General features: G+C 37.5%; 6 protein-coding genes across 18 annotated transcripts; 4 read left to right on the top strand and 2 right to left on the bottom strand.

The window, feature by feature from the left end:
• The first annotated feature begins 23,000 nt into the window (after nucleotides 1-23,000).
• LOC113044089 (nuclear factor 1 X-type-like) lies at nucleotides 23,001-101,986 on the top strand. Of its 13 annotated transcripts, none has more exons than XM_026203691.1 (14): nucleotides 23,001-23,209; nucleotides 28,779-28,862; nucleotides 57,463-57,994; nucleotides 87,930-87,992; nucleotides 88,657-88,731; nucleotides 88,999-89,119; nucleotides 89,255-89,290; nucleotides 89,417-89,541; nucleotides 90,097-90,171; nucleotides 92,775-92,906; nucleotides 95,971-96,140; nucleotides 97,197-97,347; nucleotides 99,652-99,746; nucleotides 101,762-101,985. In XM_026203691.1, the coding sequence occupies exons 1-14, from the start codon at nucleotides 23,207-23,209 to the stop codon at nucleotides 101,774-101,776; spliced, it is 1,677 nt and encodes a 558-aa protein (XP_026059476.1). In that variant the 5' UTR covers nucleotides 23,001-23,206; the 3' UTR covers nucleotides 101,777-101,985. The 13 variants fall into 13 exon arrangements, with proteins under 13 accessions (XP_026059476.1, XP_026059475.1, XP_026059483.1 ...); XM_026203690.1 differs by having other exon boundaries at nucleotides 90,091-90,171; XM_026203698.1 differs by lacking the exon at nucleotides 92,775-92,906 and having other exon boundaries at nucleotides 90,091-90,171; nucleotides 101,762-101,986.
• A 4,924-nt stretch (nucleotides 101,987-106,910) lies between these two features.
• LOC113044088 (UV excision repair protein RAD23 homolog A-like) lies at nucleotides 106,911-113,000 on the bottom strand. Its single transcript, XM_026203689.1, has 9 exons — nucleotides 112,526-113,000; nucleotides 111,586-111,747; nucleotides 110,602-110,774; nucleotides 110,083-110,129; nucleotides 109,846-109,973; nucleotides 109,628-109,703; nucleotides 108,940-109,070; nucleotides 108,675-108,848; nucleotides 106,911-108,484 (listed from the first exon to the last, which is right to left on the bottom strand). The coding sequence occupies exons 1-9, from the start codon at nucleotides 112,589-112,591 to the stop codon at nucleotides 108,371-108,373; spliced, it is 1,071 nt and encodes a 356-aa protein (XP_026059474.1). The 5' UTR covers nucleotides 112,592-113,000; the 3' UTR covers nucleotides 106,911-108,370.
• A 659-nt stretch (nucleotides 113,001-113,659) lies between these two features.
• LOC113044087 (RING finger protein 11-like) lies at nucleotides 113,660-116,499 on the top strand. The gene is made up of 3 exons (XM_026203688.1): nucleotides 113,660-114,138; nucleotides 115,452-115,621; nucleotides 116,154-116,499. The coding sequence occupies exons 1-3, from the start codon at nucleotides 114,040-114,042 to the stop codon at nucleotides 116,323-116,325; spliced, it is 441 nt and encodes a 146-aa protein (XP_026059473.1). The 5' UTR covers nucleotides 113,660-114,039; the 3' UTR covers nucleotides 116,326-116,499.
• A 1,443-nt stretch (nucleotides 116,500-117,942) lies between these two features.
• On the top strand, nucleotides 117,943-123,532 carry LOC113044086 (ATPase asna1). The gene is made up of 7 exons (XM_026203687.1): nucleotides 117,943-118,115; nucleotides 118,949-119,096; nucleotides 119,363-119,511; nucleotides 120,443-120,593; nucleotides 120,761-120,868; nucleotides 120,954-121,151; nucleotides 121,945-123,532. Exons 1-7 carry the CDS (start codon nucleotides 117,973-117,975, stop codon nucleotides 122,071-122,073), a joined length of 1,026 nt encoding a protein of 341 aa, XP_026059472.1. The 5' UTR covers nucleotides 117,943-117,972; the 3' UTR covers nucleotides 122,074-123,532.
• Nucleotides 123,533-127,183: 3,651 nt separating this feature from the next.
• On the top strand, nucleotides 127,184-131,561 carry LOC113044755 (bestrophin-2-like). The gene is made up of 9 exons (XM_026204930.1): nucleotides 127,184-127,376; nucleotides 127,454-127,548; nucleotides 128,127-128,360; nucleotides 129,378-129,532; nucleotides 129,644-129,721; nucleotides 129,798-129,950; nucleotides 130,088-130,168; nucleotides 130,286-130,440; nucleotides 130,912-131,561. Exons 1-9 carry the CDS (start codon nucleotides 127,225-127,227, stop codon nucleotides 131,558-131,560), a joined length of 1,752 nt encoding a protein of 583 aa, XP_026060715.1. The 5' UTR covers nucleotides 127,184-127,224; the 3' UTR covers nucleotide 131,561.
• A 1,005-nt stretch (nucleotides 131,562-132,566) lies between these two features.
• Nucleotides 132,567-134,953, bottom strand: LOC113044756 (tetraspanin-1-like). The gene is made up of 7 exons (XM_026204931.1): nucleotides 134,834-134,953; nucleotides 134,549-134,749; nucleotides 134,379-134,453; nucleotides 133,317-133,424; nucleotides 133,106-133,240; nucleotides 132,941-133,024; nucleotides 132,567-132,731 (listed from the first exon to the last, which is right to left on the bottom strand). The coding sequence occupies exons 1-7, from the start codon at nucleotides 134,885-134,887 to the stop codon at nucleotides 132,645-132,647; spliced, it is 744 nt and encodes a 247-aa protein (XP_026060716.1). The 5' UTR covers nucleotides 134,888-134,953; the 3' UTR covers nucleotides 132,567-132,644.
• Nucleotides 134,954-144,179: the final 9,226 nt, after the last annotated feature.

Raw genomic sequence — 144,179 nt, 5'->3', positions numbered from 1 at the left:
CTTCAAGTTTTTTTTTATTAATTTTTAAATGTAAAAATTGTCTGAGAAAAATTGCGCCCCTACAGTTGCAATGAGATTTATGGGAGGAGCAGTCAGACGAGAGAAGAATCGCTGCTGCTCAGCTCAGGCTGTCTACACGGAGCCGACAACAAGCGAATTCATTCCTATTTAAGACATTTTAAAAACGCTATTGCACGCAATCCACACGTTAGAACACACCAAGAGCTAAATTGAGATGTTTCTGAACTGTTTAAAGTAATAACATGATATATTCGCGGCAGCCAACTGCTCGCGAGCTGGCGATGTATTTCTCTGAACACTTGAAGTCCACATTTACAGCCTTTCACATTAAAACACTGCAGCGAAACGGCACAAAACAATTAGAAGAATATATTACACACATGAAAATGAGTGTTTATATGTGCTTGTGAGATTTCTCTGTCAGGCTTAATGTCGCAGCAATTGCTCAGCGTTGCATAACATGGTAAAGCAGGGAGCTACACTGAGACCAAAAGGGTCGCAGGCATCACTGATTATTTTTGTACCTACTTATGTGTTATGCTATGATTTAATATGACCATTTATTAAAACAGAAATGTGTATTTTAAGAATACGTTTTATAACGTGCTCCGAGCATTCAACACATCAAGTTGGCTTCAGCCCAGCGCTGCGGGAAACTGAACTGAGCAGCTGATGGCGCGTGTGCACGAGAGAGAGCCGTGCGTCTCGCGGACAGGGACAGCAACACACTGACAAGCTAAACCAACATATGTTATTATTACCCGATCTGATCTCATTAATACATTATGTCTCAGGCCAAAGAACCGAGAGAAAGACGAGAGAAATGAGCACTTCATCAGCAGCCCATATGACAGCGTAATACAGTTTATGAATACTGGAAGGAAAAAAAGTCACGACAGCCTTTTAAATTAAAACAGTGCAGCGAATCAACACAAAACAATTATAAGAATATATTATAGAGATCAAAATGAGTGCTTGTGTGATTTTTTTTTTGTCTTAGGTGAAAATAACATCCATCTCTCCAGCTTCAGAGGACAGTGGTCGGTAGATCGGTCAAATCAAGTACACGATTACTTCAAAATTCATAATAGCTTGGCGAACATAAACTGTTGAAAAATAAATTGAAAATGGGTAGTATTAATGCTGGATTGAATATTAAAACCCCTTTACTGTCAAACATCGCCGACGGCCCCAGTTTATTATTGTTTCACTTTCACAGCACACTAGGCTACTTTATCTAGACAAACTGTGCATCAATTGAAAGTTTAAAGACTCAAGCTTCGATATTTGACGAATATTTTGATAAAACGTTGTTGCAGTGAGAGTTATTTAGTACTTATTTGATTAGTACAGGTGTTAGGGCTCATTAATAATTTATTTCTGGGCAGAGAGCAGTAAAAAGGACGAGACAAGAATCACGGCTGGTCAGCTCAGTCATTGTCTAAATGGAGCTCACAACGAGCGAATTTATTCTTCTTTAAGACCTTTTTAAAACATGTTATTACTTTAAACAGTTCAGAAACATCTGAATTTAGCTCTTGGTGTGTTCTAATGGGTAGATTGCGTGCAATCGCCGATATAATTTAATTTGAAAAGGTCTTAAATAAGAATAAATTCGCTCCCTTGGTCGCAGCCTTGGTCTGCGCTGATCTTCATTTACAAACACGTCATTAAAATGAACTGTAACTCCATGAATACACAACGAAGAGACATGAGAGATATATCTATAGAAAGCTTGACATGTTTACTTTTAAACCAAACAAGTGCTGCCGAACAAATATTCTGTGATAAAGTAATCCATATCAAAACAACGCAATGTCGTTTTTTCACGTCTAATGTGTATGGAAGGCCAAGAGGGTCAAATATACGTGAAAAATCAGCGGGTATTTAACGTGTATTTCACGTGTTAAATACACGTGAAGTAAACCTTAAAAATCAGTTTGAAGAGGTCAATGTCATTGGCTGCTGAGGACTTGGGTCAAACCACTTCTGTGAGCTTAGAGGGCTGTAGGCTGCCATTCATAGACAGGCAACCACCATTTAACATGCTATAGATCAGCTTATTCAGCCTTATTATTTAGTCTTTTTTCTTTTCTGTTTTGTATAGCCTATAGAAATAATATATTTAAGTTTCAGTTTTATGAAATATTTATTTTATAATAAATATTAATAAACATTTTGTGGCGATAGTATAAAGTTTATAAAAGTTACAGTATTTTGTAATGAAACAGTACTTTTTGTTTAGCTCTTGACACGCCTAAGTATACTATAAATAGTGTCCCTTCTTAAATTTTTCAGTAATGTGTGATAACTTAAAATATGTTGTCAGTACTATTAAAATAAGATTAAATTGAATGGTATTTAGGAGATTATGGTTTTTGCATGACTTTTTTTGCATTCAGCTAGACAACCCTGTCTTAGCTGTTATCATAGCTTAGGCTTTTTATTAAAAAAGAAAACAGCAATGGACCATGGAAAAAGACTGTTGCAGGTGTATTTTTTTATTTACATTACACTTACATTTATTCATTTAGCTGACGCTTTTATCCAAAGCGACTTACAATTGTTATATATGTCAGAGGTCGCACGCCTCTGGAGCAACTAGAGGTTAAGTGTCTTGCTCAGGGACACATTGGTATTTTATGGTATTATTATTTTATTTTTTTGCAGCGGGGCAACTCAAGAATGTTGGGCACACAAGTACTGTGGCTCTTTTGCCCCATGGCCAAGATGGCCAAGCCAACATCAAAGTTAGTTCACTAACTTTTAATTCTAGTTCTCCATTACAATTGTACATTGAGTTGCCTTCAATTCACGTCCAACCTGCAAAACCCAAAGCAGCTGTATGTTAAAGCACAGAGGGCCAGGGTTTTTATAGATCACATCAATTCACAGTGTATGGTAGCAAGTTAGCTAAATCTAACTAAGAACATAGAAAAACTCTCTGGCTTTAGAAGAAATTGAAGTAATAATTCACTTAAATGTGAACTGTCTTTACTTACCCGCATGTTGTTCCATTTCCAAGTTGTTGTTTTTTTTCAATGGAACACAAAAGGAAAATTGGAAAAGATTTTTATGTCTCTGTCAAACTCAAAAAACAACAACAACATAAAACAATATAAAAGAATCATAAAGGTGTAGACAATGTGACTTGCTTACACATATTCTGAAACCAATATGCAGGATCTCAAGATTGCAAGACAAAGCAAGTTTATTTATGTCGCACATTTCATACACAAATTTTAATTCGAGTCGAGTTTAAAGTTCCATTTATGAACACAAAAAAGTAACAAAATCTGCCTTTTAAAATAGATTTAATTACATTTAAATACAAGGCCATAATTGCAGTTTATGTTTATTCACAGAATCCGGGTACTGTAAAAGCCTCATTTTAATTTCTCACTCACTCTCATGTACATGCACAAATGCATGCAATGTCTTTGACCTGCGATGTGCAAACATATTAATTAGACATTATAGATTAAAGCCTGTGAGATGCAGTTGATGTCACATACCAACTCTAATTGCATTAATTAGAGTAATTAAGGCCAGACATTTGGCGAAAGCATCTTGTGTAACCCTGCCTGATGTCATATTTTCCTGTCGTCTGCCTCACCGTGCCATGTTTCCGAGCTCAGCGTCCATGTGTGCCGGTGTCTGCTGGCATCAGGATAACCGTGTTCATTTACCCTGAGAGAGCAGGAGACATACGCTCTGTTATGGCGCCTAGTGAGCTGCCTACATAGCCCGTATTTTAAGGTATCATATGTTCGTTTCCAACATGAAGCCTGCTCCAGAAGGTAGGCAGTGTAATTCTGCTGACTTTTTAGATATGTATTTTTCGAAAGGCAGTAAGACAATGCTCTGTGATGAACACTGAGAAAAATTAATTCAAGATGATAGGCATACAAAAACAAAGCATTGATGAATCAATCTAAAATGATCTTTAGATTATTAAAATGCTCTTCACATTTAGAAAAAAAAATAGTTCTTGTAAAAACTGATCTCTAAAAGGTACTTTTGTGGACCAAAAAAGGTTTTTCTGTGGCATTGCTTTGAAAATCCTGCCTTGCAACATTTATTTTTCACAGTGTTGGTAGTAAACAGCAAGGCTGCTCACAATGATTTGGAACAGATGCATAGAAATGTAGCTACTGTAAACCATTAGATTCTAGTGTCTGGGAGAGAAAATGTACAAAAAAAGAAGCTACAGAGTGGAGAAACTATGAATTTCTTCCAGGAATGTATGCCAGGTTTTAATGGGGAGAAGCTCATTATTTGTCTTTTCCTCAGCTCTCGACACATGGCTTTTGAGTGCACAAGGGGAAAGAGGAAAAGGAAATGGAATTCTCTTTAAGAATTCATCACTCTCAGAGATGCAGGAAGTGCCCGCGGGAGCCATTTTGTTTCTCAAATTGTGCTGAGCGGAGTGCAGTGAAGAGAGAAAATCTGGGCACAGATGAGCGTGCATTCTGAATGTCACTCGGACTCCAGAGAGTCTCTAATTGATTCGGGACTTTGATTCTTCACTCGTTTCGAGATCACAATGCTCCGAGTGGTAGTGAGTGACACAGCCACAAGCTTTTAAATGTCTTGTGTTAAACATGGCACAGATGCCGTGCAAAACTTTTTTTTTTAAAGAGCTGTGAGAATATGGCAGTGTTTGGAATAGTGTGCTAGTATTACCAATTTGCAGTACATAGTATATACACTCTTAAAAATAAAGTTAAGTAAACAGAATACAGTAGGCTATATACAATGCAGTATTCACTAAGTAGTAACCATGCTAACTTTCTTACAGTAACATAAATAAAACGTCCATTCAAAGTTGTCTGTTCTTTAATAATGTCTGTGAAACATGAGCACAAACACATTCATTATACTTTTTACTTTTTATTTTAAACGTCATTATATTTGTTTTGGAATGTTCAGAGATTATTCAAAAACAATGTTACCTTATATTTGCGAAAAGTCCAATGTTTTCTCAATTTCTGTATCCTTTGCATAACCAAGGAAAGGTTTTGAATGCTCAGAGAACATTCAGAAATAAAATTTCTGACTGAATTGGAACCTATAAAAAACATTCTTAGAACATATTTTTGTAGTATTCCATTCCAAACACAACCTGTGACTTAAAATCAAAAGAAAAGTCCCTTTGCATGATGAGAGTGAAGGACTGGATGTGAATTTGCTACCAAATAGAAAGAAAATAAAAGGTCTAATTGTTTGAAATGAAATGTTGGAGAGATTCTGGCCTGCTTTACTGCTGGATTTCATCCGTCCACTGCTCCTAACTCTGTTGGCCAGGCTGGAGTAATCGTTCCGCCAGCCTTGCACTGTCTGCATGAAGATAAATGAGACAATTAGAGCTTCTCTGTTATCAATTAAACATCCAGGACGGCTGTTTTACATCAAACACTGCAAATGTGATTCACTGTGAATCCAGATTCTTTTGTTCAGACTCCCATCGGGCATCAGTCTAAATTGGGAATGCCAGTTTTAGGTAAATTGTTTTTTGGACATTGTTATTTGATTTTCATTGCCAATTTCAAATGTTTTCGAATCTTTTTGTGCTTTGTTTTGGTTTTGCTACTGTGATTGCCTAGAATTCAAGCTCCCACACATACATGCACACAGAAAGCGTATATACGGAAGTGGGAGAGGGGTCTCGGGCTACAATTTAGGGGGTGCAGGTGGCGCTAAGCCGGTATGGGCTCTGCCCGCTGTCCCTGCACGATGCCAGCATGCTGCACGCATACAGACACATACACAGATGATGCCAATACCATCTGTCATCGGTGAGAACATCTGCAGCTCAAGGTGCCCTTGTCACCCATAGTTAAAGTAACGAGAGGGAGAGAGAAAATACAACTAGATCTTATTAGGATCAAGTAAAATCCAACTCAGCTGAAATAAACCTACATCATGTTTCAGGAATTCAATTTTCAATTTTCAATTTTTTTTTAAGTTTACTATCATGTACTACCTACACTAAAGTAAGTCTATAATAATAATTTATAATTTAGAGCGCTCGCGACGGATTTCCCGGGAACTTTCCGTCATTAATTAGCTAGCGCGCGTTCTACGTCATGCTCCTTTAAAGAAGTACCGGCTTCTATAACGTGTGTATGTTGTTGAGAAAGGCCCAGTAGCCTATTTTTAGGATATCTGCCTTTTTCTTTTTCACCGTTATTTATAGAGCCCAACTTAGGAAGTTGTACATTTAAACAATGAATGTCTTTAAATTACATAAATAATTAAGATGAATGAAATACTAATTAATAAATTAGGTTTTGTTTAATATAAAATTCACTTCTGGAAACAATTTATCTAATCAAAACAACATCTAAAATCATATGCACACTTATTTTTAGGCATACTTTGTCAATGCATTCTTTTGGAAGGTTCTTCATTTTTTTGTTTTTTTCTTCTGATCCTGTTTTTTTGTTCCTTTAGAAACACAGATGGTTTCTTTTTCATCTCTCTATCTCACACACTGCCTCCCACCATCCGACAGGTGCAGAATAAACACCCACACACATGCAGACATTATCAATGACATACGTCTCCTGAGAATGACAGTCGTCCAGGGCATTAAGACTCTGCCAGACTGAGTTTGGCTCTGTAGGGCGAGTCTTTTGATAGAAACACCTGCAAGATGGCTGAGTTTATCTGTCTTTAACGCCTCTCCTGTCTTTGGCATGCTGTCTATAACACGTTGGAGACAGGAAAAACAGAGGAGAGGGGGCTTTTATTCTGCTTAAGGTTAAGTGATCAGTAAGACTGTATGTGTGTGATGGGGGTTTTTGGCCTGAATACATCTGCTCTCATATACGCACCTCCTGATTAAGTGTTTATATGTTTTTGTATGTGGATATGTGTATATATGAAGTGTGTGTGAAGCAGATGGCATGGCTTGGTAACTATGCCAGTCTCTCAAATATATTCAGTGTTGTGCTCCATCTGTGACCCTGCATGCCAAGACCTGGCCCGACCCTAAATCTATCTATCTAGGTGCATATAAATGACATTTTTATGTCCCCGGTTTTAATGATATTCTTTTTCTTTCTTTCTTTTTCTTTTAACACATTAAAATTGTCTTGAAAACCTTTTTTTTGTCCTACTTTTTACATACTTTTAATCAATTATTATTGCTTTGTTGTCCTAGACCCAGATTTTCCGTCATAAAATGTGAAAATGTATTGTGAAATAAATTATATGTTTCATAAAGAGGGAAATATAAACAAACAAACAATAATTAATATTCATTATGTATGTTTTTTAAATAATTGACTTATATTTTCAAATTACTGTCCATGCTTTGTGTCCACAGGGTATAATTTCCCTATAAGATGTATTAATGTTTAATTAAGTTTTTTTTTTTTTTTTTTTTTTTTTGGTGTACCTGGTTATCAAGAGAAAAAAAATGTCTGTGAAAATTTTGAATTGAAAGAAATATGTGAAAAAAAATAAAAAAATAAGACAAATTAAGGTAAACTTGTGAACAAAATATTTTAGTTTTTCTAATCAAACTGTAATTTTGCTAAACTATGCAAATGGTGTGAAGATATTATATGTGTATTTAGGATAACCTAAACTTGAGTTATAAGAAAAACAATTTCAATCCCAGAATTCTTTGAGACTGCCATCTAATGTTGCTCATTGTTATTCAAATTAGTGATAATGTGAAAAGCGTTGTAAGAGCTTCTTCTTCTTTTTCTACTTAGTAAATCCACAGAAGGCCATAAAAAAAAACAAAGATGAAACTAATCAGCAGATAGCCAAACAGTTTGACTTCCTTAAGTAGAAAACGTATCCAATTTTATATAGGTTACATAAGCTATCCTATATATAAGGCCAAGATACAGAAAAATAACCATATCCATGACGATAAAAAAAAAAAAAAAAAAAAAAAAAAAAAAAAACGAATTTAAAGGGGTTTGGACTCACAACCTGAAAAAGTGTCACGTGGTTGCATTTGCAGAATCTTTCCCGCCGGTATCACAGAAGTCAACAGGTGAGTCTAGAAATTATTAGTCAAAAAGCTGCTTGTAGAGCTCAGTTTCTCCATCGTCCTCCTCACACAGTGAATCTAAAGGCCTGTGACCTGCTGAGGCCAGTTCTTTGTTGTACAAAGGTGGTATTATTAACCATTGTCGCTTAAAACTACGAGGTCTGTCACGATTAGCTGTGGTGATTAAATAAAACACTAGTTTAGTCCGTCACTCCGACGATATCAAACTCAGTCTAGCTTGTCTGGAATAAGTTAATTCTTTGACTTTAGTCAAATATCCATTATTCATTGAATCTTTGTACCAAAAAATATATTATACACTTTTATTTATTTATATAAAAAGTCGAACGTTGCATTAAACCCATGAATCCACGAGAGGGCGCCAAATACTATTTTGAAAAGAGAAAAGAGTTGTCACAGAAAACCCAAGCTACTACAAAACAAGCAGAAATCTCACCCCTTCTTCATTTATTATTTATGATACTCTGACAAGTGAGTGTGTTTTCTGTGAACATTTATGGTTACATTTGTGAGGGACAATAAAAAATCACTATTTGGAGCTCTCATAAATCTGTCAAACCATGTTCTGCTTTAAATCTACTGATGTCAGTAGGTTTATTAGAGGGTTAAACTGGGCTTTAACATATGTAATCACCATCAAACACAACATTTGCATCTACTGCATGAGATGTGTCACTGAAAAAAACATCCATGTGAATATTGAACCCTCCTGTTTAAGTTTATAATATTTCGAGAGACTTCCATGTTTGTGTAAAAAATCATTTAAAATATATTTTCCATTAAAAAAATTTACAGGGTTGGCTTTATTAGAAAGACCCAGCAGACAGATATTTCTGAAGATTTAATCTTGTTTTTATATGATATAATGTATGCAAAAATATATGCCCCTGCAAAAATATATTGTTGAAAAAATGTGACTACAGCATTTGATAGATTAAAAAATATATATGTTTGTTTGAGCAAAAATGGCTGTCAAGTCTCTCAGACAATAAACAGTATATGAGGAGTTTATACACTTATGTTTTAGGTGTAAAGGTTTATGAAAGTGTAAGAAATCTTGGTTTGACCCTGTAAAAGTTGAACAAGCATAAATATAAAGCCTTTTGATGTTTTAAGGTGCGTTTGTTTGTGTGGGAGCTAATATAATGCGGCCTAGTATTTTCAACATTCTGGGCATCTAGAGTGCCTGAGACTTATAGGAACCTGGCATCAGATTTTACAACACACACACACTCACACACACACTCACACACACACACATACACACACATACACAATAGTCTGCTTTATAAGGTGCCCACGATACCATGGCAACCCCCATGTTCTCAGCGAGAAAGGATACCGTATGCCAAATAAATGCCATGGTAACTTAAAAAAGAACAACATGTTGCCCAGCAACCTCTGAAAGTTATTAAGGGAAATAAGTGGGTACAGAGAAATTGATAGGGTGTTAAAAAGAAACGTGGAGCGGGGAAGAGAAACAAGCACAGAGAAAGACATCTGACATTTTAGTGTATACTTATTTCTGGGCCAATTCTTCATTGTATCAACTAATGCTGTGATTCTGTAATAAGGCCATGATTAAATGTGTGTGTGGACACAATTACTCATTTGTGGTAATCAGCAAAATTATTGTATATCATGCATTGTTGGAGTTACATATGTTTCCGAACAAGGCCTCCCAGAGGTCTTATTACAGAATGTTTATGACTGCATATGCATGTAAAATCAGGGATTTTCAAACTTTGGGATGTCGATGCCCCCATTGTAATGGGACACCCTGCTATATATTTTCATGCATAGAGATCCATTTATAATATTGTAAGAAATTGTGCGGTATTATAAAGAGAATATGTTTCCAAAATTCAACTATACAAAATCCGAGACAAATAATAAATATTATATTATATAGAAAATATTAATTCTGCATTGAACTGAAAGCAGCAGAATCCTTTTTGTGAAAACTAAAAGTTATTCCCTAATGTAATATTATGTAGAAAAAAAAGTATTTATGGGGATACCTTTTTTCTACCTAATATTACATTAGGCGATAACTTTTAGTTTTGTAATTTTTATAGAGCTGTTGATAAATATCCCCCAAACTTTGAACAATGTATTTAATCTATCTATAAAACGTTCATTACCTTTCAAACGTTAGGTACCAGTAAGATTTTTGTTTTTAAATGAATACTACTTTTATTAATGCATTTATTTGATTTATCATGTTTATAATCTTACAAAAGATTTCATTTCAAATGCTGCTCTTTTGAACTTTATCAAAAAAAAAAAAAAAAACTGAAAAAAGAATCCTGTTTTCATGAAAAACACTATGCAGAATTGATAATGGATTCAACATCAATAATAATAATAATAATAATAATAAACATTTCTTGAGCTCTAAATCAGCGCATTAGACGCTGAAGACTGGAGAAATGATGCTGAAAATTCAGCTTTGCGTCCCAGGAATAAGTTACATTTGAACTTATATTCAAATAGAAAACAATTTATTTTTTAAGTGTATTTTGGATCATATAGCTTTGGTAACCATCCGAGACTTATTTAAATAGTAGAAAGCCCTGTATGAAAGCAATTTCATTACTCTGTGTTGGTAAAAATTGGTGTGTATTTACAGACCCTTTCTTACCAGAGCTCTGGTTGAAGTAAGTGCATTTGTTGAGGTGTGATGATTGCTGGAGCTGATCGCCGGGGAAGCAGTTTAAGCAGCAAGACAAGAACCACAGCTACTAATAAGAAGTAATTCCTACAAGACTGTAGTGCGGCTCATTGAAGGAAGTGTCATGTTTTGTTGGTAGAACTAGAGTGTGAATTTCCAAAACTATATGTTTGCGTTTCCCATCTCTCTCTCTGTGCCTGTGGTTGTATCTTTCCATATAGCCTGGAGTGATATGGGCCTGGTGCCCGCTCTCAGCTCTCTTTGTGTATCTGTGTGTGTGTGTGTGTGTCCGTTGAGGCACGGGCAGATTAGAACAGGAACTGCTGCCACAAAAGCGCCCTGTCTAGTGCTCTTTAATTCCTCTAAATTAGCACCTCGCGCCAGGCACTTTACACACTCGCGCACACACTGAGCAGTGCCATGCTTTTAACTGCCTTGATAATCACAGCGTCAACTAATAGTTTTTCTCTCACGCTTTTCTTGCTCGCGCACACAGACCCTCTCACACATTTTCACTAACTCTTGGCGTCAGAGGAGTTTTTCCGTCCTGTGAGACGTGGCTCTCAGTTAGCGGCTAATGTGAAGCTGATAGCGCCGTACGCTCTGATGGCCTTTAATTCACTCACCAGTGCTGAACTAACACAAGACCTCTGAGCTACAACGAGCCAGTCTCAAATCCTTTTAAACCATACATGTGTTATGTGTGGATAAAACTCTCTAAAATCTATCTATCTATCTATCTATCTGTCTGTCTGTCTGTCTGTCTATCTACAGTGTGAAATTATCTTGTAAAATATAATAATAATAATAATGTTTTTGCTTGCAGGAATTTTAGATTTCTTTGACTATATACTGACACCTGTTGGCGTGAATGCGCTTTTACTAAGTGTTGCAGTATTTACAGTATTTAAAATTGCAAGGCATTGTTGGTCATGTGACCACAGAATAGTGATCCCTTGTATGTAACCTAAGCGATATGCATTGCATTCAAATCATATTTGTTGAAAGCCATATTATTATTATTATTATTATTGTTATTATCATTATTGATTAAATTCTGAATAAAATATTAAACTTGTTCCTAAGAAATATGCTTGACTAACTGTGTGTGTGTGTGTGTGTGTGTGTGTGTGTGGGAAGCAGGCTGCATGTAGAGATCTATTCACTAATCCCCACTGTCCTCTGCATCTGCACACACACACAGTGCGCTATCTGAGGCAGCAGAAGGTCTGGGCATGAGTTTTGCACTGTTGGCATCACAGCCTGGGCACTGGCACTCATGAGACTGAGAGAAAGCTGGGTGTGGTGTGTGTGTGTGTGTCTTAGTATACTAATGAAATTTAGGGAGGTGGCAAAGAAACCATAAAATACACTACACATAGCATACATACTAAATTACTGTTTATTGCACAAGTGACTGAGACAATAGAGAGAAACAGTGAAATGCAGTAAATGGTAAAGTAATTGATTGTTTGACTGAGAGACATTGATAAAACAACGCTGTAACAGTTCTATCTGATATTTGTAATCTCTCGCTCTCTGAGAGGGCAGATGCCCAGGTCATCCAGCAACAGCTGGCTCTCCATGTGCTGTGACCAAGTGTTGGAGGGCCTCTCTGTGTGTGTGTGTGTGTGTGTGGTTTCAGCAAGTCATCATAAATATTCATTGTCTCAGTGAAATCTTTTTGCCAAATGATTCTCTCTAATGCCAAAGAATTAACTCTTTGTTACTTTTGTTCCATTGCTCTCCTCTCTAGCACTTTTTTGTCTTTATATTATAACATAGCTTCTTACAAATACTATAAAAATGTAACACACACACACATTTGTTTTTGTGAAAAGTGGGTTCATCCCATAGGCGTAATGGTTTTTATACTGTACAAACTGTATATTCTATGGCCCTACACCAACCCTACCCCTAACCCTTACCCTCAAAGGAAACTTTGCATTTTTACTTTCTCAAAAAAACTCATTCTGTATGATTTACAAGTGTTATGAAATACACACATACACACACACACACACATATATATATATAAACAAAAACATTTAAGAAAATGAAAATATAGAAGCTTTGGAAGTCAATATATTAATATTATTTTGTTTAATTGCCATTTTATTTATTTTTGCAGTTTTAAATGCACATTTTCATATAGGTAAGTATGTATTTAATGTGTAGTATTGTACAGCCTTTTATAGTTGATTAAAGGCCAAAAGAAATACCAGTTTCTCTATGTTCGTTCTTGGTACGTGACTCTTCAGACATCTTGGAAGATATTTTTCTTCGACTGTACAGTTGCTGTCAGGAATACAAGGCAGAGACAGAAATGGCAGTCAGGAATGTTGATTTAACAACTGCAGATCAATACAGGTATGGCTCATGCAGAAATGAATTCTGATTGATATGATTCACTCACTCACTTAATCAGGCCCAGATGGAGAGCTGAAAAGAAAAAGAGCTGAAGAAAATAAAGATGAGGAATGGAGTAAAAAAGAAGAGAAGACAACAGAATCTAAACCTGTAAAAGACAGATGGGGAGAGAGAACAGAAGGGCAAAAACAAACGAAAGATGTAAAGGCCAGGAATTTTAAGAAGAGACTGGTAAGAATAAGAGGGAGAGGGAAAAAAACATGACGTCATTATAGGACGTAATCCAAAAATTGAGAAAAAATAAATAAATAAAAATCTTTAGAACAAAAGCCTCCCAGTCAGGAGTCGCAAACTCAACCAAAACTTCAGCTATAAAATGCATTTATTAAACCAATTCTTGCATTGTTGCACACCAAGTACTGCACTTCAAAGCTACAGTCAGCCAAGAGTAAAACAGCCTTGTTTACACTGTATGCCCCTGAGTAAAATCCGAACAATAGTTGACAATGTGCTACTAGAAAGTAAAACAGAAGGGCACATTGTGAAAGAACAAGAAAAAAAAATCTATTTCAGTGTCTTTTTGTTTGTTCATACTTGAAATTGTTTTATTTGCCTGAGATTTTTTAGTAGATTTGAAGAGTCAAACAACATTCAGTTTCAAAATTTGTGTTACGCAGGTTTTATAACCCCTGGAAAAAAACGATGGAATCACCACATTTAGATGTTGTTTACCCAAATTTTTTACTTCATAACAAATGACCGATATCACACATTACTAGTTACACATTTTTTATTACTAATCAAAACAATATTTGATTAGTAATTAAACATTCTGGTAATGTGAAACATACCCAACCCCACCAAAAATAAATAAATAAATAAAGATATTAAACTTTAAATGAATGAAAACTGGTTTTCCCTATCAAGTAGAGGAAAAAAATATGGAATAATCTCCCAAAACACAGTTAGGACTTTGTTGCTCCTCCTCTTGCTTTTATGACGGTTTGAGTTCTTTGGGGGCATGGATTTCACTAATGAAAAACAATTTTCTTCATCAAGCTGGTTCCAACTTTGGCGAATAGTGGTTGACAGATCAGCTTTGCAAGGTGGAGCCTTGTCATGGACCAGTTTTTTCAATTTCCACCATAAATTTAAAATCAGATTGAGATTCAGACTTTTTGCTGGCCATATCATTGAGCTAATATGCCTTTCCTGAAGAAAAGCTTTAACACTCTGCTCTGTGGCAAGATGCATTATCATCCTAAACAATTACTTTATTATCAGCAAACATCTTTTCTATTTATTTCATTGTTCTTTTCATTTCTATTGAGAAAAGTGTCCAAAATTTCAGTGTACACTTGTGCATTGACTGTTGAGGTAAGCATTGCCATTTCCCCTGGTCCTTTACCTGACATGCAACCTCATACCATGAATGAGTTAGGAAATTTAGTTGTTTTCTTCAGGAGGTCATCTTTATACATTTCATTGGAACGGCACCAGACAAAAGTTCCAGCATTATCTCCCTGTCCAATGCAGATTTGTGATTCATCACAAAATATCACTTTCATCCAATCCTCCAAACTCCATGACTGCTTCTCTTTAGCTCACTGTTTTCTTATGTTTGGGTGTTAATGCTGGTTTTTGTTTGGCTTTTCTATATTTAAATCCCATTTCATTCAGCCGATTTCGTACAGTTCTGTCACACGCATTGACTCCTGTTTCCGCCCATTTGTTTTTCATTGTGCATTTTCTCTTTCAAAGTCAAATTGCTTTTCTAACCTGACGTTTTGAGGTCTTCCTTAGCTTGCCTGTATGTTGTCCATGTGTAATCTTTCCATTTTGTTTATACTTGCACCAAATTTTAGAAACAGCTGACTGGGGACATCCACAATCTTTTGCCACACTCTGTGATGGATTTCCTTCTTAAAGGAGTTTTATAATCCTTTCCATTGTTTCAACCGACAGCTCTCTTGTTGGGGCCATGTTTCCTTTCAATTAGCCAAGTCCAACAGCTCGTTAGGGTCTGCAAGCACTCATAATTAACTATAGTTCATACTTAACCTTGCAGAATCAAGATGGCGTCTGTGTGTGTGGCGAGCCGTCTCCCCTGTTCGTCTTATGTGTTGATGTTGGCTATTTTAGCTATTTTAACATCAGTTTTAACTACTGTGAAGTCTACATTGTTAACTGCTGACTAATTAGCTTTTTACATATGTTCCAGTATTTATTTCAGAAATGCAAATTACAAGTGGATTCCATTTTTTTTCCTCAACATTGAATGATTCCATTTTTTTTCCTCAACATTGAATGATTCCATTTTTTTTTATATGGAAAACTATTTTCCATTGATTAAAATGTTTTAATTAAATTGTTTGAGGTATGATTCACATAAAGTGTTGAATTATCAAGCAAAAATAGTTTTGTGTCATATCTGTGATTTTGTTTATTTGTTATTAAGTCAAAACTTTGGGTGAACATCCTCTAGGTGTGGTGATTTCATAATTTTTGCCAGGGGGGGGTCAACGTAAAATATTTTATTGTATTTTATCCTGAGTTTTTTGCCGTAAAGATAATTGGAAGCAGGCATGGTGTTAAATTGCACAAACGCAATTATTATTGGAGGTTATTTTTATTTGTATTAGAGAGTTGCATATGTGTGTGCATAAGTCCCTCACTTCAATCTGTCTTTCTACAGTCCTTTCAATCTCTACATAAATCTGCCCCCCTGAATGTACACACCACAGTACTGTTGCTGTCCTGCATCCAGTGATCCTCTTTCACATGCCAATGACCCCCAGCATCTGCCTGAATGCCCTCGGGCTGGGCTCCCAAAGACCCCAAAGAGCCAAAGTCAACGCCCTCGACTGTTCTACAGTGACCGGAACGGTGGCGTTCACCCAGGAGCCCGACCTCTTGCTCCGCAGACTCTTCCAAAAACGAGGTAACAAGGGCCAACCGAGACAATGAGGACACTCGCTGTCATCAAACAACTGGTTTGTTGATCAACCCCATGCGATGGACCAGTAGGAGGCAAGAAAATTAATAGGCATTGGAACAAGTACAAAAAAACAAATCTTGAACTAAATGAATTGTTCACAGTGGCAATGTTGTGTTTTGCTGTCGGTTTTTAGCTGTAAGCAGAGGACAGGGGTAAGCAGCCATATGCCATGACCCTGGGTGGATATCGGGCCAAACGCCACGGGCGGTGTGCTCAGCTGATAAGGTCACTTTGTGGTGATCCAGTACAACAGAACATGATTTGGCTTTTAAGGAACGTCCTTTGTAAGAGTTACTTGGGGAGAGCTGGTGGTCCCAGGCTTACCTAATCACAGACAGGCCTCGGGTTAAGATTGAACTTTACCATGAGAGTTGTATGAGATGCACTTGGTTTTCGGTGAAGATTACTTTGCTGCAGTGTTCATGTATTTTTGAAGGCCAACTTATTTTTTTATATAATTTTTTACTTATTTTTACAATATATTTTTTGCCGTTTACTTTTAGATTGATTTAGAAAATGAGCTCTGTTACCAGCAAAGTTACATGTTTTGTTCATTATGATAATCTTAACAAATAAACACAACACTTATGAATTTTGAAGCCTATACAAACAAAGCTAGAAGCTAAGCAAAGACCTCGGTTGCATGACTTCAACATCACCATTAAGCTTCGAGCATCTCTTTCAGTCTTTATTTAAAAATCTTTCCCTAATAGTTATAGTTAGAATAGTTTTCTAAAGTGCAATTATAACAGTGAGGCTGTGAAAGCATTAGTGTGTAGATGAGTTTTCCCTTTCAGCATAACATTTAATGTCCCGACAACCTCCGTATAGTCTCATTTATCCACATGTATGTTTAGGTATATTTATGTTGTAGAATATAATATTTTGAGCTTGTGTAGACCACAAACCTTTTAACCATAAACCCTTTCAAAATACCTATTGACTTGGGATGATGGAACTGGAAATTTCTAGGTTTTGGCCAACAAAAATGTCATCCCTGCGGCATTCTATGGCTTTACATCTCACCTTTTAGACACCAGATGCTCAGTTAAAGTTTAAATGAGTGCAAAGATTGAGTGGCCGTGTTATACATTTTACCAGAGATCTATGCAACAATAACAGTGTGCTCGTTGTTCGTGGTGCATTATTTCAGTAGTTGCTTACGTAAGTGCACTGGAACATGCACAGTGCAATGGAAAGTGACACAAATTGAAACATTACGCCCCCGTAGAGGCATTTTTGGGAAAATTTATCCTGTGGTTATAATGCAGTCTGTGTGAGAAAACAGACGTGTTAAAGGAAAGAGAGATTATTAGTGCATACTCAAGAATGTGTGAGAGGAGGAAAACATTCAATATTTTTGTAGCTCTGCTAGGTTAGGGTACAAATGTTGGTCATCTGCATATATTCTGGGAGACTTGTACATTTTCATTTTAGAGGTAGATTTAGACAGAAAAAAGTATATCGAGTCACAGCATTGAAGCCTTATTTTGCATCATATTCCTTCTTTGGCATATAAAACTGAAAGTCTCTAGCTTTTTTTGAGGTCTACAGTGATGTTTGATGAAACGACACTCGTGCACGTTAAGGCTGAGGTCACGTACGTCGAAACCACTCTGATTGCTGTAGACCAGGATTCTGCATAAAGATAGGTTATCCGGACCAAAGCGCCTTCGCTGTGGTCTGTGGCTTTGCCAGAGTCTGTGGGCTGCTGGGCAAATCTACAGCTATCAGACCACGAGGCCTGTGGTGGTGAACTGGAGATAAACGAACCGCTCACCACACCCCTCACTAAAATTACCACACCACACAGTGCCTTAAACTGCTGGCTGTCACCTGAGGTGATGCTTTGTACTTTAATCCTTTTTCTAAAGGTTTGTTGTGGCTGAATCCATTGCATTAAATGTCCTTTCGCTTTCAGAATTGAACTATTAAATTTACGACTAAAAATGATGTGTCGTTTCCATTTCCCACAATAGCTATGTAACAGGATGTATCCCCATGTCCTGCAGTGAATTATAATCTAATTTGTGTCAGAGCTGTCTTAAATCCGTTTGCACTTTCTGAAAACGTCCTCTTTTAGATGAGAAAATGTTAAGAGCAGCAGTCGGAGCCAAGACTCGCATTCTTGCCACTTTGTTGCTTGGGACTAACTGTGTTTTTCTTGGGTTTTCTGGCTCGCCCTCTCTCTCCGGCTTCCATTTCTGCTCAAAGTGAACAGCACAGGACCGTTACAGAATACCAAGAAAAGAAGCGGCGGGGGGAAGAAAAGAAAATGTTTTGTAATTCAAAACTGCACTTAGAGAGCCAGATTAAAACAAGAGAGGAGAATCATATGCCAGTTTTCTTGTATCTGTCACAAAAAAGGTTAAACATCAGGAGCCAACAGCTGAAGTCATTTTAGTTTTTTCTTTTCTTTTTTTTTCAGAAATTATTTTCAGTCTTTGTGTATTTGTGACCATACTGTAGCTGCTACATTGATGAGTTTATTACAAAAAAAACTATAATTTTATATAACATAGTTTTGATCAAAAGAGCAGTAATAATTATTAAATAGCAGTAATTAAATTTAGGCTATTTGAATTTTTTATTAAAAAAATTAGCTATTTATCTTTGGTAAAGCTGACAAATGTGTGCACACTGTAAAATTGAGTTGTATAACTGAGTTATAATTTGACATAAAAAAATGAACTGATTTGTCTTGTGTTTTGAGGAACAGTCCATACATTCACAGGAATCTCTGAGTGAACCATCATATTTTTATAAAGTTTGTTTGGCTGTTTGTTTTATTTTGTGTTGTTTAGGTCATATCTACAGCAATATTTCACTGCTATGTGTTACACTAATAGTATTAAGTATGTAGAATGCAGTTTTTTATTATTATTAATATCCTTCAGTCATCATGTGTTCATAGTAACAAATTGTAATGGTTCGCGTAGGTAGGATATAATTTATAATGGAAACTGCTTGTAACATCGTCACTGTTTTTAATGTTTTGGCAGTCACTGATGTCTATGGTGTAGTTAAAATATCATATCTGAGCACACCATATTTTTAGTGACCCCTCTTACAAATAAGTTGTGTTGAGGTCCATTCAGGTCAGAAGCACAGCACAGGTTTCAGTGTCTACAGCAGCCTGCGCTGCACTGAGAGTCTTTTCAACTGTAGTTTATTACAGCTGATGTCTTGTCCTCTGCCAGGTATTAAAACAGCATGTCTCAGCCGACGCTGCATTGCGGTCACATTAAGAGATCCTGTGGTGAGCAGGGCAGCGCTAGACTCTCATTAACTTGAGCTGAGATTTCAGTGATGCTGAACCCGCTCCGGTCTTACTCTCGCTCGCGCTGTGCGAGCGCAATTAACGGAGAGCTCGGTTCGCTCCAAACTCGACCTGGAACGCATTATTCGATCGTTAAAAAACGAAGTTTACTGTTGGTTCTGATTGTTCCGTGTGAACTAGAGCCAGTGGGGAAGGTTTCTCACAGAAGCTGCAGTGAGAAGTTTTGTTTTCCGCTCCGTCAGAAGGTCGTCTGCCACTCAATGCAATAAACTCACATCGGGCATTTAACAGTTCCACAGAAAATCGATTACAAGGTGATAAACACACCTTTTGATGATCAAAACAGAAGCTGAATTATCTTCTCGGTAGCAGTGCATATCTATTTTCTACTTATATAGACTTATTCCTCATTTAAATCGGTTAAAAACGAAATAATATTGGCCTGTATACGAAAATATTTTCGAAGAGATTCAATACTGTTTGCATTTGTTTTATGTTATAGTTTATATGCAGAGAATGTGAAAGTAACCAGAAATATTTTATTAGGCCTATAGAAAGGGTACATTTTTTTACTGTTTGCTGAAACGTATAAAAAACATAAATCACTAAATTCCACAAATTATGGCATTAAAAATATTTTTATTTGGCACGAAATTTAAGTCAGTGCTCTTTGGGTTTGAATTTATAAAAATGTGGGTTTTTGGATTTATTCCGTCTGTTAAATCTTTCTTTCTTCAGTAAAATTAATTATCGATAAAAATAATTAGTACATTAGGCTACTATAGCATTATTTTGTATAATCAATGTCTATATGTATTATACAATATTTAAAGTGGATAATTCAAGCTGAATAGGTTTATATAGGCTATATATATATTATAATTATGATTCTAAAAATCTTGTGATCCATTTAGCAAATAATTTTTTGTATAAATTTGGTTGAACTTATTATTATTCATTAAAAGGTTAATCATCTTAAAATTCGTTAAAGAGTTTCAGAAATGTTTTAAAACCGAGTACTATAGACTATGCATGCTTAAACTAACGAAATCAAGGTTGGTCAATAACGAAGGATAAAACCAATCCGTTAAACATTAAACTAAATTTATACGGAAAAGCCTTATTATATAGGCTAATGCAAAATATTTTTTTCTTCACAAAGACTTCTTGTTTGTCGTTTCATACTGAACAATGAGAGTAATGGCAAGTTTATAAAAATATTATGAAATGCTAAACGTTTTTCATTTTGATAAATAATCAGTTTAATTTAATTTTTAACAAATATCTAGTAGGTCATAAAGGAAAATTTTATATATCAACAATAAAGTTTGAGACGCTTATTTAAATATTTAAGGACTTTATTAATATTGTTTTATTTATTATGCTATATGAACATATATTAGCATTAATTAAGATATAGTCTATATTGTTACCAAATAACAAGAACTCATTTATTCAACTTATTTATTTTCCGTTATTTATCAACATAATTAATCTTTCTATTTACAGTCTTAATATAGGCTACACAAACAAACAAAAAAATAACAACTGTAAAAAAAAAAAAAAAAAAATTAGCCTACAATTTCTGCTTGTCACGGAAGAGGAAGCATTGCTTATCCAAAATCAGTGTCTCATATCAATAATTCAGTTCTTACGAATTTAATCAAAAACGTTTAAAAAGAAAATGATCATTATAAGCTATATCAACAATAATTATATAAATGCAATGTAAAAACCCTGCTGGTTTTATTTTATTTGTAAGTGAAGATTTGTAGCCTGATAGGCTACTACATTTTCTATATATGGGTGTTAGTATTTGGGGAAATAATTTAGAAATCCACTGTAGTATTTAAATATTATTTTGTAAACTGAATTAGTAATGCAATGCACAGTATCCCTCGTGTGGTTCTCCTCTGATCTGGTTCAGGTCACGAGGAAATGATTTTTCGATCGCTGCGGAATTCACTGCTGTGAAGAAACTTTGTCTTATTCTGTTCAACATGCATCATAAAAATGTGTTCATCTAGATTTATCAATTTCTATCAATGTTCATGTATTTCAATCACAACTGTAGTTAACTCTAATATGTATGGCTCTTGATCAGCCAGTAGAAAATAATTTAGGCTGACTCCACTGCTTATGCACAAATCAAAAGGACTTATAAAGCTATATTCACAATATAACACTGAGGCTAAATGAAACCCTTTCTGAAAAAAAAAAATGTAATCAGCATTTTATTTAAAATAAGAAGTAATCTGATGCCGCTGTTGGACAGTTTCCTAGTGGAGGGTTATAATGATGCACTTTGTTATATTATTGATGAGCTGTTTGGTGTTTGCTTGAGGCGTTTCAGAAGGCACAGAATCTGATGGGTGGCACGAGACACCGGCTGAACCTGGCGACCATAGCCCATGATAAAAGCCTTTCTATCCACTCGTAGACTACTCGCCGTGTAGGTAGCGAGAACTGAAACCTCCCCCTCTCTCGTCCCCTAAATTTTGCGAAAAAAGAAACTGGCCGTCTCAAAAGTATCCTATCTGGCCGTCTCAAAAGTATCCTATATTTTCACAAAAGATGTTACGTTCCAGCGGTGTTTGAAACAATTTTCCAGTAGCCCAGCCAAATCCAGTCACTAACCAACATTTTTATCTAACAGTTTAGTCACGCACTAAATCTATATTGTTGCGAAAATGTATCACAAAAATCTACGTATTTTATTTTTTTAACTTAAAGATAGGGGACAGTTAGACACCTGCACTAGGGGCGCCAAAAGTCAATTTGGCTTCTGCTTAGCCGAACCTTATTCTAAAATTACTGACAGAAAGTCTCTCTAAAATGTCGACCCCCCCGAAACTCACCGAATAATTCGCGCACGGACCCTCTTTAGGCTAGAGCAGGCGAGATAGGGCTCTAGATATTCCTGTAGCTACTTCCTGCACTTTTGGTCGTGTTTTATTTGAGTTCTTTCCCCCGTCTATCCCTATGTGTTCAGTCTGGCTCGGTGTTCAGCAGCTAATCCGCGCCGTCCATGATTTTCCCACAGCTCTACTAATGCCCCAAAGCCGCAGCTGCCACACGCTGCCAGTTGCTACATTGATCAATAATTTACCAGCTCGACGCCTCAACGACCCGCTACCCCCGTGCAGCCCCGGGTCGACTGAGGCGACGACCGATATTTACTCACGCGGAGGGGACGCTTATTCTCCCGTGCTTTAAATGCAGCGTCAGTAAGCTTTAGCCAACAGGCAGGATCCCTTCGGTGCGTCTACGGATTAGACTGTCGCAATGTGCGCTGCGCGTATTTGTGACTGCAACGGCATTTGAGGACGCCTCTCGCGTTCATCTGTCCGGGAACAGCGGGGGTCCCGTTATGGTGCGGGAGATGCAGTCAAGGCAAACAGGAACTGACTGCAGGACATAAAGACGAAGAAAAACACTCACGGTCACGCAGAACGTCTTCGCACGAGCGGTTCTGCGTACACCGGCGCTCGCGGAGAATTTCAACCGAGCTTGTGAACTCGGTGCCGCCAGCGAGGCTCCATCGTAGGAGAGAATATATTTTAAACGGAACGGTTCACTGTATACAAGCGGTGCCCAGGGACGGCGGTAGCTAATCCATCGTTCCGTAAAGTGTCGGAGAAAGCTTTTCTTTTACAGACGGGACAAACTCTGGGAAACAGCCCGACTTGTTGAGTTCTTTTTTCGCTTCCGGTATCACCGGAGAAACCGACTGGTGCACCCGCTCCCTCTCCTCTTTTTTTTTGGACGCGGAAGGTTTTAAAGAAAAATGGGTCTTTGAGGAGAGCTGGCAGATTCCTCTCAACTACAATGGTACGTGCTATGAGAATCAATATCTTTCCCGCTGTTTGCAGAAATCCAAGCCAACAGATTTCAAACATCGAGGCGCAGCTTTTTAGAAATAATAAAAAAGCGCAATCTGATAACTGTTTGTCGCTCAAAGATACAATTCTTTCAAACAACATGCGGTTAATAGCTTTTATAATAATATTGTTGTGTAGCTGTTTAGAAAGTGCTGTTAAATACCAAGAACACTTAATTTAGTTTTTATATGTCTAGCAGGAAAATGATAGCTAATAATAATAATAATATAATTTTAATAATAATGGCGTATATGATTATTCGAAATACAAATACAAAATAACATTACATTTAGAGAGTCTCATCTAAATGTAACAGTTTATTATTATTATTTTGCATGTCAATGTAATGTTTTCTTTTTGGATGGATGGATATTTATAAAACCAACTAGTAGGATGAATTACTTATTTATTTTTGTATGATGTATTTTGCAAGATCTTATAGTAGAGGTTTTTGAGAGTACTTGTGTTTGTATTTAGCATGCAGGCCAATGTTGTGATGTACTGCTTGAAATACAAGTAATTTTAAAGATAAAATATATTAAATATATATAGTACTATCATTGTAATGTGAAGAAAATGGGTAGAACATCTTGGCATGTCTGAATTTGAGGTTTTCAGTCTCAGTTTTTCAGCACAACAGCCGGATCTTAAAATGAGCTGCATTATTCAAGATGCATTATGCAGAGCCATTTGTGTTCTATATAATCAAGTTATATGAAAATAATACTTTGATTTATTTCTTAAAAAAAACAATTAAGACTTTTTTTTACACACATTTTTTTACAACATTATTTCCAGTTATTTGTTAGTTTAGGACCTGCATGCTCTAGTAATTTTGCCGGAATAAATATTTGCACAGGCTGTATTTAGATTGGGAATTTTAAATCAGACTTTAAATGCGAGATTGACAGGCCTTTGCAGGCTGAAGGGGCTGGATCTGAATATGAAACACCACATTTGCCTGCAGCAAGCATTTTTTCATCATGACAAATCTTTTCAAAGCATTGAACATCCTCTCCAGCCAAGCACACCTGTGAGATCTACGCAATAAAGACATGCAAACGAATTCTCCACGAGCGAGGTCAAGCACTCGAGTCAGATTAAAGCGTCTGGATGGCTGTGAAGTGATAGTACACCGAAATCGGTCAAATTAGCGGTTTAAATGCATTTTGCAAACCTGTTTGCAATCCCATTGGCTGAACTTAGTTATGGAGACTCAGCTCAGGCTGTGAATTCCAGAGCCGTCTTCTCTAGATTGACTGGTTGTCACGATGCCAGGGTTGCCATGGATGCAGTGCCCTGCGGTGATTGGTGGACGGCTGCATGAACTTGTTTCTGGGTGTAAACTTCTTATGGGAGGACGTTTTGTGTTTGTGGCATCTGTGTTGGCACATGAGATGCCATAATGCAGAGCCACCTACTTGCTTTAATTCAGCTCATTAACAGTGATGAACATGTGCAGGCGAACACGCAACACCACTGCACACCTGCACACACTCACACACAAATGCTCATGCGTATGCCCTCATAGACTTCCAGTGAATGCATGCATGTGTAGATACACCTGGAGCGCTCACAGAGGCCCTTACAAGCACGTAACGGAGAAGACAAGCCGTGAAAGTGGAGATCAGAGGTGCCGGGTGCAAACCGGGTTTGGCCTGAGCCAGGAGACTCGTGTCAAAACCCCAAACAGAGCTTTAATAATTAGCAGCCTCTCATTCATTCCAGATTCTCTCTATCGGTCTGTCTCTCCATCTCTCTTTTTCTCCTTCTGCTATTGCCTCTGAGATGCTGGTGTGAAAAATCACATTTTTCCAACAGTTCTCCCTGAGGTGCTACTGGCAGACACACAGAGAAAGAACGCTTCATCCTTTTATATAGCACTCGTTCTCTCATTACTCCTCCTTTCTCCTCTCTTTTTTTTGACTCTGTCTTTGTCTTTGATGCGGTTGCCATAGAGGACAGGTTTATATGCGGGCTGATTTGGCTCGGTATTGCCAGCTAGTCAATCATAATGATAAAAAACAATGGTGCTAATAGTAATTGCTGTGTCATTTGACAAACAAAAGACAAAGAAAAAAGGGTGAAAAAAAAAAGGAAAATCAGTGGGACCTGTGCTGATTGTTCTCGGGCCAGCTGGTTTTTGAATGTGTGGAGGACGGCCAGGTGTGTGTGTGTGTGTGTGTGAGTGGGAATGTTCTGTGTAAAGTTAGCAGATACATATGTAGACTCTGTGTTGGAGGGAATGAATATGTGAATTGCTGTGGTTTTGTTACTATCACTATTGCTCATGTTTTGAGGGATTTCACAACTGCTAAAACCCCAAATGTTAAATATTGGTGCGCAATTTTGGTTTGTTGTGGAAAGATGTGCTGATGCTTTTTAAAAGGCCTTAAAACAGGTTAAAAAATAATTTATACATTTGAGGTGCCCAGACTATAGCTAAACCTTAAAAACAAATTCAGAAAACCTGTTAATTATAAATGCATTGGTTGCAAGTAGAAAATGTAATGAAATTTTGGAAGTTGCAAATATTTTGATGAGTTCTGTTGACACAGTGTTGATCATTACTTTACAGCTTAATATTGTGTAATGTAAACTTTTTTTTTTTTTTTTTTTAAACTAAGTTATAGTAACTTAATTTTTTTTTAGAAACTTTAGAAAGTTTTTAGAGTGTAGTGGCCAAGACGAGCCATTTGCAGCAAACAGCTTAGGGTTAGTTAACCCCAAAATGAAAATTCAGTCATTTACCCATTTTCAAATCATTCCAAACATTTTGGACTTCTTTTCTTCCGTGGAAAACCAGAGAGGATATATTTTAGAAAGAAAAAAAATAATTTTTGTTCTGTACAAAGAAGTCTTTGAGGTCTAATGTTTACAGGTTTGAAATATCATGAGATTGAGTAAATTGATCAAAATAATTTTTTTATGTGATCCATCCCTTGAAGTGACCACCCAGAATACCCCAGAAACTGCACTGCAATGCATTTACCAGTTTAACGGGCCATGTACAGTCACCACACAAATTTCCTCTAATCATCTAGTTTAAAAGCAAAGTGTGATTTTCAAATAATATTGGCTAGTGACGTGAGTTTGGGTCCGAGAACACCAGTTTGTCCGAATAATAGTCGAAGAGGATTTGAAAGTAGTTTGAAACAGTCAAAAATTCTTGCAGATCTGTTTATCACTGAAATTACACACTTCACTCTTAAACTTTAGACCACAAAAGTGTGTGTCCGTGTGTGTGTGACAGAGAGAAACTTCATATTTCAGGAATTTAACCACTTAAGCATTCCACTAAACCACAAACGTATTGCCATATGCCTCCAACCCATATACACCGCTCTCTCTCGGTCTCTCTCCCCCATAAGGACCTATGGAGGAACCCCCTCATTTGATTCCGTTATTCCCACCAATTAAACATTTTAAACAAAGAGCTCTATTTATCGGTGAGAGCGAGGAAACTTGTCGTAATTAACACATTTACATACATCTCCATTGACTCCAATTAGGTCAGAGGCTCCCAGAGCCGCTTTGAAATGTCCCTCTTTTCTCTGTGCGCTTCGCCTCTAAAATGTTAATTAAGAAGAGGCTTGAGATTCTGGCTGAGGGCTGGCCATATGGACCCTGCATATGCTCCATATGCATGCAGCCCATATATAATTAATAGCTAACTACAGAAAAATAGGAGCTTTTTGGAGGTGAAGACGAGGCTGAAGGTTCCTCCTCTCAAAATAAGGATAATAGCAAAATTCTGAGTTCCTCCAGGCGCCAACGTAGACTTCTGTTCTCCATCTGTGGACAAGACAAATGAACGGATGATCTCAGCACGGCGAAATACGGTCGAGTTGAGTTTGTTCAGCTGGATTGTGCGGCCTGGCCTCGCTGACGGCTTTAATTTGCTGGTTTATCTTGGGGCTTGAGAATCAAGTCAATTAAATTAAGAGAAATCGAATGAGTCAGTGGAACGTTTTCCATTTTCTGCTTCGGTTCAGAGTGATGGGAGCCACTGGAAAGAGCGCATGGTGAAATCTGGTTTGCTGATTTCCTGGAACATGAGAGTAATCAATACTCTGAAACTAAACAAAAGTAAACACTTGAGTCAATCAATACCTAAAATCCGCGTAAAGAAATCCAACCGAGAGCATTCAGAGATTTTGACATTTGTGGAAGTGCTTAAAGCTTCCACTTGCGTCACTTTTTGCAAGACGTTTGGGCTTTTGGTTAATGCTCTTTAAATGACAATCAGTGTTTTTTTTTTTTTTTAAGAACTGGAGAGCTTTACAAAACATCAGTGAAAGGCTCACCTGCTTACTGCTATTTGCTGCCCCATAAAATGCTCCTTCCCACAGCATTCACTCTAGAGCTCTTCTGTTTTCAACCACTTTCTCAGAACAGCCAGAGCCGTGAACTTGCCTCTGAGTAACGTGTGCTTTTTAATTGTTCTTTTTAACCATCAAAATGCATGTTTATGTTCTAATAAAGCCAATCAGCAATTGTTCCGTGCTTGAATGAGATTTTAGCGCGCTGTAGCTAAGACCCTATAAAAGTGAGGGAAAATTGGGAAAGCTAACGTTTCATTGGGTGGATATGAATAGGCTTTGTTATTCACCACTGCCCGAGCCTAGTGCCAATGCCTGGGACTTATTATGAGCGAACTGTGTGTGCGTATATGGGCTGGAATGGATGTTGATATGTATTTATGCACACAAACGTGCATTTGTGGTTAAAGTTTATTGTTCATATTTGAACATTTATTATTGTGTGTGTGTGGATGGTTGTTGAATGAGGTACTGGTTGGCTCTCTGGATACCTGCAGTGGTTTATGAAATTTTGAGTTTTACTTTTTCAAAAGGTTCCTTTTGCTTTTCTGTTCTTTTTAATGGAGATCTCTTGCATTTTCTTGCATTTATAGTAATTTTCCTTCCATCTAGAGCCATGCATTCCATGCAAAAGAACATTTAGAAAATTCTCCAGACAGACATATAAATGAGCATTATTAACATATTAGCATATTAACATATGCTTAAAGCTTTTAAATCTTGAAATAACCAATTTTACCTAATGCATTAAAATGCACTGCCATTCAACAACATGAAAGTCAAATTGTAGAAGTTGAGCTAAAATCGGAGTGCCATCAAACGTCATCTCAGTGTAAGGCTGATTTTTCACATTAATTCAAAAAGTTACTAGCCACTTGTTTGTAATAATATGTGAAATTTTCTAGCTATTTCCACACAAAATCCTAAACAATCTCTTTTTTCACTGTATAGGCAGTACAGTTGCCTGTAGCCACTGATCTAGAGTCAGTATTCGCTTCTCTCTAGTAATTAAATTCACATCTAATCAAATGGAACACAGAGAATAAAAAAAAAGAGTTAGAGACCATGTGATTTGACTGAGGTATGTTCCAATGAAGTCTTATGTTTCCAGCTTTGTTTTGGTCAGATTTATCTGACAAGAAGTTATTTTTAGTTTGACCCTATGACTTAATTTTTCTGTTTTGTGTTTGATTACAGGCCACAGAATCGTATTTGGTGCATGAAGGTCCCCATCGAGCCCCAGGCATCTCAGAGTGTTTCCTAGTGCCTGAATCCTACAGGGTACAAGCCATTTTCCCGTTTCTTTCTGTGTTATTGTTGTTCATATTATAAGTTTCTTGATTTTTCTGAGTGTAACATGACAAACTGAACTTTGATTTCTTTCTCATGGTTGATGTAATTAATCTGCTTTCAGGGCAGACTGAGTTGGACTTCAGATTGAGATAAGATGAGTTGGAATCGGTTAAGCAAACTATCAAACTCAGATAGAGCAGAGATATAATCTATAATGCCTTTGATTAATTTTCTCTTTCATATCCCGTGTAGAGAGAACGGTGTGTATATGTGCATCATAAATCTCATCGCTCATTTATAATCGTGTATGCTGCATTTATATCATAAGATGGTGGTTAGCGTTGAGAGGAATGCAGAGTTTATGTGGAGAAGCAGCTGCAGGAATTATCTTCATAAAATATCATCAGGATTATTTAACTGCCAGCCACAAGGGAATGGTTAAAAGCAAAGTGTATGTGTTTGTGTTGGGTTAAAACCACACACACGGACTATATCGCTCGCATATGGTTCTCTTATGTGAGTTTTAATGGAAGTCTTAGCTGCTGCAACCGCAACTTGACCGTGGGTCTGCTTAACAAAGAAATGGGAGTGTGTGTGTGTGTGTGTGTGTGTGTGTGTGTGTGCGTGTGCATGCATGTATGCATTTGTATGTGTGTGAAAGTATGCGTGCGCTGAAAGCAGTATCGTTATGTATGCACCTCATGCTATTTTGTAGAGTAATGGCTGCAAGATCTGTGTGCGTGATGCACAAAGACTGTGGTTTTGGATTTGTGCCTTTCAATGTGGTAATGCCAACCTGTGTGCCCTTTTTCTGACTTTGCTCTCAACTCTTAATGTCAGTGTTTTCCTTCATGTTGTTGTTGTTGTATATCAGCTGTTTTGCAGAAGCATTTTATCACAAGCAACATACTGTATTGTTGAGTTTGTCCTCCGATAGTGATCAGTCGGTATCATGGAAAATCATAGGTTCATGGGTTTTCTGTTCGGGAAAGTTACTTTGAAAAATAATGCATTACAATATTGCATTACCGCAAAATGCAATGCAAAATGTACCAATTGTGTTCTTATTAAATATGTTTTATTTTTATTTTTTTTGCATAAACATTTGTATAGATTGGTTCAACAACATGAATATATATATATATAAATTATAATAATAATTCCCTTAATAAAAACAGTTAATTCAGATATTACTTTTTTCAGTGCATCAGCATTCAGGTTCTTGTGAATTATTGAAAATAAATATATTCTTTACTCGTGTCAAACTTCAACCGATTTTAAATCCATTTTTCAACTTGTAGTGGTAATTTCTAAAGTGGATGGTAACCTGCAACTCCATGGTGTTTTTTCCCCAGCTCTGTGCAGGATTAATCCTGTAGTCCTGGATTAAATTGTGCCATAATTGGTAAGTGCCCTTTGTGGTGTTGGCTCAAGCGGTCTATGAGAAAGCAGCCCTAATAAAAGAGCAGGCTAATCTGCCTCTTAAAGCTAGACAGCAGTGGCAGTGGCACAGCAGAGTTTCACGGCTGGAGAAGGTGCAAGATAAGCATAGTTGAGCGTGCCGCTAGGCAGCCTGGGCGCTGTGGTTGGCCACAAAACAGATGTGGATTTAGGAGACCACCCTGCAATACTGTAATGCAGGACTGGGGGCTATAGATGAGTCATAGAATAAGAGAAAGGGGGAGAGGGGTTGCTTACCTTCCATTTACTGATTAAAATACAGATTGCAGTAGTGATGCACAGGGGAAAAAAGTATTGCAAACCGAAAGCAGCATTTGAAAAGGCCACTGACACAAAGAATGCAGTCAGTCCTGCTTCCATTGATCAACCTGTGCATATTTGTTTAGAATTGCACTCATTCCCAAAGCTTAATGACTTTAGTTGAATTTTTTTAAGTTTGTTATTTATAATAGTATAGTCATTAATGAATGATATATGTAATACACATTTATGACCATGCAAAATTAGTAAAAATGTAAATGTTCACCATGTTTACTCAAAATTACATAGAAAAAAAAAAAATTGAAACATTATAACATGTAAGCTACCAGTAGTAAATGAAAGTATTGCATGCTTTGGAAACTATGTGCTGTTATGGCAATGTTAAATCTGACTATTTCCCAAAAACTGTGGTCTAAATGACATGGGTGCATTTTATATAGGTTACCCAACTTTTCTGTCACTAGATGAATGCACGTCATCTGTAAGATTACTGAGAATGAGAAACTCCCAGCTTTTTTTATCAAATGGGAAAAGGGTGAAGGGGAGAACAAGAAGGAGAGAAAAGTTTTTTTCCTTCCTAAAGTTTGAGCTTTCACTTTCTGCCTTCGAGGCGGGGTTAGCGGCGAGAGCAGCATGGAGTAAGCGCGAGGGGGGACGGCGAGCGATTTCAATGCAGCAACGCGGCGAACTTCCACTCAACTTCAAAACACGATTCATTTCCCGCCTCTGAGATAACTATGTACTCTCCGTACTGCCTGACACAGGTAAAATTCCTTTATTTAATCAATCAGTCTTGTGTGTGTGTGTGTGTGCTATGCTGCATTGTAGCTCCGTTGCCGTGTCTCGTCTCCTCTATTGCTGCTTAATAAATGCATTACAAGTTATGCGCTGCGCTTTTTAGAACATTCTTTTCGGCCGCGCGTTTATTTCCAGCTTCCAGCTCGCGCGCGGAATTGTTTCGGAACTCCTCTCGTGCGTTTCATTGCACATGGGATCGAAGAGAAAATGGCGCTTCTCCCAAATCTATTTTATATAAAAGGAGATGGGCTTGACCGGAGAGAAAGCGCGACTGGCATAGTAATCGGCTCGAATTTGTTGATGTCAAATTGTAAAACGTTCTGGTCTGATTTCTTGAAGTTGTTTTCTCAAGCTGTGATGTTTCAGGAGATGGCCCCGACGGTGTGTCCAACAGCAGCCGTGCATGAACCTCTCTGCGCTCGAGCTCAGAGGCACGAAGGGACATTGATCTACCTGTCCTGTTACCTAAATGCGTTAGCCTTTATGTGCATTTCAGGGATATGTTTTGCTCTCCTGTAATAGTTTAGTAAGCTTATTTTATTGTAAATAAATGGACCGAGGAGAAGATGTTAAAACGCGTTTGCTTCTAATGTGAAGACTGCGGGAAATAAATGCCTTTTTGACGTTATGAAATTTGCTATTTTATGCATAGGCCTATACAACTTATGACACGCTGTTTACAAATTATTTAAGTTGTCTAGTTCAACATATTCATTCATAATTTATGAAACACTTTTTTCATAATCTTAGGGAGGTTGCAAGCTTTATTATGTGAATCGATGATACGGACGCTGGCCTATTATAGGCTATTTTTTATGCATAAAGATATTGTTGTTTGTACAACACGTAACACAGTATTTTAAAAAAGTACTTTCAGTATACACTTAAATTATTCCTTTAAAAATTGAATGACAATATGCTGTAGACTAATAGGCCGAGGTTCAATAGGAGTAATTGATGCCTGACTTGATTTACAGTCCCCAATCTTTAAAAACACTATTCTCTTCAACTGTCTCTATACTTGGCAAGAAGTCAGACTTTTGCAGTTACAAAATATTTTACTAAACTTTCTTAGGTCACAAAAAGTTGTTCTTTGATTATCCTACGAGTTTGTCTTATCTAAAACCAGTCTTAACTCGTTTTAATTGTTGGCTATACATATAATGCTTAAAAATATTAAGCAGTGTTGAATGTGTTCGTAGTCTTATATTTTATCACAGATGTCCGTTTTGGAAATTATAGCCTACTCTGTCCCTTACGGCCTACACTTGAAGCCTTTTTTGCACGAGCAGTAGCCTATTATTTTTGAAGAAGCATTTGCACATGCGTGTATTTGAATAAATAATTCAAAAGTAAATTGAAAATGTATTTGCGGTCGTGCGCCATGTGCGCGCAGGGGCTTGAAGGAGTCGGTCCTCTGCGGCTGTAATCTCGTCCATCTCGGAGAGTCAGTTTGGCCCGGGCTCGTGGCAGTCGCTCTTTCTGGCTGTTAAATATTCCTGAAGCAGACATTCGACAGGTCTTTAAAATAACTTTCCTTTAGGCTCAGACATAAGTAATTGAATTCTCAATAGATAATGTCCTGCAGGCGTAGCCTATACTAAACTTATTCTATCCGGTCCTTATAATTAATTTCTTTTTTCAGTTTCTTCATTTTTAAAGGATTTTGGTCTTGGCTTCAGTTTCTTGGCCTTTCTCCTGTTCCCCACACGCAGACTGGGTCACGCCAAACTGTCGCTGAATCCAAGACGTCTGGGTCTAAAATAAATCTCCTTTACTCTCATTTTGCATAGTCGACGGCTCTTGTTTTTGTGGCGAATAATTGTTTTCTTGCTAATTAAGTTTTGTTTTTAAGCAGATACAAACTAGGTCTTTTTTCAATGTAAAATATAGGCCTGAACGGCAAGCCCTTTGTAAAGTGTCTGCAACCGGTATTATTGTTATTTTTTAAAGAGGTATATGTGTTAATAAAAAAGTAGGCCTATGTGTTTTTATTTATTTAATAATGCTAAAGAAAATTAAAAGAGTATTTGCAGTCCTGTGCCAGGGCAGCTTAGAGCACGGCCTAGTCCTCGCACTCGTTCAGCCTAACGCATTCAAGCTATAATGAATAGGCTATATTCATATTTTACTAGTGTAAGGCTGTGATCTATAGGTTTGTTATTCATTAAAGATGTTTTTTTTGTACTTCTGCACCCGTCAATTCAACAGTTTGAATATTTCAATATTTTTTTATGTCGGTATAACAAATTTGAAATTGTTATATATATATATATATATATATATATATATATATATATATATATATATATATATACATATATACACAATATGGTATAAAGTATAAATGCAAATATTTAAAGGTATAACTCAGCTTGACCTGAACTGTTGCCCATTCATCAAAAGGTCAAATTCTGTAATTTCTTCTATATGTCCTCTGTTTTATAGCTTTGTTGTGATATGATAAAAATGTCTCTGGTTTGGCAGACAGCAGTGTTTAAATATTAATGCTTTAAATCAGAATTGCATAGTTGCAAAAATTATTTTCATATTTTTGGTAAATATACCAATATCGCTTTTAGCCTTCACAAAATAAATCAAAATGACTTTCTGAAATGTATTAATAGACTTATATTATTTGGGATGATTTATATGGCCTATATAAAAATGTATTTTCTTTTCTTAGTGAATCCGTTTGTTTGGAAAAATTGTTTTGTCGCAGGAGTTGATAGTTAAATTCGCAATTATTAGGTGTAAATGTTTTTCTTTTCATCTGTAACAAAGTGTCTCAGACGCAAGTAGGGAGTGCATGTGGGGCAATAAAGGCCACGGCTTACGGGTAAAACCCCAAACCTTCATCACACTGATATACAGCGTGCTCATCTTGAATCTTTCCGCCTGTCTTCTTGGCAGCAGCTCGACTGTGATTTCGATTGCGGCGATAAAAGATCCTTCAATCGCGCCACGTAGTGCGTGTTAGGAGGAATCCCTCCTTTGTCTCTTGTGGCTTCAGATGCGATTCAGATTGCAGGCTGGATAAATCCTGCGGCAGGCCACGTTACGCGGAGTCAAAAACTGGGTGAGGTTTGGCGGTTTATGGGACGTTTTTGTGCCTTCAGAGAAGATGGAGAGCAGGGGAGAGAGGGAGGGAGGGCGCGGATGCTCTCGATCCCACTCTAACTCTGTCCCGAGGTTTGTTTAGTCGTCTTTCTTCTTTAATTACGGTTAATTATTAAAATAAACGAGGACGCATACGGCGCGGCAACAAATGTAAACAATAACTAATGAATTATTAATGTTGAAAGGTTTTCTGGAATGGACCGAACAGGTGGGGAATCTCAAGCTTCATACGTAATGGAAGTTCAGCATGTGTTGCCAAATGTTCCGCGGTGCAAAATGTCTTTTGGGGAGTCTAAAGGCCTCGGTAGGGGCCTTGCACGTATCTCAGGACAAGTGGATAGTATTAATAATGTATTTAAACATTTTTCTACATTTTTTTTTTTTTTTTCCCCAGCAAGGGTGTATCTCGGATTTGAGGACACTGAGGTTTAGCCCTGGGTGATGGAATTTCCTAAAGTTTAACAAGTGCACTTTAATGTGAATTCATATATGTATTTATGTACAAGAAGGCCTTGAGGCTGAAGAAAGATATTGATTATTATGTGGATCCAGGGGCATTTTCGTCTGAATAAACAATAGTGATGTTTCAAATGTTAACACCCTCAAAAAATAAATAAAGTTTCCTTTTTTGGCTTCTCTGGTTCAGTGAAGAACTTTTGCAAAAGATTCTTTATAGTGGCAAAAGGTTCTTTGGATTATTATTAAATGTTCTTCATGCTTAGAAAAACAAAATGGTTCTTTTTAAAACAATTCACTGAAACGGTTTTTGAGGAACCCAGAACGGAACTTCCATGGCATCGCTGTGAAACCCCCCTTTTGAAACCTTTTTTAAGTGTGGAGTTTCATGCATACATGTATTGTCAAATGAAAATATTTGTACACATTACTGACAGAGCAAATGAAACTTAATACATTTAGAAATAAATATCAAAAACCAATCTGAAATAATTGCACCATCACAATCATTAGTTGACATTGTCTTATACTGATTTTACAGATATCTATGTTGTTAGACTAGATTTGATTCTTTATATTGTGTATGTTTATTTTTATTTGACATTATAATTAGCATTTTGAATGCATCCTCAAAATAAAATAAAACGGTGACTCTTTCTAACACTAATGTTGGGTTAAATGGATCAATTTCTATTCCACTGTTAACAGACTAACTTAAATTTCTAATGCATTTTTCTGTTTTTGTTTTATAAATCATTTGCTCTATATACTGAGCTCAGTTTAGCAATGAAAGCTCACTTCTTGAGCGATTTGATTTTAACGTTCTTACATTAGGTTTCAGATAAGCCTTGTCTAATTCACCTGGACTGAAGTGCTGCTTTTGGCAGGCACCACTCTTCACTCTTCATCTTGATAGATATTGCAGCGTTCCTAAACATAACAGAGCAAAAAAAACATAACGATAATGACTAATGCTGTTTTTCTGCCCTATTTACCTATTGAATTTCCCCTTTCTATAAGGGTCTTTTTGGGATATGGCTCTGAGGGAGGAAGACATTGCATCAGACATGCACATTAACTACTCTTTCCTCCAGTTGTCTTGCTCAGCCTGGCAGGGAAATGGGTGAAACGGGAGGCTTTAAATGGAAGAAAGAGTGTGGGAATTGCAGAATATGCTTTCAGAAAGCAGATGAGAACATGTTGGGACTGAGGCAGCAGCCCTGGGGAATACCATTCGATCTTTATCATAGGTTATATCTATCAAGAAACCAGAGCATCTGCATGAACATCAACAACGTTAAGAGTTACCATGAAGTCTTTGGACAGTGCAAATTGTTAATAGCTTCAGATTCTTCATGCATGAATCATTTTATAAAGGTGCAATGGCATTCCTCCCTCGTAGCCCAGCATGACCCTGCTGCAGTTCTGCTGGCATAACCGTTTGGTGTGGTAACAATATGCAAAGATACGTTATATTTATGATCCTGGCAGACGCCGTCTTACCAAAGCGTCTTAGAAAATACATGTGCTGTGTTTTAGCTGGCAGCAAAAGATGCAGCTCAAGTGCTACGATGAAACCTCAGGTTCTAGAAAGAACAAACGTGTCCGCTGTTATAGCAAAAGTCTTACATTCTTAAAAATAAAGGTTCTTTATTGGCATCTGTGGTTCCATGAAGAACCTTTAACACCCATGGAACCACTAGGTTCTTCTTAGTGGAAAAGGTTCTTTAGATCATTAAAAAAAGTTCTACACTAAGAAAAATGGTTTCAAGAACTATTCTTTGCTTGGAATGTTCAATTCTAGATTTACACTTTCATGGACACCAGGATGATAATTACCATCTTTTTTTCTATTTTTTTCCTTTCATTTCACAGTCTGTCTGTCTATGGCTCGTTTTTCAAGCTTTCTTAAATCTCCATCATCCATCACTTATTAAATTTGCATTTTAGTTCTGTAGTCATCGTGGAGTCATCGTGCACATACTATATGCACACACAAAACCAAGCACATATTACTCAATATCTTCTCATAATCACTTCACTTAGCACAACTGTGTAACAATGGCGTCTTTCAAAGCGGTGACCGCACTCTTGAATTTGTCTCCTCTCTTTTTGCTCATTTAAGAAGAACTGGCAGTCTGGCCCAATACTGTTGTAATTCGCTAAAGCTGTGTGTCTTTCATTGGCCAGAAATAACCAACTTCCACGGAAAGGTCATGGTCAGACTGAGGCCAGCACAAGCATATGTTTTTTTGCTTTTATGCTAGGTCAAGCCTTTTCTTTACTGTTCATAATTTAACTTCAGGGTGAAAGACCTCAGGGTAAGTAAACATGTCGTAAATCACGGCTAAAAAAATATAGGCTTTCGTACATAAAATGAATAAAGGCACTGATATTTTATTTTATTTTTTGTTTATTTTACTGAACAATTTTTTTTTTACTGTTTTCATTTTATTTTAATAATGCCTAAAAAATTTTTTTGTCCTTATTATTCATCCTTTCTATTCTATTCTATTCTATTCTATTCTGTTCTGTTCTGTTCTGTTCTTTTCTTCCTAGGCTTGAAGGCAACTCCTCAGTAATATTTGTATCACAGTGTGAGCCTTTAGAATGGCAACTAACCACAAAATGAGAAAGAAAAGTCCAAGAGCTGCAAAAGGGGTTTGTAAAGGGCTTTCAGACGACAACGGCGTGTGTGTGAGTGTGTTTGATGAGCCCATGGCTCTCAGTGCAGGTGATAAATGAAGTGTTTAGAGCAAGTGTTTATAGTAGCACAGTAGCTGAAGTGACCTGCTGTACCGATGGGCCTAAGACACTCAAGGTCGATTATTTCTGTCTACAGGCTGTGTGTGTGTGTGTGTGTGTGTGTTTGAGACGGGTGTATTCAGTATGCTCACAGTCAGTTGGCATCTATGACCTCAGCTCTGCCACTTGTTATTTTTTGAGTAGCGGTCTACGCTGTAAACTATATTGAGTAAACAGATGCTAAGAAAGTAGCTTGTTTGTTTTTAACATTGTGTGCTTCTACAAAACGTACATTGACGCAAATTCCTTGCACCATTGCCGTGGCTTTCCCTTGCTCCCCGTATTGTTGTTTGGCTTTTGGAATGCACTGGTGCTGCACCACAGGCAGGGAAAAGACCTGACAACAAACCTTAACATTACAAGACTTTAACTTGCCTAGGAAGATAAACTGAGAAGAGTAAGAAAAATGACTATGTTTGCTTGACAGCAGATGTTTTTTTAGGAACTATGCAGCATAACACCCAATGCACAGATCTTCCCAAAGTCATGCAGAATTTTGCATTACTTTGCTATGAGCGCTGAACTGCGATACCCGTGAGTGCTGTGATCTTGGGAAAAATAAAGCAATTAGTCTTTTCTGTCATTTATGCAAACATTCACTGAAGCGGCTGTTGAATGTACACATATGCTCCGGGCTCTTGCCATTTGTGAAGGTACAGTAGGCACTCGTATTTCTGCTATAGCAAGATTTATGAATTGTTTACAGTCTCGACAAACAAAAATATAGTTTACACAAAATGTAGTTCATTCCTGTGATGCAAAGCTGAATTTCAGCATCATTCCTTCAGTCTTGAATGTCACATGATTCTTCAGAAATGCTGATTTGCTGCTCAAGAAACATCATCAGTATTCAAAGCCTTGTTACAATTATGATTTGTTGACGAATAGAAAGTTCAAAAGAACTTCACATAGTAACATTTTACAATATAAATGCCTTTACTGTCCCTTTTGATCAATTTAATGCGTCCTTGCCATGTAAAAGTATTGATTTCTCACTAGGATTTGTAACAGAGCCTCCATCACCTCAAGCTTCCATGCATGAACTCAGTTAACATTAACAACTGCGTTAATAGTGAATATTTCATTGTCATCTTGTCAACACAACTTTAGAGCGGTCAGCATGTGAGAAATGTGCCGCTGCGAGCACGTGTTGTCTGACCAAGGTGCGTCCTGTAATCCTGTGTAATCTGGCTCCGGTCTATTAGCGATTAATTGATTGCGATATCTAATCTGAACGGACTATTATTTATGATGGTTATCATCAAAATTGCCCGTAATGGCAGATAATTATGGCCAGATGTGGTCAATCTGAGATTAGCTTTTAAAGTCAACACACATTACAGTAAACCATCGCAGATGTGGAATATGCACACACACCCTCCCCTTTAATCTAAGCATCATGTTTGTGGAATGCAAGAACATGCGCAACTCCACTTTCTCCTAACCTCAAATGAAAGACATTACCCCTTCTGAAGACAAACACACACTCTCCATCACTGCAATAATGCTCATTGTCAGAATTGTATACAGTACTTAATATTTCCTGTTTAATTTAAACATTTTTGTTTCAATTTTACGACTTTATTAGTTATCTCTTATTTTACACTTACTGCTGCATTATTGCCCTGCTTGCCAATTTTTACTTTTGCATGTATTTTTCTTCTGAATGATTAGATTTTTTTTATGGCAGATGATGCTGGTGTGCAGTGGAAAGGATCCATAGATGTTAAAGGTTCGTTATTGAACTATAGAAATTTTACATTTAAAAGTGTTTAATTTTAAAATGTAGAAATCCTTTCATGATAATAAGGGTTAAAATCTAGACTTGCTTTGATGGAGGTGCCAGAATATCATCGTGTGACTAGTGTGCCACCTACCATCCATCTAGAACACCTTAGCATTATGTTTGCAAATTTTACACGGACAAACTTTTTAATATTCTGTCATGATAGTAAAGTGCACTAAAATTGAATGCCTTAGATGGTCTTGGATCAGTTACACACACAGTGTTAGGTAATGCATGACAGTATTCTGTTACTCGAAAAGTAACCAGTTGCATTACTTAGTTACTCTTTATGAAAAGTAATGCATTACGTTACTTTTGTGTTACTTTTTGTCTCCTGGGCTGGACTTGCTTATGATTTTTAACAACCAACATGACAAAAGTAATATTTTTGGAAACTGTAAAGGCCCTTTCACACAAAAAGTGAAATAAATAAGCCTCGGGCTGATAGAAGTGCTTACTCCGAATTTCTCTCGACACAGGGACAGGAAAGTTGTCAGTCACTAAATTGGAAAACAAAGTAACTTGTGTTAACTATTTGAAAAAGTCAGTAAAAATTTTGACGTACATTAAAAAGTAATGGGTTACTTTACTAGTTACTTGAAAAAGTAATTAGAATAGTGTAGTATTTCTTTTGAAACATCTAAAAATTGATGTCACAAATAATTACAAAAAATGGCAAGTAGAACGATTTAATTTTCTTGCAAAAATGTATTCCAATAATCTTTATTTGCAACCTCTTAAAATCTTTATTTCTTTTTTTTCAGCATAGTTGATGTTTGATCAGTAAGATGAGTAAGGTCATGATTTAGGTTTATGAGGCTGGATGCAGATCAGCGTCAGTGTCACCGTCACTGTGTGGATTTAGGGAGGAATGCGGTGGAAAGGGAGGGCTGGTGGTTTTTAAACGATTGGAGAGAGCGATGGCGGTTTTTAAATGAGTTCAGGGAGGGATGGTGGTTCTTAAAGGCGTGGAGGAGGTGATGTTTATTGACTTGTGGACCGCTGCAGCCATAGAGCGTTACTTAGAAGAATGGATGGCAGCGGTCCAGGGATGGAGAGAGAGACGCGGCACATTCATGCAGTATGTGCACATGTGTGTGTTTAACACGTAAAACTAATCAAGCTTTGTAACTTAAACAGGAATGAGACCAAGGGTGAGTGTTAAAAAAAGAGCAAAGTAGAGAAAGAACAGTCTCCTGTAATCCCCCTGTGTTAAACAGATGTTTATTTTGTTGTAGGGTGTTATAAATGGGTGCAGGAGAAGTGGTGCCTGTTTCCTTATTGGGAGCATTTACATGGTTTAACTGTTTCACTCTCTTACATGCTTGCTCTGTTCCAAAACCTAATGAGCTGCATATGTAGCCAGTGTTTAAAGGCATTAAAAAAGTAAGATTCTGTATATGTAGAGCGTTTTAAATCAGTGAATGATGAGCTTCACGATGGTGCCTTAGAAGGGAGTTCCCTATGTAGACAGCAAGGCTGATCACTACGTTTTGGAACGCAATTTTATTTTTTTCTCACTGTGTGCATATTTCGTAAATCTCATTTGCTGTGAAGATCTCTGACATACTGAGATGTGTGTAGACGCCTCTTGGCAACTGAACAAAATTTCTGTCAACAGTTTTTAAATTATGCCAAAATGTGCCGACACAAAATACAATTGCATTTGATTTCCACAGTTTGCTAATAATGTGCAGCTGTTTATTTTCTTCTCCCTTGTTCCCTTTGGAGGTATAGGTTTCATGATTCACAGTATCATCACAGCAGTCAAATCTCTCCAGGCAACTCGAACCAGATTTGTTGGTAAACTACTACACGTTGTGCCAATTAAAATGATGAATTGTGATTTCTGTTTATGTAAGTAAGCTAATCAGGGCACATCTGTAAACAGATGACTGCTTTCAGTGTTATTGCCCATCTAAACTCATAAAACAAAAGAGCAGTCAACAAAATTGAAAAGATTTACAACTGAACCGCAATTTCTTTAAATGCAGTGCAATTAAAATCTAGCATGTAGCATGTCAAAGGTGCAGTGTGTAATTTCTGTAGAGAAACAGATTTTTAAGAATACCTTGTAAACCTTTAAAGACAGGTAGGTCTGTCTTCAAAGGCTACAAGGTTGATAAACAACAGTTTTTGCTTTTTAAAAAAAAAAAACCATTAGCCCCCATTATTTCAACTAACTAAAGAAAACATGTTTAACATTTACATTTCAGATGGAAAACTACATTACCCATGATTCCAAAGAGAAATGTCTACTAATCAGAGAACTGCAACAAGTCAAACTATTTAAATATCCATCTATATATGCATATTTTCCAATGATCTCAAAATTTATTGGTTCTATATACATAATCGACATCTATATAATCAATAGTTTCATATTTCTGTTGTTTTTAATTTGACCGTTATTCGCAAAGCTTTGTTAGAGTAGTTATTTCGCTCATTTACAGTTCTGCACCTTTTTTTATCCGATTTTCAAATGATTTTTTAAGTATAAAAATCTGCGATGTTATGATTCACCTTGTAGTGGTTTAGTTTGGTTGAAAACAAATTCTTAATGAAGATGCCTTAAGATTCTTCTGGGATAAATGAATGGGATAAGTTGTGGGTGGGCCTATCTGTTTATCTGACCACTGATACAGGGATGGAGAATTTGGGAAACCTGTTTAAAAACAGCCATTATTGTTGCGGTTCTGTTTGGTGCACTTCTGATAAATGTTATTGAAATATCAGTCACTGCAGCCACTAAATGCCTCAGGCTTCCCACTGTATTGTTATTCAGTAAACTAGCCTCAGTGAATCAGGTCCGTAGCGGTGGTGTGACTCGGGCCGTGTGGCGCGCTGCCAGCTTCCAGCCTCACTCCCGTGATATGTGTGTTTAGACTGGCTTTCACAGAGGTGGTAAAATCCAGACCTTAACCTGAAGGCATAGCACAGTCAGTCCTCTGAGTTATGCCAGCCTTTCACCAATGCCGCCCACCACAGGAAAGAGAGAGGGGCAGTATTTAAAGGCTCGCTCGAAATGTTTTGGCAGGGATGTAATCGGGATCTTGGCATTGAATGCAGGCTCAGCCTAAGGAACTGGGTCATGTTCGGGTTAGCACTTTTGCAGTGTCTGCTAGCATACTCTCAGAGAATTACTAAATGAGCTCAATATTTGGCAGTGCCTGACAAAGCTTATCGTTACTCTTGAGTCGGCCATCAAGGAGCAGAGTTTTAAGTGCGTTTTATAATTCGCAGAGGATTTTGTGATGATGTCATCAGCTCATTACAGCTGGCGTTGGATCAGTTGATTCATGAGCATTTCGTAATAGAAAGAGATCACAGGATATTGGTGGAGGGATGTTCTGGGATCAGTAAAAGATGTTAAACTAATTCTACAACTGAGGTCAGATACTGATCCTGAGCATTAGCATGAGCATGGTGCTAGTTTACCTGTACGATAAGGAACTTTTGGAAGCCAGCTTTTTTTCTTTTATTATGTTAACATGTTGTCCTTATCTCCTCCATTGGAAGCACTCGTTATTCTCTGTGTACAGACTCTGTTCTCAGGTTACACAGCTCGGGGGCCACTTTAGAAAATGCACAGTGTATAAAATGCATTTGGGTTTAAAATATGCAACCAACAATTAAGACGTTGATGGATGCCTTTTTCAGCTGCCTTGTTTTCTGAAGTATTTTTCTGCATGGGTATCAAGACTTTAAGCCATGAACCAAACCAACAAGCTCTGAGACGATTCATGGTGATTTGACTCAAAACATAGTGTTGAAATGCAGAAAATAACCAAGAGTATGAAATATAATAATAATATTTTATTAGGAGAATACATTTTATTAAACTAATTGCAAAATATTCAGAAATATACAGATTAGCTCTTTGATGGTGAATAGAGTGGGTGGTCATGTCTCAGATTTTTATTGCATTATTTGTTTCTTGGTGGGGTATGACTAGTGTTTTTAACGGAGAATCTTCAGTCTTTTTAATAGTGTAGGTAAGTTTTCGAAAGATGCTTTTCATTTTTTCAGAACAGTATCACTGAAGTGATTTTAACATGTAAATCATATGTAAATATTTTGAATACTTAATATTGAGACAAGGAAATTGACTATAATTGATGTGTACATTGTGAAACCTATGCCCCGTCTGCAATGCAAACAAATGGCATGCATAGCATGCAATCAGCAAGCACGTTGCAATAAAATCCTTGTCTATTTGTGTTTTGTATTATTTTGCATGATACAACACAAACGGCTCACAACACGAAAAAAAACATAATTTGTTTTTACAGTTGTGCTGTAGATTCAGTAGCAGTATTTCAATACAGTGTAGAGTGCACATCGGCAGACATAAATCATTCTGTTTCTGTGTTTTTTTTTTTTTTCTCTTTGATCTTGATTTCCAGCCCTAATTACATTAGCTGGCTAGTATGAGTGTTTTCTTTCATTGTATCTGAGAGGTAAGGCCTCGAGTAGAAGCATTGATATGCACATATTGGATTTCTTAAAGGGATGCAAAGGAATGTTAACCATATTATCCCACTTAGAGGCTCTTCAGGTTGCCAAGTTCTGTCTTGGGATCTCAGGAACTTTGTGCATTGTGCTTGCCATCCCTCACTAGTCTTCTCTGTGGTCACAATCCTATGGAATGCATCTGAATTGTACGGTTGCCAGATATTATCGGTTTGATCAATGTCTAATGCTCCTAAAATGCACCTTGCAGTGTTTAGGTATTTTGTTCATTTTATCTTAGAGAGTCAGGAACTCAGAAACACAACACTGTGCGTTTCATACAGTCTTTTAAGGGGCCGGGACAGGGCTTCGTGTAATTTTTACTCCCAAATTCTGTTCTCTGGCATACGTCCATTGCCACACCCCATCAGCATTTAAAGAGGTCGTTGTACAGTTGTTGATTTTCAGTGCTGGAACTCTAAGTGCTGTGAATGTACTGGGTAAAATCCCACAAAGGGCTCAACGGAAGAAACCGGATCAGGCCCTTGGGTACTGCGGCGAAGAACTTCTCTGTTCTTCAGCTGGACAAATTGTTCATTGAGCTTCTAGAGCAGATGCTTAATGGAAAAGTTCACCTAAAAAATGAACATTCTTTCATCATTTACTCAATCCGAGTAATAAAAAAAATTTATTATATTGTTTCTTAAAAAAAAAATCAAAAAGACATACTGAAAAATCACTTTAGAATACAATGCCTTCCACTGAAGATGTGGTTTGGAATGACTTAGAATTGTTTTGAATTATGACAATTTATTTTTCTGGTGAACTATTCCTTTAAGTTTATTATAGAAGGGTTGTGTTTTGGTTAACCAATGTCGAGTTGGTCTCACCAAGCTAGCATTTTTCTTATGTCCAGAGAGACTAAGGATACATCCGCATGAAGCCAGAGCTTTCCCTATCCAATCTTTTTTCCTCCTCATCTCAAGAAATATCTGTGTACACACGAGATCATGAAACCAACACAAACGATGTAGTATACATGCCAGACTAGTATGTGGTGCTGTAATTCTGCCACAGAGATGCACTAAAAATGGAGAAGACGACTTGGACTATGCGCATAAACCTTGTGCGTGGTATACAAACGAACATGGAACGATACATTTATTAATCTGTGTTAATGTTAGTTAATAAGTAGGGGTGCACGATAAATATCGGCCGATAATTAATGCGCATCTCGTCAGTAAAGCCGGTTCTCTAATCAGCGGTAAATTCCATCAGGTTAACAACGGATGGAATTTACCGCTGATTAGAGAACCGACTTTACTGACGAGATGCGCATTAATTATCGGCCGATATTTATCCCGCACCCCTATTAATAAGACAATCGTTCAGTGTTTGTTCATTTAGTTTTTACTTTTACATGATTTAGCGGGGTCTGACTAGGGGCCAGACATGATGTAAGGGTGCCGTTTTCAGATTTATCCACGCTGGGACCCGGTTTATAAAAAAAATATTGGTTTCACACTCCCAAAACGCCAATCTGAATTTTTTTTGCATCTACAGCTAAATGTGTCTCTGTGTGGATAGGACCTAAGATTCTTCCCTTTCTCAGTTTCACCTTTTCTCTTTTGTTATGATTAAAGGGGGGGTGAAATGCTCGTTTTCACTCAATATCCTGTTAATCTTGAGTACCTATAGAGTAGTACTGCATCCTTCATAACTCCAAAAAGTCTTTAGTTTTATTATATTCATAAGAGAAAGATAGTCTGTACCGATTTTTCCCAGAAAAACACGAGTGGCTGGAGGCGTGACGTGTGGGCGGAGCTAAAGAATCATGAGCGCCAGTAGGCTTTTGCGTTGAGCGCGTCTGGAAGCTGTGACACCGTGAGGACAAAACCAACCAAAACAAACCATGGCTAACAGTCAGATTCAGCTGTTTATTTATGATCCAGAATCAGATCCAGAGGCTGAAATTTAACAAGAGCAGCAGCAGCAACGACTACATCAGGACGTCTCTATGTGGTATGTACTGAAACTGTATATATTTGCTTAGCGGTTTTGGAAAATGACTAAGTTCCACTTTGTCGTCTTTTTTTTTTTTTTTTTTTTTAAGCTGTAACGTTACATGTGGAAAGTGCAGTTTGATGACAACATCGCATGTTGTTTACTTGATGTGCTTACACGCCAATAGCTAAGTTAATAACATAGATATTTGAAGCAGTTTTACTCACCGCATGCGGTTCCAACACACGATCGTGACCCTTTTTCGTTGGGACTGCATTATCCTTAAGAAATAAACGATGTGCAAACCCGGCGTCAAACTGGGCCTTGTTTGTAAAACAAGCATCTTCGAAATGCAGGGAACAAACACAAACACTTGCACAACTCTGTTGATGCTCTGTAAAAATAAACTCCATCCACTGGTCCCTTAATGCTGTTTCTCTTTTGGTAATCTGTGCAGGGTTGTCTTGCCCTGGCAACCAAAAACACACGTCTTTTGTGACATTTCGCGACGCTCTCGCTCTGATCAGTGAATGTCTGTTGTGCTCTCAGTGCTGTGCTATACGGGAGCGCGCGCTCTTCCGGCAGACGTGCCCGTAGGACCCATATAAGGAAATTCCGCTCCATCTAACGTCACACAGAGCCATACTCGAAAAAAACTTTCCGAAACTTGTGACAAACCGGAAGGAGTATTTTTGGAACAGAAATACTCCTTCAAACGTACAACTTAATTTTTGAAACTTTGTCCATGTTTAGCATGGGAATCCAACTCTTTAACAGTGTAAAAAACTCACCCCCCCCTTTAATTTGAAGTCTTGCACATGCACGCTTAAAAATAAAAAAAAGATGAATTTTTTTTTACAAATAAAACAAAGATCATGTTTCAAGAAAGTTCAATTTCAGTTTTTAAACTTTAAAATGTCATGCTTAATTCAGTGTGTTACTTTCCATTTCTTATGTAATTATATAAATGGTCAAGTATAAAATTTACTAAAAGTTTTTAAGCAAACATTTCTAAACCACATTTTCACTCAGTGCAGTTCAGACTAGCTTTAAAACGTCTGGATTCATGTATGCAGTATCAACGATAATCCTCCTGGCAGTATGAAAAATCAAGCATAATTAGTCCTGAATATGTTTGCAGAAGAGTAAGCGGGCCAACTCTTTTTATTTATGTTTTTGTGAGCATACCTTCCCACAGGTGTCAGGACCATGAGACCTGAGCAAACACGCAGGCCAGTGCAGCCAAATGGAGGTCAGGTTCTAGCGAGTGCACTGGATTTATATCTCTGCGCTCTGGAGAGAAACTCTGGTTCCAAAGACAAGATGGAGGAAGAGGTCATGCTGTAGAATAAGTCGAAATGCCTTTTCAAATCCTTAACTTTTAAACTGCAGTAACTGTTTTTAAAAACCTCTTTGTAACTTCCTCTTTACTTTGTGTTGAACTAGGACTACAGTATTACAAAAACTGGCTTATTTTACTTGAGTTGGTACTTTTTTTGTTCAAGATTTACTCTTTGTCTCTCTTGCTTCTGTCTGTCCATTTCCTTCTAGGTTTCGTTTTGAGAGACCACAGATGAGGTGGTAATGTCTTGACGTGTATGGCTCTGGTTGTGTCTTCAGGGCTCTCTAAAGAGCTCCAGCTGTTTCAGATTTTGTTTCCAAGCTCTAGCAAGCTTTTTTTTTTTTTTGAGTGGATGATGATGACAACGATCGTTGTGGTTGTCATGAGAAGAACAACCGCAATATGTACATGTATATATGTGTGTGTGTGTGTGTGTATATATGTATACAAAGAGGGAGGCAGTGAAAGGCACAAGCAAAGAAGTGACATTAACTTTTGTGCAGAATACTAATGCACTTGCAAAATGCCAGTAAACACAAACAACACTTTCTCCCTCTCCCTTATAAACACACAAATTCTTATCCCAGCTGCAGTATGTGCACACACACACACATTCCCTCCCCCTGGATTAAGATTACTATAATGGGAAAGCCCTCAGTGCATGCAGTGTTACCCTCTCATTACCACTGCACCTGCCCTGAACTGACAGAATTAATGCTGGACAGCTCTTAATGAGAGAAAACAGCTGACAGATGAGACAAATACTGACACAGAGAGAGTTCACTGTCACAAATGAAGCAGAAACGGTTTCTGAACTTGGAATTTCACGCAGCAGTCAAAGTTTCAGTTTTTATTCATTAATGTGAAAACGTTTTATGTCTCTTCTGCTCACCAAGGCTGCATTTATTTGGTCAAAAATACAGTAAAAACTCTAATAATGTGAAATATTATTACAATTTAAAATAACTGTTTTCAATTCTCATCTAATTTAATATGTAATTTATTCCTGTGACACAAAGCTGCATTTTCAGCATCATTACTCCAGTCTTCAGTGCCACGTGATTCTTCAGAAATCAATCTAATATACTGATTTTGTTTGTTCTTGGTTCTCTTTGAATGTTATCTTATTGTTAGTGATAAAGAAAGTGATATTGAGGTTTTTATTAAGACTTATTTTTATCATATTTATTAATAAAATCCTTGCAGTTATTTAATAAAATGAATCATTTTGCAATTTTGAGAATATTATAATTTTAAAACTTTAGAGAAGTCTTGGCAATAACAAATAAACCATTTTCTAGTAAATTGTGGGTAGTGATTAATTTATATCTCAACAACACTGTGATTTATGGAGTCTTTAAATAGTGAAAATGGCATAATTTATAAAAAAAAAATATACAAACTCAAAAACATGCTCCTCCATCAGCTCTTTTTTTCTCTTCAACAAAGGGTTTCCTCACAGGCATTGTACCTCATTGTGCACATGTATGAGCATGTCATGCAGCTAGTGGCCATTCACTCTCACCTTTGCCATTGTAGTGTAATTATATCCAGTCATCACAGAGCGTGCGTGCGTGCGTGTGACCGGTGAGGCATTTGTGTTTTGTGTTCCTGTTGTTGATCTAGGGCTTGCACTGCTACTCGTTTTCTCTAGTCATCCAGAAAAGTAGTGGACTAGTCAGCGAGCCAATGTTTACCTTATTTAAATGTGCTGCCGTGCAGCTGCAGAGTGCGTCTGTGCAGCTGAGATTTGAAAATAGTGTCTAAATTGACACAGGCCCAGCACTGACTAGTTGTAGAAATAATCATAGTTGGTACAACCCATTGTTATACAAAAGCATATCTCTGATTGAAGGCATGTTCTTAAGTCTTAAGACAAGGTCAATTCAAAGCTTGCAACTGACTTAAAGAGGTAAATAGTCTATTTGCACTGTAAGTTTCAGAGCGAACAGTGGCACCGTGTTCATTTACACACATCCAGCTTATAACGCATTTTAGGCGTTTTAACCATTACTTCAGGCCAAAATACAACGCTTCTTCTGATGAAAAAGACCATCACCTGTTGTTCCCTCGCATAAAAATCCACCCACATATTGATAACAGTTTTGGACTATTTGTCCTTGTGCTTGGTCTGTGCATATTTCTCGCCTGATTCAGACAAGATTACTTTTTTTTTACTGGAGAAAGCAACAATGTTTGTTGGTAAACTGTTGAAATATTAGCTTAAAATCTCAAAGGGTATGTCAAGTAAAAAATTTAGGAATCCCATACTTTAACATGTTGAAAGATGAATGTGCATGCGAGAGATGAGAGTATGTGTTTTGTTTACACTTGAACAATAACAATACAAGCTGGTGAGGAAAAACGTTTATATCATCTGTGAATACAGTATAGCATGAAGATTTCCCATAAAAAAAAGATGTGAGACATGAGTTTGTTTGATAAAATAATTAAAAATGAAGTGACAGAAATATAGGGAATTAGAGTTATCACAGGAAAAAAAGACAAATGACATGACCAGTGTGTGTGTGGGGCACGAGAGAAGAGAGAGGCAGGGGGAAAGATGAAAAGAGAGATAGTGGCAGAAAGACAGGAGGTGGTGGGTGCCTCATTTGCATAAAGAGTAGGGCACGATGCCCAGTTTAGGAGAAGGGTTGGCACCTCGCCTCGCCAAGTGGCGGAGGTAAAGAAAAGAATGAGAATAAAAGCGAGGGTGGAGGGGTGTGCATTGGGGAGCTCAGAACATCTCTAGTTTAAACCTGGCCCTTGGCACTGGAGCTGCTAAAATATCAACCATAATTACATGCAGTTATTTACAGGTTGTGACTCGATGTATATCCTGGAACCTGACTTCCTTATGACTGAGTACCGAGGTGATTCTTGGATGTCGGTCTCATGTTGTGTGCGAACCACACAATGACAAATTATAAGGCTCATCCATGTAAATATGAGTTTCTTTCGTTGGCAACTGACCGTGATAGAAGTTTTCGTTAGTCGTTGGATTTATATGTGTGGCATTTTGATGCATAGACTCGCTTACAGTTGCATTTTATTTACATTGATGCATTTGATTTTGGTTGCGTTTTATGTTGTGAAGTAGTATGGAGAGTGGACGGTTTTGCTTGAGGACATTGCTCTTACCAATGCCTTGGTGTATCACTGAACAGAGAGAAGGATAGTACTTTATTTAATGAACTTTTTTTTTTACTGACTGGTAAGGTGTGTATTTACAGTAAAATGAAGCTGATGTCAGAGTCTTGACAGAGTCTTGCTAACTTCTGATAGAGCCACTGAATTAAAGGGTTAAATGAATATTAGCCCTTAAATTACTCACCCTCAAGTCATCCTTTGTGTATATGACTTTCTTCTTCCAGACGAATTCAGTCAGAGTTAAATAAAAACTTGTCTTTGATCTTTCAAGCTGTTTAATGCCATTCAGTGGGTGTTGCATGCATTAGTCCAAAAGAAGTTAAATAAAAAGCTTAATAAAAAGTGTCTAACACAGCTCTGGGGGCTGTTTACAGAGCCTAGGGCTGCCACAGAAAAGAGATGTGATTTCTCAAGACAGCTAATTTTCTATATCTTTTAAGTAGTAATTGCTTACAATGTCTATTATTGCAGTTTTTTTTCAGGTTGTTCGCTCATGCACTGCATTTAAAAAAAGAAAATAAATTGAACAATATGGCCTGAAATTCTGAAATATTTAATTTTGAAAATGTTGATCACTTTGATTTACTTAAAATATATATTTTTTATATTAAGCTGTTACTTTTACTTCATGGATTCAATATAAACTCAATAGATTAGGTCAAAGTGATGGCGTTGTATGATTTTAATTGTTAGGCCGGAAGGATACAGATATTTATTGAAAACTATATTATTTTCATGTTCATTTTAACAGTAGTTTTTATTAAAGTTGTGAAGTCCTATATATATATATATATATATATATATATATATATATATATATATATAGGCTATATATATATATATTAGTGCTTCTAATAAAAAAAATCAGTGTACTAGGAGAACATGTTTATCTGCTACGTTTTTTTTTCTCCTGCCCCTATATCAGAAGTCTTTGCATTTAATATTAAAAATATTATTTGCCGTTTTTTAATCTTCTCTCTCTCTCTCTCTCTCTCTCTCTCTCACACACACACACACACACACACACACACACACATTGAGAGGGCAGAGTGCAGTGCGCTCAGAGTAGGCATCAATATTTGTTGTGGCTTCGGAGTCAGATCGGGTGTATTTAGTCGTTGGGTAAGCGGCTCAGTGCTGGAGTCACACCGCTCATCTCGGCATGTTTTCCAGTTTAACACTTCATGAGTCTGCTGACTGATCTCACCGACCCAGTCCAGTTCTCTGAGCTACCGACACATGTTCCCGCCGACGGAAACACTCTCATTCATACGATGAATGCTTCTACTTTCATAACGGTATTTAATAGACGTATCTAAATATAAATCAGTGTTATTATTCTTACAACTAGGCTCATGTAATAGACATACTGACACCTGAACAAACGGTAGTAGGCTAGATTAAAGAATCCAACTAAATGTTTGATAATATCCCATTCAATTTACTTTGGTAGGCCTGTTGAATAACTTTCGGGGCATCGTCTTTTGGCATTTATTCACTTATTATTATTATTATTATTATTATTATTATTGCTATTTCTTTTAAGAAATAGGAAATAATATATTTAATTAAATAATTAAATGTATTTAATTAATATATTTTTAAGAAACCTTTGAGGTGCTTAAGGTATTTTTTCCTCTTAAGCACAATGCTTCTCAATAGATTTTCTGTGTGCATTAAGAATATTTACTCGTGGTGCTGAATTTCCCATAAATTACTCCCAGATTTTCACATCTTGGAAACGCGTCCGTTTATAAAACTGAATTAATTCCACATAAAACACCGCAGCGCTCCAAATCACCTCTTGGAGAACGGTTTTGTTTTAGCTGTCTCTGATTTGTAAGTAAAAATAATGTATTTTTTAATTTATTTGATCCTTAGGTTATATGCTTTGGCTAAAAATCTTAACTTGGGCTACACGAGATGCTTGCTTGCTTTTTGCATAGCCTGATGAAAAAATATTTTCTTAGCTAAAGCACTAGGCTATATGTACGCATGTTATTTAGCATATATGAGAGGCAAAACGTATTTTAGATTAGATTGTCTAGATTATTAATTTTTGTTTTGTTTTCAAAATTAAAATATGTTTGAACTGGTTATCCTTATAAATTGTAGGCTGGATTTGTTGAAGATTTTAAAAGATGCTTATTTAAACATTAAATAGTTTAATAGTAATATCCTATATTCTCCGAAGATATCTGAAGAAGTTTAAAAAGTGTAAAACAAAACAAATAAAGACCTTTTCTTTTTTCTTCTTTTTTTTTACGTCCCACTCAGCCTTGAATTCAACATGATTAGGCACTGCACTGAAAGTTAAAGAAATTAGTTATTAAATTAGGTTTATAGATAAAATATGTAGCTATTGGATGCACAAGGGACACCTAAATATAGTTTTTAAAATAGTTTACCACCGTATTTTGATTTTTCATTTGTTACATGCCCCCACGCTGTCGACTGGTTCCCAGTTCCTGAAATATATCCTGTTTTCTTCGATTATATAATCGATTTCGTTTTTTTTTTTCGTTTTTTTTTCTTCATGTTTGTACTTTACACTCGGAAGAAAAAAAAACTTTAGTATATGTGCACATTATGGTGTTGAAATGTTCTTCAGTGATCTATGAAGAAATGCTTTTTTTATTTCCCTCGTGTTGTGAAGGTATGTTCACACAAGTTTCATTATATTTTGTGGAAAATATTTCTGGCAAAAAAAATCCCTATAGTTCATGTCAGATCTCCCGTCTCTCGCTCATCATCATGTGCTTCGCTCCATCCGCAGCCTTTTTTCCTGTCTCGCGCCAATGTGGCAGAGCTCGAGCTCCCGCCAACGCAATTAAAAAAAAAAAAAACCGTTAGACGGTTACAGGTCTGTCATATAAGGCGACTAAAAAAATCATAATATATTGTTTCTTAAAAGGAAAGAAAAGAAAGCAACGGAAAATAATAAAACACATTCATCTTAAAAGAAAAGACTGAAGGCCAGAGGTAAGTTAGGCTATGGCTTATTTTTTTAAATAAGTCTTTCTTTACAAGGAACACATTTTTGTCGTAATTGTCATTGAATGTCATTTGTTTTCTTTGACGGTGTTATGTAAAATATGTGTTAGGCACGTACGTTATATATATAAACCTAACTAACTTATAGTCCTATTAGTCAGATACGGTCTTGGCTTTGGATATAATAAAAGGCAATCACGCAAACTAAAACGTTTAAAAATGATTAATACTAACATTAGTCTACTGTTGGTAATGTTAGACATTTGATGAGCCCCCAGAAACAACAACAACAAAAAACCCGAAACATCAAGAGTAGACACTTTATAAAATTCATAAATGTGGTAAGGTTCTTAACTTTTAAAATCTCAGGCTTTTTCTCTCTTTCTCTGGAAGAAGTAGTCCTTGCTATACAGAAACAAAAACACACAAGCAGCAGAGTGAGAGAGCCTTTCGTAGAAATCTCGCTTTTTTTGTCCGTGTCTCTCGTTCTCAAACTTTTTTTTTTATCTTCCTCTAACGCTCTCCTTTCTTTCTTGCGTAAAACAAAGGTCGCTGTTTAGAGAGGAGAGTGTCACACAAAGATAAGATAGGCTGTGGTATAAAAGAGTTTGAATAAGGCCATTCGGCATTGAGCAGATCCAGCAAGCTTGCGGGGAACATGAGCAAACGCTGTTTTATATGCCGTTTATGGCTTGCATACTAATTTAATCTCATGATAACAATATGCTGTCATAAAGTTTCCTTCATCCAGAATTCTGTCAGATTTGCTGCAATCATTCAACCAATAATTCAAGCAAGAACAAGGAACTTGTTACAGACACTTTTCCCCCTCAGGTTATTTAACCTAGACACTTTCAAACTCTTTGTTTGCAGACATGGAAATTATTTAATGGAAATAAATGTGTCAGACACAAAACCCATGTAGTCTGTCAAACCAAATCAGATACGAACTGTAACAACATGCAGAATGATTGCAGTTTTGCCTACAAAATGTATAGGCAAAACAAAATACAAAGACACCTTGCTTTGTACACAGTCAATTGATATGATTTGTGTAGAACTTTCCTTTAATTTGGATTGGAATTATGCAAAGTGATTTGCAAGCCGTGGAACATTCACAAACAAAATGACACACCAACCTGCCACTCGGCTTTGTTCGTTATGAAACGCTGCATTTACATAGCAGGCGCCTACTGGCAACTGCAGAATAGTCTGCAGTGAGTTGCTTGGAGAATGAGGCCGCTTCACCCGGTGGTCTCAGATGGGCCTGCTGGTCGCCCTAAGGTGTCTCGTAGCCCTGAGAGAGTGGCATATGTCGCATAAACTCATTGTAGGGATTAAACCAGATTAAATCACTTGATACAAATCTGCTCAAGCTAGCGATTTCCCTGGCTCTGTGTATGGATCATAACGGATCATTGCAAACAGGGATTGACTGAATTCCTTTAATATGTTCATCATATCATCAAACTAATAATAGCTTGGTACAGGATTGCATTTAAGGTTTTGTGTGCTACGGCTCAGGGCCAGCGTGAGAGAGTTTCAGGCCAGTTCATGGAACTGTGACCAATGCTGTGTTTTCATTACATCTGGTGTTCGTTGATAATGTACATGTGCCGTTGCAAACTTTAACATTTGGTTTTCAGTGATTTATTGAATATTGGTTTTGCAGATCCTGCTGATTAAAATATTCAACATGATGGCTGGCTTACTTACTTATAATTTTTTGGTGAATGATACTTAATTCTAAATTAAAAATAAAATATATTTAAATTTTACAAATTTTGCTGGTTGGACTTAGGCTACTGTTGAAAATACTGGCAAGAGAAGTTAGTTAATAGTTGTTTGACAATTGCTGAGTCCTGCTATAGTGTTGCTTTTTTGTAAAAAGCATTATAAGGAGAATAGTTTAGTTTTTCATTTTAGTTTTTTTTAAGGAAAAAACTATTGAAACACTTTCTTATAAAAGGATTTTAATGTGAAATACTTTTTTGTTGTTCTTTAAAAAATCTCTTTTTATTGTGTCCAAACGTTCATATTTGACGTGGTCACATTCTCAGATAAAGTTCAGAGAGAGAATGTTGTTCTGCTGTGGACCATGTCTCTGTCTTTGCTCTTTGTTTGTGTGCTGAATCTAAAGGCAGCTGCTGGTCTGTAGCGTCTGCTGGGAGTTCTGGCCCGCGTGTTCACACGCCGCTCAACGGAGGGAGGGGACGGGGCAAACGGGCACACTGCTGTGCGCTTGCTTGATGGAGGTGATGGCAAGTGCATTGGTGAAAATGGCAAAAGTGCATGTGTGCATCCGAGCTCGGTTCTTGAACACAAGAGGGGGAAAATGGAGGTAAATTGGGGTGGGAATGGAATACGGGAGGTGCTGCTGATTGGCGCATGTAAAATTAATGTGCTCTGGACTTTGCAGTTGCACAAGATAGGAACTTGTTAATTTGGCAAAGTAGGGAGCCAACCCACTGACCGAACTCTACACTATCTCCCCCCTCTCTCCATCTCTTTCACCCTCCCTCTGTCCCTGCCTCCCTCCCATTCAGCCCTTCAAGCATGCGTATTGGCTGAGCGATCGGGCACCCAGTGCCAAATAGGTGGGCTCAGCTTCGCGCTGGCACACTCTGAAGCAATGGATAGGAAAAGAGCATGGAGAGGAAGAGAGAGATAGAGTTGGAGAGGAAAATTGGAAAAAAAAGAAGCTTCTATCGGGTTTGCCAGCGGTCGTACATGCTCTTCCAACATTGATTCGGTTCTCTCGTTTTTTTTTTTTTCGCTCTCCATTCGCTTTTCTCTACCCCCCTTTCTGTCTCTCTCTCTTTCTCTCTGTCTATCTCTCTGTGTGTCGAATGCAGAGCACGCATATCTGAACAAACACCACTTACTGCTTTGCCAAACATTTTTTCTCTTTGTTGCGGTATTTGTGTATTTATTTGTGTAATTTTTTTCTCTAACAGTGAGTACAATACTTTTTGATTATGAGCGATTTCATTGTCCGCTTTCTTGTGTTCATATGTAATATTTAATTTTTGGTTTTGGTGGTTGGCAAAATACCCTTTTTTTCCCTCTCTTGTTTCCCCTGTTTTGTGTGTTAAATATTTCTCTCTTGCATTTTTTTGTTTTTGTATCTCCAGAGCTGTCACTGTTTGGCTCCTCTAAGATTTTCATATTTTTTCTTCTCTCCTCTTTGACTGGACATTTTTACTAAATTTGTACTTTTGAAATTTTTTCCTTTTTTTTCCTTTTGCAACAATATTAAAAACTCTGATATTGTGCACTGAATAATCGGGGCATGTAATGTCGAACTGAGTGTGAAGAAGACATTTCACTCGTTTTTCCACTCCAATCGGCCAGCAGGTTTATGATGAAAGTGCAGAATGGTAACTACAGCTGCTTTATTTAGTTGTTTTGCTGCATGTCTTGTGTGTTTTGTCTGTGGCGTGCTGCTTCTGTCTGCCGTGTGGCGATGTAGTTTGGATCAGGACGTGCGGTAGCAGGGCTTGGCACAAGCGACAGTGAGCAGCTGCTGTGGACTCTTTACGTCTGTCCCTCAAAAACATCATTGTCTGTTTTGAACTGAGAAAAGGATCTTTTGAAACAAAAATGTCAGTTTAAAAAATGCAAAAGGAAAAAGTGAGGTTAATTAAAATTTCAGTGTGTTATTGTTTTGTTTTTCATAATAGCATAGTCTGTAGTTTTATTATATACTATGGCTAGGAATTTTTGTTCTAAATTCTAAACTAGCATAGCATTGTCTGTTATGTGATGCTTATGACAAATGTGTGTGTGTGTGTGTGTGTGTGTGTTTGTCATCCTGGCAAACACGCACTCACACGTTTCCCGTACCTTCCTTCACAAAGCGCCGCTGAATCATGCTCCGAGATTCTAACGTCTTCTCCCCTTCCCTCCTCTCCTCTCCCCTGCTTCCCGTCTCTCCCTCCCTCTCTCCATCCCTCCAGGATGAATTCCATCCCTTCATCGAGGCTCTCCTCCCGCACGTGCGGGCGTTCTCCTACACCTGGTTCAATCTCCAGGCCCGCAAGCGCAAGTACTTCAAAAAGCACGAGAAGCGCATGTCCAAGGATGAGGAGCGCGCCGTCAAAGATGAACTCCTGGGCGAGAAGCCTGAGATCAAGCAGAAGTGGGCGTCGCGGCTGCTGGCCAAATTGCGCAAGGACATCCGGCCCGAGTTCCGCGAAGACTTCGTGCTCACCATCACGGGGAAGAAGCCGCCGTGCTGCGTGCTGTCCAACCCCGACCAGAAGGGCAAGATCCGCCGCATCGACTGCCTGCGGCAAGCCGACAAGGTCTGGCGCCTGGACCTGGTGATGGTGATCCTGTTCAAGGGGAGCCCTCTGGAGAGCACAGACGGAGAGAGACTGGTCAAGTCCCCGCAGTGCTCCAACCACACCCTGTGCGTGCAGCCGCACCACATTGGAGTGTCCGTCAAGGAGCTGGACCTGTACCTGGCCTACTTCGTCCACATGCCAGGTAAGAGGGTTACGCTCTTTTTCTCTGTCCTACAGCTTCTGATACTTGACCGTGATTATTTGAGAGGGGTCAGAACTCAGGGTAAGATGACACCCACATAATCACCATCACATCCAGCACACTTATAAATGCTTGCTTTGAATGTCTGTTCTGCGGCCAGAGCTGAAATTATACCTCAAACATGTTTCCCACTTCATGGAAGAAGTTAAAGTTGTGATTTGTAGGCATGAAAACAATCAAAGTAATTTTAAAATATAGGCAAATTTATATATTTCGTTTGCAATGTATTTGGCTGTGCTCCTATTGAACTGCATTCAAATCTCAGGATGATTTTGTGCTTTTTGGAAACATTTGTACAATAATAAGAGCTACTACTTAAAGTTGTGATTTGCAGGTATAAAACTTCATGCTATTTAAAAATCATGTATTTAATTTATAATCTCTTGGTTGTGCATTATATGGAATAAATCCTATCCATCTGCATTCGACTCTCAGGATGGTTCTGGGCTTTTTGGAAACACTTGTACAGTCACAAGGGTCGTTTTTAAGTTTTAAAGTGATTTTTATGCATTAAAAAGTCAGAAAAATTTAAAGTCTTTCTTAAAAAGCATGCAAATTGATGTATTTATAATCTATGTGGTCATGCTCTTTATAGAAGAAATCCTGTTTAACTGCATTCAGATCTGAATGATTTTGTGCCTTGTGGAGACAGTTGTACTTTGCAAGGTTGTCAAAATCTTTTAATTCTAGAGATTAATAAACATATAGTAAATCCTTCCCAGAAATTTAAAAATACTAATTAAATGGGAAACCCTGCTGAAATGTGAATATCTCATGATACATTTCTGCCATTGTGCATTGTAATTCATGAGGTACTTAATAATTATTTGATGTTTTATTGTTTATAATAAGATGCTTTATTTTTGTTTTGTGACTGTGTTTAATATAAATGTTATGTTGGTTGTATTCACAAGAAAACACAAGACGGCTGGCCTTTTCAGTTCTTTGGTGCCATCTTGTTTTCTCATTGGCAGTGTGTTTTAGAGTCGTATCCTTTTGGAGCGAGTGTGTGTGTGTATTCATGGATAAGTTACTAGCACAGTCTCATACGTTTACTGCCAAACAGTGTTTCTGACACGGCTAACACTCTCAATGACGCACACAAGATCTGACTGGCCAAACACACTCAGGCCAACAGATCCATAATCATGTGATTACAAATCTGAAATCGCTTTTTTGCCTTCTTTCTGTTTTGCTTTTGTGACTAATTCATTTTCGTTTTGTGGTACTACAAATAAACCAAAATTATTGGGGGAAAAATGGCATATTTTCAGTTAAATACAATAAAAGAGCCGTTAACAAAATCTAAGCAGCTGAACAGTTCCCTGCCAGTCTTTCAGTCTCTCGGTCAGCTCACGCACTGGTTCACTCTGTGCCCAGCAGGGTTGGCCATCGCGCTGCCCGTTCAGAATGTTTGCTGCTGTGCTGCGGTCTTATCTTATCAGGCTAATTCCAGTGTGCACTGCCGCTTTTATCAGGCTCCAAATAGCCTCGCCGGAGACTGGCACCCTGCAGGGCAGCCGTGCACAATCCCGGGGCCCGTGGCATCCTGTGCCAGAGCTCAGGGGGCCTTTCTCAACCCCAGACACACACAGTCCCCATGTGCCGCTCTGGTTAAGGGCATTAAGTATTTTTTTTTTTTTGCTGTTATTTTATTCTTGATTTCAGTTTCAGTGCATTCCTAACTAACACCACAATTATCCTAATTTTAAATAAAATATCTCCGCATTCTTTGTCTTGAATGCTACAGCTCAACATTTAATTCACTGGCTTGCTTTGTGTTTTTGTCCTTGTGATTGTTTATTTGCAGCACAAACTCATTGTTTATCACTATTAAATGTGGCCTTCGTTGTCACACTCTCAAATCGAATATTCCTCTTTTGTGTCAATAAGAAAGCGAGAGAGAACAAGAGAAAGGACAGCTACGGGAGTCGCTACAGTAATTGCTCTAGTTGGCACAATTGCAACGCCGTTGGTGCGGTTCGATGCGTGTGTGTGGCTGAGTGTGTTTGTGCTCGGGGCACTCATTTTCAGCTCTCTTTCTTGGGATTTTAAAACACAGAGATGTAACCGGTCACTAAAAAAATAAAATAATTCTTGATACTGCAGTGATGGGTACCTGGAGAGTTCATCTTTTTCATATTAATTGCTTTCCATTTTAAATGCCTAGGAAATGGATCACTAGAGTTTGAACCGAGGCTGAATCTTTTACCACTACCCTGTGCTTGACAGGTTTTTGGGAGTTGACTCGAAAATGTTCCATACTTTGCTAAATTTAGACTTTGAATGAAGTGTGAAATGAATTGGTTGTTTATGCAAGACTCTTAAGTTGTAATCCAGGTGTATTGGAGGTAAATGTGTGTTAAAGGTGTTTCCATTAAGAATGGTGATTATGGGGAGAGTCGACCTAATAGAGGGAAGTGGTTTTGGGTAAAGACAATATTAATTTTATATCCAGGGCTTTATTGTTAGTGATGCTAATATATCATTATTATGAGAACGTAATTTAAAATTTTCCCAACTTTAACACTCCACACAGGAAATTTCATATTTAACCATTGAAGAGGTGTGAAAAATGTGCTTTCTGCCATTTTGTGCATTTAACTGCAGCTCTTTAGAAATAAAAAAGCCTGTTAAATAAGAAAAATCTCTATAAAACATCCATCCAGCTAATACATTTTTTTTCCTGCTGAATAATTTCAGTATACATGATAATTATAATTTTTTATAACTTCTTACACAGCAAATGATTAATAATAAATTAACATTTTTGTTATCTGTTAAAAAAATGCTTGATTTAGTAATTATAGACTGTTTTCTAATTTAATTTATTGTAATGAAAACAATGTAATTTCTTGAACTTTAAGGCTTGACCCGTTTCTGAAATGAGCACATGAGTAAGAACGTGCAGAAGTGATTTCTCTCTGTCTCGATGCGGCATTGTGGGAGTGTTTTGTTTGGAATAGCTGTTAAACACATTATTTCAGCAGTCGTCATTCACTTCCAGCCAGTGTACATAACGCGTCTCTCTTTCTTTCATCACTCCTTGCGCTTCCAAGTGTCTCCTCTCTCCTTCTTTTGTCACTTTTCTTGTCTTCCTGGCTCTTTCTGAAAATCTGATAGACTGTTGAAATGGAAGGAAAATTCACCTCCTTGGATCATAGGTCAGATATTTATTCATTTATTTATTTGTGTGGAGAATCTCCTTGCATCATTTTCTGTAATCCTATATTTGTTCTATATTTAGGACCACACTCTGCTCTGACTCACCTGGGCTTTGGGTTTATTGCTGAAATATGTCACCGCAGCGCTATTAAGCTTCTGGCATTTCTTGACTAGTTTAAGTGATCTTTAAGCCTTTATATTTGATTCATTCCCAGAAAGATGTGAAGTATAACCGTAGATCTGCTTGTAACTCTGGGTTTTACTTTCTCAGCTCCCTACTCACCACAGACATTTATGGGCTTTTTAAAGAGCACAAAGGAAGGATTGTAAAAGTGAAACATGTTAACACAAATAAACCGGTATCAGCTCTATTGAATGAGCACCTGCTTTTAACTCCACATGAAGGCCTGACAGAGAAGGAAAAGTTGAAAAGCTTTTTCTTCTCGGTTGCTGCTCTTTCTTTAGTGTCTTATTTTATTTTTTTATATTAGTGGCAAACATAAAATCTGTTTATCTACATTGTGCTAGACAATATATTATTGAATATTTACAATTTATGTGAGATGATTTTGCATATGGTATATTATTTATCAACTTTTTAAAATATCAGCCCTTTTGTGTCCCACAACATGGAAGTATGAGAAATCTATAATATTGATTATTTTTAATAGAGTTTTAGAAAGATCCATTCATTTCTGTGAATCAGATTCAAATTTTCTAAACCAGAATAATAATTTATCTAATATTTATTTGCATATTTATTTATTTATTTATGCAGTCATTTCATGCATTTCTCATGCATTAAAATGTTTGGTAACACATATTAAAGAGTCTTTGTTACACGTTACATGCACTATTATAATAATAATAAATTATGCATAATTATGTGCAAGTAACCCTAAGCCAAAGCCCAATCCTAACCCTGTAGTAAGTACATTAATATTACTCTGTACTTAAATGTATAATTACACTGTAACAGGGACACCTTGAAATAGTGTCAACAAATGTTTTAATAGAAATGTATGAAGGTTAATGTTGGTTAACACATTGAATCATTATATTGCATATAATGCATATAAATAATTATTAATTAATCAATATTATTTTACTATTTATTTTCTTATTTTAAACACATTTTTAAAACATTTAGAATATTATTGTTTTCAGAGTAAATCATATATAATAGACACACTGTATACATACACGCACACACACACACATATATACACACACACACATATATATTTATATTAAAAATATATACATTTTAATAAAAAATATATACATTTAAATTAAGTGAATATCACACACACACACACACACACACACACACATTTTCAAAACCAATTGAATATAATATATTTTAGCTCTAAAAAATAATATTCTAAAAAAATAGAATGTTCTTAATGTTTTGAAAATGTTTAATTAAAATAATAAAATGAATTGTAAAATGACATTTCTTATTATTATCAGAAGGCTGAAAGATTTAAAATTAGAAAAAGTGTGTTTGTGTGCCTCGAGAGTAAGCGAGAGACAGTAATATGGCCCACTCACAACGACTCTGGTTACGAGTCAGAGAACACAATGCCGAGCTCAGTAACAGCACAGGCCTACTCATTACACACACACACGCAAATACAACGCAACAGCCGTGGAAAGTTGAGCCATAACTCCAGTCTATAGGAGTAGAAGTTCTGCATTAGTGCAGTTAGATTGAATTCTCATGGAGCTCATTAGATAAAACCTCTTTAGAAAGAGGAGAAAGGGATGATCAAGATCGCCGAGGGGCGAGAGAGAGGGAGACGGAGAAAAGGCGAGGGAACGGGGGCAGCCTCGTCTGCCATTTTTTGGCACCATGTACGGTGAGCTCTATGTAGAAGGTGCCAGAAGCTCATCATTGCCAACCTCTCTCCCTCTGATCCTTTCTTCCTCTCCCTCTCCCTCTCTTTTCACCCATTCTCTGCTGCTCTCTCGGGGGGCTCAACCCCAGCGTCGCCCCCGCCGTCTTGATATGTCCTCCTATTTTCAGCTCAACAGTTACGTCAATTATTTTTTATACAATTAGATTTTTGTTTTGCATATTTGCGTGGACGTGTGTGTGGGGAGGTGGCGCTTGTTTGCTTGCGTTTTTTTTTCTCCTGATCGACTTTGTAGGACATCGAAGGCATTTTTCATCCGTCTCATTAATAATAATCTGGATTCTGATTCCACTTAGCAATTCTGATTCATTTAACGCTTCTTTTATTAAATAAAGTTTATAAAATAAAATTTCATTGAATAAAGTTATTCAATCATTTACATATCAAAGTAAATTGTGTTTAAACCTATTGTATAATTATATTGCTGCGTTATATATAGGCTAATTATTAATATTGATTATGTACTAAAAGGTTTAGTATAAGACTGAAAGTGACTTGCTTGTTCAGTGAGTCAGTTTTTTCATTTTAAATGATTCACTTAATGAATGAGTATTTTTACTGAACCAGACGCATAACTATAACTAGTCTTTTTAAAGTGTTTATTAAAGGTGCACTTTGTAATTTTGTTCTTGCAAAATTAGTGCAGCATCATGCAAAACTTTCAGGTGATTCAGTTTTGTCCCCTTAGATTCTGTTGAATCATATTTAATTGCTCCCAAAAAGCTATCTCTGTATCAGTAAAAGTGTCTGAAAACCAAATGGTTACCAATACATTTTTTTTTATATTTGGTCATATGATATCAAAATGTCAGCCCTAATGAGAAGACCCACTTATGTAGAATAAAATCTTCCCATCGAGATATAAAATATAAAATCTGTTTGTAGTACTGTAAAATTTTTTATTGTGGAAAAAATTACTGAGTGCACCTTTTGAATAAAACTGGCTTCTAAGCATTAATAAGTTGCCAACCAAATTTCATGCTGTATGTTCATTAAATTATTTTGCTGGGATGCTGTACATTTTCGTTTAAAAACCAAACCAAAACAAAACACCACAGGTTTTTCAGGATAACCCGAGCCGTTTCCTAAAGGTCAGTTTCTGTTGGTGTCCCATGGGCTTCATGACTCCAAACTTTTCCTCCTCCAGCAGATGCACAAAAGGCTCAAAACTCAGCGGCTCGTCTTCCTCAGTGAAAGGCCGAGCCATCATAAATAAATTCTTTCTGGTGTTACTTACCCCATGCGAAAGAGAGAAGGTGTTGTGTTTTTTTGGAGCTCCTATAGTAAGGCAAAACGGTTGACAAGCACAACAGAAACACAGCGAATCAATTCTGGCATGCGTTTGTGTGTAAGGGAATAGGCCTGGAAAGCAGTTTGGACACAGATCTAGGCCGCCCGTCTCGGTGAGCGGGAAAGAACGCAGAGAACAAGGGATGAAACCGGAGAGAAAATGCCAAGGAACAGGGGGATGGGATAACAAGGGAAAGAAAGGCTGTGTGTGTGTGTGTGTGTGTTTCATAATAAGAGTGTGAAAAATAGGCCTGTAAATGAGAGTGTGTAAAGCTTCATGGCTCTCAGCTCCAGAAAGCCCCATTCATCAGACGAGAGCATCTTCCCGCTCTTAAAACAATGAAAGGCAAACCCCCCCCCCTGCTCTGTCGGAGCAGAGGAGAGTCTGTCGTTTGTTTACAGAGATAACAGGATAAACGAGAGAAAGAGAGAGTGTGAGAAATAAAGTGTGTGTGTTTTTGTGTGCCGAGACAGAGGGACCCTGTATGCCACCGGATGAAGTGATGGTGGGATAGCGCATGATTAGTATGTTAATAGGCAAATATATAAAGTGTCTGTGTGTCTGGGTGTGTTTGCGTTAGATCACTCCGGCCCTTATACATATGCATCCACATACAGAAGCGTTTTTGTTTGTGCATATGGGTGTGTTGAGCTCTGTGTGTGCTTAATTATGAGTTCACGTAGAAGAAGTGTATTTGCATACGTGCATGTTTCGGCATACATTTGGATGTGTGTGTGTGTGTGTGTGTTTGAGGCTTTGGCACCTGTTGGTCTCAGTGGGTTTCCTACTTTCTCTTTTTACATACTTTTCAGCAAAGTTTATGCTACTTTTATCTATTAAAAACATAAGATGTTCTGTGGCCTGTGATGACACAATGTTAAAAGAGGCTTTAGTTACATCGCAGCCTTTAAATGTGATTTTGATACTTGCTGATTGGTCGCGGGGGAAGGTCATTCTCAGTCTATAGAGCAGGATAATCATCAGTGTTTTGAGTTTTTTCCCCTAGAAGAGAAAAGACAACTATCAATATGCACTTTGTGTCACATTTTGTTCAATTTAATTCAAGCTTGTTGAATAAAATAAAATCTTACCAAACACAAATTTTATTATATAATCAATATATTAAAACAAAAACGATTAAAACTATTCTTTTACTGCTTTGCAAACTTTTTTTTTTATACTCCAGAAAAGTTATACTTTTTAGTTAACTTTTCTTGAAAATATTAGATTTTTAGCATGAAGTCTGTAACAGAGTTTTCTAACAAAAAGCTCTGTGGCAAAACGACAGCGGTCCCACACAAACACATGCTCCGCCTCCACAGTACGTTGGCAGTGACAGGATTGGCTCTGATTTAGACTGGTGTCAAGGCAACCAAATAACCCAACATACCTTGTCTGGGCTCCATTCAGGGTTCTATAAGGGCAGCGGCAGTTCACATGGAGTCTGTGGCCGAGCGTTGGGATAGACATCATTTCTCTCAGATGGGTTTTTAAGGGTAATATCTTAAGCACCACATCAGTTAGAAAGAGAGAGAGAAATATACATTTACAAATATAGAGAGGATTTTCAGCGTCACGCATATTTATGTCGCATGGCTTGTTGCCCGGAGCTGCCTCCTACACGTGAGAAAGCAAGAGAGCACGTCCATAATAAACGACTGTACAGTACTCTATTTTAAATCGCACCATTCGTCTCGCATGAATATTCAGCTGCATGCATATGATTTGCAATCTTTCTGTCACATTAAAAACCCTGCAGCCATGAAGCAAATATCCATCTGTAGGCCACTTTTAGTCTCAGAGCCAAACTAATACCACCTTACGCTATTCACACAAGCTTTCTGGATTTCATCAGAGCTCAGAAACGTTTATTTATTTCACTTCTGCAATCTTTCTCCTTTTGCAACAGACACTGGGACATTAACACTCATACACACACATTGTGCAAACAAAGATAGTGGTTTTGCATGGCACAGTTCAAGGATTTTATTTGGTTTTCTGTAACTGCAAACAAATTTGAATATCTGTCTGCTTCATCCGCTGAAAGCCAAATATTCACACTGACCAGAAAGCCCTCAAATGATTTGTTGAAATTACAGTTGCGTCGTCTGTGAATAATTCTAATTTTGAGCATAACTGTATGTACTGTATGTGAGGAGAATGCAGTAATATTTATTCAGAGATATTTAGCATAAACTCTCCTATGTGTCTGTATACATATAGACCGCTGGGTGGTCCCCAGAAATGTAGGTTATTTCAAGGTTTGCTATCCTTGTGGAGACATTTAGTGAAGGAAAACTTAACACACACTTCTACACACAAGGCCTGTATGAGTGTGTATATGTGCAGGAGATCTGGTCAGGAAATTTTAGCATTACAGTATAAGCATTTGGCTTTAAATGATGCTGAGCAATGTTTAAGCATGCCACACACACACACACATACACACACACACACACACACACACACACACACAGGATATTTCACATCTGGCATGGAGCATGTGCTAGTCTTATTTGCAGAATACACACAAATAGTCTGGCTGGCTCTTTATGCTAGTATGTCACAGGCTTGAATGTTTAGAAGAAGCAGAAGATAAATATCATACATTTTATTATACATAAGCCTTTCATATATTTCTCTCTCTGGCCTGTAGCTCATACGATGTCTATCATATGACTGAGCAATCTAGCAAAAACCATTGTTTCTTTACTATTCAAACATTTGGGTAAAATGAATTGGAATATTACATTTTTCATTTCTTTTCTTTTTTTATTCGTTTCTATATTAATACATTTTAAATGTAATTCATTCCTGTGACGTAAAGCTGGATTTTCATTATCATTACTCCAGTCTTCACTGTCACATGATCCTTCAGAAACATTTTTTGATAGGCTACTTTTTTCAGCATTTGATGAATAGAATTTCAAAAGAACAGCATTTGTTTGAAAGATAAATATTTTATAGAAACATTGTCACTTTTAATAAATTTAAACGGTATTTGCTGGAGAAAAGCATTTCTTTCTTTTTAAAAAGTCACCCCAAAGTTTTAAACGGCCGTGTATTCTCAGCCTTCAGTGTGTTTGTGTGTGTGTATAAAATATGCAGTTTTGTATTTTATTTATTTGCAAAACTGTGAGAGTTTGGATTTGGGTTAGTCTGTATAAATTATAATTAGCTTGGCTGAAAAACAAAAGGAGTCTTTTAGACAGCTAAGTAAACGTATGTGCTTGTGTGTTTGTATAATCCTATATTTCACCTTGGAGTTTCGTCTTGGAGTGGATCCCTTGATTAAAGGAAGTGAAAGTGTTTAAACACACAGACAAACACGAGTGTTATCTGGATCATGTGCTCACAGGCCGTCTGTGTGTGTGTGTGTGTGTGTGTGTGTGTTTGACCTCTTAAGTGTATTTGTGTCTGTGTGCTGATTAGGATTTACTGGCTTTTCATCTTCAGAACTCTTAATCTCCCTCTGTTCACATTCAGTTTTTTCTCTCTTTGACACACATTCAAGCGTTTGACGTATTCACACAGGTGCGTATGCAGGAGTGCCTGAAGGTGTTCGGTCTAAGCCAACTTGGGTCATTTAAGGTTGACATAGTTTATGAGGAGGGTGTGACTATTTAGCAAGCCAATAGTGAACTTTTGAGCATGTATCTAATGCAAAACCAATACAATATGAAAAATCCTTTTAATGGATATCTTCACATACTATATCGATAACTTCAATTTTTTATATATATAACAAGTTCATTCTATAAGTACAATCTTTTAAGTGCTCCGTTATAGTAAGAGTTTTATTTTGAATTGTAGAATGATGAAAGTTCTAGCACATTACTATTGAGTTGGGGAACGTTTTTGTTTTGGGATCTACAGTAGCATGTTTACCTTGATAGTTCTAGAATATTGAAATCATGAGTGTTCTAGAACATTACTTACTCTAAGAGTTCTGGAGCATTAGTCTGTGGTTTCTAGAATACTGAGTGCTGTAAAATAGAATTTAACATTACTCTAGCAAATTACTCTCGGGAGGTCTAGTATTGAGGGTTGTGAAACATTATTATGAGAGCTATAGTGTGTTACTTTGAGAATTCTAGAACACTGAGTGCTGTACAGTGGCATTGCTCTTAGGGTTTAAAACGTTATTCTGAGAGTTCTAGAACAGTAGTCTGAGAACATGATTAGAGAGTTCTACATGAATCCAAGGGTCCTAGAATTCTGAGAGTTCTAAAGGACAAGTTGATTGTAGAATTCTCAGATGGGGTGAGTGTAAGCATTCAGTGTGTGTGTAACTGCAGCTGTCACCAGAAAATACTTGTGTGTGTGTGTGTGTGTGAACAGACGTTCGTGCCTGTAGGACTCAAGCACATGGGAACCTCAATATTCTTTAGTAAGTATCAGAGCTCAACAGGAGATGATGGATTTTAATCCAGTGTTTAATCACACACAGATCTGAGCGAGGAATTCTGAGAGCAGAACACACACATCACCCCTCTGAATATTTACAAGTCACAGCTTGACATGGAAGGAAGTCAGACTGAGAAATAGAGAACTGGAAGGTTAAAGGCTACGGTTAAAGATCTGATGAGAGGAATCAGAGACTGAATTAAGAGAGGTGGAGAACGTGACGAGCACTGGTGTCAAAGGAAAGTGCTGTGTGTGTGTGTGTGTGTGGTGGGTTTTCTAAGGTCACAGTGCAGAATATCACACTGGAATGTGGAATGCTGAAACACTGCCAACACAAGCACATCAACTACACACACTGTACTCTCTCTCCACTCCCCCAGTCTTGACTCAGTCATTTGTGTTATGAAAAGTGCTTTAGTACGTGCGTTATGTCCAGTCTGAGAGCTCTGTATACGTTATACATTAGGCACAGTGTATCATACACACATACTGGATCAGACCGTGTGTCAGCCACATGCTCGAACTGCAAGAGTCCAGGACTGCTCTTCATTTACAATATTTCTCTCTCTGCTGTTTGTTTACTTTGCAGGTAAATCAGATGGTGCACACACACACACATTTGTTTGATGTTCTCCAAGGGCTCCGGAGACTCGCTGTATTTTTTTTCTTTCCCATTGGCACAAGCCAAAATTTTGTGGTATAAAAAACAGCAGTGAGCGCCTTTAAAAAATAAGGAGAGATGAAGGAAACTGTAAAAAATTGGCTTCTCCTGCCAAGAAAATGTTCCATGCGCCCTTAATGTTATAGCCAAGGAGGAATACAAGTCAGAAGGCACATTTGCAATCGATTTAGTATTCACAGAGCGAGCTGTGAAGCACAACGTCTCTGGACAGGTAGGAAAGGTACGAAGGATTAAAGAGAGACTGAAACTTTGGTGTTTTAAAATGTTTAATTATACTAAATGATTTTACCATGCTTAATCTTTTTTTGTAAGTGTAAGAGTGCCATCTATTACGCTACTACGAGCACTGTGTATGTGCACACAACGCAATACACCAGTACCCCGTTTGAAAATATAAGAAAAGGCTTTAAAAATACTAATTCTTCTGGTTTAGTTCTATGCTTAAATGTACAATGCTGGTAAAAGATTTGGACAAATTTACTCATTTAATTATTTATTCATTTTTTTACTGTTTAAATAATAAAATAATCAAAGCTATAAAATAACAAAGAAAAGTAATTTATATAGATACCATTGGATTTCGAGAAATTAATACTTCTATTCAGAAAAAGGATGCATTCAATTACGATAATCAAAATTGACTTTTCATTTATAATTTTACAAAAAGTGCTGTTATTTTGACATTTATGTTCATCAAAGAATACTTAAAAAATGTATCACAGTTTCCAAAAATATATATTAATATTAAAATATTATACATACGTATATTTGAAGACTGGAGTAATAGCGCAGAAAATGCATTCACAGGAATACATTTTTTAAAATACGTTAAAATAGAAAACAGTTCTTATAAAAGAGAAAAGAGACTTCTTACAAAAACATTACCAAATTTTACCAACCCCAAACTTTTGAATGGTAATTTTGTAATTTTGTATGTCATGTAAGCAAAATTTGTGTTTGCTTACAAAACTAATTTTATGCATTTAAGCTTTTTGAAAATCAGGAGAAACATAAATTAAGTCAAATGCGTCATAATCTTTGACCGGAGGGGCACATGTGTACTGTAGGTATATGTGTGTTTTTGAGTGTGCGGTGGTGGCGTGTTTTCTCCGTAGGTTCAGCATGATGAAGATTTTCCATACCGGAGCGTCAGATAGCTCCACATCTGAGAAAACTATTCTTTCCGTGTGCTTTTTCACTCTTTTGCTCACTCTCTTCGTGTTTTCTTACCTGTGTGTGCGCATGTGTGTGTCTTTGTGGGTGTACTCGCTGTAGGCGGCTCTTAACCAGCAGGGGATCGCTGGCACCACAGGGGCTCCTTGTTTGGACTATGATTGATTCTTGCAGTTCATATATATGTTTATGTATGTGTGTGTATGTGTGAGAGAGAGAATGGTAGTGCTGCAGAAGATAGTGATTGTGCTTTGGTCGTCCCAGATGAGAGTAATTTATACCTGCTCACATGCTCAGAGGCTTTGCAGGGTCTAATGAAATCATCGAAGGGGGAGACATCTGAGAGGAAATAAAGCAAAGTAAAACCTACAGCCAGTTCGTTTCTATATAACACAGCGCTTTCATTTTTTTCTGTTTGGACTAAGAGCTCGGAAAAAATGACTGGAAGGTCGGAAAAAAGAGAGTTATAATGTACAGCGAAAGAAAGAAAGAAACTCTATGCTGCAACTCCACGAAGGACACAAATAAATAGTGCCTCGCTTGTGAAGTGCATGCAAGACTATAATGAAACAAAAAGGTGTTCAAAAATGTTCACTCAAAAATTCATTGTAGATTTCACAAATAAATACAAAGAATCAGGAAGTAATGCATTGAATTAAACATGAATAAAAAGTAGAAAGACTGAAACATGCTCCAAAAATCTGTTTTATTTGCAAGTTTAAATCTTTTTTAAATCTGTTTTGTCATTTATATTAGTTTTTTATTTTAAACTGTCTATATATATATATAGTTTTTGTTTATTTTATATTAGTTTTAGTTGTTTCAGTAGATCAAGTTAAACTAAAGTAAAAAATCTTAAACTTTTCCATAAAGCAGGGTTTCTCAAAGTGGGGCTAAAGGGGTTTGGCTGACAAAAAAAGGTTTGTGAACACCCGCCGAAAAGCATAAAGTGTGAGGCCTTAGTAAGCAGCTCAGTAGGTTGCTGTAAATGAACAACAAACAGGACAAGAACAACATACCCGAGCGTGAGTGTTGATGGTCTGTCGGCTTCAATCAGAACAAGTGTGTGAGTGTGTCTCGGTGTCACTGATGACTGGCAGTGTCATCCTTCCCAACACAAGATGTCTTTCTCTGGACTGTGAGGTCCACCAATCACACATTTGAGTCGTTTGTTTTCATTGCAGCACATTTCTCACTGTACCCGTCCTCGTCTGCAGTCTCTCACAGGAGTGACATCATACGCACACAAGCAGGAGGGTCTGCGTTACTTCCTCTGTTTGCAGTTTGATGCTTTCATTCTTATTTTAGCTTTGGTCAAAATTAGGGCTGTTAAATTGGAGTCAGAATGTTTTTTAAAGGATGCATTAAATTGATCAAAGTGACAGTAAAGACATTAGTCAAATAAATATTGTTCTTTTGGACTTTCTGTTTGTCTAAGATTCCTAAAAATAAAGCAATCTCGATTTCCACACAAATGTGAAGCAGAACAACTGCGTTTAACCTTGATAATAATAATAAATGTTTCTTGAGCAGCATATTAGAGTGGTGTAAGACTGAGAGCAATGATGCTGAAAATTCAGCTTTGCATCACAAATATAATCAAATAAAAAACGGATATTTAAAATTGTCCTACTGTTTAACTTTTATTTCTATATTAGTACTATTAATTAAATATTACTAATATTAGATATTATTACTATTAATATTTTTATTTCTACAATTTTTTATGTTGTTTTTGTTAAAATAAATGCAGTCTTGGTGAGCATAAAAGACTTGTATCTAGAAAAACTTCTACAAATAAATAAATGAAAAAATCTTACCGACCCTAAATTTTGAATGGTTGTGGAAGCCGATTTGATCAAATAAATCACCTGCTAAGATGGTGTTTCTCTGTCATTTACTTATAAACAGAACCTCTCAAAGTCAATTAAATGAATTATTTTCCTTTCACATTTAAAACACTTAAGAGTGTTAAAAGTAACTAATTAATTGCCTGTTAACATGTTAACTGTCACAACAAAACTATTTTGAGCTGGTATGCACATGTTGGATGCCTCTGATAGGGTATTCTTGCTAACAGTTTACATAAACCACATGATAATTACCTCTAATGTTCTGAAGGGAAAGCCCTCTGGAGGATGATATAATTATAGATAGCTGCGTGCAATTAAATAGTACGGATCGAATTATTTTACAATAATTCACTCATCCTCAGACGTTGTGATTGAAATCTGTCTTTGAGAGAACAAACCATCTAAACTGAGCTTCAGAGGACAGTTAGGTGACACTGTTAGATGTCAACATCCTCTTGACAAGATGCAAATATGTCTGCCGTTACACAGGTGTCCGATTTATACTGTAGATTCCTGCTCTTCTGTCCCATGTGTTCCTTTAACACACTTCTGTTTATGATCATATTCATTAGGACACATTATTATATTTCTCCCATTGAGCCAGCACAATGCAATCCCAGTACCCATCTTAACTGGAGGAGCAGTCATTTTGGTTTCCTCACTGGAAGAGCGTAATGCTCACAGCGGTTGTGTATTTTTTGGGATCTGTGTGTTATGTAATACGGTGCTGTGTTAGTGTGAAAGTAATCCCCGCTCTTGTTTGAAGAGTGTTTCCCTGGAGGCTACTGAGGCATGTCGTGGGGTCAGAGGTTAATACAACAGCACGTGTGCGGGTCATGCCGATGCGTGTTAACAATAACAAGCTGAAGGTCAAAGGTTAAAATAGCTGTTAGGCATGGCAGCTGTGTGTGTGTGTGTGATAGGATAATTACTACACGTCAGAATTTTTTACAAGCTTTTAGTAGATTTATACGTTTTCTGAAGAAAGGCTGTGCATGTCAGTGTGAAACTCACCACAAGTGTTACTGTATTGTAGTCTAGGGTTTTCTGGATTGTTGCTAGGTGTTTAGGGCCCATTAACAAGTCTATATGATATTCTGCCACTTAGAAATGGCATGGGTCCCTCCTTCATTGTGAGTCTTTTGGCTGTTTTTTCATCCGCCATGTAAAAATTGTAGGTATGAAATTCTCAAACATTTTGGTGCCACAACGTGAACAAAGGTATATAGGCAGTGATGTATTTTATTTAATATACAAAATATTTAAAGATATTTTATATGTAAAATGTTATTGGAAAAACTACTTTCTAAAATAAATGAATATATTTATTTTAATACATTTTTTCCCTTTATTTCTTTAGTTTTTACACCAAATTGAATAAATATAATTATTTAAAACTAATTATTTTACACCAAGTCACAAAGTTCTTTAGAAAGCAGAATGAATGTAGTGTTGTGAATTTATTTTTATTTTTATACTTATATAATATAAATATTTTATATTATATTTCTAATGGTCTTTGCTGAGCATGTGGCACTGACTCACAGCCTGCTTGGGATCCCTAGAGCCTTGTTTGAAATCCCCCAGGATTATTCATATTTGTAGCACAAACCGTGAAAGATGTTCTAATGTTTAATACACGGTGTTATTATTAATATTTCAGAATATATATTCCACACCCTTTTTAAAGTTATGTTCTGTCTTTGCTCATTTTTCATTGTGAGGAATATAGATTTGTTTCATTTCTTCAGGGACTCATGTGTATTTTGGCTTGATGTAGAACATCCATATCTCTATCTAGTCTCTGCCTTTTCTCTCTTTTTATGTGTGTTTGTAATATGCTGCGGCTCAGATTGAAAACAGATTTCTCAAGGGCCTCCACTAGACAAGACCCCCCCACCACCACCACACACACACACACACACACACACACACACACACACAGCCATAATTGCACAGTGTGTCTCAGCTTAGTGCCAGTGGTTTGGCACTAGATTTAAGCTGCATGTGTGTTTTAAAAGTGCCAACATGCCCCGTGTTATTTTTTCTGTATATCCTCTCAATCCTCCCAAATGATAGACTCCACCACAATCACGCAAAGTGTGTGTGTGTGTGTGTGTGTGTGTTGCGAATCGGTCTTACCTAACTGTGTTAGGATGTTATTTAGGTTGAGCTCTGATTGATTGAGATTTGAGTTATGTAGCTAAATCCTCCATTAAGGGACTAAACACCCTGTAACCTTTTGACCTCACATGGACGTGCACAATCTCACACCCATTTCAGAACCAGGACCCTGCAGACCCAGATCAGCAGATCAAACATCTCACATAACCTAAAAAACACTGGTATGGCTGCAGGAGTGCTGATTAGTTGAGCTCTGGTCATGTGATGTGTCATCGGTAAAGATGCTTAGTGAGCAGTGAGAGATCAGTGAGATCAGTCAATTCTGTGTGTGTGTGTGTGTGTCTGTTTATAAAAGTGTCAGTAAAGAATTGATTGTGGTTAGTGTAAAACAAGATGATTTATGGGTTTTACAGGTGTAAAGACACGGATGTGAACACAAATTGAAAAAGCTTAATTGCACATGATCTAAAATGTCAAACTGCATTTATGCATGTGTTGTTGTGTTGCATTCCTAAAGTTGCCACGAGGGGCACTATAACGGTAGTGTAAATTATTAGCACCATCTTTTATAGCTAGTTTGCTTTACGAACATTTCAAAGAGAACTCACTTGAGTACTGAGATGTATTACTTATCATGCAAGAATGCATTAGGCACTTGCAATGTTTGCATACTTGCGTGCAAATGCTCTTTGTAAATTTTTAGCATTATTTTACTACTATTTCAGTTTAACTTCTATTTCAGAATTGCAGTATTAGTTAAAAATGTTATGTATTGGTCACATTTCGATTGTATTTTATTTTAATAGATTTTTAAAAATATATATGTGTAATATACAAAAGCAAGAAGAAACAATTTCTTTAGACTGGAATAGTCACACTTTATTTTGTTCAATTTTTTGTACAAAAACGTTAAATTACCATTGCATGTCTGAAATTTACCTGCATTACATGCTATATCGCCATCTGCAGGTGGGATGTGACCTGATTTCATGTAATGATGATGGTTGAAGAAAACAGATTTATTGTGTATCATTTGATTAGTTTTTAGTTGTTAGTCTAATTTAGTTTTTGTTTAATTCTGAATATGTTTTAAACTCACCATAGGTTTAGTATGCACTAATAAGCCTAATGTAAATGAGTGAGTGATAAAGGTTGTGTTACAGTGTGAGAAACAAGTGTGTGTGTGATTGAGGGGGGGGGGGGGGCAAGAGACGTCTGTCTGCTGCTCTGAAAGAGTGTGTTCATCAAAGATGAAACACGGAAGGAAATGAAGGAGTGTGAGATCTGGACATGTTGGGAGACTTCTGTGGTCTTGCTATTGGCAGACAAATGTTTTCATTTGTCTACTCACACTGCAATAATATAACCATGACTAGAAAGTGAGAGAGAGTTGGCTGAAGAAGACATTAGATATGTAAGTGCCAGAAAACTGTCTATTCTCATCCTCCTGTATTCATTTATATTCATATGTGTGGGAACCTAAACTGCTATAACTGAAAGTAGCTATATGCACAACAAATGACTAATAAAGAGTAGATATCTACTTTGAAGCTATATTTTGGAGTGGTGACATGTTTATTTATTTATTTATTATTTTTGGGTGTAAAGTTGCGTGTGCAAAATAATGTGCCAAAAAAAGTTAAAGCAATGTTACTTGTTTGGATAAGCAACTTGTACTATTCTGAGAAAAAAAAAAGTATAAAAAAAGTTTGAATTTTGAGATGTAAACTCAGAATCCCTTGGTAGAGAGAAGCTTTTAATATTAGTATTTAAGTTAGTAGTTTCATTACTTAGCTTTTTATTTACTCCTCAATACCACATTGTTCTCAAAGAAAGATAGGCTCTAATGTTTTGATTTGCCTCGCTACTCTCATGCCACTTTCAGTGAATGTTTCATTGAAGAGAAAGTATCATTAAGGCATGTCAGCCACAGGACTATGAGGCAGAACCCACATTAAAGTTCTTCTCTAGCAGCGGTAAGCAAGCGTGACCAGTCTATTAAGGCAAGACACTCAAACACGGCTACAGGATCAGGGCATTGACACATAAACTGAAATATTTGTGTGTGTGTGTGATGGGGCATCAAAGAGTCTGGAGGAAGTGCATTATGAGCAGCACACACACATACACGTCACATTCAGGTCAGTGAGGATACGGTTCCTGCTTCCTCTTGTCCCAAACAATGAAAGCTCTATTACTGGCCAGAAATATTTGGAGAGAGAGAGAGAGTTTATTCAAAAACTTGTGTGCTTACAGTTTACACAGAGAACATACAAATAAACATATTTACAACAATTTCTTCCTTGTTTCCTGCTCACTAAGTATATTTCCTCAGGCACCATAGACTACCATTCAAACGTTTGCAGTTGAGAAGATTTGTAATGTTTTTAAAAGTGTCTTTTGCTCAAAGCTTAATTTATTTGATCAGAAATACAGTAAAACAGTGATATTGCAAAATATTATTACAATTTTAAAAAGATGTTTTACATTTGCATTATATTTTAAAATTAAGCTTAATTTATTCCAGTGAAGCAAAACTGAATTTTTGGCATCATTACTCGTGTCTTTAGTGCTACATGATCCTTCAGAAACCTTTTTATCTTTAACATCAATATGATTAGTATTTTTGCAGAAACCATGATACATTTTCTTTCAGGTTTCTTTGATGAATAAATCCAAAGAACTTGTTTATTTGAAAATCAAGTCTATTTCTGTTAATGTTATGAATGTCTTTACTGTCAACTACTTTCGATCAGTTTAATGTGTCCTTACTAAAAAGTATATATTTCTTTAAAAAATAATCTTACTGACCTGAACTTTTAAATAAAATCCATGGCAGTAAATAAAATGAAAATGCAAGCACTAGATATTTAAATAAGTGCCTCTTGATATGCAAGTTAAGTGTTGCATAAATGGCCTAATATTTTCTTGTGGCCATTGTACGTACCATATTTCAGCAAAGGCGATTTGCACCCTAAAGCGATTTTCCTAAAGAGATTAGCAGGCTTGCCGTGTTCTATTGTAGATAGTTTATCTGCAAACAAAACAATTGCACTATTCATCCTACAATCTGATTTGATGCTACTATGTGCAACAACACTCCTGGACCCAACACACATATTTAGTTTGCTGATTCCTGTGTCTACATGTGGGTGAGTTTGTAGTATTTAAAGCATATTTGTGTACTTTTCTCTATATATTTATCTCTTCCAGAGCTATAAGGCTCTTACACGCCGGCAGACTAGCATTTGGGGATAAGTTCAGTAATCACACGCACCTCCCCTCAAAGTGTGTTTTGTAGCAGTGTGTTTGTGACTGCAGGGTATTACGATATTTCATAGCTAAACCTACAGCAGATCAACGGATACAAGCCATAAAGTATTAGATTGAGTGACTGACTGTCTGCAGGGATAAAGCCCAAAAACACTCACATAGATTCAGCCTGACCCCGTATGCAGTGTGCCTGAGCAAAACGAAAGGGAGAATGGTGTAAAAGAAGTGGAAATCTGTGAGTTTTTGTCTGTCCCAGCCATCCCAGGGTCCTCAGGGACTCTTGAAACATTAGTGAGGTAAAGAGAAAGACGTGTAGGAGAAATTGAGTGCAATTCAGTACTAAATGTGTTAATGGGTCCCAGCTGCTCTGATCGGAGAACCAGAGAACTCAGAGTTTCGAGATTCCTGAACTAAGGGTCACTTTTGTTCTAGAACTTTCTGTCCTCTTATTCAGCAGAGACGTCGAATGGAGTAATTAACTTGTAGAATGTAATTACCTCAACTCAAAGCTAATGAGAAAATGATGAATCCTTGCCGGCCAGCTAAACACATGCCAGAGCACATTTTCTAATAGTTCTGTAACTAAATCTAAAGGAACTTCACACTCACAGACTACTCAGAATTTCAGCTTATATAATAATATATTCAAATAAAAAAACTGTGATTTTAAACTGCAAAAATAATAAACAATATTATTGTATTTTCGATCAAATAAAAGCATCCTTGCAAAGCAGAAGAGACTTCTTTCAAAAACATGAAAAAATCTTAGATTCCAAACTTTTGAATGGTGGCGTCGCAATAAATGGACAAGGATGGACACCCAACAATATGGTAATAATAAGAGGAGCCAGTAAACAAGCTGGACACTTGACTTGATCATAACCTCTCTCGAGCCTCAGACAGACCCCGTGTTGCTCTCTGTCTCTCCATCTGATTTCACTTATCTGGCAGTTTCGGTCTGAAAGGATACTGATGGCCTAATAATCCTGCTTTCCTGCAATTATCTCTTTTTTTTACCTCTCATTCCATCTTCAATCCCTCCCCCTCTCTCTGTCGAAACCCCTGATGAAAAGGGGGAAGCGAGTGGGACGTTTTTCTGCAACAGCGAGTGTGACAGAATTCTTGCGCTCTCTGTGAGAATCTGCAGATGTCGGTGTGTCCGACAAAAATACTAGTCCATGAAAAGAACAGCGAGGAAGAAAACGAGGGAAAACCCAGCGTCTCGGCCGCAGGGTATGTGCGCTCGCTGCCAGTGAGGTGAACACCACCCAACTAAAACAGAAAACTAAATCACTAAGCAAATGTTTAGATGTCTGAACTGCATCTGGTGTTGCGAGCCGAAAGGTTGGACTGCTGCTACTAGTAGCTGAAAAGAAATCAAACTGCATAGATCAGATCAAATTAAGAACTACAACTGAACTCTGGCAGCATTAAACAAATAGTTCATCCAGAACAATGAAAGATTAGTCATTATCTGCACCTTCATGTTGTTACAAAATGAGATTTTTTTGTATATAGCTTTTAGTGACCTCATCTGTAAAAAAGTATTCATTCGTACATTGAAAAGCTTGAGGTTTCAGTGAAGTCTCACCAAGGCTGCATTTATTTGACAAAACATTCAGTAAAAAGAGTAATATTGTGAAATATTACTACAATTTAAAATAGCTGTTTTCTACTTGAATATATTGTAGAGTGTAATTTATTCATGTGATACAAAGCTGGATTTTCAGCATCTATATATATATATAGGATGCATTACTGTGATGCATTTTTTTGAGTTTTATTTGATGAATAGAAAGTTCAAATGAACAGTATTTAATATAATAAATCCTTTCTGAATTAGTGTATAAATGTCTTTACAAAAAAGTCCAAACAGTCACAACAGATTTAAACCAAATTTTGATTGATTTTTTTTTTACACAGAGGTTTAGAATAACAATTCTTTAGTAACACTATGAAAACATACAAATCTAAGTACAAAACCTACTCAAAGTAAACTACACGTTGCCTACACTCTGTTTCTGATGATCATTTTTAGAAGTGGTCATGCTCTGGAAAGCGATGTGTAGTGATATATAGCTCTGGCAGTGCATGACATCTGGGCTTGAAGGTGTTTCTGAGAGGCGGTCTGTCCTGCTCAACCCCAAGGGCTGCTGGGGGCGGGAATAGAGCCGGTTCATTTGAGGTTATTGTGATTCGCTTCATGCCAGATGATAGACAGCACCTGCCTCCCAGCTGTGCTCTACTGGCCCAAGAGTTGATGCATCTGTGGCCTGTTTCTGGACAGAGCAGATGTCTCCTCCTCTATTCCTCACGTTAAACATGAACCTCACTTCCTGCTTGCTTCTGGGGGGGGAGAGGGAGAGGAGAACACAAATTATAAATAAAAAAAATAAAATCTGTTTATATTGTGTCCTCCTTTCTGATGTGATGCAAATGGGTGAAAGGAATGTGTCGGACTTGACTCAGTCCCAAATTCTGCGTCAAATCTCCCCAGGTAAAACCCCTGGCATCGGTGTTCATTGAGCAATCACTTTGTCAGCTATCATGGGTGCATGGGTCGAGATTATTATTATTATTTTTGCATCCAACACACACATACTGAGAGTTTTCGGGATTCACTCGCACTTTTAAATATGGTTATCACACCAAAACTTTTCAGTGTGTACGTGGCTTTTGTTTCTAACTGCAGACTCCCTCTGATTCAGCCTCTCTCTCTCTCTCTCTCTTTCTCCCTCTTCCAACGTTTCCCCTTTTTTCCACATAAAGCTGTTTTTCATAAACTAGCCTGGAATAGCCGTCCCTGAGGCTGAGGCCTGAAACACTAGCTCTCTCTGAGCTTTCTCTGTGTGTGTGTGTGTGTGTGTGTGGAGGCTGAAACACTAGACTTTTCTGAGCTGCTGCCAAACAGATGCAGTCACTTGCAGTTCCACTAGAGAAACCTTCATGGCTCTTTCTCTCCCGTTCTCTTTATTTCTCCGAATCTTGAACCCCCATTCTCACATCAGCCTTGTAGTGCCTCTGTTTGTGACAGATTTTCAAACAATAACAGTTTGCTTTTTTATGATCACTCTGCAGCTCGTAAATATCAGTCGCTCATGCAGAATGATTTTTAGACGTTATTGGCGGTGTTTGCAATCTTTGTTTCTTTCATCAAACTGCAATAATTTGCTCCTATTTAGAAGAGACCTAATGTTTAACCCCTTCCATCCCATCACTTTTCATGATCCAATCAATTCATAGAGATTTATTTGTTAAATATAGTGATTCCATCATATTATAGTTATCATATTATAGCTTTTAAAAAGATCAGATTCAGAATGATGATCAAATCATCCTACCATACACCAGTGAAAACACAGGAAGCCGGAAAAAAAGTGTCAGTGGTGGGGAAAGTGTTAAGGAACATGGTCTGCGATATTGGCCTGCAGGTAATTAATCCTGGAAATTATTATTATTTTATTTTTATTTTATCTTGCATTATGATTGGGGTGGCCAGATGTCAAGAGTTTAACTCTTAAATGCATGCATTTTCTTCTTAGTGTTTAAATGATTCTTTCCAACCTGGCAACTGTGCAGTAATTCTGATGAAATGTTAAAAGGAATTTCTTAAATTTGATTATAGTTTTGGAGGGAAATAATTGGTGATTATCAGATTAACTAAAAAATGGCAATGCCTCTGCAATCACCCAAATACACTCTAGCATTGTGGTGCCATGCTTTGCACAGGTGAACACTACTCACATTTTCTTTAGGACAAAAATAGTTTAGCATGTTTCATTTGGAAGGGCTCCTATGGCTCCACAGGCCTCCACTGAAGCCTGGGACCGTCCTACTCCACATTCCTCAGATCTGAGAAGAGAAGGTCCTGGATCAGATGAACAGTGAGAATCCAGACGGGACAAGCTCCTTATCTCATTTAATAAGATAAAAGCCGAACCACACACACACACGCACACACTGAGCTCAGGTCAGCACAGAACAGCTGGTCTTTAGACTCTGACCTGTGTCTGCACTTCTTCATCGAGATGTTCGTTGTATTTGTGTACATATACGCTCAGATGTTTGCTTGTTTTTAGGACTACTGAGCATTCTGGGAAAAGCTTATTGCATCCTCTAATCGTGTTCTGAGGTTATTTATTGCGATAGCACTAAAGGATCATAGCGCTAAGCGCATAAACACACACATGCAAGCATTTTGCCCCAATCTCTAGTGGATAAACTCATGTGAGGCCTGTGTGTGCATGTGTAAAAGTTTCTTCCCTCATCCAGCTGTCACAATTGACAGTTCGCTAACCCCCAGTGACCTCGGGTAACCGTCCGACCCACTGCACCACACACACTCATGACATCATTGAGCATCTGTGTGCTACAGCTACACAATGCACAAAGAACAGCAAGGCAAGCAGCTCGGGGTGGGGTTTGGATTGGAACCCCCATATGTCATTGGCCCGTGCAGTCGGTTTCCAGTTCTGTGATTGGCTGGAAAAGGAACCCCCGCCTTCCACATGCAAGCATGTTAGTCTTCTGGCTCTGTGACTGGAGGTCAAAGTGTATGTGTGTTCATGTATCAGTGTGTGTCTTCTGTCTGTTATTCTGTTTGTTCTCCTCCTCTATTAGTTGTCTGTTCGCTCTGTTCTCTTTGTCTAGATGTATGTTGTGTACTCCTCTCTTCTCTTCACTTTCCTTGGCAACAGATCCTGTCTGCCTTCCCCCTCCTAATTCTCTCTCCCGGCTTTTTTGGCAGAACCTTCTGTTCCCAGACCTCCTTCGGGCTCTTTCTCTTTGTATCACTTTCTTTCTCTTTCTGTGGCACAAAGTGGCGTTTTTATATCACATGATCAGTTCGGTGGATCTCTGTGGCACTGTCCAAAAAAGATCTGCACATTTTTGTGAAGATGAAGAGTGCTGGCCTGTGCAAAACTCACCGCTATGACGATCGAGTGTTGTTAGCATTGAAAACTTGGGCTTTAATTAAGTTTTATTTATCAAGGATGCATTAAATTGATCAAAAGTGACAGTATAGACATTTAGAATATTTCAGATTTTTATCTATTTCAGATAAATGCTGTTTTTTTTAACTTTCTATTCATTGATGAATTCTGAAAAAAAAATCAATATTAGAATGATTTCTCAATGATCACTGAAGAATGGCATAATGATGCTGAAAATTCAGTATTAAATTCCAGGAATAAATTACATTTTACAATATATTCAAATTGAAAAGGTAATTTTTATTCTAATAATAATTTACAGTATTTACTGTATTTCTAATCAAATAAAGTTTTGAAGTGTAATAGGGCTAGGCATTTGTTCAAATCACTAACTTTGAGTGTTAGATAAACTTGGAAGTTTATGAGTCAAATTGTTATGCACTACAAATAGTTGTTAAATATGCCGAGTGTTGTAATACAGGTTAAAATGCCAGTGTGTGTGTGTTTTATACCTGGTATCCTGTGTAGCCCTTCACACAGTGAACTATTGTAAAGCCTGTTTAACAGTCACATCCTGTCTAGGTCACGGGGTGTTCTGAGGACACACACTCACACACATACACAAATGGATGCACATCCTGCTCTATCTGGACAGATTTAGCATTAGATAGTAAGTCTGAGGAGCATTATCAGCGTATTTCTGTTTGCATTGCATAAAAGTGTGTTTATGACTATCATTTATTGGACTGGTGCTTGCACTGTGGGGAAAGACAACCACAGCGATCAAACCACAAGTGTCAACAAACTGTTTATTTGTATTAACACTGAAAGGTGATGTTTGTTGATGTGAAATTGCACACCTGTGACTGCCCTGAAATGGCCCAAATCGCATCACCTGCTGTCTCCAAAGCTCTAGGGCCTTTTGCTCTGCTGTTTATTATGTCTGACTTCCTCACTGCACTGAGGAGCCCCCTACTGGGCAGAATGAGAATAGACTTAAAAAGCCTCGCAAAATCATGTCCAGGTCATAATGGAGTGAAAAGTGAAAAATAAAATAATGCAAAATTGTATTTAGCATGAGGAATATTTAAATATTTTGCGTTATTGCAGGTTTTTACATAATTTCATGAAAATTAAGAATTCTCCTCCACTCAGTGGCTCAGAATTGTGTGTATATATTGCAAATAAATAACATTTGTACGAGTCTAATGTCACAATAATCTATTGTTAGTATTGATATAAAATGAAGAAACTTAATAAAAAGGTTAATAATGATACTATTGCTAAATTTTCTAATTTAATGCTTTAAAATATAATTTATTCCTGTGAATTTTCAGCATTATTAATCCAGTCTTCAGTGTCACATGATCATTCAGAAATCAATCTAAAATACTGATTTGATGCTCAAGAAACCTGTGGAAAACTCTTGTTTTCATGGTTGTTTTTTTAATATAAATTTCAAAATAACAGTATTTCTTTTTTTGTAAAATTATGTATCTGATTACTGTCACTTTTTATCAATTTAATGCATTCTTGCTGAGTAAAAGTATTAGCAGTCCTCATTTGTAAGTCGACTTTGGATAAAAACTTCTGCTAAATGAATAAATATGAATATAAATGTATTAGTACGAGAAGAAAAAAATATATTTTCTTGGTTTTTAATAAGGAATGCAATAGAGTAAAATAGAACAAAATAGTGCAAAATAAGTTAATTTCTTTTTTTTACAAATTACGATCTATCTCTAGATGATTATTTTCACTTCTTTAGTGATTTGAGTAACACAGTAATTATTATTCCAACTCCTCTCTTCTTTTTCTTTCTTTCTTTCTTTCTGTCCATCCTTCTCTTTCTGTCTTTGTGGACGAGGATCCTCCTGGGTTTCCTTTGAGATCTGATGTGCCCATCTAATCAAAAGCCTGTAAAGAGCCCAAATCACGTCGTCTTTAGCCAGGGTGTCTCGCGCTGGTGTGAGTGTGTGTTAAAGCTATTTATGTCAGCACACTGATGGAGACACTTGGATTTATGTGTGAAAGATGCATCTTTATTTTTTCTGCTCTCTTCTCTTGTCTCTCTGCCTGCATGTGTCTCTCTCCATTCTCTCTGTGTGTGTGTGTGTGTGTGTGTGTTGGCAGACTCTGGCTGCAGACGGGCACACAGATGGGTGACAGGCTGTGCTGAAACCACTCTCACGCACCTGCTCCTTCATACATAGACTTACACATGCATACATAGAAAAATGTACACACACAAATGCACACTGAAAAACAGCTTGCTTTTAATGAAATAACCTCACAAATGAGTTTACGTTCGCTGAGCTGCTCCCCAAAGCTCTTCATGTGTAAGTGCAGACAGATGTTTGTCTCTGCCGACTCTAACTCTCGAGCATCCGTAATCCAACAGCCCAGTACCGCAGTATACGGATGTCCTCCAGCTATGAGATATTTCTCATCGTGACACTGAGCTCAGGATGAGAAATAAATAATTAGAGCCGAAAGAAAGCCGGAGAATGATGACTATTGGCTGATAAATGAGTGTGGAGAGCCGCGGAGTGAGAAGGCAGAGGGGATTAGGATGCTTTGGAACACTTTAAGAGCATTATGGATTAAAAAAAGGTCAGAATGTTTAGCAACATAATGCTAAACCTCTTAAGCGAAACCCAACTGCATGCTGATAAATGGGGACGGAGGGAGGGGGCGACGAAAAAGAGGCTGTATGGGGTTTAACATCTGTTTGGGTCTGAAAAAGAGAGACATGTTTGAAAGACACGGAGAGATCCGTTTTATAGGCACAAGCATACATGCACCTAAAGTCATTATACATTATAATAAAAAGAACGTGTATGGACATCTACTCACTCATAATCATTAAACTTGATGCAACGTGCACCAAAATTAAATTTGACAGCTGCAGCGGATGGAAAGACCGTGCATGAATAAAATTATGTTGAGAAGTTTTGGTCTGCTCCACACACAAAGCTATCATTATAACTTGAGAAGAGCTATGATTTATATGGCCCACTTTTAAATTAATAAGCAGCTCTTTTAGGAAAAAAAAGTATAAGACAGGAAGTCAAAGAGATGTCATGGATGCTTAGACTGACATGAGAGTGAGTAAATAATGTTCAATGTAGTTCACCATTTTTAGACATTAAAGTCACACCTGCTAAAGTTATTCAGTATGTAAAAATGAAAAATTCTCATGTTGCTCTAAACTAGTAACTTTTTCTATGGAACAAAGTGTATAGCTCATTTGCTTGTTTTACACTGCTGTTCAAAAATGTCATTTCTATTCTATTATATTCTAAAAGCATATCAAGATAACATTTGACCTAAAATAACAGAAACAGAAATAAAACATTTTTGCAAATATATATATATATATATAATATATATATATATATATATATATATATATATATATATATATATATATATATATAATTATTACTATTATTATTATTTTTTTTTTTTTAAATTAATTAATACTTATATTCAGCATGGGCACATTAGATTGATTAAAAGTGACAGTAATGACAAAAGATTTCCATTTCAGTAAATGCTGTGCTTTTTAACTTTCTATTTATCAAAGAATCCTGAAGAAATGTATCATTGTTTTAAACTTTGATAATAATCAGAAATGTTTGAGCAAATCAGCATATTAGAGTGATTTCTGAAGGATCATGTGACACTGAAGACTGCAGTAATGATGCTGACAATTCAGCTGCGCATCACAGGAATAAATTACATTTGAAAATGTTCAAATAGAAAAAAAGTTCTGTTTTGTAATTTATTTGTAATAATAAAATTAGTTTGGTGGGGTGGGGGGGGGGGGGGGGTGGGGGTTAATGATCTAACATGTTACAGAAGTACTTAAAATAGTATTTTCCCCCTCTTGGTTGTCTTTTGTCACTTACTAGAGCACACTTGGAGAGTCAGGACTGGTAGCGATGCCATGAAGCTGCTCTAGACGGACAGTACATACAGAATGAATATGTGTTGGTGAAATCAGTTACAGTGTTTAAAGTCTGCACCAATCTGTGTGTATCTAACTTTTGACACTGTATAAAAAGATCACAAAGTTCACAAGTTCTGTCATTATTTGCTTACAAACAAGTATGACTTTCGTCCCTAGTTGGAACACAAAATGTAACATTTTGAAGAACGTCCCATTTTTTTATTTTTATTTTTATTTTTTTATTGATAATTGAAAGTGTGACAGCAGCTGCCAAGCTCCAGAATGACACATACATGATGCTTTTAAAAGAGTAACACCAGCCTGGGCTTCTTTCGAAGTCAAATGGTAGCTGTTGCTCATCTCACAGAAAACCTCCAACACTCATTGAGACCGAATGACTTGTGCACTCTTTGTGGCATCGCTTTTACTCTCGCTCAGGCAGGACTCGGGATGCTGTATGCCATGTGAAACACAACCTACTGTACACATTTTCCAGCCTTGTTCATGGGTTCGGACCTATGTTTATCCTCTGTGTGTGTGTGTGTGTTGTCAGCTAGCAGGAATGTGTGTGCATCGCCAATACTAAGATGGCTGCCAAAGACTAAAATGGCTGCCAGGACTCCAGAAAAAGAGAAAGTGAGAGAGGAGAAAGAGAGAGATGGAGACAACACACTAAACGTAGAGAAAAAAGAAACGGTCTTGCTCTTTCTCCTCTGTTCAGACTGCTGTTCTTTTGTTTGTGCGAGTGTATTTGTCCTAATCTCTACACACTCTATCAAATCATGCTGGCATGAGCCAGTGTGTTCCCTTATCACCTACAGCCGTCCGATAAACACCTCCACAAACACACATGCACACGCAGCCTGCCATAAACTGTGCTGATAACGCACACTTTCATGCATATGTACTCAGACACTCGTTTCTCATTTTCTCTCTCTCTCTCTCATGTTCACACGGCTCGACAATGTCTGCTCGCAGTGTTGTTGTGTCCAAGTGCCTAAACTGAACAATCACTGAACAATCCATTTCCAACACTAGTAATTGAATATGAGCCATTTTCTGCCATTTATGTGCATCTTTTCTCTGTTTCTCAATGCAGAGTCTGGGCAATCAGACAATTCCAATCAACAAGGAGAGTCGGACATCAAACCCCCACCAAACGGTGAGAAAAAAATAAAATAAATATATATATATATATATAAAATATTTTTAATGTCTCTTCTAACACTTACCAATTCTGCATTTATTTAATCAAAAATAAAGTAAAATTGTAAAATAATATTACAGTTTAAAATAAATGTTTTCTGTTTGTATGTATTTTCAAATGTAATATATTCCTGTGATGTAAAGCTGAATTTTCAGCATCATTACTCCAGTCTTCACTGTCACATGATCCTTCAGAAATCACTCTGATATGCAGATTTTCTGCTTGAGAAACATTTCTTATTATTATCAATATTGAAAACAGTTGTGCTGCTTAATATTATTAATATTCTTTAATGAATAGGAAGTTCAGGAAGAACAGCATATTATTTGAAATAGAAATCTTTTGTAATATTATACGTTCTTATTCATTTAATGCATCCATGGTGAATGTTATTTTCTTTTTAAAAAAAGAAAAAGAAAAATCTTACTGACCTCATACTTGAATCCCACAATCCCACAAGCAGGGGTTTTAGACTACAGTTAGCTGGCCAGCTTTTGTCTGAAACACAAGATATTGTTATTATTGTCTTTGTATAAATCATGCATTAGATTTTGATGCTGGATGCATGTGGTACTGGTATCAGTTGGGTGAGGAATGTGAATTTGTATTGTTTCTGCAGGACATCTGAGTTTTCAGGACTGCTTTGTGACTTCAGGGGTGTGGAACGTAGCCGAGCTGGTACGAGTGTCTCAGAGTAAGTACCGTAACACATGCTAGTGTTTCCTTAAATGAACAGCACACTGCAAAAACTGTTTTTCACTTGGCCCAATTCACGATCAAATCACTTAAGTGTTGAATTCTTATTAATGAATCAGTGGAACAGTTTGGTAAACAGACCAAATCAAACCAGGCACTCTCACCCACTCACTAAAGTTACTATGTCTGATTTCTGATTTAATGTCTTAGAGTTTTGTAGTTTTTCCCGTAATTCAAACTCCCAACACGTTCCTCTCTTCCGCAGCCCCTGTTGCAACAGCATCCGGTCCTAATTTCTCTCTTGCGGATCTGGAAGGTCCCGGTTACTACAACATCAACCAAGTAGCACTCAGCAGACGTTCACTTGCCTCTCCTCCATCCACAAGGTGAACACACATTCACCCATAGCCTACTCTTTATGCCTGTTTCACTCTCTCTTCAGCAGAAATTTGATCTGTCTTGCTCTCCTTTTTGTCTTTCCTCCTGTTTCCCCTTTGTCTGTGTCTCTTCTTGCTCTGTAGGTCTGAGGTGGAGCTGTACGCCAGTCTTCCTCGGAGGTACTTAGTCTGTCACAGTCTTCTGTATTTCTGCACTTTTTCTGTGTTTCTCTCGATCTGTCTACAGGAATCTGACTCAGGGATATTGATTAACCCCTCTGTTGGTCTCTCTGTCTGTCTCTGTAGCTCTAATAAGCGTAAGTCTATAGATGACAGTGAGATGGAGAGTCCTGTCGATGATGTCTTCTACAGTCGTTCTCCGGCTGGCACCAGCTCCCAGTCCAGCGGCTGGCCGAATGATGTCGATGCAGGTGAGCATCACGTGTACATATCAATGTGCCTTTTACACTGATGATGCTGATACCGGAGTCTGGTCTCGGCTGTGGGATCTGTGTTACTGTAGCAGTCACCTTAAAAAAACAGCCTGCATTTCTACTGACCTGAGAGCCGATCAAAGACATAAATAACCTTAAACATATGGTGCTCAAAACAGGGTTCAAACAACTCCTTAAGGGAATTGTTCACCCAAAATTGAACAAGCTACACAATATCTTACTCGTAATCGAAGGCGATATTGCGAAGCTTGTCAGTGAACTATGGCTCTGTGCAGTTCTATGATCCCAATGAATTATTCTGTAATAGGAGAGATATCGGCATGACAGGTACTGATGCTAGTGGTTACTAATATAAGACCATCGAGATGCCAGTTTAAAATTGAAACTGAAATCCTTTCTTCAGAGGAAATGTGTTGAATGGGGCCAGACTGTGTATCAGTTTCATATCGGTGCAAAAGGGATACATTTCACAATGTTCATGATCTTCTTCCTCTCTCCTCTTGTGTTAATAATTACCTTCTCCAGTTGCAGTGCAGCACCATTTGACGAGTGTTCAAGAGAGGAAGATAAAACATGAAAATGATGGTGTGCAGTTTCCTTACCATGGTTAGAATACATACTACACACACTTACACGTGTACAGAAGTAAAGGGAGTAGACAGGTTAGTGTCAGGGCAGTAGGGCATCAGATGTTGACTGTGTTGCTTGTTTAGTCTGTTAACTTTTTTGTTATCTACTTACTTTTAATGACAATTCTCAGTATTATTCATTCTACTATAAAATGCTTAGTGTCAACGATGGGTGCTTTTGCCTTTGGCAGTATGTTAGACACTAAACTAAATGATCGCTGTGGTGACAATCAGCTAGTAGTGTTGGAAGAGCCCAGATGGGACGGCCGAAGTCAAAAAAAACATACACGCAAACAAACTCTGAGAAAATGAACTACACAGGTGCACCTTCTGTCCACGCATTAGCCACACACATATATACACACACACGTACACACACTCTCAGTCTGTGTTCTGGTCCCAGATGGCGCTTCCGTGTATCTACAGTAGTGGGAGACATCTGCTCTGCATTTGTGTGTGAATGTCATAATCAGAAAGCAATGCTTTTCATTTCAAACCTTTTGAACGTTTTTTTACGAATAGGGTTTATTTGTTGTACATTTATGCAGAGGTTTCCAGCACCAGAAGTGTCATTTTGTTTTGTTCAATAATTTTTCCCGCCTTCCTCTGATCCTTACACTGTTAACCAGTTGGTAAATGTTTGACTGGTTAGCATGGTGCAGTTAGCTAGTACGTCATAAACTGCCGTTCAAAAGAAATGAATAGTTTTATTCGGCAAGAATGCATTAAATTGACCACAAAGTGACAGTAAAGACATTTATAATGTAACAAAAGATTTCCAATTCAAATAAATGCTTTTCTTTTGAATTTGAAAAAAATATATATAAAAAAAGTATCTTGGTTTTCACAAAATATAAAGCAGCACAACTGTTTCCAACACTGATGATGCTGAAACTTCACAGGAATAAATTGCATTTTAAAATACATTCAAATAGAAAACTGTCAAATTTAAATTTTAAAAATTGTTCCCAATATTACTGTATTTTTGATCAAATAAATGCAACCTTGGTAAATGTTTAGTTTTTAGTTTAGTTTTTTAGTTAAAAATAAACTAGCTGGCATTCACGAATGTTTTGCACTGAGAATCTTTGACTATATTATTTTTATAGTACATCAAATTCTTATTTCTAAAGAAGCAGGAGGCGAGAGTGCGTTGTGTACACATTTTGTGATAAATATACATATACAGACTTAACACTTTCACACGCATTTGCACACTCCCACACACACGGGTGTTCTCTCTGGCACACACACGCATACACACATGCAAGAACAAATGCACTCAAAAGTGAACTGAGAAAGGGGAATTAAGCTGAAATGGGATTTAATGCCTTGTAATGTAGAGAGGAAAAAATAGCATCAAACTGAAGTGAAGTTTAAGCGTGTGTGTGTGTGTATGTGTATGAGTAACACTGAGCAATGGGTGCCAGGAGTACTCTCTATCTGTGTGTGTTTTGGTTATCTTCCAGTTATGAGCCATCCCTGCTCTGTTATCACTTTCTCCTGCAATTTCTCACCTTTTCATGTTATTTTCATCTCTCTTTCTTCTTTCTGGTGATGGATTGAACCAGCTGAGGTGTTGCTAATTTAATAGTTAAGGAACACGTACAGAAGACTACGGTTGGGTGGGATGACGCTATATAATACACACTGTGTGACGGTAGAAATGTGTCAACGTTTGTACAGCTACAGGCTATATTTGCATGGCTATTTGTGGACAGGACTGCTTTACGTTATTTACACATTAAGGGAGGCAAAGAAACGTGGAGGAATGTGAAAATACAAAGCAGAACGTGACCTAAACAAGTCAAGACGAGGAAAAACTTGTTTTTTAAAGGAGTTGTGAAGCGGAGTTTAGTTGTTTACGTTTGGCAAGCAATGTCGCAACTTGCTCACAGGTGTGTGAATATCGGACATTCTGCGATGTGGTTCATCCAATCAGATTTTAGAGTCACATCTTATCAATTTGATAATATTAATTACACTGTTTTCAGTTATTTAATTTGATTTAATTTGAATGTGAAGCTGTTTTTGCACTGATGAATGAGAAAATCTTCATTATATTATTATTAGGTATTACTTTAAATATTGAAAATATTAGAACTTATAGAACTCCAAGAAGTTCCAAAAACAATAGAAAAAAATAAGAAAATATGAAGTATCTTTTGTTTTATTTACTAGATTATTCGAAAATTGACATTATTAAATAGTAATTAAAATATAAAAAGATATTCATTGTTTTATTTTGCATATGTATTAATATTTTTATTCAAAAAATAGAAGAACTCTTTGATCAAGTTCCAAATAACTAGAGAACATAATTTAATATGAAGTATCTTTTATTTAATTGACTGGATTATCCAAAAATTACCTAACATAAAAATATCAACTAAATGAAATATAAACTTTTTTGTTGTTGTTCAAATTCTAGCAAAAATGACCAATACATATTGAATCCCTTCAAAAGCCAACACTGATGATTTAAGCAGTAGTTAGTTGAGTTAGTTAGTTGAGCTGGTCAGCGAGTGAGTGTTTGATTGGTGTGTGCTGTTGTTGTTGTTGACGTGTGGTTTCTGGCAGGGCTGTCCTCTCCTGGGTCTCTAAAGAAGCCAGCGGGGAAATTCGATTTCAGCGCCCTGTCAGCACAGACGAGGTCCCCCCGAATGGCCTTCACACACCACCCGCTGCCCATGCTGGCAGGCGTGAGACCAGGTGAGACAGACACACTCCAGCAGGGAGAGAGAGAGAGAGAGAGAGACAGAACAGAGGGGGAAAGGAGGGATTTAAGTATTAGATTGCAGCGTAGGCTTCTGATTGGTCCAAAAGTCCCATTATGGCACCACACTAGTCCAAAATTGCCCTCAGTGGCATTTGATTGGCTCTGAACAGTGGCGAGTTATTGATGGAGGCCTCTGATTGGCTGGGCAGAGAGACAGAGAGAGTAAGGAGCTGCCACAGTTCATGAACGACACCATCCATCCACGTTCCCTCTTGCTCTCCATCTTTTCCTCTCTTCTCTCATCATCATTTCATCCACAGCTTTTACCTCCATTTCTCAAGTGTGTTTTTCTGGATGGTTTCTTTGAATATGTGACCTACATTTTATTACATTTCATCATAGAAGATATCATGTAAAAAATATTCTGTGAAATCCTGTGCACGTACGGTCTTGTTTGGGCTAAAGAATCGTTTCTTAACTGTTTTTAATGAATTCTGGTTCTTATTAACAGTTGATGAATGTGCGGTGTGGATGAAAACCCTACTAAAATACTCTGACAGTGTTTCTCGCACCACTGTTTAGCTGTATTTGCTACTAAAATCTGTGTAGCCTTATAAGTGACTCTGAGTCGGTTCTTTTAGTGACTCAAAATAAATCCAAAAAATCAAGTTATTAATTATTTGTCTCTTACACCCCAATACACCGAATAATACTGTTATGTTGTTCTTAAGGCTATTTTTTTTTTTTTTTTCAGTTAGCGTTCAACTATAAACCTTTTGCAAGAATCATATTAAATAATTTCTAATTTGTTATGTCTGTTCTGCTGAAATCTTAAATTATCTGACCATTTGGCAACAAGCTGCTGAGGGCAGTAAATGCAGGAAGAACTGTTTTTATTTCTTCCACAAAAATCTACTGTTCAGAATTCCTATAAATATTTCATAATGAATTGCAATTGTTAAATGAATCAAATTGGAACCAGAATCCCTACTAAAATAATGTGACATTTTCCTCCATTCCCAGGACACTTGTACTGCTCTTTGTAATGAACGGTGCTCATTCAACAATTGAACAACAGTGTGTAGAGCTCTCATCTGAATGTCAGAGACAAGATTCGCTCATTTCATTCTCATTTCTACTTCCTTGTGAATTACCAGTGACTATTTGCCGTTGAAGAAAAGAGAAGAAGAAGGACGCAAACGGGGAAGCCATGAGGGAACGTTTAGAAAGCTTCCCAATGCGTAACAGATGCACAGCCAAGAGAATCGTATATAAAAACTACGTTTCGCTCTCTCCGTTTTTTTTTTTTTAATTAGCCAGCGAGCATGATGCTTGTTATTCAGGCATGCTGTCATTCATGTTGGCACAGGACAAAATGTGAGGGAGAGCGTGTGTATGTTGGGACGATGATGGGGTGGGGGGTGCTCTTATCATGCTCTTCTTGGCAGGCACATTCGGAGCGCCAAGAAAATCCCATCAGTCAAACGATGATATTCAGAGGCATTAAGACCGCAGTCTCACAGGCCGCTCCAAACGTCTCCATTCCCACCCAGAGGAGAGCTATTCAAAGCTCCCTCCCGTGTTCTCCCTGAGGTCCCGGATGTTTAATCCCATCCGATGGCCCTGGGAAAAGTGCTATCCGTTCGGGTCCGGCTGCAGCCGGCGAGCCCTAATCAAGTAAAGGTCAGCGGGACAGAGAGCGGCGGCTTTAAATGGATTAAACGTGCGTGTGACTGTGGAAGTTTTTCTCCGGCAGACGCTTCTGGTTAGAATGTTTATGTAGAGTCGAGACAGTGGAAAAAGCAAGGTTTGCGTTAGGTTGGGAGACGAGGCCAGACTGCATGCACATGAGAAAGACTGTTTCTTATGCGTTTGTGTGAGATATGGATGGATGTTGGCCGCTGTTGTGAAAGAGATACTGTGGTTTGCTTTTGTGAGTGATGAATAACTCTTGTGGAGATTGAGAAGATACCGATTTGTTTGTGTGTGTGAGGGCGTTTATGAGAGCGTGTGTGTGTGTGTGTGTGTGTGTGTGTTTGTTGGCACCCCATAGCGCCTGGCTCCTGCCCAGTACCTAATGAGATTAAGAAGCACAAAAAAAAGAAAGACTGAAGAAAAAGAGAGAGTTGGAGATGGACAAAAAAGAAGGACAGGATGAGATAGATAAAGAGGAAAAGGAGGATGGTGAATATGGCATTTAAAGAAACAGTTTAGCTAAAAATGAAAATTATTGTTCCAAACAATGACTTCTGTGGATCACAAAAACAGATGTTATGCAGAATGTCCAGGCTGCTCTTTTTCATACAGTAGAAGTAAATGGGGACTAGAGCTATCAGAGTGCACAAATGACAAAAGAAAAAAGCACTATTAATGTAGTCGATTCTTCTGAAGACATACACTACTGCTCAAAGGTTTGGGGTCAGTTTTATTCAGGAAGATTGCATTACATTTATTTAATGTAACAATAAAATAATTTACCAAGGATTTGATTCAAATAAAATACAGTTCTTTTGAACTTCCTTTTCATCAAAAAAATCCTCAACTTTTCAAGATTGATAAGAATGAGAAATGTTTCTTGAACAGCAAATCAGTATATTAGAATGATTTCTGACTGGAGCAATGATGCATTACAGGAATAAAATACAGTTTAAAATATTTTTAATTAAACATGAAATCGAGAGGCTTTAAGGATGTTTCTTTTAAAATGTCAGTTCAGTATAAGTGCAGAATTCTTAAAAAGTAGCACATAAATCATATAAATGACTTTTCTGGCACCTTTTCTTTTCTTTTTGGAGCCCCAATCCCAATTCCATTCATTATATGGAAAATACCTGTGTATAAGAGGATGAATAAATGTAAAAAAATAATAATAATAATATTGTCAAAATGTTACTTTTTTGTTGTTGTGAGCTATTCTATTAAGGTTAGGACATTATTTAAAGATAGACAAAGTCAAAGAATTTAGGTTTATATGAGCACACAAATTCTAATATCTCTAATAGTACAATACACTGTCTCTCACACACTTCACTCACTCTTTTTCTCTCTCTTTCTCAGGGAGTCCGCGTGCCTCAGCCTCTGCCCTTCATTTTCCTGCTCCCTCCATCATCCAGCAGTCCAGTCCATACTTCACCCACCCCACCATCCGCTATCACCACCATCAGGACCCACTCAAAGAGTTCGTCCAGTTCGTCTGTGCTGATGGCTCAGGGCAGCCGGGGGCACAGGTAACACACACACACACACACACACAACACACACAACATCATGATTCACACAGCACCAGTGGACATACACACACACGCTGACCCACATCTCTGCTAAGGTCCCTCTCTCTTACTCTTCTCTTCCTTTCTCTTTCTCTTCATTATCTAACACTTGACAGTCTCCGTTTATCTTGATTTGATTTCAGTTTCATCGCCTCATTTGTTATACAAAGTGTCATGAAACACTAAAACACTCTTGAAACAGATGTGGTAGTGTCTACAATGATTGCATGTTATGTTTTATTTTCTTCTTTTTTCTTTAAAATCAGTATGGATATGATGTAGATCTGTATTGTGAAAATTATATGAAAAGTGGTGCAGGACACATTATAAGCAATATCTAGTCATTACTTATATTAAATTATATTATTTTCCAAAAATAAGATGAAACTACATTTATGGAAATGGCAAGACTTAACAAGAATGGAAATGTTATGTACATCATATTAACTACTATTATGATGCTTTTATGTCCTTTTTGTAGCTCTGCAGCCCCAGTCCCCATTTTCTTATATACTGTAGTATGGATTATAGAAAATAAATATTTAATTCAGATATGATAACATGATAATGATACAATTATTAAATAATAATAATTTAATAAATGTAATTAATGACAATTCTGAATTGAAAATGATAAATAAATAAAAAATATGTAGGTTGGAGAGAATGCCTTTAAAAAAAGAAAATGCGGTAGCATGATCAGCTGTGGAGACTGGATCCGTAAAGTGAAATAAAATCCGTTAGTGAAAATAGGTGTATGTTTGCTGTTCCCTTTGTTTTTTCATTTTTCGAAACCGATTTGAACTAAAATGACATGTTTCATGACACTAGTTAACTCTGTGTATGTTTATTATTTTTTTAATGTCTTTGTACATTTGTAACATTCCAATCTCACCCTTTGTGATTGCATGCCTCCACATGTATCTTTGTGTGTGTGTGTGTGTGTGTGTGTGCGCGTGTGTGTGCCTCTTTCACCCCCTTATCATCTGTATGTGTGTGTGTGTGTATCTGCAGCCTAACGGGAGCGGTCAGAGCAAACTGCCCGGCTCCTTCTTGCTGCCTCCTCCTCCGGTAGCGCGGCCGGTGCCGATGCCCCTCCCCCTGTCCGAGCACAAACCCAGCCACACACACCCCGAGAGCGGAGTCGGCTCCCCGGCCTCGCCCTGTAAGTGTCCGCCCAAGCACCAGACCCACCAGAGCCCTCGAAAACGCCCCATTACCACTGCATCAACTCTTTGAGTGATAGAACCACGACTTTTTACCATTAGGCCCGTAACATACCCTACGCAAGTACGCAAATAGTTCTAGCTGCGTTTGAATAGTTGAAGTGTATCGCGGGCAAAATATATTTTACTTTCAGTTTTCTCATAGTTATTTTAGGTAGTTAAACTATTTGACATGTTTATATTCAGCTGGATAATAAAACAATCGGCTTTAAGGAAACTCTCGTGCCCCCTCGAGTACCCAAATTTGTTAACGCCACAATAACACACTCACTAATACTATGTAAAAGATCATGCATTCCTGTTTGCATACTTGCGTGTAGTATATTTCTGGCTTTAGATGCCCTGCTCTTCTCCATCTGACTTTTTTCTCTGTTCATTTTTCTCATTCGATTCCCTTTTCATCTTGCTTTTTCATTTAGTTATCCGATTGCAATCAGTCACTGACTTTTGCAATTGAATGGGGATGGAGACACTCCGCTGCCTCTCATTGGCTGAAACCAAGCAAGAACATCAGCCAATCATTCCCATAGATCAGCCACCCTCCTCATCACTCTCACTTTTCATTTTCCTTTCCTTCTTTTCTTTCTTCAAGAGATCAAATTCAGGGCAGCTGGCATGGACTCCAAACAAACAAACAAACAAAAATTGACGCCCCACATTCAGCGAGAGCGCCATTCCATTGACACTTCAAGCTAAATACAAAAAGGAAATGTGTGTAGACGTGCAGGTGAAGGGATTTGTAATGTATCTGGCAGTGTGTGAGAGCGGCGGCACTGGGTTGTGGGTCTTTGCTTGGGATGTGTGTGTGTTGGGTGCTGTCAGCAGGGCGGGTGGGCAGGAGGAGGAGCCTGGTTGAGCAAACCTTTGAGAAGATCACCCCTTCCTTTTTTTCCATTCTCACTTGTGAATTTTCTTTTTCTTTCTGTGTTTTTCTCATTCGATCATTTCATATCTATGGAATGGTGTATCAGTCTCAACCTGTTGTATTCCTCCATTTTTTACCTTCCTTTTTTCGGTGCTTTTCCACACAACAGCAGCTTTTTTCAGTCATGTCAAGAAAGTCACACACACACAACAAAACACATTTAAACACTTCTGCAAACATATAAATGCTCCTCATATCCCATGGAGTCCACTCCGCAAAACTGCCCTGAATTTGAATATTCAAAAAAAAAAGTTTTATTTTTATTTTTTTTAAATTTTGGCGTTTTCAACTAAAGTTCAGATTTGTTTTTTGCTCAGTTCAAATGGCCCCCTCCCCAACCCCTGTACAACTGCCCTGAATTCAATATTTTAATTTAAAACTGAATTTTAAAATGTTTTCTAAATGAAAGTCAGATTTTTACATTTTTTTTCTTCCTCCCAAACCTGCGCAACTTTTACCTGAACAAATTTTCCTTCAAATCCTTGATCCCAAACTGCAGTTTAATCTTCATGGCATCAATAAATGGCACCAGCAAACATGTGAGCTCATACTGAGCGTTCAAATTTAGTTATTATAGTACTCCAAGGAAAGTACTCTTAATACTGTTAAAGTACAGACATAGAACTGAATTTAAAAAATTATTTCAGATATATATCAGGCATTTATTCAGTCTGCCGTTGGTCCAAGAAGGACTACAATACTTAGAAAAATCTATCCATTTGCATTCCCATTCATCTCAATGACAGTTTTTTGGCTGGTGTGCTTGCTAATGTTTGATTATGGGTTCTTAGTGCCAAGCCTTTCAGTAGTGAATATCCTAAGCTGTGTCATTAAAGGAAGCAGAAGACATAAAATCCATTAGATGTTTCCAAAAACAATCGGTCAGCAGCATCAAAACATCTACTAGAATTCAAGATTTACTATTTAAGAATATTTTACATTTTAAATAAACAATTTTAATATAATTAATATTAAATAATAATTCCAATCTGTATGTCCCATTCTTGCTGGTAACTGACTGGTAAACGAAAAATGTTGAATGTTAAAATAGACAGTTTGCTTTTGTAATTGTGTAGTTTCTTAATCGACCAGCAGGTGTTAAATGGCCAGTGCTATCCAGCCAAACCTTGACTCCTTGACTTACTCAGACAGATTGCAATCCCATTTAGTGCCGCTAATGTGACCTTCATCTTCAAGTCACTTGTTTATTTTACATTGTAGTGCAAAGTAATTAAAATACACACTTCTTATTGAAATCTTTACAAAACAAACACCAGCATCACAGCTGTGAATGCTGACAGACGTGTGTGTGTCCCAGCAGCATACCCAGCGCCAGGCTCCACAGCTTCCAACAGGTTTGTCGGCATCGGATCACGGGACAACAACTTTCTGAACATCCCACAGCAGACTCAGGTACATGCATACATGCAGATTCACTTTAGGGACAGGGGGCATGCTGTTGATTCACAAGAAATTTTACAAGCAAGCCGCGGAGCATTTTGTCCATTTTTATTTCACTCAAACACATACGTGCTGTTGCACATTTTGACGTTCAGACCCTCAGGCCTGTTTGTGTGGTAGACTTCCACTGAAAGTGTATTTACTGTAAAAGCATGTTCTGTTTGTTTATACACGCTGAGGGATGAGTCTGTGCTCATCAACATCATCATGCTAAAGATGTGGTGTGTAGACATTAAGTCGAAAATACCTTCGAATATTCCTTTAAATTGAAAATAGCAGCCTTTTCAGTCCATCCATCAATCATGTGTTTTTGATCAGCGAGTATCGTGGGTCTGAGCGCTGTTAAATGCGTGTGGTTGGTAGCAGTCAGCGGCTCTCTGGGGGCTTGCTGAGCGACACGCTGATCATTTCAGATGGATTTTGTGGCTGTGTTCCCACTTGCTCCAGCCACAAAAACCACAAGCACTAACAATAAGACCGTACACATGGAAACAATTGTTTCCTCCTCCTCTTCACTGGTTCCAAAACCAAATGTCTTATGATTCATCGGATTTATTGTGTAAGAAAGCAAGTATGACTTTACAGTGTCCTCTTTTTTTCTGTCAAAAAGTCCTGCATAAACATTAACACAGTTGCAGCATCCAAAATGTACACTTCTGCCTCATCTGCGAATGGCAGGTAAAGTTAGAAAATCTCTCAGCAATGAAAGTCTCGTTTTGCATTACTTTTAGTATAATTATACACAGTAACTTTCTAAGATTAGTCGGTCAGTCTGAAATTTTTCAGATGGATGTGGTATGACGGACTGAGCATTGGTCTAGTTCAAATGTGTTAAAAGTAGTTTTAACATGCGATTCTATGCAAGAGAGAAAGTCTGACATCCTGAGGAAAGAGAGAAAGAGAGAGGGTGTCACGTCCAGACTGTCTGGTTGCCCTCAGCAACCAGACATGATGTCATAGGTAGTTGAACGTGAACTTCAACAGGAGAGAACTTAAGAAAATGGATGGACCCCACTACTGAGGATTACAGCAAGAAAGAGACAGAAAGATAATACCAGTCCCGCAGGGAACTTTTAGTGAGTCAAACATCAGCAAACTTCTCAAGTCAAGTATTTCTCTCTAGATACCGTACTAAAACCAGCAGGGGACGATGTTAGCTTTGTTGAAGCTTTAAATGAGTTTTCTGAGCTGGTCTGTAGAAGTAGTGTGAGTGTTTATATTGTGTCCACTGTACTCTAGTGGTTATTCTGAGAACTGTCACAGTGCACTGATAAACATGTCAAACTGTCAGGAATGGTTCACTCAACAGTAAACATCCCTTCGAAGTGTTTTCATATACTGTCCCTACGGCTTTCTGCCTTTACCAACTTTCAAAAGTTGTTCAAAAAAGTCTCTTATAATTACCACGGATGCATTTATTTGATCAAAATGCCAGAATCAATTTAATTTCAAATAACTGTTTTCTATTCCTGTGATTTAAAGCTTCAGTGTCACATGATCCTTCAGAAATCATTCTAATGTGCTGATTTGCTGCTCAAGAAAACATCATTATTAGCAAGGTTTAAAACATTTTTGTGAAAACCTTGCTTATTATAAAAGTCTGTACTGTCACTTTTGGTCAATATAGTGCATGCTTGCTGAATAAAAGTATTCATTTTTTCTCCAAACTGTGTACAAACATTTGAACACTACCATTACTGAAAACTATCCATTCAAATCCGTCCACTGTATCTTTCAATTCTCATGCAAGTCTGTGTATATTCATAAATCGCACACTTTTAACATTAAATAAATTCTGTTAAAACATTTTAAATGGAAGAGAGAATGTTTTGGGACATGAGTATAGGTACATGAACAGAATTTCCCTGTTTGAGCAAACAATTTATATTTCTTTTAAAATGTGGTTATAAAACATATTAACTAAAGCTATTTAGAAAATGACTCTCATTACTCTCCTTTTCTTTCAGTCATGGTTCCTTTGACGAGACTTTTCATAAACCACACAGACACACATCCACAATGAAAACTGGAAATGGAGTCACAAAGCTAAGTATGGAACTTTCCCACACGCCCCCCTGTAAAGTCTCTCTCACACACAAACACATGCACAAATACACACACCATTCCCCAAACCGCTGACACCCTCTTTGGATCGAGGGATCTGGAAGACTTCAGCATAACCCTGCCAGTCTGGACAGCTCAGAGAACCAAACAAAGGAACGACAAACCGACATCTTCGTTGTGTTCTCGAGACATCCAGTCCATTGACTGATCCCATCTACCGTTCTTTAATTTGTTCATCCGCCAGTCATATGCAATGGTGAGGAAATCCATCTCTTCCTAGTCAGAACTCTATTCATGAAATCATTGACATTTGAAATGGACATGTAACCTGGATGATGCCGGACACGTGTGATTGGATGGAGCCTTCTGATTGGCTTAGGCTTACACTTCCGAATCTGGATTTCCTGATTTCAGTGACGCCCTCCAGTGCAGTGTGAACTCGGCGTCCTCTCACTGTTTACCAAGCAATAGACTGAGCGAAACAACAGATAACACTAATGTGATTAATGAGAAGGGATGACAGAAGCTCTGTCCTTAGAGTCAGGCTAAAACACACAGATGAGTACCAGCAGAGCAATACACACATGTAACGTCAGCGACAGCACTACACAACATCATATAGAGTAGACAGACAGCTGATCACAGGAATGGGAAGGGGCAAGCACGACTGACTTTAATATCAAGCTTGTGACTAAAACATTTTTCATTTAGTAGTGTTTATGAATTAAAAGGCCAGTGATTTGAGTCATAAAACCCATTGGCATGAACTAACGAGGGTTTTTAGCGCATCCATCACTGACCTCTTCACTACCATGAGTGCTTGTGCATCATATATATCCTACAGTCAGCCCTGCACACAAGGGCTTCTTCTGCTTTACTTTGCATTTGGTTTTGCAGTACTTTTTTATTTTTGTGGATGTCAAAAAAATTACAATTCAGGTCATATTACCCTAAAACCAAATTAAGACAAAAATATGATTTTAAGAAAGCTTATTTAATTAATAATTATTTATTGCAAAATGGTCAAAAAAACCAAGCCATTTTTTTTTCTGAAATTCTCATGCAAAAAATAAAAATAAATAATAAGCAATAAAAATAACTTTTTCATCCATAATTTACTTTTAGTAATTTACTAATTAGAATTATGGATGAAAATGCTTAATTGTCATAAAAAAATATTGTCACAATGCAAGCAATCTCAGTGAGCCAAAAATAGGCTTCAATTTCAATTTGTAAAATATTATTTTTTTATTTTGATTGTGCAATGTGACCTGGTTGTGTTTTTGTGACATTCACCCTTTCACTTGTGTTTGATTTCTGGTTTTGTGTGATTTTTAGTTTGCATAACGTAGCTAGCCGCTTCTGCTCCAGCTGACCGAACTGCATGTGGAATTGTGCTTTTTTGTTTTTCGAGTTACAGGTAAAGATCAGCTCTCCTTCAACTAGAATGTGACTAACAAATATACAATCTCAAGTTTTCCTTTTAGAGCTTCATTAATTCAATGTTTTTGATGGCTATTATATCGACAGTGCTCTGCCCTTCCATCACTTTACAGTTCATTCATAACTTTACTACAGCTTTTTTTTCTGTTTCGGTACAGCCTAACTCGCACGACAATCTACTCAAGGCTACCATTTCATTTAGCCTATCAGCACAGTGCTCAACTAAAGTAGATACATGCACACATACACAAACATTGCACTATGACACACACCCACTTCCTTAAAGGACAAAGGGAAACCTTTAAAAACAAATCCCTCTATCAAACATGATTTTACAACATGCACCCTATTTAAAGTACAGCATGTTTCAATTTTAGATGAACTCGGAAAAGAAAATGCTCGTAACCACTGACCTCACTAAATAACTGGACTGCCTGGCTGTCAATCACATGGTCAGGGACTCTGATTGGCTGAGAGCTGACGATTTCATCATCCACTTGAAACACATCAAAGTGCCTCGGTGTCCCCTTTACATGCAATTCAGGGTCTTCACTTCATGTATAAGCTACAGAAAATATGTACAATATGTATCATGGGCTTGGCAAACAACATATGAGCAACTGCAAACATCATATTTAAAGATAGATGTTATCCAGACGTATCGTACTCATACTGTGTGTGTGTGTTTGTGTGTGTGTATATATATATGGACATATGTATAGTTCTTCCGCTGTGAAATTAGCTCTATGGCAGTCTAGTTATTTTTTGACCTTTGACCTGGGTCAGTGATGCCATCGGAAAACGTCCAAACATATGAAACCCAAAAACATCAGATCATCTCGTCAGAACCAACAGGACTGTCGGGTCAGGTCAGTGCAGATCAAAAACAGGACACAAATACACCTTTAGAACAGAAACAGAGAGAAAACCAATTCTCTTTGTTGAAAAGTGTTATTATTGAGAGAGAGAGAGGGGTAAAAAAAACTTATATGTGGACTGAGCCGTGTGCAATGTGTTGGGTAGATATCTGTGTTTGTCTTCAGATTTTTAAGAAAGCGAAGGAAGTGAAAAAAAGACAAAAAAAAAAGAAAAAAGGTTGAAGTCTGCAAGCTCCTGGACTCTAAACACGAGGGCCACAAAAAGAATCCCAGTCTCTGTAAGCGTTAAAGCGGGGAAGTTAATTTTTACTTTTCAATTATCTTTTTTAATGTTTTATTTGTAAGCTTTTGTTTTTAAACTATTTTAGGCGTGGGGGCCGAAGGAACGATTTTACAAAAGCAAATGTATGGCAACAACAACAAAATACTGGTGCTTCTGTTACTCAAACGCAAATAATACCACACCAGAACGAGACAAGTTTAACGAGCCTCTGTTTCTTTCTTCTTCTCTTTTGTATTTACCTAGGGGGTTCATATTTTTATATATATATATTTTGGTTCTGACAAAAGGCATTTTACTACAACCTTTAAGAGAGCAATGCCCCTTCTTACTCTTAGATAAATGGTGCATTCAAGTTTAAGTTGGTCAGAAAGATTGTATTTGAGTTGAATGCCGTAATGAATGCAGCATCTGTAATTAGCGGTAAGGTTGTTAAAATGAAACTCATTTTTTCCCATTTACAATAAAGTTGCATAATAAATTATGATAGTACTCCACCGTTGCAATATAATGCATAACAATTGCACCTTCATAAACTGCATAAAAACACACGATACAAATTATTTGTTATTTTGGAGTTAAAAATGACTTTGCAACTCATAAATACAAACTTCCCAGGAGGACTTGAATGCACCTAAATACTTGATGAATATGCAGAAAGGCGTGTTTTGATTGGAGGAATGGCCAAAATGAAGCATCACAACTAGAGGGTTTGTCACACGCAATCAGATCACGTTTCCTCCAAATCTCTGCTTCCTTTAGATGAGATCGTGTCGATGTTAATGTTAACGTGATTAGGGTTTCAATAGTCGTAGTTTAGAGCACACAAGGTTCGAGTCGAGAGGCAAAAAAAAAATCAGTGTGCCACGGCTGCCCCGTATCGTCCTGGAAACACTTCCTGTATGTAAATGAGCTCCCATAGTGTTCGTGCTGTAGTGTATAGGTGAGCATTTAAAGGTTGTCCCATTCAAAGTGCCTTTTGTTCACAGACACCATCTTGTAAATGATGAACACCCGTCTCTCCTCTTTCTGAGCTTTCTCAAGCTGTATTCACAGTATATAGTACTACAAGAAAATGGATGTGATTTCGTTCTTTTTATTGTACAATGATGAAAAAAAGTTAAAAAGCACCAAAAAAAAAAAAAAAAAAAAGGGTCCCTTTTTCTCTGTACCTCTGTCTTTATTAGTCTCGCGCTCTTGGCACCGTAGATGTCTATCCTTATCTTTCCTCCCTCTTTTGATGAAAGAGTTGGAAAAAAAAAGTTGAATCTTTTTCTCTTGAGCAAGATGTTGTAAACTCTAATGTTATATCCCTGTCTGTATGCTTCTCATGTTTATATCATACACGTCTCGCTCTTCGGTCAAACGCAGTGGGCTCTGAGTACTAACTGACCCGGGACCGCCCCGCTCACCCTCCCTTCATCTGAGACCAGCAGTACCGGTGTGTTTTAGGAAGCGGTGCGGTCCTGGTGCCAGATCTGTTTGGCTGTCGGTGGAGAGCACTGGACCAGAAGATGCACAGTAGCTCTGTCGTGTTTGTTTGTGTTGTATTTATTTCCATTAGTCTCGCTTTTGACTCTGCAATTAAAGCACCTTTTTAGTGGTTGTTTGAGGCCAGCTGTTTAAAGAACTTGACTGATGATTTGCTAATTGCACCTTATGCACCGTTTAAAACCGTGCACTAAGAATAAAATGCCCTGCATTTAGAAGGACTGATCCAGATGTGGCGGCAGCTTTGTTGTCAAATCACAGCTGCTCCACTTAAAATACTTCAAGCCATGCATTTTTGTAAGCACCATATTAATCATAGATAGTCGATGTTTCAGCAGTGAACATTTTTTATCGGATATAAAAATAGACAAAAGTAAATGTTGCATGAAAAGGATGATAACTACAAAGTTTTAATAATCATTCTAATTCTATAAGAATAGAGAAGTCCACACTTAATTACGTCAATTATTTTTTACGAATTTTTAAATATTTTAATTAATGTGCATTAATTTTTTACATGCACACCATGCTGAAGTGATTAAGAGTTAGTAGCACTAAATTCTGAATTATTAATCATCCCTCTGGTTTGTGTCAGGATTATGAAAATTTAGTTGCATTTATTTATTCAGAATCTGCCCCGATTTGCTCATGCAAAATTGCAGCTGTACACATTTTTTAAATATCTACTGTCTCTACTGTCGATGTGGTTTTGATTTGCTTGTGTTCTAGTACAGCGTCTCTGATCCAGCGCCCTCCACAGAGCCTTTGGCAATCTGCATGTGTTATTTACAGATTCTTTTCCATTATAAAAAACTAAAATGTTTGTAAAGAGCAGCACCTGATTGAATAAATGATGTTCTTGACTGTACAAAGATTCTGATATGGGTTTGTTTTATGGTAAGAAACTGACACCACTACAAAACTTTTCTTTGCAATGAGATTTTATTGATCCCAGGGGAGTTCAAGCTATAGTAAATTCAAATGATTAATTCCTAACAAACAGGCCTACATGGACTCTGCATCCACAAAGCTCTGCTGATTTCCACCACATGTTAATACATTTAACAATACATTTTTCAGCAACCAAAGCATTGCATTTAACAAAAATGACCATTTATTTTAAAGTTATTCCACTAAGTCAGACTTCATGTAGGCCTGCTGATAAGTAAAAAAAAAGAGTCTACTGTCTGGCAGTTTGGCTTCTACATTACAAAGGAGCGTTTCTTTGCTATGAGCGAAAACAATGTAAAGGCTCTTTCCCTCCACTGAACCTGCTTTAAGAGGTGAATGTTACAAGACTTTACTCTCAATACATGAACAGAGGAACCCATTGTCAGCTTTACACCAATATGATTCAAGGAAATCTCTCTTTGACAGGACTTAATCAGGTGGAGTATCATCACGCTGTAACAGGTCTTTTGGCTTCTGAAATGCAGTGAGCTCTAGTGTGCCAAAAACCTCTTGTTGGTCCTCATATTAATATAAGCAAAGCTAATTTCATGAAAAATGATCCTTATTTGTTTTGCATCAACGGTTAACGGAAATCAAACTTTAAATAAGAAGCTTTTAAAGTCAACTTTACTTTCTTAAAGCATATGTATGGAATTATGCACAAATTGTATTGTAAATAAAAATAAAAAAAAGCTCTATCAAAATAATTTAAAATGTCAGGCATGAAGGAACAAAGCCTTCATTTTTGAGTCCCGTTCTACAGTTTGCTTAATTCAATTTCTTGTTAAACTTACAAATGCAAACAGCTTTCATGTTGACTTTAAATAGGACAAGTGATCTATTGAACTCAGGTACATTCAAAACGATCATCACTCAGATTATGTTATTCTACATGATATGGATTCCTTTATAGAACAGCATCATTTTAGGTATTTTGTTTTACTGCGAATGTTACAGAAAAGCTCAAATTTGCACTAATTGTTTCATCTGTGAATGCTGTTATCACATTCATCAGAGGTGTGTGCTGGGAGAAATACAGAAATATCTCTGATTTTAGAGAAATATATAAAATCCTCCATTAGACATATCTCATTAATCCTTTCCCAAACTAAAAACAACCAAGCAAATGTGTATGCCCACATCTAACCTCCTCACAACCCATAATACTACTATGAGACGTTTGCTTTCAATTGATGCTTATTTAGTCAAATATTCCCTAAGGGAACACGCATATACACGTGCAAGCACACTTCTTCAACATGCTAGAGTGCATTCAACCCAAATGCTGTCAATTCCATTGGAATTTGTTCACCGAGTGATTGCATCCGCCCCGTCCCCAACCAGTCTGCGAGTCTCCCCTTGACTTGTAAACTCAAAGAAATAATGGGGGGAAACCGGTGTCCCGAGTAGATGCAGTGCTTGTGTGGTGGCAGGGAGAGGGGGGGGGGCACGCGGGCTCTCCGCGACTCTCACTCGTCTTCGAAATTCTGATTGAGCAGGAAGTTTGCAGCCAGGTTCTCGTTCTTCTCACAGGCGAAGTACGCCTGGACCACTAGAGCTTCTGAAAACCCCAGAGCTTTTAACTGAGAGAGAAACACAGGTTAGATTAAATGCTTTTTCCATTTGTGCAACACTGGGTTATAATAGTTCAAAAAATCTAAATCCATTAATTATTATAAAAAAAAAAAAAAAAGTATAGGCTACTAGATATTTTTCAATGTCCTCTGGTTGGTAAGGTACCATTTCTCGTTCTCATCAGTGGTGTTCACTCACCCTCTCAATGGCTTCTTTCTCCTGTTGCGTCACCTGGATGTAACTCTCAGGAGCCGCCTCATCAGCCAGAGCACCCAAATCAGCAAACTCTCCGCCCTCTCCACCCTCGACTTCACCCTCACCCACCGGTGCGTTCAACATCTGGATGAAGAGCTCCTGATGCTGGCTGATTTGCTGCCGTCAATGAAACATGCGAGTAAAGGACTTGTAAAAGAGAGCGTACACAAACAGACTCTGAGGCTCTGTGCTGGAGATGTGTGATCACCTGCAGGAGTTGGGGGTTCTCCTGTCCCAGCTGCTGCAGGAGGGCCGGCAGTAAGGATGGGTTCTGCTGGATCACCTGCCTCATGCTCTGGAACTGCGGCTGAGAGCGCAGGAACTCCAGCGGATTCTCACCTAACACAACATCAGACACTCGCTCAACTCTCCAGTCTGTCTTCATGATCGGGACGGCGCTATACTGAATACTGACAATATATTTGTAATAATGCAATCATTTAAATGTGCATCTTATTTGAATAAAATCATTAAATGGCTATTAAAAGGGATTTGCCGTGAACAAAAAAGTACATGTAGTAAAAATGGCATTAAAGTTTGTCAGCTGGATTCCTCAGAAACTGATTCAAATTTAGTATATTAAATATCAAAGAAAGTATATTCATAAAAATCTTATGCATACAAATTCTTATTCAATTAAAACAGTGTGGAAATTACTTTAAATAGTTTTTGCTTGAAAATATACACCACCATTCAAAAGTTTGGGCTTAGAAAGATTTTTTTTTAATAAATGTATATTTTTATTCAGCAAGGACATAATAAATTAGTCAAACGTGACAGTAATGTTAGAAAAAAAATCTAGGTATTTTGAGAAGCTTTGAGAACGCTAAACATTTGAATGGTAGTGTAGATTGCTTTAAAAAGGAATAAAGACCTTTGTAAGCACATTTATTTACCTTCTGTGGGCTGCGTGTCTGTGGGGAGCTGAGCTGGAGCAGGACTAGTTTCCTGCACTGGGACAGTAGGAATCCCCTGAGACAGGACACAACAGTGCATCAGATACACACACATGCATGGAGCTCTCTTAAAAACATACACAAGTATAATTACAATAATAATAAAGAGCAAGTGTGACTGGTGTTATGAAAGCATGTATTTGTATAGCCACACTCACATTGAGCAGATACTCCACAGCGCGGTGAGGGTTGTTATAACCGGCCTTGAGTGCCGCCACCACTTTATCTCTCTCATAGCCCATAGACATGATATTTGTGAGCATGGCGTCATACTCCTGACCTTTGACTGCAAAACACATGTGCATGAACATCTGAGAGACAAAAACCATCTCTACACATTTACTGCAAATAAACCAGGAAGATTTTCAGAATCAAGCTGAAGATTTTCTCAGTACCTAATGTTGAAGATGCATCTTCCCCATCAGCCCCGAGACCAGAGGCACTACAAAACAAACAGATTATGATTTAGTTATCGCAGCAGTCGGCTCTAAATATATATATGTAAATGTATATATATATTTTTTTTTTTTCTTTTTTTTTTTGATGAATTATTTCAGATTTCTAAATAGCTTTTCTATTACTTGTTTAAAATCATATTTAATACTTTATTTATTATATATTATTTATTATAATTTGATATTATATTAAATAACCATGGTACAATCTATTTATTTTGACTATACAGTTAATAACCCCATTTTATTATTTTTCACCAGATTGTTTTACTTTTTATTAGTAACATGATAGAAGCAAAGTAAAACATTCGATTATTTATATCTAATAAATTGCTTTTCGCTCTTACATAGACAATGATTAAAAGCAGTCAGCCCAATCATGCAAATATATATCTCCAGTGATATAAACAAGTGTAGAAACATGCAGAGTTTCTGACAGGAATCCTGGTTGAGTCTCACCGCTCAGGGCTCTGTGCAGGCGAGACGGTTGCAGGAGGGTCGTCTGAACTCTCATCTTTTGGGATGGGAAGGGAGGCAGGAGCTGGAACGGGAGGAGGAGAGGAGGAAGAGGAAGGCGCAGCGGCAGATTTGGGTGGTTCTGAGGGTGCAGTGGGTGATCCTGGTGCTTTTGTCTGGACAGAAGAAAAACAAATATTTTGATTGTTGTTAGGGATGCACCAATATGAACATTTTTGCCAATAGCGATAACCGATAATTCTTTAACTATGAAAGCCGATAACCGATATGTTGGCCGATAAACCTAAATCCACATTTCTACATAATCTTTTTTTGAGAGCCTGATTACCAAAAATGTCTCATTAAAAGGCATTAAACACTTCAACATAAATTAAACATTAAGCAGCCTTACAAAGAAATAAAATAATGCTTAAATAATGGACACAAGTTACTGGACAACATTACTTACGTGTAAAAAAAAACATAAGGCGATAAGACGAAGTGTTTTGAAAGCGGTCCAGCATGTAAGGACTATAGCCAAAGATACTGTCAAAATCATTAAATATTGTCATCATTAAGAGTATGTGGCATTTCCAGTTAATGTAGGCCTGTTATTTTCTGGCTATTATTATAAGGTTACTTTTATTATTAAATTAATATCACAATTAATTTGCCTCACAACAATTTCATAGCGCATCACCACATAACTGACAACCTGTACTATAACTGTATTTTCATTTTCCAAGTGTTTCCAATGATATTTCAAGCAATTAAAAACATGATGGTGAACAGCAGCACATCTGAAGTGTCTCTGCAGGAAATAATGCATTATTTATCGGTTGTAAGATATCGGCCAAATTCTCTTATCAGTTCAATAACGATAACAGAAAAATGTACATTTATCGGCCGATATCGATATGGTGGCTGATATATCGTGCATCCCTAATTGTTATCTTAATTCAGACGGTCAAATCTCTAAACTCTGACCTTGGACACCATCACCACCACAAAGTTCTTCTCATCGATTTTGTACTCCTTGATGGGCGTATCATCCTGCAGGATTTTCCCAGCATAGATCAGCTTCTGTCCTGCTACTGGAAAACTTTCTCGGCCTTTCTCAGCCTCAATCTTCTCTTTCAATGCCTTCACCTGAGTCAAAACCATAATTATAATTAGTAAAATCATACTCATACATTTACGTCATCAAAGGAAAGTAGGAAAAAAGGAAGGAAAATAGCATGTGGATATTCAAGCAACCAGACACTTTCTGACAGCTATTTCAACCCTGTCTTTTTAATAATACTATTATAATCTCTAATTATATCACAGTGGACCACAAAACTAGTGATAAGGGTTCTTTTTTTTTATATGATATTTATACAGCTGAAAGTTGAAAAAGTAAGCTTTCTATTGATGTATGGTTTGTTAGGATAGGACAATATTTTTCTGAGATAAAGCTATTGAAAATCTAGAATATGAGGGTGTAAAAAAATAAAAATACTGAGAAAAGAATCTTTAAAGTTGTCCAAATGAAATTAGCAATTCATATTACTAATAAAAAAATAAGTTTTGACATATTTATTGTAGGAAATTTACAAAATATCTTCATGTAACATGATCTTTTCTTAATATCCTAATAATGGTTTTGTGCTCCAGGGTCACATATAATCTGTAACTCTAGATTATTCTATAGGAACGTTACATAAATCTGACAGACCAACTATCGTGATTGCATTTCTTTATACTCTACTCTACAGACAAGTATCTATCTATCGCCTTACACGATCAGTTGATCCCCAATGACTCATTAATGACTCAAAAATCCCCTTAAACCGCTATAAATACGCTCCTGTCATGAAGTTACTCACTCTTAGTACATCTACTTTTTGTAACGTATTTAGAAGAGCGAAAGAAAGCGTGTAAATACCGTCTGCTCGTCGTCGATGTCTATTTGAATGGTCTGCTGCTGCAGAGTCTTCAGTGTGATCTGCATAACTGCTCTGCCTCTGTCTTCTCCTTTCTTCTCGATTCGGGGTCTTTGAACACTTCTATATCCAGAGGAAATGTTTGATTTCGAGGCGAGTGACCGGTGTTAATCGTTTGGAGATGTAGCTCTCTAGCTAACAGGCTAAAAACACGCCTGTGTCAGGGGCGCTGCGTCATTTTCTTCGGCGGTGGCGGAGCGGACGAGTGAGCTCAGACATAGCGACACCCTCCGGATCTGAGCTGAACGACACTTTTGAGTGCGCTTTTTACAATGATGCAGGAAACCAAAAATACTAATTATGACATTTATTTATATTATAAAAATGACCTTAGGCATAACATGGACATGGATGGAGTTTAATTTAATTAAACTTCATAATCGTGCTTTTATAGAAGTCTGTTTGATCTTCCTTTTGTGTTTTATGTATTTATAGTTATTTTCCACTAAACCCGATTCGGCTCTGTACTAAACACCAACACAGAATAAATATTTTAAATAAAACATGTAAACATATATGTTTTAAAATAATCGAAATAAAGAATGACAGTATAATACAGAGTTTTTAGTTTTAGTTTTTTATAAATAATAAATAATGTCTTCTAAATGACTAAATGTAAATAAAGAAGATCATATCAAGTTCAGTGTTTTACTTTTCAGTTATCTTTATTCAGTTAACTCTTTTGCATATAAGGTTGTATATCTTTGTATATAATAATAATAATATCAGTCAATAAACAGGGTTTTTTAAACGTGGTTTAAAATGACTCATTTTAGTTTTGTGTATGTGAAATTTACCGAATAAAACCATAAGATTCCCCATGAAAAAATATTTTTATTTAATATATTAAAAATATTTTTAATTCAAAGTACATAATTTTTTTTTTGCACGATATACAAAAAAATAATAGTTAAAATAAAAAATTACAGGACCGGGAGTGACGACTTTAAATATCTTCTCGAATCATGTTAGCACAAAAAAGAGAAATGGGTTTCCTTGTGGTCAAAAAATTTGAAGTTTCAGTGTTTGCGTCAGCGTTCAGTACAAAAACTACAATAACCACAATCCACAGATCAACCCACTTCCGGTCCAAGAGTTTGTAAACAATGAAAGAGGATATGGAGTCGTCAAGAGGTCTTACCTAAAAATATTGCTCTGTACAGGCCATAATAAATGGATATTACATGTCATACCTGTAGAGCACACCCGTAAGTATTAAACCAACCTGGACGTATCGGTTTTCAAGGACTCCCGCTCTTTTAAACGTCCTTCTTGTGTGTGTGAAAATCGGACCACTGGCTAGCGACGCGGTTGTTTTTCTACATACTAGACAGACATCAGACACAACGGCCTGCAGAAACGACGGACCATAAACACAACCGAGGACTGGCGAGTCTTTCAAAGGCCACCTAGACGTGTTTCTGTCGTGTTTGTCGTGTGGCGCAGGCTCAGCTCGATGGGGAACTGTCTGTCTTCTCAAGGCGCTGATGATCTGTCCCTGCTCAACGAGTCCGAGGGGGCGAGTCTGCCCGGAGAGCCTCCGCCGCCCTACCAGGTACAAACAAACTACTAGACCACAAAAATGATTTTCTGTTGTGCACAACATAGGCTAGACTGTAGACACGCTGGGATCGTGTTCGTAACAGCAGTGGGTATTCAACGGTCTGAAAACAGGAAAAGTTTGCTGTAAGCAGGTTTTGAGAAATGCAATTCTTTCATCATAGATATTCATCTTTGGTATTGACTTTGATCTCTGACTGAGAAAATGTACCAAGGTTGTTTTGGACAGTGATTTAGATACTGCTACAATGACATTATAGGTTATAATGCCATATTAAGCTATAATAATAAATAAAAGGTATATAAATATAGTTTCTGGGACAGATCATGTTTTTGAAAGAAATGCTTCCTTAAATTACAACACGTCTGTAACGTTACTCTGTGCTTGCGAATACAAAATTGTAACATTACAGTTTCTTTTATGGCCTTTTAAATAAATAAAAGACAGTGTATTATTTAAGAGTTCAGAGAATGTGATATAAAGAAAATACATCCGTAATACAGAAGATATATATATATATGTGTGTGTGTGTGTGTTGCATTCAAAGTTTCTTGCTTTGTGTTCTCATGTTTGAAAGAAGTTAAGAAGTCATCATAAGATCAGTCTTATGTATATACGTTATTCTGGACGTGTGAATGCAAAATTTTACTAAAACGGTTAAGAGGATATTGATGTAATTTTATTTTTATGAACATTGTGGATTTTGTAAATAAAGTAAAAATATAACCTTCTAAATTTAAATTAATGAAATAATTAATCTCCCTGGCCCCTGTCATTTCTATATAATATTAATCTAAAATAAGAGAGAGAGGGGGAGAGAGGGCAAATAAATAAATAAAATGCATCTTTAAAAAATTCAATAGATTAAAAAAAAAAAATCATTAATCTTCGTATTCTTCACATACAGCATGGACATATCTTCTAATGGCTGCAGTTACAGGATAGTGTCTACATGATTGTTATTTCTTTTATTTTGTTAAACTACAACTACACTTTTATAAAATACAGATTCCAAAAGAGGGTTTTCACTGAGATGCTATAGAACAAACTTTTTTTTTTTTTTTTTTTTGCAATTCTTAAAATAATTTTTTTCTTAGTATGATTTTAATAATCCAAGAAACCTTTTTCCACTATAAATTACTATTTTGTCCCTTTTTTCCCCCTATTTTGAAAAGATTGCATGGTTGTCGATGCCTATAAAGAACCTTTATTTTTAAGAGTGTGAAGTTCTAATAAGCCCTTCTGTGTGCTCCAACCACATGTGGATTGTATTAATTATGTGTGAGCAAATGCTCTCGTGACCCCAGGAGCGGGCGCAGGTGCCAGTGTACCATCCCACACCCAGTCAGACGCGGCTGGCCACGCAGCTGACGGAGGAGGAGCAGGTCCGTATCGCTCAGCGCATCGGCCTCATCCAACACCTGCCCCGAGGGGTCTTCGACCCGGGCACAGAGCCATCCGACAAGAAGATCAAAGAGTGCGTGGTGTCCCGAAAACACGTGAAAACTAGTGCTGTCAAATGATTAATCGCATCCACAATAAAATTTTTGTTAACAATATATGTGTGTGTGCGTGGTGTATGTATATATAAATACACACACATGCATGTATATATTTAAGAAAAATATGTTGTTTATATAATAAATATATACATGTAAATACTAATAAGATCAAACAGTTAAGCGCATTCAGAATTAATTTTTTGTTTACATAAATGTATGTGTACTATGTATATTTATTATGTATATATAAATACACACACATACAATATATATTTTGAAAATATTTATATATATATATATTTATTTATAAACAAAACATTTTCTTAAATATATATACATGCATGTGTGTGTATTTGTATAAGCATAATAAATATACCCAGTACACACGCATATATTATGTAAACAAAAACTTTTATTTTGGATGCGATTAATCGTTTGACAGCACTAGTGAAAACCACTTTCACATTTAGCCGGCTGCATGTAAAAATGTTTGCCCTCTGCCCACAGGTGTGTGATCTGCATGATGGACTTTGAGTACGGCGACCCGATCCGGTTCCTGCCCTGCATGCACATCTATCACGTGGACTGCATTGATGCCTGGCTCATGCGCTCCTTCACTTGCCCTTCCTGTATGGAGCCCGTCGACGCTGCGCTGCTGTCTTCCTACGAGACGAACTGAGAGTGTCTGCGGCAAAACCGAGAGACGTGCCAATGGGTCTGCCAAGAGCCCCGAAATTTCTGGGACAGTAGATTGAACAAATGAAGGTGGTGTGACTCTGTGTCTGTGCAGAGACTGTAAAAATGTCCAGTGCTAAACAATAAAACCCCCTGGAAGGATGTTTAAAACCTCTCACTTGCATGTCAAAGCGCTTTTCGAATACATATACATGTAATTGATGTAAATGTTTCAGTGAAGCATCTCTAATGAAGATAGAGCATTTCAAAAGCAAGTTCAAATGAGTAAATTATACCTTTTTTCCCCTTTTCGTTCTAACCAAATTCATGAAATGTGCAATATATATGCGAGAGGGACTCATGTCGTTCTGATTGGATGATAAACCCGCCCATCACCAAAATTCCGCCAATGAGATCATCCCCTCCTGAATTTGAGAAGTCTAGAGGGCGGAGTTTCAATTCTGCAGGCTGTGAATGTCACAGTTAGATTGCTGAAAAACCTTCATTACGTTAAAGAAACCGAATGAACAAGAAAACATGTGCCATGATAATGTTTAAGCTCGTGATGCACTAACTGGTGTTTGAGGTGGTAGTTTTACATACTTTTTCTATAATTTTCTCCAATCTCTTTCCTCGATCACTACGGATAGGTCGTGATGAGGTTGTTTAGTGGTAGTTTTGCCTTGTCAGCTGCTGTTTTCCAGATTCTGGGATGTAAGTTGCCTTTTAACACTGGTATTGGATCATCTTTCCCCTTACTGCTTGTTTTTGGTGTTACATGTTGGATCCTGTTTGTCCCCACTTAGCTTTGCTATGCCTGTTCTTATTGGATAGAACCGTGGGGATTGTCTCCAGTAGTTTTCTTTCTTTATCTTGGAAGAGAATATTAGTGATGCAATCACCAAACTTTGTGCACCTTTCAAATGTTGCAGACTTAAAGTCAGCCTTTATAGTGGAAGCTTTAAATTTATTCCTTGTTGTTGTTGTTGTTTTTTGAACATGGTAAAAAATTTAATGGAAAAAAGCAGTACATGCTTCGGTCAGTTTTGATACTGTTCGTAATGTCTTAAGTCTTCTGTATGTTAGCTGAATATATGATCTTAAACCCTTCACAGTTTGAACTGCTTTCAAAAAAAAAATAACTAAACACGCTTGTTGGTGCCATGTTAATGTAAGTTTGTCAGCAATAACATTAGCAGGCATACTTTAAATGACGTGTTTCGTTTATGTGCAATAATGGCACAAGAATAGTATTATAATACAATAAAGGTTGCCAAATTCTTCCATTTCTACATGTTTTGTCTGATTCTGTCTTCCAAATACACAAATGAACAACGCACGAGAAATCACTGCTCACCCAACATGTGTTATTATTATTATTATAAGTGTATTTTCACTTCCAACTAATAATAAAGTAAAACCTAAATAATCACTTCTGGAATATTCTTGTGCAATGAATGAAAGCAGTTGGTAGAGTCCGGCTGAGTCATCAGTGTAATCAACACACTTCCGGTCGTAACTGGAGACCCTAGGTGGGCCATTTTGGATCTAAGCTCTGTTCATTCTAACGCGGTGTTTCTGCTGTTGCGGAGCCAACATGGCGGAGTGTGCCGCTGCCGCTTTGGTGTATTCTAAGTGACTTGAGGGCAAGATGGCAGCTTCAGCGGAAGACGAGTTTGAGGATGCGCCTGATGTAGAGCCTTTAGAGCCGACATTAAAGAATATTATAGAGCAGAAATCTCTCAAATGGATATTTGTGGGTGGTAAAGGTGGCGTGGGCAAGACAACATGCAGGTGAGTGAATAAACGCCGGGGTTTTACAGCTGAGAGGCTGTTAGCTGTCAGTGCTGCTTTAGCAACAACATAGATTAGTCATTCAAACATGTTTCTATACTACTATATTACATTACGGGTGAAAACACGTTGAAACGCACCAGTGTGTCTCTTAAAATGTATGCATAAAAACGAGCAAATGACAAAACAATTCTCTAAATATAAAACCTTGTATAAGTCGAGATGGTCATTTATGATGTTTCAGGAAATACTTAAATGAAGGTAGTTTTTTAAAATCGTTTTCTATAAGTATAATAACAATTAATCAATTTATTTGATAAAATATTACAGAAAGACAGACATGTAAATGAAAGCAGGTGATATTAATCATCTAAGTAGCTCATATTTATCATAAAATACCTGCCATCTATGAAACAGCCACTTTGTTATTCAATAATAATAATGTGATTTTTACTGCAACAGGTGTTTATAAATGGCAGAATTCACAAAAAGTGTTTTCTTGCACTTAAGATGTTTCTCACATGAACTGATTGACTTTTTGTCATATTTAGTTTGCTTTATAAAGAATGCATACTCTATTGTATGAAAAAAGAAAATGCTTAGATAAGAAACTTTATTATCATTATAATAATGCAACCAAATTAGTTTGGTAACACTCAGAGACCATCCGATATTCAAAGTTTTCTCCATCTTAAAGGGATAGTTCACCCAAAAATGAAAATGATGTCATTAATAACTCACCCTCTATCTATCCCTTTTATATAATGCTGATTTCTTCTCTGGTTGTGAGTTCTTGTATCTAGAGTAAGTTTCTTTGGCTTGCTGTGTTGCAGTTGCAGTCTGGCGGTTCAGTTAGCAGCGGTGCGAGAGAGCGTCCTCATCATCTCCACAGATCCAGCACACAACATCTCAGACGCCTTCGACCAAAAGTTCTCCAAAGTGCCCACCAAAGTCAAGGGCTATGACAACCTGTTTGCCATGGTACGTTCTCAGCGGCACACACGGTTTGCTCTAAATGCTGTGTGTACACTAAAAACTGTGCAATGACATAGACATTGACCATCTTGACTTTCTCAGTCCATATGCACAACCTTGTGAAAGAGTTGCCACATAAAAGCAGTTCTATTAAATTATTATTTGAGATATAGTTCAATATACCCGTGTTTATTTTAGCTCATTATAATCATGTTTAGGTGATGATGTGCATGAGGTAAGACTCTGTTCTCCATCGTTGTGTCTCTCTATAGGAGATCGACCCCAGTCTGGGTGTGGCGGAGCTCCCCGATGAGTTCTTCGAAGAGGATAACATGCTCAGTATGGGGAAGAAGATGATGCAGGAAGCCATGAGCGCTTTTCCTGGCATCGATGAGGCCATGAGCTATGCAGAGGTCATGAGGTCAGACTCATCGACGACACACAGCATCTCTTGTTGCACTATAATAATCTCATAATGCAATAGCTCTTTCTAAACTGCTCAGTTCAGACCAGATGTGGTTTCAGCCTTTATTAGCATTTCAAACACTTCTTCAATGAAGAGTTGTAAGTCAAGAATGAAACAGAAGGGCTCCAAAATGAATCGCAGCATTACATACTTTCCTTCAAAGCCTCCAAAAGACAAAGATAAAAGTGTGCGCTGAATTACATAATTCAGTAATAAAAAAATAGTAAATAAAACCGCGTTTTATCTTGGCCTTTTAGATGACAAACCACCCACAGTCACTGTTTACACCCACATCCAATAGCTGTTTTAATGTTTTTTTTTATTGTTTATTAAAAAATATATTTAAAATATGTATTATGTGTGGTGTATATATTCATTACTTTATTATTTGTTAATATTATTATTATAGAAATTAATACATTTTAGAAATACATTTATACAGTTATTTCGGGCCTTCAGAAATCATTTGAATATGCCGATTTTTTATTTTTTTATTTTGATCTCTTTCTCAAATATTAAAGTATTTATAATAATAATAATTAAGTATCATTTTTTATGTTTTAAAAGACGTAATATTGTGAGATGATTATTATTATTATTATTTAATATAACTGATTTCTACTTGAATCGGTTTTAAAATGTAACTTATTGCTGTGATATCAAAGCCTTGGTGAGAATAAGAGACTTCTTTTCAAAATATTACAATTTATAATTATTTAAAATTTTGATTGGTAGTGTAAAAAAAACATATATATTTATTTAATTTTCTTATACCAGTAATATACATTTTAGATAAAATCTATTAATTGTATTATTTGAATTTATTAGTAATAAAAAATATACATATATATTTTGTCCCATTCTCTTTTTTTTCCCCCTTGTGTAGGTTAGTGAAAGGCATGAATTTTTCGGTGGTGGTGTTTGACACGGCTCCCACCGGACACACTCTGCGTCTGCTCAACTTCCCCACCATCGTGGAGAGAGGACTGGGCCGCCTCATGCAGATCAAGAACCAGATCAGCCCCTTCATCTCACAGGTATCAGCACGGCATTCTGGGAATTGCTGAGTTTGTGATATAGCACTGGAGAACAGTGGAATATACAAGTGTATGGTAGAGAAATGTATATAAGTTCATAGAAAAAAGTGTGAAAGTTTATAAAAAAAAAAAACGACGCAATTTGACTTCCTGTCAAACTTGTGCAGATGTGTAACATGTTGGGGCTTGGAGACATGAACGCAGATCAGCTGGCGTCTAAACTGGAAGAGACGCTCCCCGTCATCCGCTCAGTCAGCGAGCAGTTTAAAGACCCGGTGAGTGTCATCCCTCTCAGTAGTCCCTGTCAAAGCCTGATCAAAAATGTTGATTCCTGAATGTTGATTTCTGTTTGGCACACAGGAGCAGACGACGTTTATCTGCGTGTGCATCGCAGAGTTCCTGTCTCTGTATGAGACGGAGCGTTTGATTCAGGAGCTGGCCAAGTGTCGCATCGACACACACAACATTATCGTCAACCAGCTGGTGTTCCCTGACAGCGAGCGGCCCTGCAAGATGTGTGAAGCCCGACACAAGATTCAGTCCAAGTATCTGGACCAGGTGTGTGTGTGTGATTTTGACTTTGCATTTATATGGTATGGAAACCTGTGACAAGACTTCTAGTCTTAGTAGAAAGAGTGGAGCTTCCTCACTGTGCCGCTTTGGTCTCAGTATCTTTATATTAAATCATTATCTGTCGTTCTGACATCACGCGCCGTTGTGCTACGGGCGTCCCGCGTTTGAATCCCAGCTCCAGGACCTTTCCCGCTCCCGTCTGTTTACATTGTCCTGTCATAATAAAGGCTGAAAATAAAGCCATTCAGATCGAACCAATGCATCATTTACTTAAGTTACATTTAATTGTACCTTCAGGAAGTAGTTTAAAAACGAATCTAATTTCTTCAACCTCTTCCTCTTTCCTTTCTGTTCCTGCTCCTTCCTTTTCCTTTCATCTTCTCTTTTTCCTTTAAACTTTCCTTTTTTCCTTTTCCTTTCCTTTTTCTATCTTTCTACTATTCTCGCTACTTTTTCTTTACACTTTTTCCTCCTCCTCTTCTTTCCTTTCTACTTTTACTTTTTCTTAATCCTCTTTCTTTTCCCCATTTCCCTTTCCCTATCTGTTCCTTTTTCTTCCTCCTGTTTACTTTCTCTCATTACATTTCTTTCTTTCTTTTTCCTTCCTCTTGTTTTCCTTTCCCATTTATTTTACCTCATTGTTCTTTCTTAATTCTTAATCCTTTCAATGTTTCTTTATTCCTTTTCCTTATTTTATCTCTTTCATTTTCTTGTCTTTTCTCTTCCTTGTCTTTCTTTCCTCTCTCTCTCTCTCTCTCTCTCTCTCTCTCTCTCTCAGATGGAGGATTTATATGAAGATTTCCACATAGTGAAGTTGCCTCTGCTGCCTCACGAGGTTCGAGGAGCGGACAAGGTCAATACTTTCTCCAAGCAGCTGCTGGATCCCTACAGTCCGCCCAAGAAGTGACTGAAATGATTTCCACGGATCAAACACTACCCATCGCATCCCTCGTCCCCGATACACACATCCCTCTGGTGTTGGCATCTCCTCACTTTTATTTTCCCCCCTCTCTCTCTCTCTCTCCGGTTTTCTGATCATATTGCCATATTGCTCCAGTGACCCGTTATGAATGTCGGCCGAGAGTTAAAGGCCCTGTTTAGAAACAAAGTCTTGATGGTTTACGTTGCTTTTTTGATGATGATGTATTTGAGCTTAAGAAACACTCATTCCTGATGCGTGTTTGAGAAAAGAGATTCATATTGATATCACCACAGGAATGTAGATCTGGACTCTGATTCAGTGCTTGAACAGGAGTGTTATCAGTGTAAATGTCTGTCACTAGCTCAGTTTTACCCGGCACATCTGATTTAGGATCAGTTAATGATACTGTAAACTTTTGTTTCAGATTCTGGTCAATATTAATAGTCTTTATTTTGGTTCCTGATGTGGGCTGCGTTTCCCAAAAGCATCGTAAGCCTAAGTACATCATCGACACATTGCCATCAGTGGAGCTACAGTCAACTTAGGCTTACGATGTATTTGGGAAAGGCAGCTCTGGTCAGTATTGATGTTCAATGAGAGGGTCCAAACATGGTGGATGATGCATATTTAGTGAGTTAAAGGGATAGTTCACCCCCCCAAAAAAATATAATTTTGCCATTTTCTTTTTTACTCATTCTCTCATGTTGTCCTAAACCCTAGACTTTTAATGCAGTTAAAAATTCTCTTGTTGTGTTTCATGCAAAAACTACAAACTGCATACAAGCTTGTAAAAACAAGGGTGAGTAAATAATGACTACAATTTCATTTTTGGGTGAACTATGCCTTTAAACGTAGAGGTAATCGACTAATATTTGCAGTGAACCAAACTGTAATTACTGTGTACAAACATTGTGATTCAATTGATCTAATTTAATTTTTGCAGTTAAAGTGAAGCATATATTTAGACTTAAGATCATTTCCGTTCACATACAGTAGTCTTTAACATTTATTTGAGACATGTCTGTTTCCGGTTCTGGGTTGTGAAGCATATGTAGATGCGTTGTTCTTCCTCTCACTTCTGTTCTTCTTATCATTTGGCAGTAATGTCTGCATGCATCAAAACACAGGATCAGGAGCTGGTTTAAATCTACTGCAACCTGTCTGTCTACAGAGATGACTATTAGACAATACCATACCACGCTGGTTAAGTGTATTTTCCTGCTTTTATCATCCTGTGATTTGCAGTGGGCTCCTTAGTTCATGAAAACCAGGTACAAGAACTCACAGGCCCGACCGAAAGATTTGCATCTTTAATCAGTTATTAGTCGGTTTTGCCAGTTTCTTTGTTCTCTTATTACTTGTTACTGCCTTTGCAGAGTTGGCTTCTTTTTCTAGAGGCACACCAAGTTTCAAAGCAAATAAAACACTATCCTCCATCTACTGCGGAAGGTGTTTCTGTTCAGTTATTTATGTGAATGCGAAACTTTTGTCTACCAAGGTTAAAACATTTTACGTTGCATCTAAACCTCTTGCGTGCAAAATGCAGAACAGTTAAAGGCTCAAACACTGCAGCAGAGGAACACTGAAAAACATCATTCAACAACAAAAAAGTACTGCAGAACCATGAGTTATAAGGATGTTAGAGGTTATGAGGGGATTGCTTGTACTGTATGGGAATTTGTGTGGAGTCAGTAAGATTTTAAAATGTTTTTGAAAGAAGTTCTTTGTTCAGCAAGGCTGCATTTATTTAAAACCGTGATCACTTGTGACCCCAGATTTAATGCAATAAAACTGAGTGAAAATTGTTATAATTTAAAATGTATCATTTTTCATATATTTTACAATATAATCCTTCAGAAATCATTCTCATATGCTGATTTGCGGCACTTGAAAAATAAATGAATTTTGAGAGCAGTTGCTTCATATTTATGTGGAAACATTTAATGGAAATCACATTTATTTGAAATAGAATCGTTTTTAAATATCTGTGTCACCTTTAATTAGTTTAATGCACCCTTGCTGAATAAAGTGTTAATTTCTTTATAACTAAAAATCTTCCTGACCCCAAACTTTTGTTAGTCTTTTAAAGGAACATTTCACCTAAAGGGGAAAATTCATGCTATTGGAAACCAAAATGAATTAAATTTTCAGAAAATTTTCTGAATATTAAAAATGGTTCATACACTTGTGCACTAAAGGGAAATCTCAAAAATAAGAACGTTGTGAAAAAGTTTGAATGTAAAAGTTTTTTTCTCCAATGTCAAATAGAAATAATAATATGCATTTCATTTCATTCACACTCCTAGAAATAAAAGTTTTTTTTTATTGATTGTTTCATAAAGAACTTTTAATATTTATGGAACCTTCACAAAATTTTCCTTAAAGTTACAACAACAGTTCTTTTAAGAACTGTTCCCTGAATGCTTCTTTGGAGAACCCAAAATGGTTCTATTGCATCACTACAAAATCATTTTGGAACCACATTTCAATAGTTTAATCAGGATGAGGTTTTCCAGTAAGTCAGGATTTCATTCTGGAGTGAAGGGTTTGCCTCTGAGCCCTGAAGAGTTCAGTCCAGAGGCATGCATTGACACGTTTTCTGTATTTTGCAGAGATTCAGAGGGCACCTTTCATCCGTGACCCTAACCAGGACAAACTAGACCCCCATAGAGCCGGAACAATGCCTTTATGTCACAGGTATTCATAAGATTACAAGGGAGAACAGACTGAGTTTCTGTTCCTGTTTGTGATATTACCATCCAACGTCTTCCATAAATTCAGAAGCGTCAATGACCTGCATTATGGCAGGATGAATGTATATTCCACAATGCATTCTGGTTTAACTTCTTTGCAGTGTGTGGTTTGGCGGAGTCAGTGTGAAATCCCTGCCTGTCGCTCTCCATCCGTCAGGTCTGTGAGGCGCAGCGGGAGTCTGCACTAATGAGCACCGCTGGAGCAATGCAGCGCACATTTACCACATCAAATCAATTCATTTCATTAACTGAATGAAAAATAATAAATAATAATCAACGTTTCATTTCAAGGACATAGTTCACAAGAACACTTTATTTGTAACATTACACATAATAATAAAAAGTCAAAATATTCCTCAACATATCTATATTTAGACAGTTTAGAGGCTTTTTAATTAACTATAACAATTAATAAAGCAGCAAACACTGAAAAGATGTCAAATTTCAAACATTGGTCTGTTGTAATAAATTGACTACAAAAATAATATCATAATTTTTTTTTATATGAGGCAACTTTTGACATGGAAAATTACCCTTTAATTTATAGGCTACATAACCTTTGACTTGTTACCCAAGGGATGCAAATAATAATATAATACTAATATTTTAAAATGTCAAGGACATAATTCAAGAAGAAATATTTTTCAACACTATCTAAAAAAACATTTGTGCAGTTGAGCATCATTGTTACAAAGTGGAAGCCCTGTGACAGTGTGTCCCGCCTCCTCTGCACATTCACACATACAGTTACATTTTTGTAAGCTGAGTTTTTGCAGAGAAGAGATCATGTGTTTGTATGGTGGCATTTGCTTCTAATCTAATGCATCTGGGAGGATGCAGAGATGATGTCCTTTCTCAAAGTCCCACCTCCTCATGAAGGAGGTGCGTTTGACCCTCGAGCTCCTGGCAGGACGTCATGAACGACAGTCTGTCTGTACACATGACATACAGCTCCTCGGGAACATCCTGTGAAAGATTTAATTCCTCTGAGGCTGAGGAGAAAAGGTAAGAACGCTTAATAATTATGTTTACGTAAAGTTTATTGAATAAATAAACTTTATTCATTGTAAATACAAAATTAAAGGTATTAAACAGTATTGTGACAATGTATATTGGTAATTGAATATGAGTTTATGGCAAAATATTATTCTTGTGCATAATTGTTGAGAGCGCGTGTGAAATCCCGTGGAAAAATAAACACCTGTGGCAGCTCAGCATATTTTCCTGAAAGTAAGTGTATATGCCCACATTTACCTACTTCTGTATTTTAGATGACGAAGCGCTTGTCCCATGAGATCCACAGCAGGATATCTTCACATATGCACTAAACATAGTTTTATGCCAACCTCAGCCAAATACATAATAATACTCAAAAAGACATCCCAAACATGAAACTATAGTTATGTATTTATAATACATATTTAACAATATGATGGGATATTTAATAAGAAATCTAATATATAATACAGCTTTAAATTGACTTTTTCCATTTATTAGAATGTGTCATTTTTTAAGAATACAATTTTTTATGAGCAAAAAAGTATGAGTATCATACATTTTGACATGATTTACACAATGACAATTTTATACCAAAAATCTCGTCAGGCATATTTAGATCAATAATTGTTAGGTTGCATTAAAAGACTATAATTAATATAAATTTATTGAATATTTAATACAAATTAATCTTTTCCAACACCATTTTAAACCAGGTTTTATCCATTTGTCAGCAAGAAGTTTTTGATCAATTAAAATATAATAAAATTTAGTGTGTGATCACTTATTCTCTTGTATATATTAATGTTTTCATGTCAGAATAAGTATGTTGTTTCATTTTTTTCATAAATATATGTGACTCTCAATGACAATAAAATATTATTTTACCACTACGTTGACATTTTATTTTTCTCTTTAAGTAATTTGATAATTAAAGTTGACACTAAACTTGCATTTAATATGCTTTCTGTGTTACCGATTTACTTTTGTAAATTTGTAATAGTTTGTATATGAAGAAAAAGAGAATAATAAGTAGAATTAAGAATAAATAAAAAATAGTATGATTATCATGTATTGACACAGATTATTAGACACCAGTTTTGTAAAATAATAATAAAAAAAATTCACTCAAATGAAAAACTTGTATTAATATATTTAAATATCAATGAGACCGAACCACTCATCTGTTCAGCATTATATTAATTTTATTATTAAAACATGTTTTTCCCCTGCTTTCTTTGTTTTTGTAATTTATTTGAACAAATGTATAAATAACTCATATCAAAAAGACTCTTGCCTGTGTTGTGTTCCTGATCTGGTCTTCGCTCCTTGTTTTCGTCAGGAAGTAGTGACACGTTGAGTTTGTGCGGGGCGTCAGTGGTGCGTGATGACCGTCACTTACACCGCCAGAGTGGCCAATGCGCGCTTCTGCGGCTTCTCCAAACTGCTGCTGGCCTGGAAGGGAAGCATCTATAAGGTCCTGTACAAAGAGTTCCTGGCTTTCTTCGCCATGTACACAGCAATCAGCATCTCATACAGGTGAGTGGCTGTGATAATGTCCTCATCTGATGCTTTGATTGTGAGTTATACTTTACTTTTGTCATTTTCTTCTCCAGATTCTTCCTTGCAGACGATCAGAAGAGATACTTTGAAAAGCTTTCTATTTACTGCAACAACTACGCCAGTCTCATCCCAATGTCCTTCGTATTAGGTATATGCACATCCACAGTATAACCACTAAATTCAGTCATGCTCAACATGTTTCAATGTCATCAGATGAATAAATATCCCTCATTTACGCTAACATCTTTAGTTCTTCTACTCTCCAAGACTGCATTTATTTGAACAAAAATACAGTAAAAATTTTAATATTGTGAAATTGTTAAAATATGATTTATTCTTCAGATGCAAAGCTGAATTTTCAGCATCCAGTCTTCAGTGTTAAACCATGATGTTGTTGTCTTTTTAGAATTCTTTGATGAAGAGAAAGTTCAAAAGAACAAAATTTATTTAAAATAAAAAGTTTCATAATAATTTATAAGCCTTTACTTTCACATTTAATCAATTTAATGCATCAAAAAATACTTCTGAAAATTAGTGTATAAAATGGTATTTTAAGTCAAACTAGCTAATACAGCAAAACAACACAGGATTCATCATTGCTGTTTGTTGATGTTATTTTCCCGCCAAAAATTATGTCTGGGAGGATGATGTCAATTAATTTTTCAGAAACATAAGTATATACATATATTCCCAAGACAACTTGATTTAGTTTTTATGTTACCGCAGGGTTTTACGTGACATTAATAGTGAACCGCTGGTGGAATCAGTACACCTCCATCCCGCTGCCAGACAGGATCATGTGCACGCTCTCGGGGGGTCTTCAGGGTGGGGACGAGCAAGGCAGGCTGCTGCGCCGCACACTGATGCGCTACGCCAGTCTGTCCGCACTCCTGATCCTGCGCTCCGTCAGCATGGCCGTCTTCAAGAGATTCCCCACCATGGATCACGTCGTTGAAGCAGGTGACACTCTAGAGACACACTAGTAACTGTAACAGCCTAGCAACACCATAGCAACTAGATGTGCATAGCAAAAAAATGTAGTTTTACATTTTTACAGATTAAATAATTTATATTATGTAATTTTATTATAAATAATTTTACCAAGGGGCAACATGTATATTGAAAATAGCAGAGGACCTAGGACAGATCCTTGTGGCACGCCATCCTTTACTGTTGATAATTGAGATGACTCCCCGTTAAAATAAACATAGTGGTAGCAATCGGAGCGGTAGGATGTAAACCATCTTAAAGCCTGGCCTTGAATACCTGTATAGTTTTGTAATCGATCTATGAGTATATCATGATCTATGGTGTAGAACACAGCACTAAGATCAAGTAAAACTAGCAATATGTAGCCTTGGGCAGAGGCAAGAAGCAAGTCATTTGTAACTTTAGAAAGGGCATTTTTTTTTTTTTTTTGCAGGAAGGAGCACAATTGAGCAGACACCATTTGTTCTATAATTTTAGACATAATTTGCCAGTTCACTAGGATCTAGTTGTGGTTTCTTAGTAAGAGGCTTAATAACTACCAGCTTGAATGGTTTTGGGATGTGACATAAAGATAACGACGAGTTAATAATATTAAGAAGCGGTTCTTCATCTACAGGTAACAACTCTTTCTGTATTTTAGAGGGTACAGGATCTAATAAACATGTTGTTGGTTTAGATGCAGTGATAAGTTTATTTATGTCTTCCTGTCCTATAGTTGTAAAGCACTGCAGTTTTTTTTTGGGTGCGATGGATGAAACTGAAGTATTAGATGCTGTAGAACACTGTACAATTGTTATTGTATTTATGATGTTATCTATTTTATCAGTGATACAAGGAAATGGTAAGTAACATAATCGCTTTGAAGTAAGATAATGCAAGGAATAAAGTGCAAAATGCAAGAAATAAAGTCAGAATTGTATGCTGAAAAGTCTCAATTACTTTTTTGGCTTTCATATAAGACAATGAGGAAAGTCTCCCTCTTTCTAGGTTTTATGACAAGAGAAGAGCGTAAGAAGTTTGAGAGTTTACATTCTCCCTATAATAAGTACTGGATCCCATGTGTGTGGTTCACGAACCTGGCCGCAGTCGCCCGCTGTGAGGGCAGAATCAAAGATGACAATACTTACAAACTTCTTTTGGAGGTAACTACACTCAAAAGGCCTTTAGAAGTTTTACAGTATTTATTAGAGTAAATGAACACTAGTTCTAATTTCTAGTGTAAAAATGTTCTGTCTTCTGTGTTGTTTTTCTAGGAGCTGAATGATTTCAGAGGGAAGTGCAGCATGCTTTTTCACTATGACATGATCAGCATACCGCTGGTCTACACACAGGTGAGATACATGCTTAAGACAAGAGACTCAGTGTGTTTTATGGTGAATTTGAACATGATGTTCTTGTCAATCTCAGGTTGTGACTTTGGCCGTGTACAGTTTCTTCCTGGTCTGTCTGATTGGTCGTCAGTTTCTGGACCCGAGTCAGGGTTATCCGGGTCACGACCTTGACCTTTACGTCCCCATCTTTACTCTTCTGCAATTCTTTTTCTATGCTGGCTGGTTGAAGGTCAGCAATCAGGAATACTTTGATTTAAATCCCTCTTCACATATAATCCTGTCCAATAACGTACCATTCCCTGACTAATTATTGCAGTGTGAGTCATCAATAATATGTGTTTGTGTCATTGTGTAATTATTTGTCAGGTGGCAGAGCAGCTTATAAATCCATTTGGTGAGGATGATGACGACTTTGAGACCAACTGGTTGATTGATAGAAACTTCCAGGTTCTATTTACTATTTACAGTATATCAAATTAATTCGAATTGTCTTTCATTGTCAAGAAACACACACTGGTTTGTCCGTTCACACTGAGTCGTTCCCTTTGCTTGTGTGTTTGAAAGGTGTCTATGATGGCAGTGGATGAGATGTATGGAGATTTGCCCAAGATGGAGAGAGATCGTTACTGGAATGATTCGAATCCTCGTCCGCCGTACACAGCCGCTACGCTCTTTGTGCTGCGCAAACCCTCTTTCCAAGGCTCCACCTTCGACATGGCGTCAGTGCTCACACAAATCTTTTCAGACCAGACATTTCATTTCAACTTTGTGTATACACACACACACACACACACACACTACCAATCAAAAGTTTTTGACCAGTAAGATTTTTTATGTCTTTCAAAGAATTCTCTTCTGCTCACTAAGACTGCATTTATTAGATCAAATACATACATACATACATATATATATATATATATATATATATATATATATATATATATATTCCACAGCACATATTACTGAATATTACTGAATTATTGAATTACATATTACTGAATATTACTGTTTATATATATATATAATTTTTATCAAATAAATGCAGCCTTGGTGAAAGACTTCTTTTAGAAACATCTGTAGTGTATTTCTTTGAACAATATTATAATGTTATGTTCTGAAATGATTGCTGAAGTAAAAATAGATAACTTATTTTTTGGGGGTTGGGGGTGGGGGGCATTTTAAATCACTAGAATTCCCAAAGAGGACATGCATTTCCAGCCTCTGAAGGAGATTGCTGAAAACCTGGAAGAATCTGTGACACGGAATCACAACCTCGCCCTCTTTAACCGGCTCCTGGGCTCCGCCCCCTCTCCCACAGGCTTCATGGGTGGAGCCTTACGGCGCACATCCGCCCAGCTGCAGCGTTTGACACGCTCCGTCAGCCCACAACCATCCTTTGCTGACGTAGAGGATGAAGAAGAGAAGAGCATGGGGAGGAGCACGGGAACAGCCGGATCCATGCCATCTGGACTCGAGCTGGACACCACCCAGAGCACCATCTGCAGCTGTGGAGGACTCATCAGCACCTTTCCTCCGCTGTCCGGTGTGGAGTTCCACACGCAAGGGGAGAGAGATGGAAGAGATGAAGAGAAAGATGAGAAGATGATGGAAATGCCAAAGATCCCACCACCCACAGCACAGACATCTGCAGGGAGGAGGAGTCCTCTCGCTCTGGGACGAGTCAAGTCTCATTTCTGTGCCTCAAATTCCACCAACCGCTCTGTACCCGACTTCTTCTCTTTTCAGCCAATCAGTGACCCGGTAAAGGTCATGACCCCGAAACCACAACCCACCAACAGCAAAGCAGAAGCAGTGTCTTTACTGACTCCCATCGCTTGAAGTCTCCACATTTCCACAGAATTCAGAAAGAAAGCAGATGCTGGCAGACTCACAGTTGCTGCCCTCTAATGGTCAAACTCAATGTCAGTGTGTAGGTTAAGGGTCAGAGGTCAAAGGGTCAGGAAGTAAGGTCAAACAGTGACCAAATGTTGAGAAACATGATCGTGTTTATATTTTTATATAATTATACATTCAATCAAAAAGTGTGGATGCTTTTGTCTGAAGATTATTGACCTTTTAAACTCTATTTTTAGACTTAAAGTGATCATGTGACAGAACAATGATAATCAGCACTGAAATTAATCTAGTTTTTCTAGTTTCTTGAAAATAAATCGAGTGCATGTCTAGTTAATATAACAACATGTGACAAAAAACAATCATGTAACTAATAAATATGACACAGGCACTGCTTTTATAAATATGAATAATAGCATTCAGATGATTATTAGGTTTGATAGTGATCCAAACTGTAATGATGGAAATGATCCTCATGTGGGCAGTATAGCAGCATTGTAAGGCTTCTGGTGCTTTCTGATCCATAAGTGCAATATGAAAAAGAAACAACATATTAATAAACAAATAAAGCTAGACAAAGTTATTCTTCATATTATATAGTTTACAACTGAATGAAGTCTGCAGTTTGTAGTCGTACAATAGGAATAGAAAGAACTCAGATTAATAAAATGTAATAAAAGTTTTAATTCAGTTTTCCAGCTTTCAATTATTCCACAACAGGATTCACTTACAGAAATGTTTCATGACCTCATTATCAAGGTTATAAACCATTGTTATTAAATCATCATATTCTTCTGCTAGGTCAAGTTATTAAAAAAGAAGCATACATTTTATTGAATGAAATTAGGAGCCACTATGCACATTTTATATATATTTTTTGTTAGACACTGAAACATGAAAGTGTTAAATTTCTATAGATACTAGTAAATTATATATTTTAATAATTAAAAAACTTTCTTTGTTTTCACACATCATGTTTCATAGAAAATTCTGGATATTTTGTCAAATGCAATAATAAAGCACAAAGAACTTTGACAGATACAGAAAAAGAGAAATCAATAGTAGTTTATCACAGATTATTTTCACAAGGGTCTGGGAGATCAGGCAAGCGTCTCAAGCATTGGTAGACTTTCAGTGAAACAATTAAGGCAACAATCTGGAAAAAAGGGTTGAAACTTAATTATGAATACACATCGTCATGAAGTGATTTTTATTTTGAATATGATGCCTTCAGGGAAATAAGGCTCTCTCAAAACACCATGAGATCCATCATTCCCAATATGGATTACAAAACTATACAAGAAAAAACTAAATTTCTTTCTAATTGTTAAAAGTTTGGGTATTTCAAGGGTCACGTATTATTACCTCTATAATGCCGATCAGAAATGACAAAGCTCCAGATATGGGTATATTTTCGTCAAACAGCACATGAATGCAGCCCCTCATGTTCTAAAACAGAAATTAAATATCTTCAAGAAAATATGCTTTTATCATCTTTTTTACTGTATTTTTGGCACAATGAGACAGTACCTCTCCCTTAGCTTTGTCTTTTCCACATGTTGGATTTGGATCATTACTGCAGCATTGTTTGGGATAGTTTGAGTTCTTCTTCACAAAAGCTGAACTTGTGAAGTCATCATAGCCTTTGTATCCACAGCATTTCAGCTAAAATTAATAAAAAATGAAAACTGTAATATTTATAAGATCGAACTCAGCTGACGTGCATGCGGGCTAGTCTTACCTTGGTCATAGTATTATCCCATGTGTCAGTGAATGATGGGTCTTGGCCATATTTCTTCTCAAGACTTTCAACGAATTTGACCTCTAAGCTGCTCAATGCATTTTCCTTCTGTTGACCAGAAAAGGAAGGTAGGTTGGCCAAGGGTAAATTTCTGGTTCATAATGGAAAACTTTCACAAATTTTTAACATTTTAATGTTTGTCCTCTAGTTTGATCAAAAAGAGTCAAAGTATATATATATATTTCTCTGTTAATGACCAAACTAACCTTAAACAAACAAACAAAAATATATGCTACATGAAGCAACTTCATAAAAAAAAACACATCAAACGGACTGAATTAATTTTTTATTATTACTCTCTATTTTTAAGTGTTTTATTACCTTATCAAATCAAATGTATTACCTTAGCAAATCTTGAGTTATGGAAATAATATAATGATATCGATGTCCCTAACTTGCTACCTACCACTTTATTCACTTCCTAAATAAATTAAGTGGAAAACAAACAAACAAACAAAAAATACATAGACGTTTATTAAACATGTATCTGGCAACAAGACTTGAGAGCGAGCCTGAGTACTGAAATCACAGTTCGCTCAAGAGACGAGGCCATGTGACATTTTCATGATGATAACATTTTAAAACAACAACAACAAAAACCCAATAGCTTGCTGAAATACTGAGATACTGATCACGCCTGAACTGCCTTCTGTTTCCACATACATTCTTCTCTTACATACACATATTTTGTTTAGACATATATACATTTCATATATGTATGTGAAGGACAATATACAGGCGCATCTCAATAAATTAGAATGTCATGGAAAAGTTAAAAAAAAGTTTATTTAGGCATATTACCCTCACAAACTGATCACCTCCATGCCACACTGAATTGAGGCAATAATTCACACAAAATGAGCCCCTATCAAGTATTGAGTTACATGTACAGTAAATGAACATATTTTTCAGAAGGCCAACAAATTCACTAAAATGTTATATATATATAATAGTTCTCCACATTGAATAACATTTTCCAGATTTCAATGAAAGATTGATTACCACAGATTTTGGGAGGAGGATAAACACTGCTGCGATGACCTGGAGGATGAAGATGATAAGTACAATGACGAAGAACTGAAATGAAAGTTAAAAAGAACAGACAAATTAAGACAGGGCAGCACATTTGGCTTATACTTATTTATGTAATCATTTTGTTATTTGACACTTACGACCAAGAGCATCCAGCTTTTTTTCTTCAAAGTGCCACAAAAGCCAATCAAACCCATCAGAATGAAGATGCAGCCCACAGCAATCAGTATTGGGGTCCCAATCGTCAGCATCTTGGTGCCATCGACGGTTTGTAATACTTCATATGGTTTTTTGGTTATTTGTGACCATATACCGAATCCTGCAGTCGCACACCCACCCAACTACAGTGTGTGAAAGAGAAAATGTGCATCGTTTATATGTTTGTGGGCTACTCACTCATTATTTACCAGATAACATTTACTTACAAAGAGGAAGCTGTAGAAGGTGGAAACCAGCTTTAAACATCTTGTCGCCTTCATGTTGTTGTAGTTGTTGTTTGTCTGTTAAAACCCTTATGTATGTCAAGACAAACTTTGTATGTTGAATTAAAGATTATTCTGTCATCAATTACTTACCAAGTTGTTCCAAACCTGTATGAACAAAACAATTTTTTACAAAAAAGTTGAAAAATGTTCGTTTTTTACATTTTTTATACTACGTAACTTAATAGCTACCATCAACTGTTTGATTTGTAATATTTTTAAATGATGACAAAATTTTCATTTTTGAGTGAATTATCCCTCTAAAATATTTATCAATATTGTGGGTCAGACACAGAGAAGAACAAAGTATATAACTTCATTACTAGAGTGACAGTATAGATACTACTGGTCAAATACTACTCCACTACAAGTAAATGTTGTAAAGACAATTTTTTACCTAGTAAAAAAAAACAAAAGAACAAAAAACTTTTAAAAGTTCTTAAGTATCAAAAGTAAAAAGTTTTATTTGTCATAATGTTTTACTCACAATACCTTTGGCCACTAATGCAACTATATATACTGATTAACTTGCATTATCTTTGGAATTACTTAGAAATGGAATAACTGAACGAAGATAATCATCTTTATTTTTTTAACACTCAGCTATATTGAATTTGAATACTTATTTAAAAATTACAAAGTTATTTTTCAGTATGGCCATGGGTGTGCACATTGCACCAAAGAACCTCTTTTTGAATTTTTCCATGAACTGATCAGTGTCCAAAAAAAGTTCAGATATCAGTGAACTTCACAACATGTGGCTAGGGTTGAGTATTGTTTGAATTTTATCCATTCCGATTCTGCTTATTGATTTAAATTCTTATCAATTCCTTATTTCGATTCCAAAATAAAAATAAAAAATATTTATGTGCAGTGTTTTGACAATAAAATAATTATATACTTGACCAGTTTTAGCAGCAATTTACTTCTAGGCCTGAGTAGTAAGGTTACATATCTGTTGGTCACTACGAGTTAAGTCGAACGACATATGGGGTCTCACTTGGGAGGCCAATAATCTCTGAGTTTAAGAGAAAATGCCAGTGGAAATTGGCTAGTGGATTTTGCATACCTGAGCCACTCCCCGTGCATACGGGTATAAATAGGCGACAGGTGCATCCACTCTTCATATTTTCGGAGGGCTGTTCTTGGTTGTTGTTATAGTGTTACAGCGGTGTCCCTGTCATCGGCAATTACCCTGGGCGCTTCAGCTAACAGAACAGTTTCCTCTGAAAAGGCAAATCAAGGACGATTTGCATCTTTTTCAAGATGCTGTTTCGTATGTGTCCTTCTGGATGTGGTTGGTTTCTGTCCTCTGTCAATGGCCATTATTGCTGTCTTCAGTGTATGGACCTTCAGCATGCTGAAGCAGTGCTCGTGGATGAGTCATGCATCTACTGTGGGCATATGACCATGGCATTGCTATATTCGCATCTCTCTCCTCAAGGGGAGTGGAGCAGACCCTTCTGTCACTACCCATCCTGGTTTCTCTGCCATGAGCAGAGGACAGCCGGCTAATGCTATGGGAATTCTTAGGTTGACTTTGAGAGCTTCTCCGCTGGGTCATACCCCACGGACCTCTCACTCCTACTGCAAAGTGAAGTCTAATCACGAATTGGTGTTCTTCTCGCCGATAAGACCCATGTGGTGCTCGGTCAGAGTCATGCTTTATTTCCTGTCATGCACATCATGATGCAGTGGACGTGGCATGACCTGATCGTTGGTGGTGCCAGAGGGTTGGATCCTTATGGGATATCTCTGTTGTCCTGGCTGGACTCCAGAGGGGTCTCTTTGATCTAGATTCATTCAAGCTGAAGTTCCTGTGTCTTAAAGCATCCTCCAATCATTTTTTTTCAGTTCTGTACCAATTCCGAGGTGAACCGTGCTCCCTGGAGGTGAGAGCTCACTCCACTCAGGGTGTTGCTTTCTCCTGAGCATTGGCTTACGGCTCCTCTCTGGCAGACATCTGTCAAGCTGCTGGCTGGGCAACACCTATAACCTTTGCGAGGTTTTACAACCTTCGTGTAGAGCTGGTTTCTTCCCATGTGTTGGGTAACAGGTAAGTGGGGGAAGGACTGGCTCGGTGTCATGTTTGCTGTGCCGTACTTGGTGGAGCAGTCTGACGCCAGGCCCAGTACTGGGTTAGAATGCCCAGAGTCCAGGTCAACCCTTGTACTGGGATGAACCCCAGCTGGTATGAGCAGGGGGCAAGAGTGGGGAAAGTTGGCAGGCGGAAAGTCAGACCTTATGGCATCTGGACGAGTGCAGATAGCAAGCTCTATAATCAACTGCCTGGAAATGGTGGCTGTATGTCAAGCTCTCTATGCTTTCTTACCACTCCTGGCAGGGAACCACATCCTAGTCCAGTCGGACAACATGTGGTTTCCTTCATAAATCGCCAAGGCGGGCTCTCCTCAAAACACCTATTCACTCTAGTGAAAAGTGTCTTAGTGTGGGCCCACAACCATCTGCTCTCTTTGAGGGCAGTGCATGTGCAGGGCGTTTTGAACACAGGGGCGGACATGCTGTCCAGGAGCAACCTCCCTTCAGAGGAATGGAAGATCCATCCCCAGAATGTTCAAAGGATTTGGGACATCTTTTGGAGGGCAGAGGTCCACCTCTTCGTCCTATAAAGACAATTATCATTGCCCAATTAATTTTTCCAAAGTCAAGAATACTCTGTCCCATGCCTGGCCCAGGCTCCTCCTTTATGCTTAACCTTAACTATGATCGAACATTCGGCACTTAGCGTCTATGTCACGGCTCTCAGCCCACCCTCTGTTCCTTGATTGGCCGCCTGCTTTGAGACCGGAGGAAAACTGTGAGACAGTTTGCTATCTCAGACTGAGTACAGAAGCTAAATGAAATTGAGTGAAAGTACAAAGTCTGACGTAGTCAGGCTAGGGGGTCGGTAGACCTCCCAGAGAACGTCATGAAAACCATATTGCAGGCTAGAGCTCCATTGACTAGGCACCTCTATAGCCTTAAATGGTCAGTTTTCACTGCCTGGTGCACAGCCCGGGGTGAAGACCCATTCACTTGTGACATATCTCAGATATTGTCCTTCTTCCAAGACTTAATCGATAGGGGCCATACTCCCTCTACCCTTAAAGTTTATGTTGCAGCTATCGCAGCTTCTCATGCTCCCATAGCCGGGCAGTCCGTAGGCAAAAACAACTTGGTTGTTTGTTTTCTGAAGGGGTCCAGAAGGCTGAACCCTCCTCGCCCCTTCATGCTCCCCACATGGGACCTATCCATGATTCTTTGGGGGCTTAAAGAACCGCCCTTCGAACCGCTTCAGACTGCTGACTTATGTTCTCTGTCACTGAAAACCGCTCTGTTAGTAGTGCTAGTATCGGTTAAGCAAGTAGGAGACTTACAGGGACGCTCCATGAGACCCTCTTGTCTTGAGTTTGGCCTGGCAGCTCCAAGGTTGTCCTGAAGTCAAGACACGGGTATGCCCCTAAGATTCTCTCCACTCTGTACAGAGACCAGATTGTTGTTCTCTCCGCACTTCCTCCTTCTCAGGATGATCAGGAGTTGGAAATACTCTGCCCTGTAAGGGCCTTAAGAGCTTACATTGATCGTTCTGCCTCATTTTGACAGTCGGAAAAAGCTCTTTGTGTGCCTTGGAGGCCACACCAAAGGTCATTCGGTTTTGAAGCCTAGGTTATCCAGTGGAGGCGATAGGTCTGGCCTACTCGTCCTCTGGGCTCCAGTGTCCAATATGGGGTTAGAGCACACTCCACAAGGGGCATGGCCTCTTGCCATCTTACATCTGACATCTTAAGCCCACTGTGTCCGGGTCCGGATACAGAATGAGTACTGCATACTTTGCTGTGCTATATGCAAGGACATCTCATGTCGTTGCTTCAGTCTAGTTAAATCAGTTTACCTGGGTGAGACGGCTGCTTATATAGCCTGAGATAAAAAGATATAAAAGACAGGTTAGGATAGTTATATATATAGTTTAGATATGAATAGATTTTGATAAAATTATTTCATTTTTTGTGCTCCAATTTTGGAGTTGCAGTGAGCCTTCATGTCATCTCTCCCTCAACAGGTATATTTCATGTTTTGAGAGTTAAAACACTCTCCCACTCTTTGCCATGTTACTTATATTTAGGCATTATGATATGGCGTTATTTCCCTGTCAAATGTCGAGAGTGCTTTGTTGTAGCACGAAAGTACATTAATATAATGCGCGAGCGCGAATCTCTCTGCTCGTGCGCGGAATATAACGTTTTCACCACCCTCTGTATTGCCTTGTGGTCATCCACTGAGCAGTTCCCATACCAGACTGTCATATAACTGGTCAGGATGCTGTCGATCGCACTACGTTAGAAGTTCACCAGGATGGCTGAAGACTCTGGTTCTTCTTCAGTGTCCTGAGGAAGAAGAGGCGCTGGTGGGCCTTCTTGACCAGGCTGGAGGTGTTTGTAGTCCAGGACAGGTCCTCAGAGATGGTGGTTCCCAGGAACTTGAAGCTGGATACACATTCAACAACCATCCTGTTGATGTGGATGGGGACATGCATGCTTATTTTCTTCTTCCTGAAGTCCACAATGAGCTCCTTTGTTTTACTGGTGTTAAGAAGCAAGTTATTGTCAGCACAACATGTGGCCAGATGCTGTACCTCTTCCCTGAAGGCAGTCTCATCATTGTATCTGATGAGGCCAGTCTCCATGGTGTCATCTGCAAACTTAATGATGGAGTTTGATCCACATGTTTGCAGTTGTGGGTGTGGAGGGAGTAGAGGAATGGGCTCAGCACACAGCCCTGTGGTACGCCGGGGTTGAGTGTGATGGTGGTGGAGCAGGTGTGGCCTGAGGTCTGTTGGTCAGAAAGTCCATAATCCAGTTGCAGAGGGAGATGTTAATGTCCAGGTCTTCAAGTTTTGTGCTCAGCTTGCAGGGAATGATGATGTTAAATGCTGAGCTGAAGTCAACAAACAACATCCGTACATATGTGAGTGCAGAGTGCAGCACTGCATACTGCATCCTCTGTGCTCCTATTTTTATGGTAGGCAAATTGGTGTGGATCCAGTGTGGGTGGAGGCAGTCCTTGAGGTGTGCTAGGACCAGCCGCTCAAAGCACTTCATAATGATGGGTGTGAGTGCTATGGGGCAGTAGTCATTTAAGCACTTCTGGGTGAAGTGTTTCGGTATTGGTATGATGGATGTGGACTTAAAACATGCAGGCACAGTTGCTTGGGTGAGGGACAGGTTGAAAATGTCTGTGAAGACCCCTGCAAGCTGCTCATGTCCTAAGCACACGACCAGCAATGCCGTCCAGGCCAGCAGCCTTGCATGTGTTGATCTGGCTCAATGCAGTGTGGACATCTGTGGAGGTGAGTTTGAGAGATTGGTGGTCTGCTGAGTGTGTGATTTTGGTGGCCGTCACCTTGCTGTCGCTGTTAAAGCGAGCATAAAAGTAATTCAGCTCGTTAAGGAAGGAAACATTTGTGAACACTGGAGTGGAGTTGCTGGACTTGTAGTCACTGATGACCTGGATGCTTGCCACATGCGTCGGGGATCAGAGTTGGAAAAGTGTTACTCTACCTTCAGCTTGTAGCAGTACTTGGCATTTTTGATGCCCCTTTTCAGGTTAGCCCTAGATTTGCTGTAGGCCTGAGCATCATCTGACCTGAAGGTAGTGTTACGTGTGTTACAGTGTTTCAGCAGAAGTCGCACCTCCTTCTTCATCCATGGCTTTTGATTAGGGTATGTTGTGATCTGTTTTTCTGTTGTAACACTGTCAGTGGTGGTGTTGATGTAATTCAGTACAGAGGAGGTATATATATCAATGTTTATGTGAGAGCCACAGGCAGCCTGAGAAGCAAACATACAGTACTCCAGTCTGTGTATTGAAATCAGTCCTGAAGTAAAGAGACTGCTCCAATTGGCCACACTTTGATAGTCCTCACTGATGGCTTCACACGGTTGATGTGGGGTGAATACTTAGGGGTGAGAAACAAAGAAAAGTGATCAGACTGTCCGAGGTGGAGGAGGGGGTCATGATGTAAGCTCCTTCAAGGTTTGTGTAAACATGGTCCAAAGTTTTGTCTCCTCTGGTGTGGCAGGAAACATACTGGTGGAATTTGGGGAGCACTGTCTTTAATTTGCAGTGATTAAAATCATCCGTGACAATAAAAGCAGCCTCCGGGTGAGCAGTCTGTTGTTTACTAATGGCCACATGAAGTTAATTCAAAGAAAGCTTTGCATTAGCATCCGGTGGAATATAGACTGTGGTTATAATGGAGGAAGCGAACTCCCGCAGCAGATAAAAAGGTCTTCATTTAACCATGAGAAACTCTAGGTGTTCGTACACCAAGCTTTGTTAACATAAATACACTATCCGCCGCCTCTTGTTTTGCCGGAGTCATCAGCCATTCTATCTACCTGGAGCGTGTAGAGTGCGGCTAGCTCAATAGCATTATTGGGTACGTTGCTGTGTAGCCATGTTTCTGTGAAAACCATGACATTGCAATCCAAAAGCCTCTCACTGTGGGTGATGCAAAGTCGTTACTTGTTCATTTTGTTCACCAGTGACCACACATTAGTGAGGAAAATGCAGGGTAAAGAGAGCCGGAACGGTGTTAGCTTTAGCTTAGTTTTTAGACCTCCGCGCTTCCCCTGCCTTTGTTTACGATCTCGACGCCGCCTGCACGCACTTCCGCCCGGCCAGGTAGAGTGCGTAGCCTCGGGTGTTCTGGAGATCTTAGGGATGATATGAAGATTGGTGATAAAACTGTTGTAAAAGTCCTCACCAATATCCAAAAGCTCATGTAGGGTGAAGGATGTCAAAGCAAAGCTGTTCAGTATGAACAGACCCGAGATGAGCCAGAAAAATACTGCAAAATTGCAAAAATTTGAGACACGCAGAGCCTTATAATGTGTACGCACCGCCATCTTGGTCCTCAATATGTGAACTCTCACAATTAAAGCACAAAGAAAGGAATAACATTACACCCCGAGAACTTTCACAAGTGTGAGAAAAGAGAAGAAACAGTTTCTGGAAGAGAAGTTCATCAGGCGATTCATAGCGACTTTGTTGAATCATCCAGTTTAGCTATGAGTTTAATGTTTAATGTCCTTATATATCTTTAGTTATAATTTAAGAGAGATGTAAAAACACTTCACGGATATCTTTTTCAGCCCACTGAGGTGAAAGGAAATGGCACTGTTGTGATATGCAGCAAATAAATGAATAAATAAATAAATAACTACTGGTTTACTGCTGTTTTTATTATACACTTTTACTATAATAATACAAATTATAATCATATTATAAAATCTTAAAATCTAATCAAATAAAACATCAACATCTCAGTCGAACTAGTGACAACACTGTTTACAGATGCATTTAATTATGCTATGGCTCAACAGTTTGTTACATGCAGATCTGTAGAAATTTGTTGTTATTGTCCAGCTCAGTTAAATTCTCAATAGCATCAGTAATCAGTAATCAGTAATAGCAATCATTTATACTAATGGAATGAACAAAATTGCACTAAATATACTGTGTAATTGTTTGTTTCTAGGAGAGTGTCAACTCCTAATTGACGTGAGGAAAAAAATAATTGAAAAGTGTTCAGAGTACAGTGTACCCCTGTTTGCAACAGAGGAAGCATATGACAGAGGAGAAGAGAGACAGTGAAAAGGCACTCGACAGATGTTGGTGAGACTTTATTTCTGGAAATGTGTTAAAGGTGACTCACATTCTTGTTAGCCACAAATGTAAACCTGATTTTAGATAGTATTTAAATGAGATTAATAACTCCAGTTACTTGTAAGCCTACGGTCCTGTATATTTCACAATAAATTAATTGTGATGCAGCCAGAATCATACATACAATCAAACATCACACCATGTTCATTTGCTGGCAAGAGGAGAACTAATCCCTAAACTGAACGTACATTCTCTCAAGGTTTTTTTTTCTCCATTCTGTCACCTGATGGTGTTTGGGTTCCTTGCCACTGTCGACTTTTGGTTTGCTTATTTGGGGACTTATTTAAATATCCAGTAATTTTACTGATGTAACTCCACTGACACTATTGGATTAAAGACTGAGTCAGATGATGATACCACTGTTTTGCTAGATGAGTTAAAACTCATTTCAACTGAACAGTGACCCTCTTTACTGTTTAGAGCTGCCTCACAGCAGAGATTGAGCAGCTCAAATTGAGCAAGTCAAATTGTACTCCACAAACTCCACAAACATCGTGAATGCAGATAACAGATCAATATTTCTGTATATGAGTGGTAAAATAGTGTTTTTTTGTTGTTGTTGTTTTTTTTGTTGATTTTTGGATGAAAACATCAATTGATGTCTATGCAGGGTGAGAATGCTCTCTGATTTCTTTAAAGAGTAACTAAACCCTAAACCAACTTTTTTTAGTTAATGATCTTTAAGAATGGGGCTTTATTAGTGCTGTTCAGTGATTCGAGTAACTTTTTTGACATTTGAGTATAAAGTGTTTTAATTCTACAATATATGGTGTAAAAACATCTGAGTCCTCTTCAGGTTGAACGGTGGCTACTGCAGTAGATTTTTCCTATTGGATGTTTGCGGTGGCAAGTGACGTAAGCAGTTTCCAGCTGACCACGCCCCTTGGTACGAGCTACCACGCCCTCGGCAGTATAAAACCATCTTGTTTCGTCAAAATCACTGTAGTGAATCAGGAGTTAGAATTGCGAGTATTGAAAACGACAAGGATAGACTATTATAGCATCTATTTAGCATAGCATTTATATAGTTATTTAGATTATTTCCTGTAGCCTATGTAGTTAATTAGCATAGTTGTTAGTGTTACCTTAGTATTGTTAGAAGCATAGTTAGTTAGTAGCATAGTATTGCATCAGTTAGGATAGCTTCAAGTTAGCGTAGATTTATCTGTATTTAGTACAGTGGTCAGGATGGTACGTAGGTGTAGTGTTGCTGGTTGCGACAGCACTGCTGGACTGCATAGTTTCCCAACAGACTTTAAAATTAGGCGCCAGAGGTTGCATGCACTTGGCCTGGAAGACCGTGAGTTCCTGCCTAGAGCTGGAGTGTGCAAACTGCATTTCTTTTACCTGGAGTATTCAAAGACATTGAGTACCTTTACATGGGCAACAATATTCTGATTTTAACACAGTTAAGTCAATATTCTGATTAAGAATCTACCATGTAAACAGATTTTTGATTTCCTTTATCCAGCTAAAGTCATGCTCGAAGTAAACACAAATCGATGGAGTATTCCTATTTTCCTTGCATAACTGAACTGCAGTATAGACATGTACACACCTT

The sequence above is a fragment of the Carassius auratus genome, chromosome 26 (genome assembly GCF_003368295.1).
Source record: "Carassius auratus strain Wakin chromosome 26, ASM336829v1, whole genome shotgun sequence".
Lineage (NCBI taxonomy): Eukaryota > Metazoa > Chordata > Actinopteri > Cypriniformes > Cyprinidae > Carassius > Carassius auratus.
This window is presented reverse-complemented; position numbering and strand designations above follow the sequence as displayed.

Coding starts and splice junctions, on each gene's coding strand:
- LOC113044089 (XM_026203690.1), top strand. Junction 57,995..87,929: donor CTACTTCGTCCACATGCCAG/GTAAGAGGGTTA, acceptor TTCTCAATGCAG/AGTCTGGGCAATCAGACAAT. Junction 89,291..89,416: donor TACGCCAGTCTTCCTCGGAG/GTACTTAGTCTG, acceptor CTGTCTCTGTAG/CTCTAATAAGCGTAAGTCTA.
- LOC113044088 (XM_026203689.1), bottom strand. CDS start 112,591: ATGCAGATCACACTGAAGACTCTGCAGCAGCAGACCATTCAAATAGAC. Junction 110,775..111,585: donor TGGTGGTGATGGTGTCCAAG/GTCAGAGTTTAG, acceptor TCTTCTGTCCAG/ACAAAAGCACCAGGATCACC. Junction 109,974..110,082: donor AGATGCATCTTCAACATTAG/GTACTGAGAAAA, acceptor TGTGTTTTGCAG/TCAAAGGTCAGGAGTATGAC.
- LOC113044087 (XM_026203688.1), top strand. CDS start 114,040: ATGGGGAACTGTCTGTCTTCTCAAGGCGCTGATGATCTGTCCCTGCTC. Junction 114,139..115,451: donor AGCCTCCGCCGCCCTACCAG/GTACAAACAAAC, acceptor TCGTGACCCCAG/GAGCGGGCGCAGGTGCCAGT. Junction 115,622..116,153: donor TCCGACAAGAAGATCAAAGA/GTGCGTGGTGTC, acceptor CTCTGCCCACAG/GTGTGTGATCTGCATGATGG.
- LOC113044086 (XM_026203687.1), top strand. CDS start 117,973: ATGGCAGCTTCAGCGGAAGACGAGTTTGAGGATGCGCCTGATGTAGAG. Junction 118,116..118,948: donor GTGGGCAAGACAACATGCAG/GTGAGTGAATAA, acceptor GCTGTGTTGCAG/TTGCAGTCTGGCGGTTCAGT. Junction 120,594..120,760: donor TCAGCCCCTTCATCTCACAG/GTATCAGCACGG, acceptor AAACTTGTGCAG/ATGTGTAACATGTTGGGGCT.
- LOC113044755 (XM_026204930.1), top strand. CDS start 127,225: ATGACCGTCACTTACACCGCCAGAGTGGCCAATGCGCGCTTCTGCGGC. Junction 128,361..129,377: donor GGATCACGTCGTTGAAGCAG/GTGACACTCTAG, acceptor CCCTCTTTCTAG/GTTTTATGACAAGAGAAGAG. Junction 130,441..130,911: donor GGCTCCACCTTCGACATGGC/GTCAGTGCTCAC, acceptor TTAAATCACTAG/AATTCCCAAAGAGGACATGC.
- LOC113044756 (XM_026204931.1), bottom strand. CDS start 134,887: ATGAAGGCGACAAGATGTTTAAAGCTGGTTTCCACCTTCTACAGCTTC. Junction 133,425..134,378: donor TCCTCCTCCCAAAATCTGTG/GTAATCAATCTT, acceptor TCTGGTCAACAG/AAGGAAAATGCATTGAGCAG. Junction 132,732..132,940: donor TTCTGATCGGCATTATAGAG/GTAATAATACGT, acceptor CCTTTTTTCCAG/ATTGTTGCCTTAATTGTTTC.